Genomic DNA, 144,179 nt, shown 5'->3' with positions numbered 1-144,179 from the left:
TGAGATACATTTCTGGGTTCATTGAGAAGTGATCCAGGCACTTAGCAAACTGTCTTGGGTTGTCAGGATTGATTGTGAATCTCACCATTGAAAGGGCTGCTCACTGGAAAACTTTGAACAGGATTGTCCCCAGCAAGTAGTCCAAGGAAGTGGGTAACAGATTGTACAATATGGTTAAGTTTGATTTCTGATTCATGCAAATAAAGCTAACTCCCCTCCCCCCCTTTTTTTTAAATTTTGGAACTGATACTTCAGTGGGGTCAGTCTGTCACATATATGAAACCAGAGAAGGGACCGTCTAGTGCCCTATGCCCCCCGCAGGGCTCTGCGCTCTGCGAGTGAAAATCTGAGTAGACCTGCTTTGGCTTGCTCTCTAAAAGCTTTGTCTTAAGCAGTGTTACACTCCAGCAAGTCCACTGAATTCAACAGATTTAAAAATTGGTATATCTCTAAGGTGGCACTGTAAATGGTCTAATAATGGACCACATGACAAGGACACAGATACAAATCAACACTATAAGTATCCTATAAGCAATGTTAATTCATTGTGGAATCATTTTGTATTGTTTTAGATGGAGACACATAACACATTTAAGTGGGTAGACAGGTAGTTGTGAGTTCCTGCACTGTGGACTAGATGTCCCTGGAGGTCCCTTCCAACTCTATGATTCTAAGTAGTTTGCAATGAAACTCAAACATACTGAAAAGAAGTCAGTTATAGCTAGTTTTCTATGCTTCCCCTTCTTCTGTTTTATTTGATATAAGTATGTACACTGTTATTTATGTATATTGTTATTCCCTAAGCATTCAAATAGCTGGCATTTATCTATGAAGAAATTATAAAGATATCTAACCCCATAGGACTGGCCTTTGTTGACAAATATATCTGAGGATGTGACTTTTTCCAAAGTAAAAAGTAGCAATAATTGAAGTATCAGATCACTGCAAGGCATATGACCTATATTCCTTACTGCAGATTCCAGAAAGCTAGTTGTACCACATGACCTTTTGCATATGTGATACTGGCTACCCCAGAGACATCTTTAAGCCTTCTCGGAAACAAACTAAATCTTAAGAATATCATAGAAATTTAATAAAAGGCATAAAGGATTTAGGAATGAAATGCTTTCAACTCACCTAAGACACTTGTTTTCTCTAGACAAAATATCATATAAGACTACACTGAGTAAACTAGGGAAAAATAAATGTTCTGTATTATAATATTATTTATTTACAGAAAAAAAATAATGCCCTGTGGTCAGAGAGATCCAAATGATAAATGGCAAATGCTTTTAAATATGGTCAGATCTAGTGTATCTCAGCTCAACTTTGTGTCCCTAATATGAGCCTCTGGGGAAGAGTGGTATATAAATGTAAAAATAAATAAATAAGCTATGCAAACTATGAGCAGACATCCACACTGAGTTTCCAGGGTGAAAAATAAATCCCACAATAAATAATAAGCCCTATAGAGTAAGCCCTACTGATCTCAGTTTGACCCATTATGCACGGGGGGAATAACGCACATTCGGGGTGGAATGGCGGCGACTAAAATCACCGATAACGCACAATGCCGGCTGCAACTGGCCACAGCTTCGGTGCATGCCGCCGAAAAAGCCGTGTTAGCGAAACGCGGAAGAAAGCGCAGCTTCCGGGTGACCGGGGCGCAACCAGAAGCGGCGCCGGGATCGCCGCATGCATAATTGGTTACTCTGGGTTTTCCTGCCATCGCGCCCCGTCCCGTGCATAACCGGTGTGCTTCGTGTCTTCCCCCTCCGCGTTTTTCATGTGACCCGAAATCGCCGTTTCGGCGGCCGTGCATAATGGGCCTTTGACACTCCCCTGAGTAAACATTGAAAACAACACAGTCTGTTAGTCTTAGCTCACTATGCTTCCATGGCTTTCAGGGAGCATTAGTCATGACTACAGCTAGTTGCAGCAGCAACTGAACTGGTTCAGCCAAGATTTGCAACAGCCTGGATGCTGGTCCAGGCAAAACCTCCAGCAATGGCAGCAGCGCGGGCATAACACCCTTGCAGACAGAGTGGTATGCAGACTGAAGGGATTCAGCTTGAAGGGGAATTAATATAAATCATCCCCTTCACAAACAGAGCCCTAGTTCATACAAGTGTAGGGAGATACTTCTTAATTTAACTGCTTGCTGCCACACATTACATCTTATTCCGATCCTGGGAATCTTCTCATCATCAGAAACAACTTTTATAGTAGCATCAGGGAATAAGGGGTGATATCAATTCCAATTGTGTTTTGTTAAATTCAACTTTGTCTTATAAACATTGCTAAATACATTATATGGGAGCAAATGCCACTGGTTTAAATAAAGAGTAGTTCCAGTAAAATCTTGAACTTGCAGTCTTAATCAGCTGAAGCACTATGGCTAACTGCTTTATGGCTTCTGTGGCTTGCCATTGATTCCTGTTGGGCTTGTCACATTGGCCCTGAGTTCTGTTTGGATTCTATGGTTTGATGTTGAGTTTGTTGTTTCTGTGTTTGCATTTGAGGCTTTTGGACAGTGGTTACTCTTGGGTTTGGCTTGTTGGCTTTTTTGACTTAGAGAGAGCATGGCATTTTTTGTTTCTAGGAAATAATGGAGACAAGTGGGACGGTCCCCTTCTTCAGGGGGTGAAGAATTGGATCCCTTGAGCCAATTTGGTCAAAACATGGGCTGTCTTTTGTGGACAGTACTAGGTTGTCTGTCTGTCTGTCTAATTAGATTTTTATACCACCCTAGCATGTGGCTCAGCATGGTTTACATATAACATCGCGGGGGGATACATGTAACGATCTAACATATAACATAGTCAAAAATAACATCAACAATAAACCAACAGTGTTTCAGTGTATTTCTAGACTGCCACTCAGCTAGGCCAGCTCGTGGCAGTTTATAATAATAAAAATATATTTAAAAAATTTAAAACCCCAATACAAGTGGGGGCAATACAATTGGCACATTCAACACAGTAAATGTCGGCAATAAAACAATACCCTGTTCTTCCCCATAGAGCCTCCACTCTTCTGCTTCCAGTCTGTCCTCAATAGATGACCCCAGCCGTTGTTAGCCTAAGGGGTGCTGATCGCGAAAAGGAAAGGAGGGACCCAATCTGACTGCCTTGGTCTCCACTCCGGCATCAATGAAATGCCTGGTGGAAGAGCTCCGTCTTGCAGGCCCTTCGGAATTTTGATGTGATTTGGTTGAAAACAGCCATTCCAGCCCATCTCCCTGGAAGAATCCTGCTTCAGTGGAAGGGATCTGAGCAGACAATGTTCAAATTTCCTTGCTGTTTTTATAATTCTATTTATAAATGTTTGAAATTTATCACAAGTGAGATGGTTATAGTAATGGTAATTGCCACACTATAAATTTCTTTAGTTAGTTCCTACTGTTTTCAGGTGTAACAGGTAAAAGACACCAACTACCTCTCTTTGTGTACATTTATCTGTAGGAGATTGCAATGTGGTCCCATATGGCTTAGCTTTGAATTATATTTATATTTATATTTATATTTATATTTATATTTATATTTATATTTATATTTATATTTATATTTATATTTATATTTATATTTATATTTATATTTATATTTATATTTATATTTATATTTATATTTATATTTATATTTATATTTATATTTATATTTATATTTATATTTATATTTATATTTATATTTATATTTATATTTATATTTATATTTATTTCCTGCCGCTCCCTAAACGGCTCATGGCAGGTCACAATTTTTTTTAAAAGACCCCATTAAAACACCCATTAAAAGTCTTTAAATGCAAACTTAAATGGACTCCGGGGAATGGTAGAGGACAGGAAGGCCTGGAGGATCATTGTCCATGGGGTCGCGATGGGTCGGACACGACTTCGCACATAACAACAACAACAAAAGTCTTTAAAATACTCCCAACATGGCAGAAAAGCCCAATCGTAACCCCTATTACTAAGGGGGGTGGAGAAGGAGGTCTGGTGATGTTCATTCCGAGCCCAGAGGCCCAGAGGGGCAGTAGATCTAGCCTCAACCATAGACCTGGTGGAAGAGCTCTGTTTTACAGGCCCTGCGGAACGCTGAAAGCGTAATATATTGGTTTCTTATGCCAGGATTGCTACAGTTGCATTTTTGTTAGCCGAAATGAAAAATATGCCTTACAATGCCTTTGCTGGAGAGTTGTAAAGATTACTCTGCTATAATGCTTAACAAAGGGAACTGGAAAAGACTAAAGGTAATCTGAGCTCAGATAATCAATTCTTGCTATATTTACACAAAACATGTAAGTTCATGTACTTAAAACTAAATTTCTTGAAAGTATATCCTCATTACCAAATTTAAAATGCAAATGGAGAAACCTTGGAAACTGATGAAAAACCAAACTAAAATTATTCTTCTCATTATGCCCTATAAAGTGTCCCACTTTTCCTCTCAAGTAACACTCAGGGAGTTCTTAGTTTAACATTTTGACATATAAGCTTCACTTGCATATCTCTTCTTGAAGTTACATGTAGTCATATTCTATCTGCAAATTCCACTGCATTTCTGTGCCTATGGAATCAAAAATGAAAGGTTGCCCATGTGATTTTGTATCAATTCCTGATGAATGACAGTCACCCGTGGAGAAATCAGCACTATTCACTGGAAATTACCAACCATAGTAACCAGTTTTGTTGAAATCAGAACACTGAAAATTGTGTTTATAGATTATGAGATTTCAAGGTTCCATGATCTGAAAAGCAGAATACAATTATTTTCAAGTGAATGGGGGGCGGGGGGAGAGACATCAATACTTATGCCTGTTGTTCAAGGTGTGGAGATTAACTTTTTTCCAACCTGATATTTGCTAGTTGATCGTTCTTTTGTTATATTGTTGATTCCTTATAGTGAATGTTGTCTGCTGGATTATTGCAAATTAGGTGATGTCAGCTCAATGTTACAAACCGTTTGGACATGGTTGGCTTGAAGGAAAGCACTTGGTAGTCAGTTTGAGTTTTCTATCCCCTAAGTATTTATTGTCATAAGAAAACTCGTAACTCTGGGGGTTTTATTCTACATGCTAGAATGTTTTTAGATTCCTCTGATAAGGAAACTTTGGCTTCATTATTTGACAGTCAGGAGAATATATCAATCAAAAAGTAGCTCCTCCCCTTCGCCCCACCTAATGGCCTCTCTTTTCTGGCTTTTTTGCTATGCTGATGTTTACTGCAGGAAGACAACATCAAATGTTGCTGATCACATGTATATATTTGAAAAATCAAAATGCCTAAAGCAAAATTATATTGAGTCCGACTATTCGTCTGTTGAGATCTGAATTGCTTACTCTGAATGGCAGTCACTCTCTGGGGTCATAAAAATCATATCACCTCTTATCGGATCCTTATAATAGATTTTAGCTTGGGGCCTTCTGAATTGCTAAGGCATTGAGCCATGCTCCTCAAATATAGTCCAGTTTTTCTTTGTGAAGACCTTTACAATAAATAGCTATCTATAGTACAGTTCTTGTTCTTTTTAGACAAATCCTTGTAGACTCTGCTAGACACATCCCTATGCAACTACAGGTTCCTTATATGAGGCCTGGTTAAGGTGTGTCTATGTGTGTACATTGTGGGAAACTTATGTGTCAAGCAGTGTTTATGGATGGAATGGGCAGGCTGCAGGGAGCACAGACCTGTGACATTAGCATTTTTGTTTCTCAGAAATATATAAATATAAAGTTGCCATATAATCCTGCACCTTTAGATCATTTTGTAGTTAATAACTACAAAACTATCCAGCAAGAGGTTAATAAGAGGGCATAATTGCAGAGTGTTCTGTTTGTGTTTCCCATGAAATGCGTAGTTTGTCAACGTTCAGATTCAGCTTTCATAAGCTAACACTGTTAATATAGTTTCCTTTGTGTTTTATTCTAAATAGCTTTGGTCCTTTAAATAGCTGTATATTTCAACATGCTGAAAGCACTGCAGTAAATCTGTAAACAGCCCGTGGCGCCACGGGCGCCACGGACTGTATAAAGGAGTAAGGGGTAGTGGGGAGGAGTTAGGGCGGGACCGGTCCGGGATAAAAACTCGGGGGGGGCCAATCAGGAGCCGCGAAGCGGCTCCTGATTGGCCCCTCCGAGTGTCAATCCCGCCCCAAGCAGACAATGGGGAGCCGCGCGAAGCGCGGCTCCCCATTGCCTGCTTCACTCGCTCGGAAAATGGCGGCCCGCCTGGTGAGAGCCTCGGCTGGGGGGTGGGCCGGGAAGCCTTCTCTCGGCCGGCGGAGCGGCCTCGCAGCGTTGTGGACGCTGCGAGCCCGCTCCGCCGGCCGAGAGAAGGCTCCAGAGAGCCTCGGGGGGGGTGGATGGGTGGGGGGGGGAAGGGAAGCCTTCTGCCGCCGGCCGCAGCGGCCTCACAGCGTCTACGACGCTGTGAGCCCGCTGCGGCCGGCGGCAGAAGGCTCCAGAGAGCCTGGGGGGGGGATGGGTGGGGGGGGGAAGGGAAGCCTTCTGCCGCCCCAAGGAAGCCCCCGCCGCAAACACAACACAAGACTCCAGCCGCCGAGCAGCTGCAGAGAAAAAAGAAACACCCCCGGAGGAGCCTTTCGCCGCTAGCGCGACGAGAGGCAGCAGAAAAAAAAACCCCTGTAGGAGCTCCAAGCCGGCGCGCCGACGAGAGGCAGCAGAAAAAAAAACCCTGTAGGAGCCTTTCGCAGATCCAAGCAGCAGGAAAAAAAACCCTGAAGGAGCCTTTCCCAGCTCCAAGCAGCAGAAAAAAAAACCCCTGTAGGAGCTCCAAGCCGGCGCGCCGACGAGAGGCAGCAGAAAAAAATTAACTCTGTAGGAGCCTTTCGCAGATCCAAGCAGCAGAAAAAAAAACCCCTGTAGGAGCTCCAAGCCGGCACGCCCACGAGAGGCAGCAGAAAAAAAAAACCCTGTAGGAGCCTTTCCCAGCTCCACGCAGCAGAAAAGAAAAACCCTGTAGGAGCCTTTCCCAGCTCCACGCAGCAGAAAAGAAAAACCCTGTAGGAGCCTTTCCCAGCTCCACGCAGCAGAAAAGAAAAACCCTGTAGGACCCTTTCCCAGCTCCACGCAGCAGAAAAGAAAAACCCTGTAGGAGCCTTTCCCAGCTCCACGCAGCAGAAAAGAAAAACCCTGTAGGAGCCTTTCCCAGCTCCACGCAGCAGAAAAAAAAAACCCTGTAGGAGCCTTTCCCAGCTCCAAGCAGCAGAAAAAAAAACCCTGTAGGAGCCTTTCCCAGCTCCACGCAGCAGAAAAAAAAAACCCTGTAGGAGCCTTTCCCAGCTCCACGCAGCAGAAAAAAAAACCCTGTAGGAGCCTTTCGCGGATCCAAGCAGCAGAAAAAAAACCCTGCAGGAGCCTTTCCCAGCTCCAAGCAGCAGAAAAAAAAAACCCTGTAGGAGCCTTTCACAGCTCCACGCAGCAGAAAAAAAAAGCACCTCCTGGTGTCCCCTGGGTCCTAGCGCCCATTGCATTCCTGGTTGCAATGGGCTTTCTTGCTAGTTGCATTATAATTCTGAAATGAGCTCCCAGGTTCTATGTGTTGTTGTTTAATTAACTAAAGGGGAGGGGGTGAACAACTGCTAAATAGTAATTTCCTATTCTAATCAAGAGAAGAAAGATTAGCCTGACTTTAATTCTGAATTATACATTTTATATTGGCATTCATTTTTGTGTGTAAAGGAAAGAAGCTGTGTTCTTTTTTAGACTTTTCAAATCTCCTCTACAAGTCATGCGCCTTGGCTGAGCAACAAAAGTGAGTTGTTCAGCAAAAAGGCCAAAGGGTCTGTGGAAACCTTTTTTATAATTCATGTGGGTCAGAGTTGTGATTGATGAGAGAGGAGAACTTTAACTAATGAGTTTATTATTAATGAGATGAGATCTTTCTATGCGTGGATTATAGCCTAGACATCAAAAACTAACCAAGCTCTGGAAACAATAAATGGTTATATTTAATTCACTTTTCCCATTCATTCAGGCTTTTGTGGAGGTGCACACCACAAGGGTGGGTGCAGCGAGAGTGCAGATGTGACATCTAGTGGTGGTAGCAGCCATCTAAACTTCCGAGACAGGTCCCGTCACCCCAGAAAGGTTATGAGAGATCAGAAAGATGAGTGGTCATTGTTCTTATCTAAGGAATCTTATCCTACAGACTGTGGCAAGATATATTACACAGGCCACAATTTCCAATAGCTCATGTGTGCTGCCCTACCCAGGCACACTCAGGGGGAAATCCAATACCCTCGACCAGGAAGCCAAGACCAAACCATGTTCCGAATGCCAAATCCTAGTCCAGCCCATGTCTTAGTACCAACCAAGCAAGTCAGAGTCCAGAGGGTGAGCCAAAAAGATATTCAGAATACAAGCTGAGGCTAGGAACTGAGTAAGCTGAGTCAGGAGCCAAGTCAAATGAGTATCAGAAGCCAGAGAACAGAAGCCAAAACCAAAGGGCAAGCTGGAGACAAGGGCAATGGGTAGGTTTAAAGCTCAGGTTGCACCTATAAACAAGTGCAGTCCCCTCCTTCCTTAAGTGCCACCTCCCTTGACCAGCTGAGTGGCCACAGCTGCTGCCTCAGGTGTTCCTCCGATGGCTCACCCTCACCTGTCCTCCATCTCCTTTGACAGCAGGCTATGAGTCAAGCGCTTTGGTGGTGTTCAGAGAAGTTGACCCGCAGCCATCACCTTCTTCACTCTGACAAGCAGTTCAGGCTTGGAGTATAGATGATGTCGAGGGTCCAGCCAGTGGAAAAGGAAGCATGTCAGTGATCCCTGGCTGTACTGCCTGACTGGGGCTCAGGAATTGTTGATCGCACCCCACCTCATCATTGCCCTGCCCTGCCCTGCTCTCCTCCTCCATCTGCTTGGACAGTGGCGGCAGTGGGGCTGATGGTGCAGCTGCTGAATCTTCCAGCCATGGATCTGAGTTTGAAGTCATTCTTTTCCAGACTTCCTTAATGCTTAGGAGGTTTTTTTTGTTTTTGTTTTATTTTGTATTCTACAGCAGTGAGCTCATTGAAGCTGCTAAATGACCATTCTGGGTGGGCCCTTGCATTCATTCAATCAATCAGTCAATCAATCAATCAATTTATAGTCCGCCTTCATCCAAACTGACGTTCAGAGGAGGTGCCTCCCTTAAACATTTCTCAGACATTTTGTCCAGTTGGGTTTGGGGTTCAGGCCATTTAAGCACTCTGTTTTGCTTCCCCATTTCAAAACACAGGGAAACAAACTGGAAGTTTTAAATGGATGCCAGCCCTTTAAAATTTCACAGCTTAACTGGTCAGCTAGTCAAGCCATTTCAGGGACTGAAGCCAATGAACCAGCCAGAATCTGGCCATTTTGTTTCAGGGCTTCTGGATCATTTTGGTTCAGGCTTCAGGAATACCTGGAACCCTGAAAAGAACCAGAATTGTCCAGTTTGTGTCCATTCCTAGTTGAGGGCCTCTGATTTGGTACAGCTTATGGCTGCTATGCAAAATCATGGGATTCTTTCAAATAATTTTTGGTCACATATGCTTGGTTTGACATACTTTTGATTTGCATTCTGTACTGGACATTTGAAGGTAGCCTAAGGATAAGCTCCTTTAAGTTCAGGCTTATAGGAGTCCCAGATAAAAAACAAAACAAGATGATTTTCATTTTTTAAAAAAATCAGTGATAATTTCCTCACTGAATTGGTTTCTTCCTGTAATGAAAAATGATCTGTACCAACTACTGTTGATTCGTGCCTGAATCTTGACACTTTCAGTGTTCAAACATGAAATGGCAGTTTCAGGAACTCTCTGCGAGTGACTTCTTCCGAACACAAATAAGTTGTCTTTCAAACAGTGATTGGTGAAGCCAATGAAGCAGCTACATTCCCTAGTGGAAGTTCAGCATAGCTAAGTGAATGACATGTCAAATTATCTTTTCTATATAATCTGCAGATACACAGTTTTTGTGCTCACCCCCTTATATTATTTGCTATCTTAAAAAGGCATGCCTCCAAGTAAAAGACATTTACCCATAGCAGCAAAATAAAAAAGTGGAAAATTCATATGTCCTGTTATTTGCTCGAGGGTAAGTGACTCCATGTTTGGAATAAGATACATGGCTAACAGAGAGCAGTGGGGAGTTAGACAAATGAGGAGAGAGGCCAAGGAGGTCAAGTTCTAACCAATGTTCTTCCAGTTTCTTCCAACAGATCTTCAGAAGAAGAAACTCCACACTTCCATTATTTTTCTGTTTCTGAAGTTGTGTCTCATATAACTCCAGGACCACTACAGTCCCAGAACTAAAAGTATTCTTACACAGCAAAGTATCTAAGCAAATTGTAAATTCCAAAATGGTATAATAATTTAGGGAAGATTTATCCTCAAATACACCTGGCCCAGACCACTTTAGGCACCTTGAATCTAATCTGGAACTCTACTGGCAATCAGTGTTGTTGCTGGAGGGCAGGTCAAATGTGGACCCTCCATGAGGTTCTCATAAGGACCTGGGAAGCTGCAATTTGAACCAGTTGCAATTTCTAAAGCAGAGCCAAGGACAGCCTGACATAGAAACAGTTACAGTAATCTAGTCTGAACGTGACCATTACATGGGTCACTGTATCCAGGTCATCCGGAGCCAGGTAGGGCACCAGTAAATTTGTCTGGCATAGATGGTAAAACTAATCTATATAAATTGACTTATCTTTCTTTGCCACTCTTTCAATATTCTTTCTTCTATGTATATAGATAACATTTGGAACAAAAACGTTAAAACACATTAGGGCTGAATCTGCACAGAGCTTTTATTCCAATCCCAGGTCAATTAAATCCCTGCAGTCTACACTGAATGCAATTTCCATTTTGATTTGGAGCTATTTAAATTTTTCATCTGCAACAAGCATAATTGACCCAGAGTGTCCCTACCTTTCCTCCGCAATATCCTGGACTGGATATAACCCTCAATATTTGAAAAATCAGCATGAGTAAAGGTGCAGCTGTCTGATTTCCCAGAAATAACTTGTTTTTGCCTTGTGGCTCCAATGCTATAACAAGGCAGTCTGTCCCTGATTGACTGGGTGCCAGTTCAAAGAATTCCTAGTTCCTGGTTCCAAGTTTTTTTTTTTTAAGGTTTAAGGCGACAGTGTTCCAGAATCCACACTTCTCACAGTAGAGATTTGCCTCATTCTGTTAGAGGCTGCTGCTGTCTCAACTTGCCTCCCCCCCAAACATCCGCCCCCCCACTCGCTCGCCTGCCTGCCCACTAGCAGATTCAGTCCCTGCGAGATCGAGGCTGAGAGATCAGCATGGGAGGCAGTTCTCTTAATTCTGGAGGATGAAATCTGGGGTCCTCATCTCTGCTTGTCTCAGCTCCCCTGCCTGCCCGCTCACCTCATGCAGATGGGTTTCTGTTTCAAGCTGGTGGTGGGAGAAGCACAAAGACTCGGGTTCAAATCGATCTAAATTCAGCAGGATCGGAAGCAGAAACAAAAAAGCTCTGTGCAGATTCAGCCTAGTTGTGCTTGTAGAGATTCTTCCCAGCCATGAGATGTTTACTTTTGAAGAAAGGGGGTAGAGTTTTTAGAAGACAGCTGCTTCAGCTCTCACAGCAGAGAGAGAAAATAACAGACAAAGGAAGATGGAGGGAAGCTGCCTGAGAAGGGGTGGTGTAGGGAAAAGGGGGATAAAAGCGCTGGAGGAATAGATGGCGAAGATTGCCTGACAATGAGTGGGAAAAGGAGGGAGAACATCTGAGAAGGAGGGAGAAAGGAGTGATGAGAGATGTTTGCCAGAAAAGGAGTGGAGGAAGAGAGAAGACTGACATAGAAGGGGTAAGGGTAAAAAGGGGGACTGAGGGAAGATTGATAGATATGGGGTGGGGTAAGAAGAGAGAAGGGGAATACTAATAGAGAAAGGGCAGGGGGAAAGATGCAAAGGTAGGGAAGGTGCCCCTTCGTGCCCCCTCCCTGCAAGTTTCTTTCATGTCCCAGCTTGTTGTTTTCTAAGCCTAACCCTCAGAGTTCTTCTAATATTTCCCACAAATATGCCCTATGTGAAATATTAGTCAGAAACATCCATGCCCTGGACACAATCTTCTTAAACAAGAAGGCATTGTGCTTTCTTTCTTAGTATGCAAAATGCATCCAAGTGATATTAGGGTCTACTTGGGCTATTTTAATTGCCATGACCAGAAGATTTTTTTTTTGGAATAAACCAACTAGGCCGTGTCTCATTGGATTTAGAGACAGCTCAGTCTGAGGAACTGTTAAAAAGACCAATAAAGTTTGCTCATTAGAGAAAAGTTATGTCTGGCTAGTTTTACTGCTGTTATCTTCCTTTCCCCTCTTTTGGTGACAGCTAACTTTATACTACCATGATGACCTGATAACCTAGATTGATTTCTTGTTATGGATCTAGGCTTGAATGATTTTGAGGTCAACCATTTGTTACAATATTTATGCTACTAACCTCCAGCATCTAAAAAAACAGCTAGTTCAGAGTCGATCTGGAAGAAAAATCAGCCTTGCTCGACTACGTGATAGTTAAGACTCAGAGCACAGAATTACATAGGAGGAAAAGAACAATTATAGATAAGTGAAAGAAATCAATAAGGACTTTTTGTGTGGCTTGCTCAAAATGTCAGCCTCCAATCCAGAAAGAGAGACTGGAATGTGCAGTTTCTAGTGAAGCCCACAGATTTCTATCCTATCCGCTACTGCTTCTTTTTCTGAGGTGGAAGAAGGTTATTGCCTGTTTTAAAGATTAAAACTCATTGTAGAAAGTACTTACGCCTTGTCCTACTAGGAGTGTGTTGCAAAAATCTAACTCGGATGAGAAGCTGTGATTGTGTCAAATGCAGCCAACTGTTTTAATGCACTTAACATATGCTAAAGGAGGAAATCTTTAGTTTTTTTTTAATCCTTCCTTCTGTAATAGGATGCAAGAAAGTCACTAATTGGAGTGTCCAAATGAAAATCCAAATTTTGAGCAGAGTTCTCAGCTTCCACCAGGACTGATATGCTGAATGTTCCTTACATGGGGCACTTAGGGTAAAACTAGACATAACCTTGGAACAGAATTCAACAGTGTTCTTAAAAAGGGAAAATAGGCACTGTGCAGGGCACCAATGCAGATCATAGCAGTATTATGGGGAAAGAAATTTGTACTACTCCCTTTTCACAACGTTGTCAATAAAAGCCAACAGCTCATCACACTTTGGCGCTCTTATTAACTTTGGAAATGATTGGCCAGTGTTTTGTCAGCAGTCATAAATGTGGAGAAAAAAACTGCAGTCCACTGCAGATTTTCTATCCTGTAGTTTTTTGTTTTCTGTAAATTATTTCTACTTGAATTTCATACCACAGTTGCTACATTTTCAGAGGCATCTATGATAAGGTAAATTTTGCTTTTGCTATCTGCTATTTCTTTTAGAAACCTTGGAACAGTTATCAAGAATGCAGATTGAAAAGTAGCTTCAAAAATTGAATTAGGGATGTGTATTTGGATATATCCAGTACTGATACATATACAAAAAGTATTTTTGTAATTTCAGTACTTTCTGGATGTATTCAGGTCTCCAGGTGGTATCAAGTATACCAGGAAATAAGTCCTGAAAACTCCAGAATTGAGGGTTAGCTATCAGGAAGCCACTCCCAGAACTGATTTTTTTCTTTTTCTTGTGTGTCTTGGTGTAGTGGTTAGGAGTGCAGACTTCTAATATGGCGAGTTGGGTTCAATTCTGCACTCCACTATATGCAGCCAGCTGGGTGTCCTTGGGCTTGCTACAGCACTGATAACGCTGTTCTGACTGAGCAGTAATATCAGGGCTCTCTCAGAGTCACCGACCTCACAGGGTGCCTGTTGTGGGAAGAGGACAGAGATTGTTAGCTGCTTTGAGACTCCTTCGGGTAGAGAAAAGCGGCATATAAGAACCAACTCTTCTTCTTTGTCTTCCTGGGCTTGATGTCAGCTTTCTGTGTTGGTTTCTCAATGTTTCTGCCCTTTGAAATTGATTTTGTTGGTCTTTCAACATTGTATTCTTTTGCACAAATTGATTTCTGTCAGGTTTGTTGCTTGCAGTAGGTTTTTGGGTATGACATTGCCTTTGATTATCAGGTTGTACATTGGGAGAGCTTCTCTGATTTTTTTATTATTTGTTAAGGTTGCATCAGCATTCCTATGCTGCTTGCCATAAATTATGCTCTGATTTGACATTGACTTGGATTCTCAGATTGTACATTTGTTGTGTTAGGTTTGCCGCATTGTCCCACAGTTCTCCTAATTCTGCATTGGGTCTTTGGGCTTGTTGACTCTGTCTGCTTTGACAGGCTTTTGCCCAGAGATTGCTTTTATTTGCTCTTTTATCTCTGAATATTCTTTGTCCTGGGTGTAAACTGCACGGAGCTTTTATTCCAATCCCAGGTTGATTCAGTCCCTGCCGTCTACACAGAATGCAATTTCTGTTTGGATTTTGGGCGATTTAAATTTTCCTTCTGCAGCAAGAATGATTGATCCGGAGTGACCCTATCTTTATTGTGCGATATGGTAGAGTGCTTTTAACCCTTGATATTTTTTAAATCCGGATTGGGAAAGCAAGCTCCGTGGTAGAGAACCTTTGATAAGCCACACCTGCTCATGTGACAAGCTTGCCTTAAAGGAGAAGCCCCTAATTTCTCTGAACTTCTGTCAGTCCTGGATTTTTTCTCCCTTCTCTGCTTTTTTCGATCCTCCCCCTTCCCCTCCAAGAAAAGAAAGAGGCTCACTGCTGGGCTCCTCCCCCCCCTTCAAAAAAAGAAAGAAAGAGGCTTGGCTCCCCCCCTTCTGAGCCTCCCTAACCACGTGCAGAACACTTTCCTGTTTCAATGGGGAGAGGGGAGGGGAGAGGAAGACCCAAGTTCAAAGCAATCTGGATTCGACAGGATTGACAATGGAATAAACAAAGTAAGTGCAGACTCTGCCCTGGAGAAAATATGGAATCCCTCCACACACATATCCACAGAGCATGCAGTGGATGATGGCTAGGGGCACATTGTACAGGAGGCCACAGAACTGGACCTCTTGCACCAATTCACTTCACACAGGAGGGTTATTTAAAGAACGAGCAGCAGCTCACGGCAATTGTTGTGCTATTTGTTTTTTAACAGCTCCCCCAGCCCGTTGGAAATATTCCCTGTAGAAAATAAGAGCTGAATAAGACCAGAGTCTTGGGGGTGGGGGGAGATATGCAGATATGAAAATTACCAATTTTTAGTTGCATATACCTGTGCTGTACCCCTACCAGCTGAAGGCAACCCTTTTGTCTGATGATCATTGTTTTGTTAGGCAGAGGATTCACGAGTGGCAGATGTTTCACCATTGCTGTATATCAGAAAGTAGATATGAGCTGCAGGCTGTGTTTCACAGTTTGTAAACCTTAGGTTTAAAGGAAAGCACTTTGCAGTTATTTGCTCACTTTCTCCCCCACCCAAAAACAATTTAATAATTCATTATGCAACATATCTGGAGACGTTAAAATAAACTAGAAAAGTACTAAACACTAAAAATGACAAGTGTATAACAGTCATCAATCAATTGTAAAACAAGATTAAAGCAGTCGCACAGATTTCTGTACAAAAGCTGAACAGAGCTTTTGAGAAATGAACTAGTGGAGGAAAGAAGTATGGAGTCCTCAAACACTGAAGAACTAAAAACTGACAGAATGATGCATCCTTACATGTAGCCTAATCAAAGTTTCCTGCTCCCTCAATTACCTTTTGGAAGAAACAAGCCAAACAATTGCCTCTCCCACCTGTATTTGCACTCCCTATAGTGGAGAAGAGGATGTATCTCTTTCTCCTAGACTACTGTATCTGCATTCAAAATGTATAAGCAAAATGTTCCCGACTAGCACGCTGGCAGGCAAAGTACTATAAAAGAACTGACTATGGAATAATAAGCAAACAGGACACACTTCTGCATATATTATAGAATCAAGAAAGCTCTTAGTGCTGGAGTTAGCAGGAAGTGGAACTGCTGTGCACAGAAATTCGTATAAGGATGATCTTTTGATTTATGATGGGAGCTTTCTACATCAACTCCTCCCTTTTCCCCTTACATTGAAATTTACACTTGATAGCAATTTACACTTGATAGAATTTATACCAAGTCTTGACTCCTCCTCCACTCTGATCTTCCTATAACACGTCCCAGTATCATTTTCCCTTCTCATATTTGTGAAAACTCATATAAAAATAAATCTTGTTAGTCATCAAGGTGCCGTTTGACATTTGCTTTATTTGGCTATCACTAAATAACACTGCTACCCCTTTGCTGCCTTGTCCAGTAAAATGATCTTCTAATTTCTCTGGTTAAAAGATACCCCAGTTGATTAGTTTATCTGCTCAGTTGCTGTCTCCCTTGGACGTTTTTCCCACTACTCTCTCCTAACACAACTGAAAAACAGACAGGTCATTTTCCCACACATTTCCAGATATTGTTGATGATATTAAAGAATGGAGGATGAAGAAGAAGAGGAGTTGGTTTTTATACTGCACTTTTCTCTACCACAGCCTTTCTCAACTTCTCTACCATTGAGAAACCCCAGAAACATTCCTCAGGCTTCAAGAAACCCCAGATGTGGTGCAATTGTGCAGAATATGGCTGGAAAACATTAACTGTGTACATGCACACCTGGGGCCCCTCCTCTTCCCACCCCCTCCAGGCCCATCATTGGACATTTGGGGGGGGCAGGTCAACATGGCCATATATGGTCATACCACCCAATAAATGTTTAATTAATTTTTAAAATATCTAAGCATTAATTCCTGTCCACTCAGGAAACCCTTCCAGGCCCCTCAAGAAACCCCAGGGTATCATGAAATCCTGATAGAGAAAGCCTCATCTACCAGAAGGAATCTCCAAGTGGCTTACAATTGCCTTCCCTTCCTCTCCCCACAACTGCTACACTGTGAGGTAGGTAGGACTGAAACAGCCCCAATATTAGTGTTCTGCGAGAACAGCACTATCAGGGCTGTGACAAGCCCAAGATCACACAGCAGACTGCATGTGGAGGAGTGGGGAGTATTTTTAAGGGTGGGGAATCAACCCTGCCTCGCCAGATAAGAAGCCGCCGCTCTTAACCACTACACCAAGCTGGCCTTGGTATTCAGATTCTCATTAATTTCTGAATGCATATCTTTAATATTCTGTTGGCATACAAGGTGAAAAGATCAGGCTGTTATATTTACATTCTCACGTTGCATTAGCTTCAGTCACAAATGCATACTTAAGTCAGGCATAATTCATTTTGATGGTTTCAAAGAGCATATGAACTTATTTTTCCCTATAAAATTTCTCTGTGAAATGTTGATTAAAAGTTGGATCGGAAGAGGCCCCAACAATCTTAATTGTTGGGTGAGACACTGAGATCACGTGTGGAATAACCATTAAGTTATCAGTAAACAGAAACAAACTGACCTTTGACAGATTGCTTGCCTACATAATGTTTGTGAACTGACTGCAAATGTCAGATCTAATCAGCAGTGAATATGGGCTGGAGAGGGGGGAAAGCCAAATGTATACAGTTAAATTGGGCATCACCCAATCACACACACAGATGCTTTTAAAGTAACTTCACATGACCTGCAGAGGTCCTCTACAGAATTCAGTTGTGAAGGTATGTGAAAAGATTGAAGAAAGTTCAGAAATCCATACTTGGATGGACAGAACCACAAAGAGCCCCAAACTAGGGAATTTTAAGATCATTTGATGTAATTTCTCTTTCATGCCTTATAACAGTAGTCTTCAACCTTTCCAGAATCAAGATTCATCTTTAACCCCAATGGGACTCACTGATCTGCAAACACTTGGCATCATGGTCATGTAAGAGAAAGAGATAGGGTTATGACCTTTCTAGCATTAAAGTTATGAAGCAGACCAAGAGAACCTGCAATGAGAAACACATGCCTAAGCCAGACGACATAGCATAGCAAAGAAAAAGCCAAGGGTCAGTCCTTAATGACTGCTAAGGGCCCTTGTCTCTCCATTTTGCTACTCCGTATGTAAAGAAAGGCAGGAGGTATGGTATGTGCACTAGCAGCAGTTCCTTCCAAACAGTGGCTCTGTGGGAGCTCACAACCCAATAGATAATCATAGAGTTTGAAGGGACCACCAAGGTCATCTAGTCCAACTCCCTGCACAATGCAGGAACCTATAAGTACCTGTCCACTCACAGTCATGTGGCTTTGACTCATCTATGACACACTCCCAACAATGGTTGTACCTTTTCTGGTTTGACCCTAAGAAATTCCTCAATTTTTGAGGAAATGTCATCTGATATTAATTTGTCAGAGCAGTCATTGCTGACTGACATTGACTGACTTAAAAGGATTGGAATTGATCCATCATTTTAGCATGTCAGGTCAAAACCTATATAGTGTTGTTCTAAGAACCATAGCAATATTTCATCCATACAGATTACCTCTGTTTGCAGCAAAGGAATTTGTGCATTTGGCATGCAAATTGCTCATTTTTTGATATGAAAATAATTGCATTCATAATATTAGCAACAATTGGTAACCCACAAGGACTTGCAGGAGGCATCTCTCTTCTCCCTCTCCCAGTATTTCCTCTTATTTTCTGAAAGCCCCCATAGTTTCTCCCCTTTTCCTTCTCTCCTAGTGTTGCCAACCTCTGGCTAGAACCTGGAAATCTGCTGGGATGACAACAGATCTCCCAGTTACAGTTTCCCTTAGGGATGCCAGATCAAAGTTAAGACAACCCTGGATATTTTGGAATGGAGTCTTAGGAGGCTAGGAACCTCAGTGGGGTACAATGCCCTAGAGTCCAGCCTCCAAAGCAACCATTTTCTCCAGGGGAACTGATCTCTGTCATCTAGAACAGGGGTGGTCAACCTGTGGTCCTCCAGATGTTCATGGACTACAATTCCCATGAGCCCCTGCCAGCATTTGCAGGGGCTCATGGGAATTGTAGTCCATGGACATCTGGAGGACCACAGGTTGACTACCCCTGATCTAGAAGATCAAAAGTGGGGTGAAAATAAATTGCAAGAGGGGCAACAATGTATCAATAAGAAACGACAGAAAGAATGTGCCACTAAATAAGAAAGAAGATTATGGCCAGGTGGCTAAAAGCAGAAATGTTTGTCAAGTCACGAATGAAGACCAAGCAGAGCTAAAGGAGTGGGGGGCCAGAATGAGAAGGTGACCCAAGTTAAGCTGGTTGAATCCAGTTAGAGAGTTCTCCAAGGCAGATCAAGACCTATAAAACATCTGTAAGACTCATGGAATATGAAGCAAACTGGTTTACCTAATACAGTTGGTGCCCCAATGTCCCTTGCTCCAGTTGGATGCCCATTGTTGGATTTTTTTTTCTCTTCTCACTAAGTGGAAGGGATTTTCTTCACATTGACTGTCTTTTGATTATAAGGATTTCCTCAGTTAGCCACTTGAACAGCCCAACTTAGTCTGAGCTCCCCAAAGCTTGGAAGTTATGCAGGATCAGACATAGTTAGTACTCAAGTGGAAGACCAACAAAGACTGGGATTGACAAACCACCTCTGCTTGTCTCTTGTTTAGAACACCCTGTGGACAGGGTAGCCATGAGTCACTTTCTATTCAATGGCACGTTCTTCTTCTCTGCTTTATATGGAAAAAATCTTGTACAGCACAAGATTTTCCTTCAAATTGACTTGCTTCAAATGACAAGACTTTCTGCAGACCACCTGTCTTTAGAGCCAACAAGGTAACAGACTAATGCTGTCCAGGAACTCCAGGTACCAACCTCACCATCACTCGGTGAGCATGATTGATTGTGTTTGGCTGTGCATCCTTCTGTTCTTTTTAGATGTCATTTATTATTTTATAATGAACATTAGATGCACAGTGAAATAAGCTAAAAATAATGTGATCCTCTCACTCGTTTCTTATCTAAAAGATCCCTCAATTTAGGACATCATTTATTTCCTAGCATTTGGGCGATTTTTCTAGCATAAGTAATCCAAAATAGCCAGTCAATTATAAGAATGAATAAACAGTTTTGACCCAGCAAATGCTGCCACTGCATAGACACACAAATATTTGAAATGTTGAACTGAAAGCAAATTATAAATACAATAATATCAGGTCCTCAAATTAACGGAAAAGAGGTGATGTGAACAGGGTGAGTTGAATGTTTGAATACCTGCTTTACAAACATGGAAACATCTCTATCTGGAAAAAAACCATTCAATTGAGAACCATATGTCCATACAATTTGGCCCACAAGTTTTGAATCTGCAGCCAGATGCATTTTAGATACTTAATTATAGCCACTACTTGTGTGCCAGTTTTTAAAAATATGCTTTTCTCTGTGCTGAAGAAAAATGCAAGAGGTGTCCAACCAGTATATTGCAGTTCTAAACAGAATTACACTCCTCTAAGCTCATTGACTTGAATGGACTTAGATTGCTTAGGATGGCACTGCCAGTTTATTAATCATCCCTGAAGTCTTGCCAAAATAAAAATGTACATCAGGATGTACATCTGTAAATGGGTCAAGGAAGGTCGATCGTAATTAGCTAATGAGATATGAAGAAGGCTTCACCATCTGGAAGAAAGCAGGAATGAAAAACCTTCACACACGCCCCTGTAAATTAGTATGTGCTAATCGTGCTCTGATTTGACAGCTGGGAGGGACAATACCAGATAAACAGGTTTAACAGCTTTCTGCTTAAATTTTAAGTGTCAATGTGATTGCTACAGATCTGGTGAAGTATAATGGTTAGAGGATATAAGCAAATCTTGATGGCCACTGAAACCGCACTTTTAAGGCATAGAGCCTAGAGCTGCTTCCTCCCCACCAGCCTCAGCCTAGCTGCCTCAGAGAACAATGTCATTGTATAAAATATTTCATTCTCCCAGTACTACTGATCAGGTCATTAATCAAAAATAGTAATCGGATCATTATTCAAAAAATGGAAAGGCTGGACATTACCGGAGATAAAAAGACCAAAATATTTTGAAAACGAGCCAGGATGAAAGGTAAATTAATAATAATAAAGTTCCGGTTTATTAATCGCTGAATGCTAATTTTAATGGATGAGCTATGAGTTATTAATGTAGTTGCTTATTTTTAGGCTAATTGGCATCTTATGTGCTAGTATAGTAGATAATTAAAAATAAAATACCAAGATAGTATCTCCTAATGAGTGGTAGCTTTAGCTTTCGTTTATTGAATTGAAAAAGGAGGTGTGTATGTATGTATATGTATATATGTGTGTATATATACATATATGTATATATATGTATGTATATGTGTATGTGTGTGTGTATATATATATATATATAAACAGAGAGAGAGAGAGAGAGAGAGAGAGAGAGAGAGAGAGATGGTCAACATCTACATTTCAATGATGGAATCAATTAATTACTTCAGGATGTTGAAAGTGTAAGATTATTAGCTAGCTGTTCTGAAATAAGATGACAGCCCAGCCTCCCAGTATAATTGTTCTCAGGTGATCATTTTTCAGCAGTCAGTAAATATCTTGGTTACATGATGCATTAGCAGCCTTTTCTAAATATTAAAGCGGTTTGATCATTTGTACTTGACTTGACATGCAGCATCATTATTGCAGTCTGGGAGAACTCAGCACTAAATAATGCACTTGCAATCCACCATCAATACACTTTAGCAAGTTCCCACAGGTGTTTTCCAGACTGCAGATGCCTTTTGGGTTTTTGTTGGTGTTGTAGTGGTTCCAGTAAACATGCTATTGGTATGATCAGTTCATACTTACATTCCCCCCCACCTTTGCTTCCAAACGGCATCCGGTATGAGAGCCAGAGTGGTCTAGCAGTTAGAAGTTCAGAGTAGGGGCTGCGAGGTCCACGTTCAGATCCCCATCTTGCTGTGGAAACTGACTGGATGGTTTTGGACTAGTCACATATTTCCAGCCTAATTTGCCTGACAGGGTTGTTGTGTGGATAAAAAAGGAGGGAAAGAGAATAACAGACACTAATTTCATCCCTACCGTGGGGTATAAATGAAGTAGATAAAGAATAAATATAGCTGAAGATGGGAGGCAGATAAAAGGTAGGTTGGTGAATGGTTGAGAAGGAGAGAATAAGGCAGAGAGAGGATATGGGGATTGCTAGGTGGAAGAAAAAAGGTTAGGAAATTCCTGGGAATGTGGGAGAGGCTGGAGGGGGGGGTCTAGGAGGGAAAGCTCCTTAGGGGGGTATAATGCCAAGACTCCACCCTCCATCTATTTCCTAAAGGGAAACTAGGGTTGCCAACCTCCAGATGGGGGCTGAAGATAACCCAGAAGTACAATTTTAGTTCATTTATTATTGTTGTTGTTAGGTGCGAAGTCGTGTCCGACCCATCGTTACCCCATGGACAATGATCCTCCAGGCCTTCATGTCCTCTACCATTCCCCAGGGTCCCTTTAAGTTCACACCCACTGCTTCAGTGACTCCATCCAGCCAACTCATTCTCTGTCGTCCCCTTCTTCTTTTGCCCTTCTTCTTGATTCCAATTTTTGAGTCATCTAAACCCGCCTTTCTCATGATGTGCTCCGCATACAAGTTAAATAGGCAAGGCGACAGTATACAGCCTTGCCGAACTCCTTTCTCAATTTTGAACCAATCAGTGATTACATGCCCGGTTCTCACTGTTGCTTCTTGACCTGCATATAGATTTCTCAAGAGACAAATAAGATGCTCTGGTATTCCCATCTCTTTAAAAACTTGCCACAATTTGTTGTGCTCCACACAATCAAAGGCTTTAGCATAGTCAATGAAGCAGAAGTAGACGTTCTTTTGGAAATCCATAGCTTTCTCCATGATCCAGCGTATGTTGGCAATTTGATCTCTAGTTCCTCTGCCTCTTCGAAAAACTGCCTGCACTTCTGGAAGTTCTCGGTCCACATATTTATTTATTCATTTACTATTACACCATTTGTAATCTTCAAGGAATGTCATCCTTTTGATCCTTTCTCACTTTCATACTTCACACATATTTCCTTCTGTTACAGCATCCCCCATGGACAGCCCCTTCAATGGGAAAGCAACCCACAGCAAGAGAGAACTCGGATTCTGAGTCAGTCCTTCTACCCACCAGTAGCATTCCCATTTTGTTGGGATTAAGCTTCAATTGTTTAGGAATAAATCCCAAAACTGACTCTAGGCACTGGTTCATAGTTCCTACAGCTTTTCTGGGATCAGCTAGAAGCATGGGATTGACCTGAGTATCATCCATATATTGGCAACCACCCAGCCAAAGTATCTGGATGTCCTCACCCAATGACATAGGGTAAAAGCTGAAACCCTAGGAGACTCCATAGGCCAAGGAGTTGAGCTGCATTCATTCACCATGACTTTCTTAAACATATCCCTAGTTTTGGATCTCAGTTTGCAAAACCAGTACTGTACTTCTTCCCATACCAGAGTCCATTTATCTCAAATCCAAGACAAATAGAGCATACTCTTCTTTCCCACTGCAGTGTACAGATGAATACAAATGACTTCCTACGGAATGTTATATATGCTAAATCTAAACTAATGCTGGTGCTTAAGCTCTGTAACATGTCTGTATTCACTGATTCACAGGCATACCTTATATGCCTATAAAGATGTGACACGATTTAATTCTATTCTCCCCTGGAAGTATAAAAAGAGGACTATCACGGAAAATATCTTTTACAGATTTGAGAAATCTGTCCAGCTGCAAGGAATTAGAGGTTTGGCTCAAAGAAATTAGGAAAGAAAACAGGCTATTGAAGTACTTTTCAAACTGTACAAAATGGCAAATCCATTGCCCATACACCTTCAAAATGAGGACACCATACACAAGAGTAACTGGAGTTTATTAGTTAATAACTGATATTAAACTCAGTGCATCAAACTCAGTGCATCAGCTATCTACTACGCTACGACCCATTATGCATGGGCCGAAATGCCCAGGCTGGCAGCGGCAGGGCATCAGGGAAAATCCCCGATTATGTACACCGCTGACTCCAGTGCTGGCATGACCCAGCCCAGGGCCACGGAAGGCCTCCGTTAAGGGAACGCTGGAACTTCCACGGTACCCGGGATACTGCGGGCGGTGGCATCTGGGGCAGGTCGGCGCCATGCATAATTGACAGGAAGTCCAGTATCCCAGTATGTATATCCCCAAACATTCAGCATCTCCCTATTGTGGAAGAGGAGGACAGGTAAAGGCAGGTCCCAAACCAATGACCATGAGAACAGGATATTTCAGGATTGCGTTATAAAAGGTGAATTCATCAAACTGGGATTAGGTCTTGGCTTCATTTTACATTCATTGTGTCAAAAGCAGCCTGTAAGCCAGCCATCTATTATGGATCTCCACATCTCTAAAATCTAATTCAAACAGGAGGTTGAAATGAGGACAAATGGGGTCAATTAGCCATTAAAGGAGAGTTAAGATAAGCAGAGACGAAGAAAGACTGGATGGATAAAGGTAGCACAGAAATCCCTCTTCAGATTGATTTGATGCCAGAAGTGCCTTTTAGCAATTGAACCTAGTTCCAACCCAACTCATTATTCAGAGCCAACTGATCTGGCCTCACTGATACATGGTACTGTAACCACAAAGTTGGATTAATGTAACACACTTTACATAGGGTTGTCGTTAAAGACAGAAACTTCAGATGATTCCCTGATACCTGGGCACATTACTCTAAAACCCTGTAATCCAGAGTCTATAGAAGATGTTGGTAAAGCAGAATAGGATTTATAACCACACAATAGGACTTATAATCAGGTTAAGGACATTATCAAAAACATATTGGCATCTATTATCTAACATCCCTAGGTGTAAATCCGCTCCCTGCTTTGAATACAAGTGTTCTAAAATCTTCAAGGACCTGCTAGTTAGCAGGAGGTTTAAAGAACCATCTAGAGACAATACTACTATAAATGGCAGGGGTGCGCCCCATGGAAATTTCTCCTGGTACACGTTGTGTGGCACGCTGTCATTCAGTCAAGAGACAAACATTTCAAAATTCATTGAAAGAGAAGAGTTTTTATATGAATGAATTTATTAACTGCAACTCTGAGGGTGTTGTTTATGTAACAGAGTGTGCCTGTAAACTTCAGTATATGGGATTATCAACCCAACCTGTCAAAATACATATATTAGAACATCTTTGCTGTATTAGAAATAAAAAAGCTGACTGGTCGTTCAGTATTTTTTGGCCTTGAAGCATACGGATAGAAACCTGTGTTTCTGTTGGGTTGAAAAAATGCGCACTCCAGCTGAACAAATTCTTCTACTGCTGAGAAGAGAGGTCTTCTGGATTTTCACACTAGACTGGACTTTTTGGACCAGGGTTTCCCAAATCTAATCGGGTGTTATGACCATACATGGTCTTATCGACCCACCCACCACCAAGATGGCCAATGATCATCCTGGAGCAGGTAGGAAAGGGAGGGGCCCTTGATAGGTATGTCCACAGCTGTGCTTCCCAACCGTATTCTGCACGATTGAACCACTTCTGGGGTTTTTTGAAGCCTGAGGAATGTTTCAGAAGTTTCTCAGTAGTAAAAAAGTTGAGAAAAGCTGCACTAGACACTCTCACATCTGGAAGCTTAAAGGCAGAAATTCACTGGATTCGTTCATAAGGAATATCTTTGTAGCTTTTTCCCGTATATATTGGTACCCATCCGGTTGTAAAACAGCAGGTTCAACTTCACCAGGTTTTTCCTCTTCTCTCCCCCCCCCTTTCACCTTTTCTCTTCCTCCTCCTCTCCCCCCCCCATATTCAAAACTTAATTCAAATATAATTTCTGGGGGGAAATGATATTTAGCTATGTGATTTATTAGGTTTACAGAATGGTGTACTTTTGAAAAATCAACCTGGTAAATGTGAATTCTGCCATCACAATATAGACCCATTTTATTTATAGGCACCTCTGTGTAGTACAGAAATTATTATTGTTATGATTATTTTCATTATTAATAACAATATTTGGAATCTATATGTTCTATAAAAACTACTTTGGGTAATATCTCATTATTTCTGTTGTTTATAGAAATTTTATTCAACCTTCCTAGTTGTGAAACATTGTTTTTTTTGGGGGGGGGGTGGAGGTTTGTGGATATTTATATATATATGTGAATCTATAATTTGAACCCTGAAAGAAGATCAATTTGGATTGAAACTCAACAGGTCATTTTGTTATAGGTCACTTTGTTATCTGAGCATATTTTGTGCTACTCATAGCATTCTTGTATATTTTACTGAGATTTTAATGCATTGCTTTTAATTGACATTTAGCACCGTGCAATAGAAACGTATTTAATATATTTAATGTATAATAACCTATCCTATGTCCTTTCTGAGATAGTGATAAGAATTGTACACATTATTTCAAATGAAGCCACACCATAGATCTATACCAGGGGTTGTCAAACTGCGGCCCTCCAGATGTCCATGGACTACAATTCCCAGGAGCCCTTGCCAGCGAATGCTGGCAGGGGCTCCTGGGAATTGTAGTCCATGGACATCTGAAGGGCCGCAGTTTGACTACCCCTGATCTATACAGTACAATAATTTTCAGTTCCATTCCTTATTATCCCCAGCATGCAGTTTGCTTTTTTCACTGCGGCCATATGCTGGGTTGACATTTTCATCAAACTTTCCTCTACAGGCTCCAGATCTTTTTCAATCTCTGTCTCAGATATTCAGACCCCATCCCCATATATTTAAAGTTAGATTTTTTTTTGTTGTTCTGAAAACCTTACATAACATTTTGCTTCATTTGCCATGTTGTTGCCCAATTTCCTACCTGGAATCCTGTAGCTCCAGTCCACCTTGATTTTCCCATCCTGAATAATTTGATATCATCTGCAAACTTGGTGCTATGCTGTTCACCCTGATTTTCAAATCATTTTATGAACAAATTAAATAGCACTGGCCCCATGACTAATCCTTGTGGGTCCCTGTGGCTTGCTTCCATCCATTGCAAGAACTGCCCCTTTTATTCCTACTCTCTGCTTTAAATAATTTTAATACACAAGAACCTGTCCTGGTGGCATGCCCCCATCGCCAGAGGCTGCATCTGCACCTATGCCAGAAGCTTTGCTATCAGACCTATCTGAGCATGAAGAAGAGGAGCTGGGGCAAAGCAGCAAATGCTGCAGGATGATAAAAGCCCTGATAGGGACACACAGCCAGGTCCCAGCCAGGTAGACACCATGCCCTCTGTGCCAGCATCACCTCGGCCAGAAGCAAATACCCCTTTTCGGCTCAGAGTCATCACCAGGGCACAGGAGAGCATGCAGAAGGGGCAAGTTAACAACACGCCATCGGAGTGCCAGCCTCAGAGCACGTTATAAAGCCAGATGGGGCACAGCTGGGGCTGACTTAACAGGCAGCGACTGAGCTCCCAGGTGCAGCCACTTAACTCCTTAGCTCAGGCTGCATTTAAGCAAGGCAGAGGCAGCTCTCAGTGTGTACAAGTCCACCTGTTGCCTTGATCCTGGCCTCCCTGTGCTTCAGTGAAGCTCTGGCCAACTGCTTCCTGGCTTTATGACCTTGGATACGGATTCTTGGACTAAGATTAGGTGTTGTGGATTTGATTTGCCTCTAACTCTGCTCCTCTGGTTGTGACCTTGGCTTGTTTACTGACTTCCCCTTCAGCTGTCTGTTGGAATTTGTCTGCCACAGCTCTTGATAAGACCCAGACTGGACTCTTGACTCTGTTTCTGGTATGCAATCTGAACTTAGTTTACCAGCCAAGAGTGTGTTCATCTGGACTGTCCCTGCATGTGTCTGGCTAGGGCAACACACCTTCTACCCCATAACTGCTAATGTTAGTCAGGAGTAACATTAATAATGTACCTTGTTAAAGACCTTTTGTAATATGTGCTGTCTACCAAATCCCCTTCCCCAAAACAGCAGCTTCAATATGCATTCTGAATTTTTCACAGTGAAAACTGATATGCAGGGTTTGTTCAGTTTCTCTGCCACCTCCCTGTGTTCCTTAAACAATCCTTTTGTTCTTTTATCATCAAAAGTCTTAACTGGCTCCCTAGCTGCTTTCCTGTTCCTAACATATTTAAAGAAAATGTTTTTGTTTAGTTCAAAGTTTTTAGCAGTTTGCTCCTCCGATTTGTGTTTGGTTTGCCAAAAAGGCACAGGATTTTCCAGACTCACTTTATCATAAGAGCTAGAGACAATGTGGACCCCCAAAAAAGATCTTGAAAGAATGTTGTAAAGAACATAAATACAACATATGTGAACTGATTCTTGCATATCCCATCAGGGAAGGATCTAGATTTGCCACAAACTTATTCACAGAATAACATTCCCATAGCTTTAACCTGCTCAGGACTCTGAAATGCAAAATGGATGTGAGCCAGCATGGTGTAGTAGATAAGAGTGGCAGTCTCTAATCTGGAGAACCAGGTTTGATTCTTGACTCCTCTTGGCTAGCTGGATGACCTTGACCAGTCACAGTTTTCCCTGAGCTCTCTCAGCCTCAACTACTTCACAGGGTATCTGTTCTGAAGAGAGGAAGGGTAGGTGATTGTACCCTTTGAGACTCCTTTGGGTAGTAAAGAGTGGGATACAAAAAACAGCTTTGCTTCTCTTTAAGTGCTATTATTACAATTTTTGCTATTATATTGGAAGTGCAAGTCTTGCTAAAGGTAACATTACAACTTCTTGGAGCTTGATCAAACAGATTATATATTGTCCAAGCAGTATTATCTATTTTTTCTGGGCACTACAAAGCTGTTTTTGAGTATCTGTAATACAGATAAGTTCAACACACACTTTCATAGATATTTAGAGTAATATTTGTCATCTGTGTCAAGATTAGGGGTACTTGAACACCTGCTGGCCTGTTTACCAGCTGCAAAAGGAGCCAGTTTTTCAAACAGTTCAACTGCTCATCAATCATTCACAATGGTCTGGCAGGTGACATCCCTGTTCTCCTTCCAAATTACTCTGTACAGTGGAATAGGCTTTTTGAGCATTCTCAGACAGTCCTGTTCATGTTCCTAATGCAACAGTTTACAGGCTAGGATAGAAATTAATTGAGTGCTTTGCATCCATTCAAAAAAGCTGGAGCTCATTTAACTTTAATTCTAAATGTTTTCAATGCAACTTTCAAAAAAGTTATGTTTTAAATCACTTAAGCCATTCATCTACCTGCCTTTATCTATGCTAGAAAGTGCATTAAATTTTTACTTGAAACTTTTTGGTGGCGCACCTAACGTGCATGTAAAAGGCCACAGTTAAAGGTATATTTGACAATTGCCATTCAGACTGTTTAACAAGTAGCACAGGAGACAGCATATTACCCACTGAAAGGCAGAGATATTGAAGGCCACATTAGCAGAACTATTTCTGTCATTGCATCATATGGTACCTTCTCTACTTCAGCAAACATTGGTGAGTAAACAGTAGTGTAAAAATTAATTCTTTGGATAGTTCTTTGACTGAATGTCCACTTGGACTGTTCACTACGACCAGTGTGGTCCACTCACTAGAACAGGGGTGGTCAAACTGTGGCCCTCCAGATGTCCACGGCCTACAATTAACATGAGCCCCTGCCAGCAAATGGGAATTGTAGTCCATGGACATCTGGAGGGCCGCAGTTTGACCACCCCTGCACTAGAATATCAGGATCTGGGAGAACAAGATTCAAATCATCACACTGTCCAGAAACTCGCCATGCTCTCTTACTGTTCAATCCTAAGAACAGTTACACCACAAATAAATACAACATAGTTAACCAGAAAATGGGTAAGATCCAGTCAGCTATTTGCTGAGTCTTGGCCAATTCCCTTTGGCTACTATGGTCCCCATTTCATTTGCTTTTTGTCCTTGCAATTTCAGTGATGATAAACATATCCATTTTGAAAATCAAGAGTCTTTCCTCCCTTTTTCACCAATGAGAAAGCATTTTAATGAATGCAGACCTACTAGAATGAAAATTAAGGGTTGTAACAAGACCAGAAGAGAGAAATTCTTGAGTTGTTTCTTCAAGGCACTCGGAATATGATTGTTTTTGCCGATGTATTGTACGTTGCTAGAAAAAGAATAAATAGATGGAACAATACTCATTGATATTTAGATATAGTTAAGGTTACACAGATTATCATATCAGCAGTCTCCTTTCAACCAATTTATACAGAATTCCTCTTGTGGGCCAACCTAAGTCTAATGGTTGTCAGGAGCAACCATTGAATTAATGTTAAAGGGATAAAGCCTCAAGAGGACTGAGAATAGCAGTGGGGTGATCCCAACAAAAAAGTGGAAAGGAAGGTATATAGTGAGTGGAAGTTAATATTATTCCAGTTCTACTTGTTATCAGAAAACAAGGTAAGCACCCTCCCTTTTGTTTAAAGCTCAAGATCTCTTAATAAGCTTTCATAGATAACTGAGAAAATAAGATACATAAGGTCATGAATGGTATGGCATAGGAGGGGGGGAATCCACTCTTGGCTAAGTTGTGAAGTGATAAATACATTTCCTAGTCATTGTGAACAGGTCCTGGACTTTTCAATAGATGTATAAATTATTCTTCTTCAAAAAGTATAATGTGATGGCCAGAGTTCACAGGAAGATAATGTAATCTTAGGAATGTCATGGCGTGAGCCAGAACATTTTATAGATGTGCAATCATTTCTATTCGGCATCAAGAAAATACTTCCTTGGCTAAGTTAGTATCCGTTCTACAATATCAAAGAGGAAGATTATGGGAGCACAATGCTGACATTTTTGAATGTGGGAACCAAGTTCTACTTCTTGTTACATGAGCATATGAAATCAAGATCTCATGAGGAATAATAAAGAGTATTCATTAAAGGCAAACCTGTTGTCATAGTAGAATCCCTGGGTTGGAAGCATCTAGCTTTTTCACTCAGTATTACTTAATTCTGTTTCCTGCTATAACCTGGATGCAGTTTTCTTTTTTAACTGGTGGTATCCAGTAGGCAGAAAGCCAGCATACAAATATTGTAAAGAAAAATAAAATACAGCTCCATTTCCAAATCATTTTTTCCCCATGCAGGTCCTGTGATCCCTGACCTAGCCTTTATGATTCTACAGGGAGCCACCTCTTCCTTTTTTTAAACAGTGGATAAAGAAGAGGGGGAGGAAATGTGCTTTTTTACCACAAAGTGGCTTACAAACAAAGTGGCTTACTTTGTATGGATGCTTACTTTGTAAGCCACAAAGTGGCTTTCCCTTTCTCTCACCACAACAGACATCCTGAAAGGTTGATGAGACTATGACTAGCCTAAAGTCACCCGGCTGGAAGTATGGGGATTCAAACTCAGTTCTCCAGATTAGAATCCACCACCCTTAACCACTATACAACCTTCCTCCAGGGCAGTCTTAAGCATGGGCCCAAAGGGCACTTGCCTGGTTGCCTCACAAGCATAGGGGCCCTGTGCCATCGAATCTGTTTGCCTTACTATTATTGTGTTTTTCAAGCCTTGTGTATTGTTCTAATGTTTGTCATGTTGATTAGTTGCTGCTGTACAGCATGTTTTCAATGATTTAACCCCAGTTTTGTTGAAGTGCCAGTAAAATAAATATATGTTTAATATTGTCAACCATTTACTTTTTATTCCTGTGAGTGGTTGTCATAGGGGCCCCAGCACACTGGTTTCTCGGGGCCCATAATGCTGTTGAGACAGCCCTGCCTGCCTCCATATTTCCCACAGACAGGTAGGAAAGCCTTCTAAAATGCCTGCAGAATAAAAAAACAAAACAAAACAAAACGTATGAGGATAACCATTGCTTGCTGAGCAGTACTTTTCATTCCCAACACATATTTATATTGCAGGAGAAAAATAATGCTGAGAAACACTCCCTCTCCAGAAACAAGTGTTGCAATTTTCATTTCTGACAGGAAGCAGTATTTTCTCATTTCATCTCATCATATCCTTGAACTGGAGATGACATAATGATAATGAATCACACTGTCTTGCACAGTGACAGAGTTTGCCTAAGAAAGAGAAGACAATGGTTCTGTTGAAGAACACTAAAAGCAGTACATCTGCAGGACTGTCCAAGAAAAGGGGGGGGGGGGAGCAATTTGTCACGGTCTGACAGCTGAACATTTGATAACAGGCTAGAGAGGTGTGGTGAGAAAAGCTGAACATTACTTAGGAAAGGACATTGTCCAAGTCGATTGCAGAGCACTTTCTTTGGCAGGTCTTAAACATCTTATAAAATAAATATAAGGGGAAATGAAAAGATTAAAAAGTGAAATGTGGCTTAAGGTGTCTGACCCCCCCACACACACACACTGCCCCTCACAGCCATTTAAAGTACGACACATGAAACATTTGACCAGGGCCTCAAGCTCAAAAGGTTTAGATAGTTGATAATTTTTGGTGTTTGTTGCATTTTACAACCTCACTCTTTTAAACAACTTGTTTTGTTTCAATGCTTCATCATTTAAAAATGTTTATTATGACTAGAGACCTCAAAAGCTGCATGTAGCCCCGGCCTCTCTGGACCTCTGTGGCTGGCTGTTTGTGGAAGATCACGGCAATGGGGACCTACCTTTTTGGTCTCATGCCAGTCCCCAGTGGTGTACCAAGGGCATAGTTGGGGTAGTTCTTCCTGACCATAGCTTAAGGAAGGCTTGTGACGGGAGTCTTTGGAGACCCTACTGTCCTGCTGGCTCCAACCAAATGTTTTCCCTTTTCCCTATTTTAAATAATGTCGTTCTGGCTACAGCCAGTAGGATTCAGAGAAGTCTGAACATAGCAAAAAAAAAAAAAAAAAAAAAAAACCTCTAGGATCAGCTAAGCATCCCTTTTCTCCAAGACACAAGCAAACTTCCTTAACAAATGGAGCTGATAAATGCTACAGTTATTATCAGCCTGCATGTCATTTTCTCCAATAGCCTAGTCTTTCTGTCTCCCTTTCCTTGCACCCGGCTTTACCAGATCTTGCCATGCAGTAGTTAGAGAGCTTCAGCAAGATAAAACAACCGTTCCTTCTCTTAATTTCTCTCAATTTTTCCTAAATGTTTTTCATTTCACTTTTTTAAAAAAAATGTATTTGTTTTTCATAGATTACCAAATATAGAGAGAAATAGGAAGTTAACTATTATAGACATTTCAGAAATACATCCCAGTGTCTTTGGAATTCTTCAACCAGTCTTTGATTTACAAGCAAATTTACATTTCAACATGGTTTGCAATTTGGCATGCACTTTTATCCAAAAATTTTTTAACCACTTTACAATTCCACCACACATAGAAGAAAGACCTCATTGTTTCATAACATTTCCAATATTTGCCATCAGTTTGGTTAGACATTTTACAAATTACTTTAGGGGTCAAATGCCACCTAAAAAACTTTTTATTGCAGAGGAACTTCAAGAACAGACTAGAAAGGGAGATTACCGAAATGCAATTTATTACAACACTCAATACAATGGCATACCCTGGACTCAACAAGGACATAGGTTTTTTTTTTTTAATTTCACTATGCATGCTAACCTCATTCAACTCTCATATCCACATTCCTTACAATCCCCTCTTCTTTTTAATTTATTTTATTTGAGACAATGTGATGTATAATGTGATGTTAGTAATATGTAATGTAATTCTGGTCTCAGGACAAGATAGCTGCCAGCATAGCTTGTCTCTATGCTTCCACACTTGTGTGGAGATGGATGGGGCCAGCAACTAGTCTCCTTTAATTATTCCTTTTTAGAACTGGGAATGTGTCTGCCATTAATTGTTAACATGGACAGTTTTATTTCTCCAATGTTTTTGTGAACTACAACGAAAAGAGGACTGATTAGCTGTTTTAGCAAAGAATTATCACATGGCATCACGTGGCTTAATTTGGATATTCTGACACAGTTTACTAATTTGCCACAATTTGCTTTTATGTCTCAACAGTTATGATGGTTGTTCATTTCATCTGAGGAAGAATGCATGCCTTGAATAAATATCTGTTGGTCTTAAAGGTACCATTGGACTCTATTTTTGTTAAACATCCACTAGATTCAAAGACAGCCTACTTTATCATATTGATTAATTGACAATCAGAGGGTGGTTTCTTTTGAATTCATTTTATTAAGAAGAAACAAAGGTGATAATCAATTTAACCTAGATCTTTGTCTTTCACGTTTTTAGCTGTTCTTAAAATCAGTCAGTTAATTAGTCTGCTTAACAAAATAATACTTATCTGTTGTTATTGCCTGATCCCACAGTTAATATATATAACTTATATTTCTTAGATTTTATTATTTCTGCTATAGAATATAATCTTAAATACTGATACCAAATTGTATATACTCAGAGAGTGTAGAAGTCTTTAACTGTCACTTTTCACTTCCCTAGTCCCTTTATAAACGTCCTGGGCCATTTGTTGCTGATCTCTTCCCTCAGTTTCTATCCTGCCATTTGATGTTGTGAAACGGACCACACTCGACTTCAGAGGTTGCACAAAGCAATCCTAATACTCTGCCATCTTACCCCACCTCCTCCTCATTTCACTTCTTGATCACAAGACCTCCTGATCCCTATCCTGTTTGGTGACAGAATATATTTGTGGTGTAGTAGCAAATCTTTTAAAATATTATGCTTAGTACTCTGGGGTATAAAAATGCTACCCATTCAGATACTATTGCAGACATGCTCTGATTTGATGTTAATCCTTTGGAAAAAATGGAAGATGAGGGCATCTTCCTCTGGGGGGTAGTGTGTTCCTTAACTTGCGGTCACTATTTTTCTGATGCTTTGACTAGTGTTAGTACAAACGCAGACTCCTAGATTACAAAAATGCCTTTATTGAATAGTGGGTTCAATAAAGCACTGAGTCACTCATGTGCCAAAAGATCAGCTCTTTAATGATCACAAACTGAACTAACAGACAGCCCATCAGCCATAATTATATGCATCCTAGGGGTCCCCACCAAACCCTGTGATTGATCCTAAGTGGAGCCCCCTGATTGGAAACTTATAACAACCAATAGCAGGCTGGATCCTGTGTGCTAGCTGATTAGCACTAGGACCCCTGATCCAAGTCTCTGCTAACCCAAATACACAATAGCCTTTTAGATGTTTGGGCTGGTCATTTCTTGGACTTCAAAATGTAGAACAGAAGCCCTCCCAGGTATCTGCTCAGAACACAAATTGTGTGATAAGAGTTTCTCTCCCCCATGAAGCCACAGCTGATTTATGGTTATCCTGTAGGGTTTTCAAGGCAAGACAAATTCAGAGATGGTTTCCATTGCCTGCCTCCAAGTCAGCCCTGCATAGCTTCTGGGGTCTGATGAGGTCAGACTATTCTGGGGTTATCCAGGTCAGGGTGAGGCTGAGAATAATGCATCTGGCCCAAGGTCACCCAGTAGGTTTCCACGAGTGGGGATTCTAACCTGGATTTCCCAGATCTTAGTCCAACACTTTAAGCACTGGCTCTTGGGATGGAATGGTGTGTTGGAATTTGATTCTCCCCCCCGCCCCCTTACAGGCATGCTTATATATGTTAAGTTAAATATAAGACATGTTTCACTCTCTGCGTTTCTTGAATACAAAGTTTGGGTGCAGTGGCACCTTTAAGACAAGATTTGTTCTGCTTCAGACCAACACATCTGAACCTATTTTCTGGCCATTATTATTATTATTTATTTTATTTCATAATTATCAATGAAAACAATTTAATTGTACAGAAGAGGTAATCTTTTTAAATCTGAAGTTGCTATTATAATTATATTTTATACCACCCCTCCCTGCAAGTGGGCTCAATTCAGTTTTAATTCTCCCTCGTGCAGACGGAACGCAATTCTCTGTTTGCTTACACTGAAATTTTCCAGTAAAATACAGTGTTTTTAATATTATTTTTGCAGCCTTGTGAAATATATACAAATTACATTTATTCTATGTATAACTACTAAATACATTATGAGTAAAAAACATACACCATACATATATAATACTATTGAATCTGGATGACCAACAGAAGAAAAACTAGAGAATTGAAACTATTGACATAAGAATAAGCAAATGAATAGATCTTGGTCTCTTGCTCCAGAAGACTACATGAACAGTGACATCATAAGGTAAATCCTTATCCATTGTTTCTCTTAATATTTGTGAAACAGCCCTGGGGGTGGAGAGTGTCCTGGCTGTCTGAGTCGGAATAGGGCCAATCAGGGTGCTGCCAGCAAAACTTTCTTGCTAGTAGTGTTATAAGTGTGCAGAGCAATATGTGATTCCTTAATTGGCTGAGATCATTCCGTTAGGAAGGAAGAAGTTGTACCAAATGTCGCTGAAGAAGCAGTTGACCCAAGCAGCAAAAACTGTCAACCAAAAACAATGAACAGAAAGAAAACTGCAAGCAGCCATTAGGGGACTGGGCTTCCTGCATCCCAATTTGAACTTCACAAATGCTTATAAATGTTTATAACTGTGGTATTGGTGGCATTCCACAGAGATCTTAGAAAAACATACAAATGTCTGTGATCACATTGGTTTGTTTTTTTAAATGTTTCGCAGAAATAAAAGGCTCCAGGCTCCACTCCTCCTAGTTCTGAATATAGTGGACACATTTTACATTAACAAAAAAACAAAGCTGCCAGTTTCTTTAATCTGTGTTCAGTAGGATCTTCTGCTCTGTTATGCAAGCTTACATCTGCTTATGCTATCTCCTGGGTGATGTGATGAAAACAGACTTGACCGCAACACCAGCTGACAGATGAATCATACTTTTTTTTGCTTTTTATGGAAAAAGATTAGAAGAGACCCAAGGGGAAATTTAAAAGTGAAAAGCAAAAAGATCTATCCTAGATCTTAAGAACGACATACTGGTCAATGTTTGTATTTGGAGTGACAATTAAGTACAAAGCAGGCTTAATCACCCAAGTTGCTGTGCTGTTCCTTTGGCCAGTATTAAAGCACACCTTGACAACTGGTATTCTGCTGCACCTCAAGCTGTCAGCCCTACCCCCCCCCCCCCCCATGGTAAGGCTTTCTAGATAGTAAATTGACCAAGAATCTTGTAGAAACTTTCATTGCTCTGTGTGATTTTACAACACAGGCCTGCTTTTTGAGAACATTGTCACAACATTCAAAAATGTGATTCTCATATGGATTGATTTTAGAAACTTCATACTTACTAAAACATAGAAGTTACCATACATAGAACGCATTTTAATTTTCATCTGTTCTGTTAAAACAATAAACTGTATAAACAATAAACTGAGGTTCATTATATTGATGGATAAATTCTGTTGGGCGGCGGGCATATTTTAGCCCACCTACGAAGATTTATAGATCTGACCAGATTCCTGAATGTTCTGCAGCAGGGGTAGTCAACCTGTGGTCCTCCAGATGTTCATGGACTACAATTCCCATGAGCCCCGGCCAGCCAACGTTGACAGGGGCTCATGGGAATTGTAGTCCATGGACATCTGGAGTACCACAGGTTGACCACCCCTGCTCTGCAAGACCTGATGCCCCCCATGACTCACTAGCTGCACTGGTGGAGGACTGTCAGTCCCACCTGGTGGCTGCTATTGACAAGATTGCTCCTAGATGGCTTTTTCACCCTCACCTCAGACTAGCTCCATGGTATACAGAGGCGCTGTGGGAGAGGAAGAGAGAAGTGAGACGGCTAGAGCTAGCATGGAGGAAGACTTGTGATGAGGCGGCAGGAACATCTTATCAAACGGAATATCATGTCCACGGAATACCATCAAGTGATGGTACTGCTTATGAAAGAGAATGAGATGGCAGCAAAGGCAGCTGTGAGTTTTATGCCACCTCTGTTGTGTCCATGACTCCTTGCCTGGCACAGATATTTAGGATAGTTTGGTCTCTTACCGCCCTTGAGAAAGGGCCCCAGAATTCTAGTCAATTGGAATTAGGCTGTGAGGCATGAGTGAGCTTTTTCATGGGTGAAGTCTTGTCACTCTGCCACAACCTCCCTCCCATGCTTGAGACAGAATAGGAACCAGAGGCCCCTTCACCAACTCAGGGGAATATGGCTTCAGACAGCTCTCGGAAACCAAGGTGGACGAGTTTCTGGGGTCAGTGAGGGTGACCATGTGCCCACTTGATCCCCTAAATCCTGGCTGCTCAAGATGAGTGATCGGTGGAAAGGAGGCCCTCTGGGTGATATTGTCAATCTCTCCCTGTCTACTGGGAAGTTCCCAGAGTCACTGAAGGGGTGGTGGTGATTTGCTCTTGCTGAAGAAACCATCATTGTGCTTCTGCCCTAGTTGCCTTGACAGATGATCTCTGGAGCCAGCTGGATTCAGTGATTCAGCTATCCTCTGTCAGCTGCATTTGACATGGTCAACTATTAAACTTATGAAATCTGAAGAGTATACTAAAGCTTTACTCTGCTCTGGTTCGGCATTACTTGGTGTACAGTTTTCAGTTTTGGGCACCAAATATAGGATGGGGAGACTTGTCTTGGCAGTAGTATGCGTGAAAAGGATATAGGAATCTTAACATGACTCAGCAGTGTGACTCAGTGGCTTAAAAGTCAAATGGGATTTTGGGCTGTATTAAACGGAATATTATATCCAGATCAGGGGATATGATGGTACCGCTTTACTCTGCTCTGGTATGGCCTTACTTGGAGTATTGTGCTCAGTTTTGGGCACCACAGTGGAAGAGGGATGTAGACAAGTTGGAGCATGTCCAGAGGAGGGCGACAAGATGGTGAGGGTTTTGGAGACTAAGATGTATGAGGAAAGGTTGGAGGAGCTTGGTCTGTTTAGCCTGGAGAGGAGGCGACTGAGAGGGGATCTGATAACCAGTCTGTTGAGCTGAGGGAGGAAGTTCTGTCACTGCAAAGGATGGGTTTTAATTAGAACCATAAGATGTTCTATACATGGGGGTACACTCACTCAATTTTTATATAGGGAGTAATTTATTTGAAAGTATTCTCTGAATGATAATCCTGCTGCATATCAAAACTGAATGTGTCAGGAGGGGAAAGGCTGAAAATGTTTTTCTTTCTGAGGCAGTAGGTTGGTGTGGGAAACAATTTTGAGACTAGATCATTTTCAAATAATTCCCCACTTAAGAACTCAGGTAGAACTATCCTATAAAAGAGCTATATGATTAAAGATAATAAGTATTTTGTGATGTTCATTATTAGTAGCAGGGAAACATAACAATAGTTATACTTTTCTTGAAGACAGAGGCAACCTTTCTCCCCAAAGGAATTGACATTGATCTCCTTTCCACCATTTTATCCTCACTGAGATCGATTATGCACAGCAGCAGCCATGCTGGGCCACCACCAATTCCTAGCAGCAGGGCACCATGCCCTACCGCGTCCCATGTATGCACAGGGAAAGAAATCCCCTGGCGCACACAGTCCACCCCGGAGTTTTTGCGTACACACACACAACTCCGGGGCAGGAAAGGTCCACAGTGCCTCATGGTGGCAGCAGTGCGGGGAGGCTGAAGGAGCATTGAGATCCCATTGCAGGATGGTGGGATAGCAGCATGCCACTATCACACCATCCTGGGGGTGTAGAAATGCTCCGTTTGGCTCCACAGCATTGTTTAGAAGAAGAAGAAGAAGAAGAGTTGGTTCTTATATGCTGCTTTTCCCTACCTGAAGCAGGCTTAAAGCGGCTTACAGTCGCCTTCCCATTCCTCTCCCCACGACAGACACCTTGTGAGGTGGGTGAGGCTGAGATAGCCCTGATATCACTGCCCGGTCAGAACAATTTTATCAGTGCCAGATTAGAAGTCCACACTCCTAACCACTACACCAAACTGGCTCTCTTTAGCTGAACAGGGCATTTTGTGTCCCTCCCGGTACACCGTAGGTGTGGGAGAGGAGCCAGGCTGACTGAGGCCCTGATTTAGACCAGGACCAGGAGGGGGCCAGGATGGTGATGGCATCATGCGTTTATGGGTATTAGCCCCCCTGCCCCATGCATAATTGGTCTGAGTGAGTGACTGGCCTAGGGTTACCTCACAAGCACTTGAGGCAGGGCTGGAATCAAAGATGTCTTGCCCAGATCCTTATGTGCTGCTCTTACAACTATACCACATTTGTTCTTACTAAAACAGTTTATATAGCATATAATATTCAGGAGGAACGGAAGACTTATGTTATCGCTTTCATATAAATCACATAATGGATATTGATATTTAAAGTCTTTAAAATTAGCTCACATATGATCTTGAATAATTGCCCCACCCCATGCTATGGCCAATCACTGTATCTGTTCAAAACTGAAAACAGAATTTGAGTTTCAAGTGTACGGGAGGTAATTTGAATATTTCTTTTGAACTATGTTTTGCCACAGTGAATGACTCAACATAATTATCCACACAGATAAATGAAATGATTGAGCTATGGCACTAAGAGGAGTCAGAGGGGTCATTGTTACCTCGAACGGTACACAGGCAACACATTGCTGAAAGGAACACTCTATCACCGGGTTCAATTAAATCATTTCAGAATAACGATTTAATAGTTTTAGAGTTGTAGGGTATGTAAAATATAACATCACTTTTTGAATAGCACAGTTCCTACAACATTCAGAGATGAACTCATTTATTGCCCTTGTATGCCGTTGACATTCGCATGAATGAAAGCTGGACATCGCTTTGCAGAACTGGAGTCTATTCATTAAAACTGATTACCATTAGATTACCATTTGCCCTATATTCAACTATTTCAGCTCAATTTCCAGCGAATCATTTAAACTCTTTTACAGACTCTCATTAGGCTGTGCAGAGATAATGGGAATTCCCAAAATGCTGGAGGTATTTAAAGATTAAAACTAAAAGCTCATTTTGGAAAGGCGTTCCTTGACAATGTTTTTAACAGTTTGGACTAATGGCTGATATACTAAATGAATTGCAGATGTTTCCAACATATTCCTTACAAGACTTTGTTTTATATCTGTGCCTCAATTCTCCCATGTCTAAAAGAATAAGATTATTATTTATAAAATGTCCAGAAGATGAAACTGTTATGTATTCAAAGATACCTGCTAAATCCATCTGCTAAACAATCCTTTCAGGTCTTCTGATTTCACCATCCAATTTTGCTAATTATCAATCCTGGAAAGGTCACACTTTAAATTTCTAACTATATTGTTGATACATCTAGAATCCTGAGGGATGGTGATTCATTTATTAGTTAAAAATTACAAAAGTAATATAACTTTATGTAGTCTCAGTCTATGAGAACAGTGAATCATGAACAGAGTTGCACCTTCTATCACCACCGAATTCAAAGGACTTTGAAGGGCTTAGGAGGGTGTAAGGATTGAGTAGGATGGCACTGATGTATTCCTTCCATGCCACATAGCAAAACAATTCGAACAGTCCTTTTAAAGTAGCTTGTCATGTGGCTTATTGCAACAGTTGATCAAGAAAAAAAACTTGTCCAAACCCCAACTGGCCAAAACTTTTAGGTGCCCCTAAGATAGAAGCTACATTTTACCATTTTCATTTTGGTCCCTCGCTCAATCTGGTACATTTTTTCAACAAATGCTTTATAACTTTTAATGCTGGTAATGCTTCTCTGAATCACCTTAGATCTCCATCATTCCAGGCACACGACATTTAAAAGGAGTGCTAGGAAGAGGGGCAGTCAGTTCATGAGTGGCACCAGGCAGTAAGTGCACCAGTAGTGCACCAGGCAGTAAGCTGTCCCTATGCTAAGGTACCTGTGGTAACCATGGTAACCAGATAGGTCAAGGAATTTGGGAGCCCTGGCCCTGATGTGGACAATTTCAACAAAGGCCAGTTGGTGGCAATGGTTGAAGAGAGTGAGAAAAAAGCTGCTCCAGGTGTTTGGAAAACCAGGTAAATGGCAGATCCCTTGGAAAGCATGGTGAAATAAAGCCTGCAGATCATAGCAGGACTCTTCCACCACAATGAATAAGACAGAATGTCAGACCACACTATTCTTGAATGGGGAAATCCAGCAGTAACCATGAGCAACTGTGACATTGGCACTGAAAAATGCAGGCTATAAGTACAGGACATTTCACACACACACACAATGGGACACAGTCTGTGGCTTTCTCTTTAGTGTTCATGGCTGAAGCAGGCTCATTAAAGTTTTAGGAACAAAATTGTTCTTAAATATATGTTCAACTCACAAATGAACTTTGATGAAACTTAGACATTGATATTGGCTTTTTTATTCAGGATTTGGGGCTTAAGCAGCTGTTCTTCTCCAACATGTACATCTGTTGACTACTCACTGGTCACTGTGTAATATATACTGTCTTTCTCCCTAAGGGGACCAATACCATTTTAAAACAACAAGCTGGGTTGCCAGTTCTGAGTTGAGAAATACCTGGAGATTTTGCTGGTGGAGGCTTGAGAGGGTAGGGCTTGGGAGGGGCCTCAGTAGGGTACAGTGGCCACAGAGTCTACCATCCCAAGCAGCCATTAGCTCCAAGGGAACTGATGTCTGCAGTCTGGAGAGCACCTGTAAAAGCAGAAAATCTCCAAGCCCCACCTGGAGGGTGGCAACCTTAACAATAATTAATACATTATAGATAAACCAAAAAAGAATGAACAAAGGATTTTATTATATAATTACAACCTCCAGGCAGAAAAGAAATTGAAAATATAGCAACAAATGTGAAGATAAGCACTTCACAGCATATGGATTCAAAGCTATGGGAAAGTTTGGTTAAAAGAAGAGTATTTTGCAGTCTGTTCCAGGTTTTCCTGGGTGTATTCTCCCTCTGTCCTACTTTGGAACCTTCTTCCAACTGAAGTGAGTAGTCTGTGACTAGTCACTTCAGTGGGAGGAAGCCTTCTTAGGCTGGAGGAGGTCTCCTTGGAGGGTGGTTAGATTTACCTCTCTATCCCATGTGTCTCCCATTAACTCCCATGAACTCTAGTGACACAGACTAAACATATTCTAATCAATTGGAAAAATGCTAAAGAATGAACACAATGATCTTTAAAAGGTATACAACAGATATTGATGATGAATTTTAATGGGCAAACAGCTGAACTCTTATTTGTAAAGAACTTAGGCAGTGTGAATGTGGACTTCTTGAACGCTAAAATAATAAAAGTGTACATGATCATATATCAGATAGATAGACGGATAGAAAGAAGAAGAGTTGGTTCTTATATGCCGCTTTTCTCTACCTGAAGGAGTCTCAAAGCGGCTTACAGTCGCCTTCCCTTTCCTCTCCCCACAACAGACACGCTGTGAGGTGGGTGAGGCTAAGAGAGCCCTGATATTCCTGCTTGGTCAGAACAGCTTTATCAGTGCTGTGGGGAGCCCAAGGTCACCCAGCTGGCTGCATGTGGGGGAGTGCAGAATCAAACCTGGCTCGCCAGATTAGAAGTCCACACTCCTAACCTCTACACTAAACTGGCTCTCCAGATGGATGGATGGATTTATTTATTATTTATTAATTATATTTATATACCGCCCTCCCCGGGGGCTCAGGATGGATGGATCGATAGATGCATCGATAGATGCATCAATCGACAGACAGACAGATAATTTTCCATTATCCCTATATATCACCCATTTACTATGGTTGGCCACTTGCTACTTTCTCTGAAGTATTTTATGTATTAGTTTTTGTTGTACCAGATATTGTAATTATGTGACAGCGTTAGCTGTAAAAATGAGTAAGCTGCTATCATTTGCCTAAATTTATTTGGTCCAGGTTTAATACTAGCATGGATACTAGTGCCCATCTTTCAGCTATAGTAATCCATGCAACAGTCACCTCCAGAATTGATTTCTTTAACTTGCTCTATACGGGCCTGCCCTTAACCCTGACCCGGAAATTACAGTTGGTACAGAATGTGGCTGCTAGGGTCCTCACAGGAACATCTTGAAGGGCCCATATCCAGCCTGTGCTGAGGCAGCTGCATTGGTTGCCGGTTGTGGCCTGGATTCAGTTCAAGGTCTTTAAGGCCCTTCACAGTCTGGGACCCACATATCTGAGGAATCGTCTCTTGCCTTATGTCCCTTGCAGGGCTTTGCATTCTGCAGGTACCAACCTGTTGGTTGTTCCTGGCCCCAGGGATGCTCGCCTGGCCTTGACCAGAGCCAGGGCTTTTTCGGTCCTGGTCCCTACCTGGTGGAATGAGCTCCCAGAGGAACTGCGGGCCCTTGGTGAGCTTTCTGCCTTCCGTAGGGCCTGCAAAATGGAGTTCTTCCACCAGGTCTATAGTAGGGGCCAGTGCTAGAGCAGATGGTATGGGTCTCTCTTAGTATTGGCACCTGAACATCTTAGCAGTTTTGGTTCCCCCATGGTACCATCGTAAGGGCCTTCCTGTTTTAAGGAGGGCTATTGTTTTTCTGGCCATCTACTGGGATTTTTGTCATATTGTAGTAATTGGGGTTTTAATGGGTTTTATTGGGTTTTATTTTCTGGATTGTTTTGTGTGACCTGCTGCAAGCCAGTCTCAGAGAGTGGCAGGCTACAAATAAATGAATAAATAAATAAATCATAGGTTCTTCTGTGGATGGCTATCAATTTGTAAAAAGAGAAATAACAATTTGGTACCAGAAGCCCATTTTTAAAGAAAGAGAAAAACTTGCAAAAAGTAAAGGGATGGGGGGGGGGGCGTGCTGGAGAAGTTCAAGGTGACGAGTAAATAATTGTTACTGTGAAGTTGTACAACATAATGATTAAAAACTGATGTGGTCTCTTAGCAAAAGAATACATTATGCAGTTATATCTACAGCAGTAAAAGTGATATTCATGGGGTTTTCAAAATGGGATTTAGTAGCAATATACAAAGTGCATATACTTTGTCATGCTGTGCTTTTTCAAATAAATACATTAACTCTCAGTTTCATAATTAACAGAGATTTAATTTACCCAGAAGCAACCTTTTGGGCAACTCTATCAATATTTTAGTTTCCTATTAGTGGTTGCCAAAGAAATGTGAACAAATGAAAATATAAAACATTTACTTTATATGATATCTTTCACATGAAACAGAGCTTTTATTAGGCTAATTCCAATTGCAAACCAATGGCATACATCAATCACTCTGGAGAATTTGTCATCCAGTGAACTAGTGCTTACAAGACCACGAGGCCAGCCAGAAGATGGGATTGAGTTCAGTCTCTAAAATGCATAGGAACGTGCCCAGAAATTGTATTACTGTGGTTTAGGTTTGGTTCATTTATGTTCTTTAATTTGTTTCTTTGTACTTTGCTGTCATTAGTCTTCAGAGCTGTTATTATTTTCAGATTATATTTATATTAGTTTCAAAGGAAAATACAGTTCTAGTGGCAGCCATCTTCCATTCAATAAGAAGTTGAAATTGTCAGAAAGTATTCTTCTCACCCAAGGGATCCTCCATTGCAAATGTAAGCAGATAGGAGAAAGATTCCATGAGGCCGTAAAAGGCAAAACACATTTCCATGTCATAACTTTCCCACTGAACTTCATTCAACTGAAGGAGATATCAGAAGGATCTCGAAAAAAGCTTCTGCCCAGGAACACAGCTTATTATCCTGTATATTTAATTGTACATATTCATAAAAATTGTGGGCCCATATTAGTCTTCTAAAAGCCCATTGTAGAAAAAATACAACGGGTGCTACCTCCCCCCCCCCCCCGGGCAGCTCTGGCGAGGCCTAGCGAGTCAGTGGCAGGGCTACTCAGGGTGGGGGCGAGCACTGGTGGGGGCTCCCTCCCCCCTGACCCAGGCCTGCAGTCCCAGCCCTTCAAGCTCCCGCTTGCTTGCTGGATTACATTTTGCAATCAGTCCAGTAGAGTGGGGTGGTACTTGTTATATGTGGAAGAAGTTGAAGGGGGATGTGGCCAGAGGTGGGACAGCTGATTGGCTGTTCATTGGATGGATGGCCAATCAGGTAGGCAATAAGTCCCAACTCCTCCCACCACCCTAATCAAGCTTTATTTATGTTACATATATCCTTTCATCTGGGTTTGCATATTCCAGATAATTGGTTTTAGCATGATTCTTTGAGGCCTAATTTAATTTGCTTCCTAGAATCTATTGAAGAGTGGGTGGCTTGCTTGGAGACCTTTAAATGCTTCAAATATCAAAGTGATATGAAATTAACTGGAAAATGAGCTTTACCTTGTTTCACCTCCATGCTCTGTTTTTGTGTTCATGTATACTCCAGGGTTTCTTTAAGAGAATGAAACAGTCCTTTGATAGCTCCTCTCATTGGTTTGGCTTGCTCTTCCAGTGTGGTTGCCTTTTTTCTTTTACTTTTGTGAGGGTAGAAGCACTATCCTCTTTTCTGTAAATTAGTGTGTTGCTTGTGAAAAGGTGATGAAAGACTGGAAGATCAGCCTTCAGTGCTTTCACAGTCTACCTGCCACAACCACCAGAAGTAGGCAGGCATCCATTATGCATACAAATGACTTGGAGCACCAAAGAGCCAGACTTGGGAATACAGGATATTGAGAAAGTTTGTAGAAACCTATTCCTTCCCACTCTACTAGCTTTTCTAAGCTTAGTGCCCCTACTGAAATTACAGATAGAAATTACAGATAGAAACTTGATTCCGATCATTGATTGCAACCACAGAAAACAGGAACATGTGCTATGCTCCGTTTTCCCTAACGGTGCATTTGCCATGTTGTAGGGAAAAGAGCAACGCATGTGTTTTCCAGGCATGCATTTATTTCTTATTGGCTTACTTTATATCCTACCTTGTTCCCAAGTGGGGATCCAAAGCAGCGCACACATCTTTCTTGTCTCCTTCATTTCATCCTCACAGCAAAACCATGTAGTTGCTTAGGCTGATATTTATTTATTTATTATAAATAAATAATATTTATTTATTTATTTATTTATTTATTTATTTATTACATGTATTTACCGCCCTCCCCAGAGGTTCAGGGCGGTTCACATGAAACATAGGATCATGGACAATACAGTGAAATTGATAACCATAAGTAACAGTAGAACAATAATAAAAAGTGAGAACAGTAAATTCATAACTGTAACATACAATGCACCTGTTTTGGTTGGTTCAAGACATTGAACCTCATGGACATTAAAGTTTATGGGAGAGAGGCTCGAGGGCCCGTTGGAAGCTGTTGGATCTGGTCTACCTCAACTGAATGCCTGGTGGAAAAGCTCTAGAATGTTGGATCTTCATGTTGTTGCTGTGAGGATGCTGGCCACAGCATTCTGGACTAGGGTTTTTATGTGTCCGAATCAGCTGTTCCAGGCCGGCGCCAAGTTTCTAAAGACTGACTTCCAAATTGGTTTCAGAAATTCACTGTGGGTGAAAATGGAGATGATGAAACCTCCCTCAGAAGATTCGTGTTCCTCCTGTTCCGCATGGCACCACTGTTGTGCATGTACCTGACCTGTTGAGGTTCTTTCATTGTTGTTAGTGGGCTAAGGGGTAGATTGGCCATGGAAATCCTTACACAATGCAAGTGAGTACAAGCTGGGGGAAACCACAGTGATCCCATTCCTTCTGCCCTCTTCCTTATTCTCTACATCTCCATTAGTAGAACATCATGGGTACATTTCCACCATGGGTTTTGCCTCCCAGCCTGCTCCCAGAGCACATAATAAAGTTAGCATTGGGAAGGGTTTTGCTGGAGATCTTCCAGCTTCTATATTACAGATGTATTACACATGAAACTGAAATCTTTAATGAACGGAGTCATAAGGGAGCAGCAGAGGCATACAGGATGCTTCTCAGAACTATAGTCTTGTTCTGTTTAATGGTTAGCAGCTAATCAATCAGCAAACGTACATCTGCATATTGCTGAATAGCAATCCCTGTGCTCTCCTCACCATGTTATGTTGGGTCCTCTTATTCTCCTTATGGTTGTCAGCTCTGGAAGCTGGTAACAGTCTAGTGAGTTTTCACATGAGGTACAGCAGTCCAGTCACAGTTTGTTCTGCAGGATGTCAATTCAGTGGAAATGAGAGACATCCATTGACTGAATGTTTTGAACACACTGAGAAATCTATTGGTTTTAAATTGTTGGGCCTGCTTTCCTAGATGCTTGTTTTGAGATTGTCTCACTTTAGCTAATGTTTTTGATTTGTTGTAAGCTGCCCTGAATAATCGCTGTCATCATCATCAAAATCATCATTATTTTTAAGTGAAGACTATCAAGGGACAATTCTGAAAATGCCAGAAATTCTAAAACTCAGTAAATTCAAACTGCTTAAATTCTACAAGACTTATGCTTGCCAAACTTCCACTGGATAACATTTTACTTTCTTTTTTTAAAGTAAATTATGAGGGCTTTTTTGTCCCCTGTAGGATTCTGAGTGCGCTGTGACTGATTTTATTTGATATGTATATATGCTTTTGTACAGAAGGAAATGCCATCTTTTTCTCTGCTCTATAAATAAGCCCATATTTATTCATGATATTCTTCCACAATTGGAATGTAAATAGTTGATATCTATTATAAATATCATAGTCTTTCATCTGGTATAAAATCAACCATAATAAAGAAAAGTAAACCCTGCTATATGTAGCTATAGAAAATGTCATGGTGCCCTGGGCTTGGATGGATTCATTTGTCATCATAGCAAGCTGATCATCCTTACATGGATGATGTATTCTGTAAAGCAAGGGTAGTCCTTATCAATAAATGCAAAGAATTCACTTTTCCAGATATAAGAAAGAAAAATAAAAGCATTTGCAAAATCCAGTGCTGCTATCTTAGTCATTGTTATCAGAATCCCATCTGAATTCAGTGGGACTTGCATCCAGCTTAACACATTTTCAACCTTTATGTCATTATCTTTTAAAGAATAATTTTAAAAGTCTTTGAAATAATAATAATTTCTTTATATCATTAAAATGAATTTCTCTTAAATGGTGACTTGAAGGGAACACTTTTTAAAGGCTTCAGACTCACTTCACTGTTGGACATAACACATCAGGGAAGGGGAGTATTTATTAATCTATCTTTACCTCTCCCCAATGGGGGAAACCCAACTTACAGGTGAAACTGCAGGGGGGAGGGGTTATCTATCTAGCTCTGCCAAGTTCTGATTCCAGCAAGACTAGCACAGATAAGGATGCTTCTGCTTCAAATTCGACCTCTTCAGCTTCTGGGGGTTGTTTTTTTTTCTGTATCAATCTATTAAAAATGTGTTTACGCTCTTCTTTTAAATTTTATCAGACTACAATTTACGTTTTACCATGAGCACAGGTGATAAGCAGATTGCCAGCAATGCCTGATTGCAGTGGTAAGAGGCGACATCTTGCCAATTTATGGAGTTTAGACATAATGACAGGAAAAGGGTGAACTAATTTCTCTATTTATGACTTTTAAGTTATAATATGTGAACTGTGTAAAGACTTTGCAGATCAAGTATATCAACCCTTTCCCACTTTCTTTCCTAGATGAACTTTATCATGGTGGATTGTCTTATTTGTGGACTAATCAAATCAGCTATTTCTCTTTTCTCATATTTTCCCTTCCCCCCCTTGATGAAAAAAGGTTCAGTGTCTCAACTATGACATCACAAAGTAATAAGCAATACATAAACTGACTGATTTGCCAAAGGATTGCTCAATGGAAAAACAATATTTTTTCTCCTCCTGAATAATTGTTTACCTAAGCACATTCTTTTGATACGTCCCAGAACAAAAAAAACAAGAAGATTCTGTACTAATTTTACAATATTTTTTGTCTTTCTTTTTCTGAAAACCTCAGGCAGATGAGCACACTGGGAAACAAAAGCAAAGTCAGCTTGGGGGTTAGCTCAGATTAACCAAATGTACATCCCTACCAATCACCCCAAAGGGTGGAGATTTTACATTATTTTCAGATAGATACCAAACACATTCAAGAATGGATATGTGTTGGATATCAAAAGGCTTAACAATAAATCTAGACAAAGCAGAGATTCAACCAAAAATATTTGCAGATCATAATCCCACAGAAGTAGTTTGATAATGGAACAGAAGATTACATGATGCTCCTCTTCTACAAGAAGAGGTAGTAAGCAAGTGGGGGGAAAGCTACAAAATTCAAACAAGCCACAAGGATCAAAGAAATAAAAGGGGTGACATAGAAAAACTATGCAGTCTTGAATCCCCAAAACTTGTTACAGTATATAATGGAACATTGAATAATTTATATCCTTCTCAAAATACAAAATACAGAAGCAATAATAATAATACGACAAAAAATAATAATGAAATTTAAGAACAGCAACAAAAAGACAGTATTATAAAGTATACAGAGTATACAGTAGACACTGATCCCATTAAATAGCTGGGAATAAATGTGACTGGGTAAAAGTGTACTCTTAAAAAAAATTATCAGAAAACATGAAAATTGATACAATTTGTCCAGATTGGGGGGGGGGAATTAAAATCTCATGGCTGGGAATAATTTCTGCCATTGAAATTTTTAAAAAACCTCTTTTAAAAGAATTTTAAATGCTACCTGTACATATGGAAGAAATAATATTGATAAAGTAGCAAATGACTGATAAACAAATGTATTTTAAATGACAAGAATAAGCTTTAAAATATTACAAGGTGAGAAAAAGAGTGGCACGCTAGCAGTTCCAAGTATAAAATTATATTACTCTGACTACCCACCTTCCCTGGTCCCAGGGTAGAGTAAGGCCAAAGAGACCAAACAGTGACAGAGCTTCATTTTTGAGAGAACATTTACCTCAGTGTGGGGAGTATGTAGGAGTATCCGTCATGCTTGTTGTCCACGACATTATGACATCACTTCTGGTGTGCACGGGAAATGATACCGGAACATTGCTGGTGATGTGGTGACACTCTGGTAAAAATACTACAGAACACTACAGTAGAAGCAATTTTTACCATAGTTTTTGCTCAAATGTCAGAGCACCCCCACATCTCCAGCAACATGACAACGCTTCCATAGCTCACCGGAAGTGACATTGCTGCATTGCCTGCAATACTGGCCTAGGTCTTGTTTTCCTATCAGTAAGTCCATCCCCACCCCCACCCCAGGCCAGCTGGCCTAAGGTCACCTAGTAAGCTTATAGTGTAGCAGGGATTTCGATCAAAGTTTCCTCATTCCTGGCCCCAAACACTACCACACCAGCTCTATGGATAGTGATTGAATATAAAAAGCTGATACTAATTCATCGTTATTTGCAACATTATTCCCAAGAAGTCTATAAATAATGACCATACTTACATGGCTCAAACCAATGATTTTTATGACTTGCTGACTACAAGTATATATTGGTTGAAGGAGTATGGTCTTTAGAACTAATGAAATGAAAGGAGTTTGCATTATCAAAATGCAAGGCTTACGACTGCTTTTCAGCTGAAGGCAAATGACAAATTTTATGCTAAGGGGAAAACATTTGAACATAAATGTTCGCAGAAGAGTGGGTGAGTTCTATATATATACAGCTGCTTTTATTAAGTTTAATTCTCAGTGGGGTAGTCTGCACAATAAAAATGAAATAAGTAGACATCTAATCAAAGCAATGCCCCCTTTCTCATGGCTATAGAGCATAAGTATAATTCAGTTCTCTTCTTAATTGAACATATAGCTAAACAGCACCATTTTACATTAAGGTCATATCCTTTAATTGAAGCCTATAGCTCCAATCCCAGCTCTATTAAAAATGATGGCAGTTTTGACATTGGCTTCAATGGGTGCTAGATTGCGACCTTATTGGGGTCACTTTAGAAGTCTGTCTTTGGAGGAGCATATTTCACATAAATATGAATTTATACAGTGGAAACTGAACTGATGATGGTGAAGAATTTTGGAAATTAAAAGGAAAAGTGAAGCAAATGGTTCTAGTTCAGTAACCACCAAGGCACTGAGAGCTAAACCAGATACTTATGCCTATTTCTTCTCAGATTATAAAGGATTGATCGACCAGACCTTGTGTCAGCCATTTCACCTTGTTCCTCTTTTGTACGTGTACAAAACTGCAGTAGTGGGAGCTAAAGAAACATCACCAAGGGAACTAGCAAAAGCTGAGAATACTGCTTTTGGTCCTATGGTTGCTAGGGCTGAAGAGTAGACTTCAGAGCATACTCAGAGCATCCATGGCCAACAGAAATGTGAGAAACTGTAATGTGCTTTTGCTTTAACAAAATGTTCCCAGTTTAGAAGCTAGATAAGGATGTCTGGCAGGGGTGAGGGAGTAGTTGTACAGCTATTTTTCCAGCCGTTGGGGAATTCTCGAGCAAAGTAAAAGTTTCCCTCCCTTCAATGAATGTAGGATGTAACCATGTTTTAAGACTATGTGGTAAGCAGCCTACTTTTTGCTAAAGTGGCCACTAAAAACTTCATAAATCTGTATTTAAGCACCTGTGTTTAAAGATATTTGGTACAGTAGATAAAAAATGTATAACATTAAATATGATAACAAATATTAAAATGTACAATGAGCTTGTTAAGTATCTGGTACGGCTGCCAGGATCTTATATGCAAATATAGACAAAAGGGACGGTTTGTATTGTATACAACCAAAAAGAAGGGAAACCTATCTTTTAATTACTATCTGTAGATTGACTTGTAATACAAAACATGCTGCAAAATAGCAATAGAGTCTACTTGTGGAGGGGATGATAGAAAGCATATTGTAATTTTTAATGCAATGTAATTAAAGGAGTTTAACTGTTCACTGTAGAGATATTACTGTGCCACACTCCAAATGCCAGCCCCGCCTCAAGCAGCATTTTTTAAATAGAAGAATCTCCATTGAAAGTCTAATTCTACTTTTATGTTCAAGCTAATCAATATTACTTTTATATCACATCATATAGTTTCTTCCCTGAGGCTAGAGAAATAATCTGGGTAAGGACTCCAGGTAATTAGAATGGCCAAAGCAATGATGTAGCCTTTTATTGCTTTGGTAATAAAAAGGAGAGCATTGTTGGCATAAATTTTCCTTACAGTAGAAAGAGTGCAATGTGTTCTGTATACTACCTATCTCTCTGGAGATAAATTTATAGATAGTTCAGAAATTTTAACAGTCAAATTGCTTTGCCTGATTTTCTAAGAGCTGGCAAATTAGTTGTTCTGTATCTAAACTTTTGTGTTAAAAATCCGTTTCAATGAATGAGAAGGCACCTTAGAGGCTTTCATTTTAAACACCTCCTCCAACTCCGTAATTGTTTTCACTCTGCTCTGCCGGCGCTATTGAAGCATCAGGAAGTGTTCTCTGCCTTTGATGTGACTCCATTATTTCCCTGTTAGATAAACTGTCCCTTATAGATGCTAATCGAAATTCTGAAAAGGTTTCAGAAATGTTTTCACCTACGCTGCTAGATGCCATCAGGGAAAAAAGGATGTTAACCAACAATATTTTCCTGAGTTATCTTCTTTTTGAGCTAAACCGTATCCAATAAACAGAGAGGGCCCATAGTTACTTTCCAACCCCAGATGCACTTACTGCATCTCTTGGACTTGTTTTCACTCATTGTTCCATCCTCTGCCTTTTGATATCCACACTTTCCCTTTGCACACTTATGCCTCATATATAGCTCATGCCTCATATAAAGCTCATTGGACTCAAACTTTCTTCTTCTAGGGATGATGTATGTGATGCTAATGTATTCCAAGGCAAAATCAAAAATGTATATGGTGCTCTGGGGAAATGTCTTGTTGCTCAAAGATTCTTCAGAAGGGGGGAAGTAGCTCATCTTCATTTGGATGACCAGACTCAGACAATGAATGGGCAGGCACTTTCCTCTTCCTACTGGCAGGTATCATCAACTTGGATAGTCTGAAATAGTCTGAAATACTAGAGAAGGTTCCTGTGGGTCCTTGTGAAGTATTCCCTTGGCACTATTTCACCTAGTCAGAGTGAATGGGGACACCAAGGTTATAAAATCTCCTTGCAACAGGAAGGGGCCTTCTTTTGCATGGAGTAAAGTAGAGCCGTAGGACCCCATACCTGAGCTCAGGAGCAGGTATCCATCTTGGGCCATGCAGCTGCCTGGAGAGCTGAATACTGAGTTGGTAGAAAGACCATAGAACTTTGAAACTTTAAGATACATGGGCTTGCTTTACATTTAACATGTAGTAAGGTATGTTTAAGGGAGGGAGAGAAGATTTGCGTTTTTTTTCTCAATTTCTTTTGGATTCTCTTGCTTAATTTCTGCAGTCAGTAGAATGGAAGTGTTTGCAGAGCTGAAGCAGGGCCAGAGCTGAAGCAGAGCCAGCTTGGTGTAGTGGTTAGGAGTGCAGACTTCTAATGTGGTGAACCTAGTTTCATTTTGTGCTTCCCCAAATGCAGCCAGTTGGGTGACCTTGGGCTCACCATAGCCCTGATAAAGCTGTTTTGACCAAGCACTAATATCAGGGCTCTCTCAGTCTCACCCAACTCACAGGGTGTCTATTGAGGGGAGAGGAAAGGGAAGGCAGTTGTAAGCCGCTTTGAGACTCCTTCTGGTAGAGAAAAGTGGCATATAAGAACCAACTCTTCTTCTGCTGCTGCTAAAGATGCTAATGCAGTCCAAGGCAAAATCAAAAAGGGTCTGGTACCGGTACTGGGAATAAAAACAAATGGACAAATGAGTACAAGGATGCAACGGAATGGCTAGAAATCTAGGACAGCTCTTTAGTCACACGCAGGGATCAGCACTGCATACGCACACTGTGGTTTCTTCTTTTTCTTCCATCTCTCACAGTAGCGTTTCATGTGATATTGGAAACCCTCTTGGGTTTAACAAATGGCCTTTCACACAGTGTACTCGGCTGCTCTGTGGAGAAGAAATAATCATTTATATTTATTTGATACTCAATGTACAGGTCAGTGAGTCCTAGTGATGGTAATGCAGTCCAAAAGGGCTATTTTATACACGCAAATACTGAACAGTCCGACCAAGTAATTCTCTGTGTGTATAATTAAAGAAATAAACATTTCTTGACCTTTCTTATTAAAAGCAACGTTTTCAGGGCAAAATCAAAAAGAGTATATCTTTTAATTCTTTGTGATAGCATATAATGAAGTAATTAATCTCAGTTTGAGTTTATATGGATGTTTGGTGGTGGTAGATTTTTTTTTTTGCCTATTCTGCACATTTAAACTCAACACGTATTCTGTCATATTTTGTTCAGCTAGAATGCTAGCCCTTGGGTAAAATAAAGAAAGTAATTACTTTTTGTCAAAATGGTGCAAGACCATAGCTTTGGGGTTATAAAACAGACTTCATTAGTGCTGTATGTCTTCAATTTCTGCCATTATTTTAGTTGCTCCAAGAGACCTTGAAAGATGAAACTTTGTACTAATGGACTCCGTATAATGATTCTAATTTTAGCATAATCTTGGCCATATTATATCACAAAAAATGATGCTCCTGCTTAAACAAGATGCAGCAGTTAGACATTTGTAAATGAAATCCTACTGATTTCTTAGTATTAACTCTACATTCTCATTAGACCTTTTCTATGACTAAAAGGCACCATCTACAATTGCAACCATTACGAGACGCAGTGATTCACCCCCTGCAATATCTTTAATTTTCCATAAGAAAACTTCATCAAGCTTCCCAGAGGAGAATAATAAGTATCAGATTAGTATAACAACCTGGAATATATGAGCAAGAGGAAGGTATATTTTATTTCTCACATGTAGCATAATTACAGGAAGTTTATAATACCTCCTAGCAGATCTAGGGACTATTAGGGAGAAAGCATGCAGAAGCAAAAACACAATTAGAGGTTTTTGGCATAAATGCTGCGCTGGCTCCTATTGGATACTGAATAAGGTTCAGTGTCCTGATTCTTATTTTCAGAGCCCTAAACCAGTGGTTCTCAACCTTCCTAATGCTGCAACCCTTTATTAAGATGAAACTTTGTACTAATGGACTCCGTATAATGATTCTAGTTCCTCATGTTGTGGTGACCCCCAACCATAAAATTATGCAAGTGTTCTTTCACAGGAATTAAACCGAAACTGACCAATGGCATGAAGATCCATTGTTCATGATTGTATTTTTTTCCCCCGGGGGTGCTGCTGGAGCAGCTGGTGGCCGATCAGAAGCACCTGCAGGAGGAGAGGCATCAGTGGTGGTACACCCCCTGTCAAGCCGCTTGTCCTGTCGCAACCCTGTGAAAGGGGAAACTTGTGAACTTCCAGAAAGGGAAAGACCTGAATTCTAGATCAAATCAATTCTGAATTCTGGAGGGTATTATTTCATGGGGTCACCTTAAGGGGCGGGCAGTTGACGCAGCAGGGGGTGAGCCAAGGAAAGACATGGCTGCATCCGGCCCAGCAGCTTGTCCGTGCCCAGACAAGCACACAGCAGTGGAGTGAGGGGCAGGCTCACGGTTGTGATATCCATATGGAAAGGAAAGTCTGTATCTTACCAGTTCCATCCACAACAGCATTATTTTCCCTGCTGCATTTTTTGTGATGGCTACCCCCAAAGCATTCCTCCCTTCTCAGATTGCTAATTGCAAACCTCACATGACTTACTCATGAGTAAAAATTCCCAGGACAGCGGCTTTTCCTAGCTGTCCTGTGTCCCAGTGGGCCAGCAGGGGGCTGTTTCTGGGCCTTCCACATACCCCCTCCCTCCAGAAGGCATGCAGAGGCTTCGCCAGGAGGTGGCTTACTGCCCCCCCATGTCCTCCAAATTGAAAGAGGCCAGGAGGCCAGAGTAAATTACTGGTAGCAGGTCATGCTCTAAGTCCAGGTCCTCTTCCCCCAAGCAAATTTCATAAACTGGCAGTAAGTTAGATTCAGAGAGCTGATTCCTTATTAGCCTTTCCTTGCGGAGAGCTCCCTCCTGATTAGGGCTAAACCTCCAGGGCTGATGGCACTCCTGATTGAGGCTAAACTATCCTGGTTGAGAGCCATGACTTACTCATGAGTAAACATTACCAGTGTATAGGCTTTTCCTGGCTGTCTGCGTGCAATTTGACGTGATTGGCCATCATTGGGAATGCAATTTTAACTGATTGTCCCTCATTGGCAAAGTGCTGTCTCCCTCTTCGCAGCATACTCCAAGGCCAATCAGACAGTGTGTTGGCTGTACGCAAGTTCAACTTTATGTTTAGTGATGGTGGTCCCTTGCATTTCATTATGAAGTGTCTTGATTGCTAGGGATGAAACAGAGGGGATGGTCTGTTAATATTAACAACACATTGATAGCACCAACAGTGATGGTGTCATAAACAGCAGCAACAATCAGCTAGAGATATATGTCTAACTCTTTTCATTTTTCCTTTGCTCTCAATCTCCTTGGTCAATCATCTCCAAAAGAAAATCTGGACTGATAGATAATCACACTTAAATGTGGGACTCTATAGAATTCTTAACAAGATGCTCAATCCCTGGGGATACTTCCCTGTTTGCCACCAGCCCCTTCAGGCCTTGGGAAGTGCATTCATCGGTCCCTCAAGGGCTAGGGCAGTGGTTGGCCACTGCCCCTCCACAACTAAAATTTTGATTGAGGACCCAGCACTCACTGGCATGCAGCCTAGACTGGTTGGGCCACCAGTTACACCGCAAAACCACTGGTGGCACTGAAGTCACTGGTTGTAATAAGAAAGCATTCTATTGGAAGAAAGCAGAGATTTCCAGGGCATGACCAGCCTGAGGATTTTGACCACTGGATCCAATCATTGTGTCCTCGGTCCCAATGAAGTCAGTACACCTCTTGTTTCTGGAAGCCTATCATGATGTGCCTGTAGCCCTAGAAGCAGGAGAGTCAGCAAAACACAGCATTTGGGAAGGAGCGGGGGAGTCCGGATCCTGCCATGGCCATATACAGGCTGGCTTGCCCAGGGGATGTGGAAAGTGATGGCATGGCTTCTTATAGCAGTGACAGGAATGAGCGCACAAAGGGATGTTGGTGGATGGCGGGAAGGGTAAAGGATGAGCCTGGGGTGCCTCAGCAGAGGGAAGGTTGCTGTGGGACTGTCAATGATCCTGGATCCCTATCTGGACATCAGACTAGGGCCCAAGAATCACAAGTTGTCCTTCAGCATTGCACTCCTGTCAGTGGGTATCATACCGGGATGTCCATTCCACTGCATGGAAGTATTGGCCTTGTTGTTTCAGCTATAAATACAAATCCACCCTCCCCACCACCACCACCACCACCTTCAGTAAGTAGCAGTGTTTTCTTACAGGCAGCCCTGGGTCAACCATTAAGCAAAATATAAATCTGTTTAGTGAAGGGGGGCACCACAGAGATTCCCCACCCAGCTATCATGCCCTTAACTCTTTCATTGTCCATATCTGCCATGTTTGACTTTAAACTGCATTGTTGTTGTTGTTTTAAATTGTTTTGGCATGGTGAGTGCTTTAAGCTTAAAAGTTTGTTTTGGTGATGTCATCAGGTATCCCATTTGGTTCTGTTCTAGGGCATGAGAATTTCACCTCTGTTGAACGTAAACACAGCTGGCTGTTTTTTTCAGTGAGCCTTAATTCAGCCCTGCTTACTGGCATAAGAGATCTGAAATGCACACAACACGTTCTTTAATCACAAATCTGCTCTGCTGCATCATACGTGGAGCCTTTGTGTGTATTCATTTGCATTGTGTGCATTCTTCCCCAATGAAATCAGTGAGGCAGTCTTCAAATTTGCAAGTTGTCTGGGTACGCTGCAGCATCAGTCAGCCTCGCTTAATAGGATATTTATTGTGTATACAGCATGATTAACAATTAAAATGACGGGACATTAAAGTCCATATGTATTTTAAGTAAATTTAGAATTCAGGTGGGGAACATTTGAGAGCTTTGCTTTCATCTTTGCTGCTGGAGTTCAACACTGATAAAAAGTGAAGCTGAACGGCCATCTTTTGCATATTTTTCAAAACAAAACACTAAACAGACGTGAAAGAAAATACGGAAACTTAAATTGCATGTGATTATTTTATCTACTGATTTTTTCAATCATACACTAAGCTTTTCAGCAGTGAAATATACCATGAAATGTGCCACTGATGTCCCCCCTGCCTTCTAGTTTGCTTTAGAAAGATGATCATATTCTAGCTCTCTGTTTTCTCTCCTGTCTATCACAAACACAAAGAGTGGAACTTCGGGGGGAGGGGGGGATAATCTGGCACTTTTATTTCTTTTCACTTTATCTATTCCCAGGGCTAACATCCATGGCTAGCATGGCTGAGCATGTACTGAGGCCCATGAAACAGAAGAAAGGCCACTGCCAGCCTGAAATGCTTTGCCCATCAACTCTGTTCAGGCATGGGGAGATTGCCTCTGAGGCGGTTCAGTGTTGCAGGAACTGGAAAAAAACTATCCACTTATTGAATTCTCACATACTGAAGAACAAATGGATGTGTAGATTGAGGCAACAACAGACTGCGATACATGATGTCACTTTTGTGTGCGTGAGGACGCATGATAGCACTTGGAACTTACACAACACAAATCATTTCCGTTGCTCTCTAGCAGAGGTTTATCACTTCTAAAAGATTTCGTATCATAGTTTTGATCTGTAAAAGGCAAGTTGCAGCAATTCTAAACAATACTTACATATAAGCGACCTCATTCTGTTCTCAGATAGACAAAGAATGGAAAGCAAATATCAAGTACCATTTGTATTTCACTTCTATTTTCAAGGCGAATCCCGGGTGAGTGTACATCGGGAGGGGGGGCAGCATATTTTTGAAGCTGGTAAATTCACAATTACCAACAAGTGGCAATTCATTTCAGATCTGCATAGATTATCTGTGCTTTTGGATGTTGATTCCCAAAGGCAGCTTGTCAAAGAGTCCCTGGCTGAACCCCATGGGTTCTCAGGGTGTGTGCGCAAATAACCAGATGTTTGCTTATCCCATACACATACACAACACAATACTCTTAAGACAAACAACAAAATAATGAAGGTAGCTTACTACCTGATGCTTGAAAATCTGTATCTGCAAGCACATGCTTGATTATTTGCATATGGAGGTCTTGATTCAAAATCTTTTCTACTATGCTGCAGCAACATCATCTTTCAATTACAAATGTAAGTTTTGCCATGCCAGAGTCAGACAACCAATCTGGTCAATCAGGAACCATCTTTGCTAGAAACATCTAGAAGGCAACTCATTCATTCCCCTCACAAGACACCAGGGCAGAGTCTGCACTTACTTTCTTTATTCCATTGTCAATCCTGTTGAATTCAGATCGCTTTGAACTCGATTCTTCCTTCCCCCCCCCCACTGAAACAGGAAAGTCTTCTGCACGTGGTTAGGGTAGTTCAGAAGGGGGGGGGGGAGCCAAGCCTCTTTCTTTCTTTTATTGAAGAGAGGGGGGGGGGGAGAGGAGCCAGGCAGGGAGCCTCTTTCTTTTCTTGGAGGGGAGGGGGAGAGGATCAAAAAAGGCAGAGGAGGAAAAATCCAGGACCGACAGAAGTTGAGAGAAATTAGGGGCTTCTCCTTTAAGGCAAGCGTGTCACGTGACCAGGTGTAGCCTATCAGAGGTTCTCTACCACAGAGCTTTTTTTCCAAATGGATATTGAGGATTTTCAGCACTCTGAGATATGGCACAATAAAGGTAGAGTCACTCCAAATCAATCCTTCTTGCTGCAGAAGGAAAATTAAAATTGCCCAAAATCCAAACGGAAATCACATTCTGTGTAGAGGGCAGGGACTGAATCGATCTGGGGCTGGAATAAAAGCTCCGTGCAGTTTACACCCAGGTTTACTATCCAGGCATAGTAATGTGCTTGAGCCAGCCTGAGTCAGTCTCTCATTGCAAACATGTGCAAAATGAAACATGCCACACGTTAACCTTGGGAAGGAGGAACTGGGTTTGCTTTGCTTGACCTGCTGTAGAAGCAGTTGTGACAGGCTGTTTCTATTAACTGAGGGGGATCCATACAGCCTTCTATGATTTGGGGGGAACTAGGTCTGTTTTAAGAGCCTCTTGTGGCGCAGAGTGGTAAGCGGCAGAAGTGCTGTCTGAAGCTGTCTGTCCATGAGGTTGGGAGTTCGATCCCAGCAGCCGGCTCAAGGTTGACGCAGCCTTCCATCCTTCCGAGGTCGGTAAAATGATTACCCAGCTTGCTGCTGCGGGGGTAAAATGGTAATGACTGGGGAAGGCACAGGCAAGGCCACACGTATTGGGTCTGCCGTGAAAACGCTGGAGGGTGTCAGCCCAAGGGTCAGACATGACCCAGTGCTTGCACAGGGGATACTTTTACCTTTATGTCTGTTTTAAACCATAAACCTTCCCCTCAGTTACCAGGTGTTCTAAAGGTAGCAAATGTATAGGCTTAAGTCTGCTGCTGTGAGGTAAGTTTTGTGATTCACAAGTAGGATATAGAGATTACTGAAGTAGGAATTATATATTAAAAACACAGAAGATTTATTTATTTAAAAGTTGGTTTCAAAGACCACCTAAGCAGCATAGGTCTCCAGATGGACCAAGGAGAAACCTGGCTGAGCATATTAATTTAAACTAGTTATGCCTTCAAAGATTAAATGGAATTCTCTTAAATATTTTCAAATATTTGGTATTGTTACCTAAATTGTGTAAACCACCCTGAGACAGTATGACCGTTTATGCACTGGGAACTTCACTGCCCCACCCCCCTGTCAGGAGCACAGATCGGGGGCGGATGAGGTACACCAGGCCAAATGCTCCCCCATGTGGGTGCAGGAAGAGGTGGGCCCACCTGCCATGACTAAAACTCCAGCCTGCAGCCTGGCATGAAACCTCCAGTGCATAAACGGTCTATGTCTGAGAGCAGTGGTATATAAATTGCTAATAGCCACCAGAGTGAAACCTAACATACATGAAATATGGGATTTTACCTACACCAGCCTGCCCTTCCCCAAGACTCAGATAAAATGGCACAAGGTCTGCTTATTAACAGAGACAGGCCTAAGAAATGGGTATGTTGTTCTGTCTCAGAAGTGGGACTAAACCATGCTTCAAAGCAGAGCTACTCTTCCCTCTATCTTAAGGTGACCAGATTTTAACATTGGTAAAGCAGGACACCATTGGTAAAGCAGGTTCTTGATTAAAAATTTGGTCTACAAATTGGAGCAACAAAAATGTTCACAGAATGCTTAGAATACAAAAATAGTATCGTAATATATATTTTTAAATTTCCACGTAAGTACAATTTGCCAGGTGCCCCCAGATGTCCCTCCAAAAGTGGGACAATCTGGTCACCTTACTCTATCTGCTCTTTTTCTGAGACAAGCCTGAGCTCCCACTCCTTCATCTGAGATCTGATCTCCAGCTGTGTTTCCTTCCAGCAATCTGTCACACTTCTCAAAGGTGATTGGTTGCTAGAGCACCATAGGCTCAGTTGAGCTTTTTCCTCTTCAGGGGTGGGTCCATCTCCTATTCATCACAGCAGTAACATGGGGAATGTGGAATAACATGTAAATCAAAACAAATACTAGATAGTCAAAAACATTACTTCTGAAAATAGTAGTGTTTGCATTTTTTGGTTATTGTGATATGGTCTCTGGTGGACACTACTCATTGCTTGAAGTCAAGAAATGGCTAAAATATGAGCAAATTGTAAACAATGTTCTACTTCAATGCACAGTCCTGTGTTACACTATACCTACACTATAATCCATGCTGCTGCTACTTTAAAGGAAACAGAAGTGGGACTAACTACATTAGCAACCACTGCTAAGTTAGCCAGTGTTTTCTTGCTAAGATCATAATTTCCTAGCCCTGAAGATTGTTTAGTCAATTAGGCCACACCAAGAGGTCTTATGAGGCCACTGGGCCTTAGCCTTGGGCTTAACTGCACTGGGCTTTTAAAGCTCGTTTGGCTTGTTCTAAAATACCCATCTGCACCCTGGGGTTTACTGATGGTCCTAGAAGGGTTTCCTGAATGGGTGGGAATTAATTAGAGGGCCAAAGTACATGAGAGAGGTAGTTTGGTGTAGTGGTTAAGAGCGCTGACTTCTAATCTGGCAATCTAATCAGGGCTCTCTCAGCCTCACCTGCCTCACAGGGTGTCTGTTGTGGGGAGAGGAAAGGGAAGGCAATTGTAAGCTGCTTTGAGACTCTTTTCTGGTAGGGAAAAGCAACATATAAGAACCAATTCTTCTTCTTAAAGTGTTGGGTCTCAGTTCCCCAGACCCAACTTGGGTTCCCTGCAGCCAGACAACTCCTAGAGGGAATGGCTTTTTAAAATTAAAGGTGACCACAATTGGGCTCAGAAAACCATCGCAAGGGAAGGTCTCCTTCTTCAGACCCTAAGGCAGACTTTCTCAGTTTTTTTCATTGAAAAACCCTGCAACATTCTTCAAGCTCTGAGAACCCCAAGAAGTGGTGTGATCATGCAGAATACGATTGGGAAGCATAGCTGTGTACATGTCCACCCAGGGCCCCTCCACTTCCCACTCCATCCAGGCCCATCATTAGCCACTTTGGGAGGGGGAGCAGGCCAATATGACCATATATGCTCATCTCACCAGAGAAATCTTTAACAATTTTAAAATATATATTAAAAAATTAATGAACTCCCACATGTTCAGGAAGCCCCTTCTAGGGCTGTCAAGAAACCCCATGGTTGGTTTCATGAAACCCTCATTGAGAAAGCCTGCCCTAAGCCTTCCACCCATGTGCAAATAGTACTGGAGGGAGTTATTTCCCCTTTCTTGCTGTTCTGCAATTTCAATGAATTTTGTTGGCAAGATTTTTTTTTTTAACTATGCTGTTAAAAGTATATGGAAGTTTATTTAGCTTGATAAGTAATTTAGGAATGTACTGTAGTTGGTCTCCTTTCCAACATTGGACTAATGTATTCATTAGGTAGAAAGTATAGTGATTTAAATGCACCCTTATACAAATACAGTTATTGCTGAAACTCGCAATTTGCTGCCTTCCAGAAATTTTGCCTCCAATATATGCATTATTTATATAGGTGTTAATTATGTTTTATTGTTTAAAACCTTTAAAAATGCATGATATTGGCTTGACGAAATGGGGAACTGAAGGATGCATTTTAATGAAATAACTTCATTTTCAGGTGGTTGGGACTGGCTTTTAGAAGACAGTTGCTATAAAACTTCCTAGCAGCATAGGGAATCTTAGGGCTTTTCTGCACGCCATAAATTTAGCGTCATACTTACCATCTGAAGACGCTATATTCCGGCCACTCCGCATGATTTCGCTAAGCTCTTTCGTCCAGCTGGCAAACTGCTCAGTATATCCACCATTTTAAAGCACAAGTTGGTGAATCCCAAAGAGTGGTTTCACCAACCTAAAAAGCGCTATCCCCCAGCAGACAACCAGCAGGCCAGCAACAAAAGAAATGTATGGAGGCAAAGAAGCCCTACCTCTGCTTCCAATGTCCCACCCTCACACCTGCCTCCCTTTCCCTTCTTATGGGGAACAGGAAGTCCATTTTAAAAATGGAGAACAGCCTGGAGCAACAAATAGGCAGACAACCGTGCAGGCGATGCCAGAAATAAAAGTATTTTTTCCAAAGTTGTGACACAAAGCACGCCTCTAAATTTTCCCACCCCCCCCCCCAAAATCAGGAATGAGATTAATGTTTAAAAGTATCTTAAAGACTTGTGATTCCATAAGGGGTGACATTCAAAAAGCACTATGCATCTGTGCATAGACGTTTAAATAGAGAAGTATGGATTTTTTAAAGTAACAAATTATAATTAGTAATTGAGCTAAAATTTTAAATTAACTTTTCCACTCTCTCCGGACTAGGTTAAAACTTCTTGTTGTAATGTGGTGCCCTACCTTCTATTATGAAGACTTCCCAAGACTGCAACTAAAGTAGCTATCAAATATGAGGATAAAGACATTTTAAAAATCCTGTTGTACAAGAAATCCTGAAAGTAAAAAGGGGTCTTCCTGGATAATATAGTGGCTTGAGTTATTTATCATTTGATGAAACTTAACAGCTGCTTTGCAGAAACAATTCTTCCTTCCCAGTGGTAAAGAAACAACTACAGGAAGATGTTCAGTCAGAAAAGGTCATTTTTGCCTCCCAGGAAAATGTTTACTAAATTGATAGTAGCTCAGGATGCTACTAAATGAAAACTTTTCATCAGCCTTAAGACATTTTGCAATTTGTTAAATGTAATATATTTCAAAGGGATGAACTTTAATTTTAATAAAGTTCAAAATACTGCCTGTGATCATTCCTATGCCCACAGTGGAGCTCTTTTAAAGGGGGGGGGGAGAGGAGACACATTTTATTAGCTCACTGTACATAGGAAAGTGACCATTAATTTTAAATGATAATAATCGCTCCCCATTACAAGTCTAATAATTAAGGATACCAATAAAGTGTAAATTTTCACTTCATTCATTCATTCATTCATTCATTCATTCATTCATTCATTCATTCATTGGATTTATATACCGCCATTCGCCAAAGGTCTCACAGCGGTTCACAATAGAATGATACAATCACAATAAAAACCCCATAAATACCCACTATTACAATAAGAAAGATGACATTCTGTCCCATAGCTTCCCCCGCTTGTTCTGTATTGTTTATTCTCTGTGGAATCCTGTATCATCCCTTTTTTCCCAAAAGTTCTAAATTTATTCTCACATGATGTTTATTTTCCAGTCCAAATCCTGTCCAATGTTTTAGAACAAACTGACCCACCTCCTCATAACTAATATACCCACCACCACCCTCATAACAGCCTTGTATTTCCCATGCACTCTCTCTGGCTGCACCTAAATGACAACTGCCATGTAGACAATACATTCAGACAGTGAGTTGTACCAAATGAGGTCGGTGGTTGTCTTCCTAATCTTCTCCCTTTCCAATTTTTCTTCTTGCCTTCCTCATTGACTCCTGGCTCCCTAAATAATAATGAGAAGACATCCACATGTACCCACGTACTCCCTCTGGGTAGTGCTTCAACAGGACTGGTACAGGTACCCTTTGTTTGCCATTAGGATTGTTAATAGGCCAAGTATCCCTTATTGGTGGATTGTTTAGGCCCAGATAATGGTGTGTCCTGCTCCAAGGAGGGTCGAGGCCAACCAATCCCTGGCATTAATATAATGAATTGTACTTTCTGTTGTACTTTTACTTTGGCTTTTGATATGATTGTATCCTTCATTGGCCTCTGACACTGAATTTTCATTGGATTGCGTTTTATGATTTTCTCCTTACATTTTCTAATTTTTATTTCATGACACTGGTCAATAACATTCTCTTTCTTTCCCATCCTCAGTTTCCTGTTCACTTGCTCTGCTATCTTTTGCTCATTTTCTATCGTTATTCCCATCATTTTGGAGGAAATTGATTTGTGTTTGCACTGATGACCATTCACTACTTTTGTATTACTTCAGTGTTCTGTTTTTACTTTATAATCTTTCTTTTTGTACGCAATCCATTTCTCATCAGTGAACACCTATTCTTTGAAGTTTCATTTAACAGCGATGCAATTTTGAATTGTCTCCTTTCTGATTCACCAGATCTGCTTTTCTTTGCTTCTCTTTCTTTGCTGGGGTCTCTATTCTTTCTCTTCCTTTTTTGGAGGTTTTCTGAATTCTTCTTTCTTTACCTACTTATGTTCATTTAATTACTAGTCTGTATTATCTATATAAGCCTTTTGAGGCTTTCTCAAACCCATGGGGTATTTTTATGGATGAAAGTGATTGCTGATTCCTACCACCCCCCATTGCAGATGTCTGACTGTTGTTTAGCTGCTGCCCTAGGATCAGAATTTCAGGGGTATTTTGGACTGCAAAGGTAGCGGGAGGAAGGTTATTTTGACTCAATGGATTGAAATTCCATCCATCCATAGAAATGGTCTGTGGGATCAAGGTCATTATTTCTATTGATACTTTCATTCATTATTGTATTCTATGATATTACCCCATGTTGACTACCATAATTACTTGCTTATTGCATTCACAAATCTTAATTCCATTCTTCTTTCAAAAGCCTGTATGTGTTTTTCTGCATGAAAATTTGGTCATATAATTCCCTTGATTATTTTCTTATCAGTTCTTCTTCAGTCTTTAAAATATGGATTTTATGTTCCTCATCCTCATGTATATTTTGTCATATTAGAATTAGATTTCCCTCACCCATTGGATATCTTCAGTTACTTTAAAAAGATACTTCAAAAGTGATTAATTCTAAGATCAATGTTTATTTATGTCTTCTCTTACCTCTCCTGTCTTTTAATTTGATTCTTTTAAACGTTTGCTTCATATAAATGTAAGCATTTAGAGAGGACTAAGTTTTTAACGTCTGTTATATGAATCCTAATTTTATTTGGCATCTCAAAAAATTATGTCAGTATTATAATGAATTTTCTCATTTTTACTTTTGTTTTGTGAGAATTAGCAAAAGTTTTAGAACTGATTCTACCAAGAGAAGGATAGAATCCCCTGCGTACTACCTATAACCTTGAAATTTTATGTGTTTCACAACACCTGCTTCAATGAACAGCAGCTGGCTAATAACTTACCAAAATATCAGCAGAACAAGAGAGATGTGAATCATTGAACTCTACCAATTACATGCTCAAAAGACTTGATGAAAATCAAAGCTCTCTGTATGTGAGCGCAATGTAACAAGTGCATTCAGAACATCAATGCTCTTCTGAAAAAATAAAATGGTGCCAGTAAAATCTTTAAAAGGTGCCCATACGTTCCTTGGTATTTATAATTATGACTCATGTTCTTGTTAATGGGATTTTGGAAACTATGACAGAATCCAGAGTACTGACTAGTATGCTAACCTAGGATTTGGACTTTTGTTTCTGAAACTGCATACCACAATGATCTTTTAAATAGGTGGTAAGAAAAGGGATGCTGTTCCAATGACAAATGTTCAAATCTCTGGATTGTGGTCATTATTTGGGTAATCATGGAAAAGCTCTGTTCAGTATCAGTCCAAGCATATGAACTCTATTATCTTATTTTCTTTTTTTGCTTGTCTGTTGTCATTCTAAATAGTGTTGTTTCCCCCCCCCATTTATACTTGTGGTCCTGATGATTCATGCATTTCTTTTATATGTTAAGTGCAATTTATATACACTTTAATTAACATGGATCACTATATAATGTATGTCATTTATAAATATCATACAGATTTTTGACACACAAATAATATTGAAATATACATGCATTTTACATAAGGCATGAAATTGCTCACAAACTAAAGTTCGTAATGAATTTTGGCCAGTTCCTGGTATATGAAGTCAAATTCATAGGACAATTGGCATGAACTTTCCATGAAATTTCAAGCGGTTCATGGAGGTCTGCCCCAGTTTATGAGCAGATACATTTCCAGACAGATTGTCTTTACTGAATCAAAACATTTACAAAAAAATTTAAACAGCAACTTGGAGGGCACATGGAGGAGCATGTGCGGGAGCTCCCCTGAGTCTCTGATGTCCCTAGCTTGCACAGGATCCATTTTGTATACTCTTGAATCTTCTGAACTGGATCCTGTGCGAGCTAGACTACAAAATTGCAGAGGGTCTCTAGCAGATTCTCTTGTACCTGTCCTCGAAGCTTGCTAAGGACAGGAATTATGGAGTCTGAGTTATAGCCCTTTAAATAAAGCACTATCCTCAGGACATCTTATTTGGGGGAACATAACTCAGACCCCATAACTGCAGTCCTCTAAAAACTTGGAGGACAGGTAGAGGAGAGTCAGACAGAGATCTCTTGCTAGTTTGGCATTTCTAGCATGGGGGAGGGTCTATTCTACTGTCTCATAAACCTCATAAACTGAACCAGTTTATGTCTTCTCTGAACCAGTTTGTGAGGTAGGTAAGGTTTGTGATGGTCCATGGTTGATGAATGGGCCGTGTTATGAACCATGAACCAAACTGAATCACATTTTCCTGGTTTGTGCCCATCTTTAATAAGGAGATAAAAATAGATTAAAATTAAAACACACGGGCTCAATTGGCAGAAGGGAAAAGCAAAAAAATGAAAGAGTGGTATTTGAAATCAGCCAATAAGTTCGTGAAACTCAGTACTGTTTTCAATTATTTATCCTTATATTCTGTGATAAAGCCCATGCTTGCTATGGATTCCAAAATCATAAATTACTATGATGAGAGTTTCTATATTATGGCATATTTTCAGGCATGAGTTCATATGTTGATTAAAAATTACTCATAACTGTCAGATTATCGCCCCAGCAGCATAACATGTCCTAATTTTCTTCTTTGTAAATGGTTGTATCCTTAATTTCTTTTTATCATGCAATATTACAAAGCTTCTCCATACAATTTTCCCTATACACTGATCAAAATGAACTTCACAGAACATTTATTCTACTTGCCAGATGGCCAGTTTCATCCATCTATGAAAGTCATGGACTCGGTTATCTTGAAAAGTTTTGCTGAACAGCTTTAAATCTATAGAGTTCCATCTGTGCTGTTATTGCTGTTTTATATCTTACCAGACAATGGATGAAAAATGAAGGTATGAACAAAAGTGTGAACAAGTTGTAACTGTTACAAGAGGAAGTATTTTCAGGTTTATAGTCTTCTCAGGTAAGAGAAGAGAGTAAACCTGGGGTACATAACCTCTTTTGATTTCACAGTATATTATCCAGAAGTGGTTACATGAAGGATTATTGGCATATTGGCCTTAGTACAGGGCTTCCACAAATGCAGTGGGTTCACAGAAATTACCTCTGCAGTACGTATTATTCCGCGCTCACTGCATTGTTTTCTACCTATACTGTACCATTATCTGCATTGTTTCACATATCACCTGTAATACTTTATACTTAGTTTCAGATATTTGAAATTCCAATCCTATTGCATAGCTTATTATATGTCTCATTCGATGGATTAGATTGATTTACACACAGTCTAATCTGTTTTGAATCTCAGCAAGAAAGCTGGGAATAAATTAAGTACATAACAATAAAGCAAGTAAAGTAAAACAAAATCCTCCAAAATGCACTTTTGAAGACCTAGGAATCAACCAACTTATATACCATGCGGTGGAAGAGGCTGCACTAGTGTGGGAAAACTGACCAGAATCTCTCATGCATGTTTTCCTTCCATTAACTGAACCACCAGAGCAAGAGTGAGAGGCCTAAGAGTGTGTAGCTGGTTATATCCAAGCCAAAACTTTTATATCCAAGCTAAAAGATATCCCAAATTAGTTATTTTGTTATATCTGAACCAAAAGATTATCTCTTGAAATTTCAGAAGTGTTTCAGTTTTGGGGGGACAGGGAGGAAGAGCAAGTTAGCACCTGCAAACATTAATTTTTAAAAGAAAGAAGGTCTGAGCCTTCAGAGATGCCCGTGATGCCCATGGCACCAGCCCAAGTCTCACAGGAACACAAACAGGCCTGGCACCCATTTTCTGTCAGCTGTCAGGGCCTAGGTGGTCTTTCCCACAAAAAGAGGCCAGTATCTGCAACACGAACCCATCCGGCATCCTTCATTAACTTTTTAAAAAGAGTCTGTTTTAATATGAGGCAAGCAGGTTTTTTAAGGGCACATTTTTAAGCTGGCAAAATTCTAGAACCTGAAAACTGCACCAAAAAAACAATACTTAAAATGAAAAGAAACTCCTGAAATTATGGCAAAATGAAAAGCATGTCCTGAAGATAAACCTGAACACTAATTAAAGCAGTAATTTTTAACTGAACACTCATATGAGAGACAAGTTCAAATGAGCCACCATTCTCACTACAGCTTCCTTGGTTAGTGGTGCATTGTTATTGTGGACCCCCCCCCTCAACTCTCCACAACAGCTTAGATGGGACACAGAAGACTAATGTGCAAAGGCAGCAGTGCTAAAATGTACTCTTGTGAGCTTCATCCATTGTAGCAGCTATGGATTCAACCCATTGCCTGGGACTTAACAGAACATGTATATGAGGCCATATGCAGATCCAGTTATTCCCTGTTCTTCCATTTTGCCTACCTTCTGGAGCTAGACGTTGTAGGACTCATATCTACAAAAAGTGAAGAGGAGGGCCAAGCTGGCATGGCTTTCCAACCAATGGATATATCTTTTTCACTGATGAAAGCACCATTGGTGAAAGATGAAGGGGAGAACAATTTTGTCTAGTTTTTGCCTTCAACCTGCTGGGCTTCTCATAGTGTCCAGCGTCAGCATTACTGTAGTCTTGGTGGACCACAGCAGGAAAAGGACAAGTAGGAAAAAAAAAAACAATGTGAGAGTGTAGTTATATGTGTGCTCCTGAGCAGCAAAGCCATTAAATCACAGCAAGAATGATCATTGGAGGCTGTCTCTTTCTGCTTTAAACCCTAAAGTATAGCTTGTTTTTAAGGATAATAGATAATGCCCACATAATTGAAAGAGATAATATCTTGTAAAGTTGCCAGAAAAAGTATACGGGTCTATGCAACTCCACTGCTAATAATAATTGTGAATATTTCAGAGTGATTAATAAAATATGGGTAAGGAACTCTATTCCCATTTTAATGATGAAATAATATGGCCTTAGGGAGAATGATCTGCACACAAAGAAGGAATATGTAAATATGGAAAATGAATTAATGGTGCTTAGAGAGTACCATAATTGGCAAATATATATATGGTCATTGTAAGGTCTTGGAAACTGCAGTGTGATTATGAAAACTAAAGTCCATATTTTGAAGTTCCAGTTAAGAATCCAAAGGAAAGGGAGTTCACTCAGGGAGTTCTTAAAACAAATGGACTACAGATGGGTTTCATATTTTAAAGCAATATTATTGACAATGTTTAGACTAAATGTAACATCATAGAATCATAGAACCATAGAGTTGGAAGGAGCCAAACCGGCCATCTAGTCCAACCCCCTGCTCTACGCAGGATCAGCATAACACATCCAGGATAAGTTTCTGCCTAGCTGCTGCTTAAAGATTGCCAGTGAAAGGGAGTTCACTACTTCCATATCATATTACATGTCTTAACTAACAACTCTGCGGTGGGATGTCCATGCAGCTAATTTTCTGCATTAGCCTATATTCTAATACATCACATTACTTACACACTTTTTATTTTGTATTCCATTTAAAATTTTCTGCCATATTGTTTTCAAAGTGGCTCTCAATATAACTTAAACTAAAAAAAAAAAAAGATTTCCCTGAAACACACAAATAATGATCTAAACCAATAACAACTCAATTTACATTCAGGTTCAGTTTACGGAGGAAACAGCTTGTGTTTTGGAAAATGCATTTCAGCTAATCAGAAATAGTGATGGGTATAAACTGGAAAAATACAATTTGGTTTGTAAATGTGGTATGACCATTTCACTAACCACAAACTGTCATAACTTTTAGCTGATTTGGTTCATGACCAGGTAGAATGTCATGCTAGAGATACCAAACTCATAGAAGATCTCTGTCTCTACCTGTCCTCTAAGTTTGGTGAGGATTAGACTTAAGCGGTCCAAGTTATGGCTCCCCAAAGGAAGTGCCCCCAGGAAATTGCTTTCTGGGGAAATTATTTATTTATTTATTTATTTATTTATTTGATTTGTATGACCGCCGCTCTCGGAAACCGGCTCGCGGCGGTTCACAATATTTTAATACAAATACAATATATTAATTACAGGTTCAGAAGTGTGTAGAATAGATCCTGTGCAAGCTTGAGGCATCTCAGAACCTTCCCCGGATGCTCCTCTACATGCCTATTAAGTTCCACACTCCTCCTCCAGGTTGCTTCGAAGTTTGGCAAACATTGAGCAAAGTTTGGAAATATATCCATTCATGAATGCACGAATCTCCACAAACTGAAAGTTTCTGGTAAGTTCATATCAGTTGACCTGCCACATACTTTATGAACCGTGAACCAGCCAAAATTGATCAGTTTGTGCCCATCCCTAATCAGAAACTTCAGTAAATATGCAGTATCTCCCTAATATCAGTGGGACGCAAGGGTACCTAACTTTGGCCTGGATCATGCCCAACCTCTCTTGTATCAGAGAAGGCATTCTAGTAAACCAAGCTGTTCTTGCCAATGTCTTCATTACCCAGCATCATTTTATGGTACACTGAATGTCGCTATCCTAGATTCCAGATCAATAGAATGTGAAGTTAAACAGTTACCTGGGAACTCAAAGCTACAGACCTGCCATTAGCGCTACAGCAAAACACATTAGCATATTGCACTGGGAAATCACTGCTTCTACTGACAAAGATTTGATTGTAGCCACTTTAAATAAGAGCACCCTTCTGAATCCCAAGAAACAATGTATGCCAGTATTAATGACTTACACAGGACATTTTATACCTTCAACTATTTTCAGTGTGCTACTTGCACTTGAAGTGTAAACCACAAAATATTTTGTATTGTTACATCAGATTAAAGCATTGCTGTGCCATATTCTGTACTGTACCAACTCACAATGTCATTTTCAAAAATTCATTAGGCTCCCCCCCAATAATTGTACCATATTATACTTTAATTTTTGTACTAACAATGTCATTTTCAAAAATTCACTAGCCCCCCCAATAATTGTACCATAATATAATTTAAATTTTTCACATGTTCTCAGGAGTTCAGTCTTGTCACAAAACAGAAGCAACATGAGCTAACAAACCATACCACATTTACCTCCTTTCCAGAAATCATTTTATATTGTTGTTGTTAGTTGTGAAGTTGTGTCCGACCCATCGCAACCCCATGAGCAATGATCTTCCAGCCTTCCTGTCCTCTACCATTCCCCGGAGTCCATTTTTATATTTGTAAGTAAATGTTGTTCGTACATAAATTCCTTTCTTGAAATTTGTTTCATGTGTCTTTCTTAAGAGACTGGAGATAATGTTTTGAACTGATAACAGGTAAATCCCATATGTATTCAAGGCCATTTCTATTTGTGACTAGAATAGCATTTATTTAACCCTAACACACATGAAACATACCAGTCCACTCCATAGATAAAGGGACTTTTGAGAATTAACTGCATAGATGTGATCCACAGTTATATTTCACTAAGCTAACGAACATGCCTCAGTGCATTATGGGCAGTAATGCCAAGCCAGGGATGTTAAAGCTGAGTTGGAGATTTGGGGGTTATTCCACCCTGGGAAGGGTGGAATTTGGGGAATTGAGGGAGCTTAGTAGGGATGTGATGGCATAAAATCTGTCCACCAAATCTGCCATTTCCTCTGAGGAAACTAGTCGCTATAATCTCAAATTCAGTTGTAACTCTGGGAGAACACCAGGCTCCACCAGGAGGCTGGAAACCCTACTAGCTAGCATCAACAAAACCTAGGAGTTGAAACCCATCCATAGCAGAGACTATGTGTATCTATCTACTCTGACAGCATCTTATCTTATATTCTAACTAACAGTCAGGCCTGTTGCATCCAGGAATGCAACGGGCGCTAGATGTGAGTTTGGATTATATGTTATGTCATGTTGTAATGTAATTGTTATGTGTATGGTTTGCGGAAGCATTAGCAGGATGGTAATCTTCCCAGGGCAAGAGACGTGGACTCCCCTCCACATGTTGCCCCATGGATTTGTGGTTGTCTGTGGTGTTTTGATACTGTGATTTTTGGCCTCTGTGCTGGTCTGCTGTCATGGGATTGGTTGGTGTGTTGCTTTCACTCCTTGTTAGCATTGATCGGATAGACATCATGTGACTTGGATTGGCTTTTTGATGGTCTGGTATTGTGATTAGATGAGGATTTCTTTGTAGACCATATTATATTTATTTATTTATTTATTTATTTATTTATTTATTTATTTATTTATTTATTTATTTATTTATTATATTTATATACCGCCCTCCCCGGGGGCTCAGGCATAGAGGCCGAGGAGCTGGTGAGCACCTATCCTAATGGGGAGAGGTGGTCAGAATTGCTTTAACTGCACAAAATACCCCCCCCACACACACACCCTGAGGCTCTCGGCACCCTGAAAGGGCAATGGGGGTGGGGGAGAAAGGAGCCAGGGTGCACCTCTCATGATGGGGAGAAGGTGTTACGTCTGTGGGCATTTGGCCACTGATGCAAATGAGAGCTTCTGCCAGCCAAGGAACTAACCAATCAAAGGAATCTGATCGCTCTGCTTAGAGCCAATCAGATTGCTCTGCTTAGGGCCAATCTGATCGCTCTGTTTAGGGTCAATCGGATTGCTCTGCTTAGAGCCAGTCAGAAGCAGCAGCTGTCTGCCTGAAAGGTATAAAAGTGCATGAGTTTGCCTGTTTTTCTCTGTTCAGTAGTTGTAGTCTGTTGTTGGAGTTGCTAAATAAAAAGAGCAGTTCTGAAGACTTGGAGACTGTGATCACTGAACCCGCAGACGTAATAGAAATGCTTGCTGGCTCATAACACTCCACACATCCCCCTGGGCAGGGTGGAAGAAATCATATAATCAGAGTTGGAAGATAGCTCCAGAGTAATCTAGTCCAACCCCCAGCAGAATGCAGGAAATTAACAACAACCTGCCCAACCATAGTGACCCCAATTCCATGTCCAGATGATGCCACCGGCAAATCAGAATCTCTGCCTAGTCTGAGTGGGAAGAAAATCTCCTTCTGAAGTGCTGAGTGGCATTTCCCTAAGCATGCAAGAAAGGGCCAAAAGAGCCAAGCATCGACACCTACTGCCCACCTACTTTCAATCCTCCTAAAGTCACAGAATCTGATGAGGCAATGCAGAGGAAGATGCTTGCTATGTCTTGAGCTCAACCCCCACCCATTGGACAGAGGGGCAGTGCAGGGGCAAAGGTGCCAGAGAGCACAGTTCTGAATGCAGGGAGATATTTGCCAACTGCTTAATTCCCGCACATGGCAGGGTGCAAAGAGGAGGTTCTCTGCACTCTGGAGGGGCAGCGTGGGGGCAGACACTGAAGAGCACCTCTCCTAATGGGGGAGATGCTTGCCAACTCCTTAAGTCTACACATATACCCTGCTTAGGCAGGGCACAGGAAAGCTGTCTGCACTCTGGAGGGGCAGCGTGGGGGGAAAGGCATTGCTGAGTACCTTTCCCAATGTGGAGAGCAACTTCCTGGATCTTTAACTCCACAGCCATCCTGCACCCTGGAGGGGTGAAGGGGGTGTAATGAGCCAGTGAGCACCTCTCCCAATGGGAAGAGACATTTGCTGGGTCTTTACACTCTCCTGGACAAGGGTGCAGGGAGAGGGCTCCCTGAAACCTCGAAGGGCGGGGGGGGGGGAGGATTGTTAGGTCTCTCCCTGGCAGGGTGTAGAGAGAGAGGCCTATCTGCACCCTGGGGAGACAGTAGGCGAGCCGAGGAATCTCTCTGCTGCCTGGAGGGGTGGTGTGGGTGTCAAGGAGCTGCAAGTACATTTCCCAATGGGGAGAGATGCTTTCCAGCTCTGTAACTCTCCCCCCCCCCTGAGAACTCTCTGATCCGGTGCAGAGAGAAGCCTCTTTGCCTCCTAGCTCTGACTTCATCATACTTGTCAGAGCTCTTCATCCCCCTTCAGTTGGTTCCATGTGGAAGAATGGGAAAGCAGATAAATCAAGAAATAAAATAAATTTTTAAAAACTCAGAAAGTTACCTTGGGATGCTTGGCTGCTGATATTACTGAAGGTAATGTGTGTTGAGTTGGCAAGTCTCAGTGTCTGTAGAAGAGCTGGTTTTTCAGCCCGTTTTTCAGTACTTGAAGTTCTCGAGCTGCTGTTGGCAGCTGGGGGAGGGGTGCTTGGTGAGAGTAATTGCGCAGTGGGGAGAGGCTGTTTTGGTGGAGGGATCCCCCCCCCCCCAATTGGTGCAGGAGGACGCCAAGGGAGCAGAAGCCAGACCCTGCTCCTCGGGCTGGGCGGACCGATGGGGAGGTTTCTGCGCCTCACTACAGCTTGCCCAGGGCTGGTATTGCCAGATGAGCACAGAGGCCACGAATGTGCCCTTGGAGCTGTCATCTTCTGGGGAAAGCAGTCCGCTCTCCACCGCAGCCCCAGGGAATCTTGATTGGGGGACATAAGAACGATGGAGGGAGAAAAAGAGGCGAGAGGGGCGGGGGAGGAGAAGCAGGAGGGACAGGAGCGTCCTGAAAGGCGTCTTCACCTGAGCAGTCAACACTCAGGAGGCAGAAGACGACAGAAGGGAAATCGCGCAGGCGCCTAAAGCAGCTCCTGAGCGGGAAACCGTGGCTGGCTGGGCGGGAGCATGGCTGGGGAAGTTGGCGGAGGGGCGGGGAGAGTGAGTCTTCAGCGGTGGGAAGGGGACGTCTGCCTCCTCGATCTGGCTGTGTCGGATGGGTCGGAATTATTGGGGCTTCTCTCCCCCTCCTCACAACTTAGTTGGTTTCACCCCTGACAGCATTGTTGAGGGCGAAAAGGCAGAGAGGAGAGCAATGGAAGCAGGTTCAGATCCCCATGCGGGAGAAAGGCAAAGCGTCTTCCAAAGAAATAAAATGAACCATTTAGAACAGGGGTTAGTCGAACTGCAGCCCTCCAGATGTCCATGGACCACATTTCCCAGAAGCCCCTGCCAGCGAATGCTGGCAGGGGCTTCTGGCAATTGTGGTCCATGGACATCTGGAGGGCCGCAGTTTGACTACCCCTGATTTAGAAGGTTACTGCATGAGGCGTCTCTGCCTATGTAACTAAAAATAATTGTTTTTGATGGAGGCAATTCTCGGTTTCTTGAGAAGGAGAAGAGCCATTTTTACACCCTGCCTTTCAGTACCTGAAGCTCTGACACTACCAGCTAGGCAAGAGTGATGCCACAGTGGGGAGAGGCTGTTTTTCTGGGGTGGAAATCCCCCCCCAGACTGGGGGAGGAGGCCAAGGGTCTGATAGGGAGTGTTGGAAGCCTCTTGCCACCTCAATATAGCCTCGTCAAGGTTGGCATAGGTTGACGGGGAGGGGGGGTGAACCTAAACAGGCTGTAGACACACCACAGAAGCAGGGTGGGGAGGGAAAGTGCAAACATGCTACTCGATCCCCGGGGTGCAGAGGCAGCAGCACAGTAACCCAGATGAGAGAAGATCTAGCAGTCCAAGGGAGGACGGATTACATTTCAGGGCGTCCCAGTTATGGATCCCAAAAAAGGTCTTCCCAGCAAGATATTTAGATTCATAGAATAATGGAAAGGATCTCCTGGGTTATCTAGTCCAACCCCCTGCATTATGCAGGACATTCACAACTCCATCGCTTATAAGATACACCCTTGTCTCACTCCTTGGCTGACTTTGAACCAATCAGTGTCTCCATATATTGTTCATAGTATGGCCTTTTCATTGGTGTACAATGAACTAATGAGGTGGATAAAGTGGGACAGCGCTCCCAATTCATGTAAGGCATCCCATAGCTTCTTGTGATCAACACAGCCAAACACTTTAGAATATTCAATAAAGCATAGATAGATGGCCTTTTAATATTCATGTGTTTTTTCAAGAATCGAGTGCAAATTTTCAATGTGGTCTTGGGTGCCGCGACCATGTCGAAAACCAGCCTGGAGATCCAGTTGCTGAGCATCAGTGTTTGATTTGAGACAGTTCTGGGTGATCTTCAATAAGTTTTTACTCATATGGGAGATCAGGGCTATAGTTCGAAAAATACTTTGTAGTATCAGTTCTTGCCAAACTTGTGTTAATAAAAAAGAAGACTCGACCCATTACGCACTCACCTAGTTGTCAGAGTTTTAATTACTATATTGTTCAAAATAGCAACCATTTTCTTGGTAATGAGGTCTAAAAGCTAATCTTGGAATTAACGTCTCCACTTTGAATGAACCAAAAAGTTTGTAAAGAAATATGAAAATATTTGTCTTTTAAATATAAACTTCAACATCCAAACAAAGCAATTCCTAACATTATGCCAGAACCAACAAAATACGTAATTTAGTGGCACAAACCTTTTAGCAACATCTCTATGTGGAACATGCATCATGTGCATGATGTTTCAACACATGGGTCTACAACAGCGGTCCCCAACCGTCTAGTAGTTGGGGACCGCCTCCGAAGGTTGGAGAGAGCCGGCGGCCCGGCCACCGCTGCTCGCAAACGCACACGCACAGTTGTCGCACATGCTAGTTTCCACCACTAGGTGGCGCTAACGCACATGCACAGAGCTGCCGCGCGTGCTTTTGCGTCGCTGGCGTGCCGGTGGCCGTGCCTGCTTCTTCCCCCCTTCTCGCTGCGGGGGGGAGGAAGGTGTGGCCGCTGGCGGCCCGGTAGCGGGCCGCGGACCGGGAGTTGAGGACCCCTGGTCTACAACACTGCTTCTAAAATTCTTGCAAATTTCTACTTAAGCATACAATGTTTGTATTTTAACATTTCAGAAATATTTAGCATTTAACTGTGTCATAAATTGCCACAGTAACTTATCATCTGGTGATATGGTATAGAATTTCAGTGCTGGCACAGAATTCTAGCACTTCACAGTAATTATGCACAGCTCTTTCAGATATGACTGGGCAACATTATCCTCTAAGTGATGAAGACGTTTTATGACAATCAGTCACTGCAAGACTGACATTTTATTAACTGGCCCTAGCAATTATCCTTCATAAATAATGAAGTTCACACATACTCTAATGTAAATACCCAGAGTATTGTTTTCTTTGAATTTATTGTTTGCTGAGGGTTTCACACCTGTTAACAAAGTTTTGCTTTTATTGTGTGCCCCAAAGCTCCATAATTTAATTTGATGCAATCTAGGAAGGAAGGTTTTACTATCTAAAAGAATGATTTTACAGTTAGAGGTGATCTTTTTCATGCTTCTCTATGCTTCATTTGGATGTTTAAAAATAATGCAAATACCTCATAGTTGAAAACAAAACACTAATGTGGGAAAACATAATTAACTGCATGCCAAGGAAATTACGTAACTGTGATCATTAAAAGATCACTGTGTTTTATGATACAGCTCCTGTTTTTCAAAGTTTCACTCTAGCTTTGATGTGAACTGATCACTAGCAATAGACAGCAAATCACCAGATTCTGTCCGACATATCCCCTTGCTCCTGTGATTACTCCGTTTGTAATTACCTACTTAATGGTTCCAGAGTATCGAGACAAGGGAAGCTGATGTATGTAAAGCTGATTTCAGGTTGGGATTATTGTGTGTCTGTTTCTACACCTCTCGGGCTGGTTCATGGCCATCTAATGTGATCCATGGATGAATGGGTATATAAACCCACGACTCTGGTCCAAATTCAATAGTCTGTCTGATGTACCACGCTGTTTGTTAGGGAGTTAATCCAGTGGTGTATCTTCAAATGCCAGTGATATCCAGATGGCTGTTATATTAATTTGCTCTTACAAACATCATCAAATGTAACAATCACACAACTAATATTTACCACATACATCTGTGACTATTGGTGGAGAGAAAGGGATGAATGGATGGATAGATTTACACTCCTGTAATCTTGATAATAGAAAAGATTTATCTGCTCTGATTCAAGCTATCACATTCACTACAGGTGAAATATTCAACATCTGGACAAATACAAATGAGGTGGTCCATGAAACTAAGAACCATATTTCTTTACATTCATGACATGTTGCCTATGAACTATCGTCATTTATAATACGGAAGTATAACATAAACCATGTTTTGTATTACAAATGTGAGTACATTATAGTGCATAAAGTCTAACATGAAAAATATGAAAAATAAAAGAGATTCCTATCATCACAACATGGTGTTCTTTACAGTCCTTGTGTCACATTTATTATAAAGGTTTATCATTTTAATATCTAACAGAAAAGGAAAAACACTAATAAATAATGCCCTCTCTCCTCTTCAAGCTATACAAAACCTCTAGTAAGAAAGATCAAAGAATATTTTCAAGGATATGTAGGGAGAGGGAGGGGAAAACCTACTTGAGAAAACCATTTCTTCATATTCTTGACATGATTCACATCTCACATATGACATATTATCACTTTTAATATCACAAGAAAGCAAAAACAATATAAATCCCTAGCTTGCAACCTGAATGAAAAGCATAACAAGGTTTTATGAACTTGCTACTGTTTTTCATTGTTATTTCCAGTGAAGGCCATTATAATGTTCCTTCTACATTGCTTTACTATATTTTGTCAGCAATTCACCTTTTATCAGGCTAGCTTAGTAATGCCTGAGTTTACAGTAGCCCATCCCATTTATCCTAATTATGGATTGAGCCTATGGTAACCCAAATGCATTTCCATTCTAAAAAGACTCTTTTTTGCTTGAAGAAATTCTAGAGATACAATTTGCTGTTACATAAACTTTAGCCCTAAATTCATATCACCAAAAATATGGCCTGATCTACATACACATTATGTATGAACATTATGTGGCAATGGCCTTAAATTGCCTCTCTATATTGCGTTAATCCTCGCTGTAATATCTGACAATGTGTAATCCTCATATGTATTTCAATTGAGCATCATTTTCTCGAAATCTTCTCTGGGTCGGAATGCAAAATGCGCTTTTAGCTGGCCAGGCCACTTTTTAGGTGTATGTATATAAATTCCATTGTCATATATCCTAAGAGTGCTATTGTAGAAAATTGTACAATAGCACATCAAGTTTCTTCCAAGGAAAGGGAGCATGATTTTTGTAGATGTGAGATTTAATTTTTTTGTAATTATTTTAGTGGAGTGGAAAAGTAAGAAAGAAAATAACACAATTCACAACTTGTGTGTGTATGTGTGTCTGATCATAACAACTTGGAAGAGATTATTCATGCAAAAACTGAACTCCCAGTAAGCTCATTGACATTGAATGTATTCTGAACTTACCAGGAAAAGTATTACTGCCCCAAACTACAGCTTGTAATGATAATGGTAGTCTCAAATCCAAGGCAGATATTTTGTCCAAAGAAATTGTCTTTTCCAGAGAGTGTAATACAAACCAAGCAAGAACTCATTCCTCTATCTGTCCCTCCAGTAACCCCACACATGTGAAGACAGGAGGTGAAAGAAGGCAGAAGGACGGAAGTCAGAAAATAGCAGGTGCAAAGATTTCTACCAATCCTGCATTGAAATAACAGCAGGAGGGAGAAAAGTAAAACAGAGAGAAAAGTGGGGTTCTTGCATGCTATCTCCCTATCTAGGTAAGTGGCCTTAAGTGAACATGAGTCAACAGTGTGACTTGGTGGTTGAATATGAGTCAACAGTGTGACTTGGTGGCTAAAAAGGCAAATGGGATTTTGGGCTGTATCAAACGGAGTATCGTGTCTAGATCATGGGAGGTGATGGTACCACTTTACTCTGCTCTGGTTTGGCTTCACTTGAAGTACTGTGTTCAGTTCTGGGCACCCCAGTTGAAGAGGGATGTAGACAAACTGGAGTGTGTCCAGAGGAGGGCAACAAAGATGGTAAGGGGTTTGGTGACTACGACGTATGAGGAAAGGTTTGGGGAACTTGGTCTGTTTAGCCTGGAGAGGAGACGACTGAGAAGGGATTTGATAGCCAAATATTTTAAAGGCTGCCATATAGAGGATGGAGCAGAGTTGTTTTCTCTTGCCCTGGAAGGACGGACCAGAACCAATGGGATGAAATTAATTCAAAATAAATTCCGTCTAAACGTCAGGAAGAAGTTTCTGACAGCGGTTTCTCAATGGAATAGGCTTCCTCGGAAGGTGGTGGGTTCTCCATCTTTGGAAATTTTTAAACAGAGGCTGGATAGCCATCTGACAGAGAGGCTGATTCTGTGAAGGCAAAGGGGTGGCAGGTTACAGTGGATGAGTGATAGGGTTGTGAGTGTCCTGCATAGTGCAGGGGGTTGGACTAGATGACCCATGAGATCCCTTCCAACTCTATTATTCTATGACTAGTTTCAAAGCCCATTTCTGAAAATGGGCCTTGAAAGGCGATAAGGGGGAAGGGGAAAGGAGAGAGGAGGGCCGCAGCAGCTTACCTGTTCGTCCGGCGGGCCGTTGGCCAGGCCCGCAGGCCGCTCTGTCGGGCAAGCTTGTAGCGGGGAGGCCCCAGCAGCCGCGCTCCGCGCGACTGCCGGGGGCTCGTTGGGGCAGCGGCCTGTCGCGACTGCCGGGGGCTGTGCGCGACTGCCGGGGGCTCCCTTGAGGGCAGCCTGATGCGTCGGAGGCGCAAAGCGCCTCCAACACGCCAGGCCACGCCAGCAGCTAAGGGAGCAACTGCGAGCCGCGCTGTGCGCGGCTCGCAGTTGCTGGGGCTGGGAATCGGAGGGACCAATCGGCAGGCGCATAGCCCGCCGATTGGTCCCTCCGATTGTCTGTTTGGAGGAAGGGTCCAATCCGGACCCTTCCTCATCACGGACACATCCCGCCCTAGAACCCCTTAGCCTTTTATTTAGTCCGTGGCGCCCGCAGCGCCACGGGCGGTTTAAAGATTCTGTGAAGGGAGGAGAGTTCTGGTCTCTCAATGGTGTCATAAGGAATGCTAAGGCTGGGCATTAAAAGGGAATTTTCTAAGTTTTTTAAAGTTTTATTTAGCAAACTCAATCCTGAACTTAATATTGATTAAGTTAATTATTATCATTTTAGAGTTGCTGAAATCAATAAGTTTCCTTTCTGCAATGACTTTTTGCAGTATTCACAGTGTGGGTCATCATTCCTATCATTCCTGGGAAACAAACCCAAACATGATAAAAGAAGTAACTGTAGATTTAAGCAACAGATTCCCTCAGTGGTTGTTGCTAGACAACTGCAGTATTCCAGGTGTCATATTCCCTGAATAGAAGGACCCATTTTGACCTTTGCAGGAGAATTCATTGGTGTCTGGGCCAGGTTGTAAAGTTCCTGAAGATTTGGGGGTATAGCCTGAGGAGGGCAGGGCTTGGTGTGGAGAGGCCTCAAACAAAATGGTCAAAATATATTCAGAACATTAAAATGCTGTTAGGAAGGAAGGGTCATTAAGGAAACGTCAAATGAAAGAAAGAAGTCTTCACCCACTGACAGAAGGTGCCAACAGATGGAGATAGAGGTATCTCCCTGGGGGGGAAGTTCCAAAGCTTTGAGGCCATGACTAAGAAAGCCCTGCCTTGGGTTGCCACTCACCTAATCTCAGAAGGTGGGGGCACTTGAAGAGTAGCCTCTGAAGTTGAAATTAGTGGTCAGGGGGGTTCATAAAGGATTCGTTAATTATGTATGCTGCTCCCAAATCTTATAGGGATCTGAATGTCAATCGTGCTCAGAAACAAATTGGGAGCCAGTGCAGATGGGCCAGGACTGGAGTGATAGGGTCCCTATGATCCATTCCAGTCAACATCCAAGCTGCAGAAGTCCATACCAACTGAAGTTTCTGGATAATTCTCAAGATAATCCAGATAATTCTGAATAAAAGCCATGTATAGAGCACATTGCAGTAATCTAATCCAGATATAGTCAGAGTATGCACTACAGCTATGAGATTTTTTCTGCCCAGAAAGTCCACAGGTGACTAACCAGTCGAAGCTGGTAAAAAGCACCCCGGACTGTTTCCACCTGTTTATCCAGCAGTAGGCCTGGGGTCTGAGAGCATCCCCCCCATGGACTATGGACCTGTTCTTTCGAGGGGACTACAATTCTATCCAGACCCTCTAAATCCTAAATCATACCTTCCCCCACCAATGACACTGCCATCTTTTGGGATTAAGTTCCAGTTTATTAGTTTGCAGGCACTCCAAAACTGCCTCCATGAACTAGTTCATGTTTTCTACATCCTCTCTGGGATCAGCTGGTAGCATGAGATAGAGCTGAGCATCATCCACATATTGGTGACAGCCTATCTAAGATCTGTGGATGACCCCACCCAGCAATTTCATGTAGAAGTTAGAGCATATGGAAAAAGGCAGAGCCACATGGGATCCCATAAACCAAAGGTCAAGGGGCTGAACAGAATTTTCTCAGCACCACCTTCTGAAGCCTACCTTTTAGGTAGGATTGAAATCACCACATAATGGTGCCTCTCAATCCCAGTCAAGATCAAGAAGGATACTACTATAGTACTAAAATCCATTGAAACGTCCAGAAGAATCAACATAGTCAAACTCCTTCTGTCTGTCTCCTGGCACAAGTCATCCACCAGAGTGTCCAAGGCAAGTTCAGTTCCCTAACCAGGCATAAATCCATGTTGGAAGTGTCTCATCCAGGAAAGTTTGGAATTATCCAGACACCTGGCTCAGGAATAAAACATTTGAGACTAGTTTATTATTGAAAGCTTCGGGTAGAAGGTAACAGAAAAACCTATCCCTGCAGAATATTGCCATACTTGTAAGTCTGAACATAAGCAGGACATGATCTGTCTGTGACAAAGGAACCATTGTAAATTCTTCCATCATCCGATCACATTTCACTTGGCCAGAATAAAATACCAGATCAAGAGTGTGACTAGCATATTGTGTAGGACCATTTATCACCTAGTTGCAGTGGAGGCCATGAAATCCTGAAATGCTCTTGACTGGAACAGTCTGAGCATGAATGTCAAGACAATGAGCCGAGGAGTCCTCAACACCACCCCAAAAGCCAGCCCTGTCAGTCCAGGTAACGAAATTGTTAGGCAGCCCTGGGCACAGTACATTAACAGAATTCCAGTCCTGTTTCCCAATCCCAACATTATGTACACAGCCTCAAAGCTAGCATTATTTTGTTTGTTTGTTTGTTTGTTTGTTTAGATTTCTATATCACCCATTTCTTTGCAGCTCTGGGCAGTTTACATTGAACATTATATAACTTACATGGAACGGTATATAGACTGTAACATCAACAACTTTCAATAAAGCATCAAAAGATTACAAAACCACATTTATAATATAAATAACAATTAACGGTAACATTGGGAGAGTCTTGGGGGGGCGTCTGGGGGGACCAGCAGGTGTTCTGAGTCGGTCGGCCTCAAGTGAATGCCTGGTGGAAGAGCTCCTCTTACAGGCCCTGCAGAACTGCGGAAGTTCAGGCAGGGCTCTGATCTCCTCAGGGAGCTCGTTCCAACAGGTGGGGGCCAGGACCAAGAAGGCTCTGGCCCTTGTTGAGGTCCGACATGCTTCTCTGGATGAGGAATTGTTCTTGATAGCGAGAATCCTTATAGACTTTTGCACCTATACAGCAGGGAAATCGATGTCTCTCCAGGTCATGCCATAAGAGTGCACAGAAGAACTCCCTTTGATCTTGGGGAGAATTCATATTTGATCAGGGCAGTTACGTGCATTTCCTTTAGATGTCAAAGAACAAGGCAGCCCTGTATTGCTTTTGTGGTTTATAAATTATTTGAAAACTATTTTTACTGGCATGGAAGAGGAGAATAAACAATAACTCCTAGAAAACACACACACAAATTCTTCTAGATCTGGCCAGTTCAGCAGCAATTAACATAAGTTGTAGGCAGAGAGGATTTGTGTACCTTGAAAGTTACAAAGATGTATTTTTGTTTTCCTTCATAACTAGCCATTGTAGTTACGAATAGTGGTTAGGGTAGTCAATATTCAACAGGATTCCTGGCGGATTTTGAAGACCTATCTAACAGGGGGGAAACAGTGATGATATTTGCTCTACTGCTGTTACTAATGTATTTGATATTGAGCAGAAACAAAGAAGCTCAGTCTCCACTGCTGTCAGTCTTTTCCATTCTTAATAGATTATGTTTCATAGGAATTGGTCTGGGATCACCTCAAAACCCCAAGCAGCATTACACCAAATTGAATGTTCTGCCTTGCTAGCGAAGGCCCCACAAGGCATTGTCTCAAATTGTAAATTTAGCATGGTGTTGATAGTATGTAAGAGTCCCCGTACTTTCTAATAATACTTTCTATTTTCCAGTTTGATCACCCCTTTCAAGACAGCACGTTCAGACAGAAATGTTTTATTAAAACTTTGAGAAAACTGGAAACCATTCACAGTGGTCAGCATTATCCGTTAGTAATGCATCATTATTGCACTATTTCTTGATACAACCATATATCACCAAAGTGCTCTGGCTCTAGTGATGAATTAATGTAATACATCATCAAAATGCCATTAGACTGATGATCTATTTTTCTCTAATACGGCATCAGCTGGCAAAAAAGAAACAGGTCCTGAAGATTCAGCTGAAAATGTAGAAATGACCCAAACAAGTGGAATTACACTGGGTTTTTTTGTAAATATATTTTTGTAAAATTGATTAAAACAACTATAAAAATAGGCAAAGCATTTGAAAATGCAATACAACTTTTTATCACAGAATATATCAATTGGAGGTCATAATCCAAAGAAACACTCAGCTACCTGCACACCCAGGGAAAGCAGCTGGTTTCCATGTAATGGAAGTGACTTTCAAAAGCAACTGGGTCAAACACCAGGATGTTGTATGTTCAGCAGTTAATAATTTTTAAAAAATGAATAAATACCCCCTAGATATGCTTAAATCTTCAGGGCCATTCCGCACCAGGATCTATGTTGCAAATTGGTTGCGGAATGGAAAAACGCCATTTTAAATAGTGGAATTCGTCGTTATGCATACCTGGCTTTGTAGTGTGTTTCTTTCGTTTCCCACAGGTTTCCGGTCTTGGCAAAAATCGCTAGCCAGGAAGTGATATTGCCGACCTTTGTCCTGCCCCTGGCCGTCAATCAAACAAGCAGCCAATGGGCAGCCGTTATCATGCTCCCGAAAGCCCCTTTCCCTTTAAGGCAGGTTTAAAAAAAAAACATGTTGCAATCAATCTGCGTTGATTCGTTGCAACGGAGAGACCAATCTAGCTAGCAGGTGGTGTTTGAGCTGCCGTTTCATCGTTGCCACGCTCCCCCTGAGTGAAAAAAAAAATACCCCCCCACACACGGGCGCGATTTTCGGACGAAAATAAAGGGAAAATAAACCAGCAAACAGGGCTGTGTTGTGCTTGGTGATTGGTGACTTAAAACAGCTCTTGGGAGGGACTGCAGCCGGGGAAGCCTCGCTGGGTAAACGAAGGCTCGCCGGTGCGTTGATCTCCACTCGCTCCGAGAAAAAAAAAATGGCGATCGCTTCGCCAGATGATCAGAGGAGAGAGCCAGGGGGAGGGACTTTGCAGAAACCGCAACAATGATAACGCACAGAACTTTCCCGCTAGTGTTGCAGATTGGTTGCAAGAGTGTACCGTTTTCCGGAGGGTGAATCCACTTTTGGGGATTTCCCTGAAAGCGCTACAACGAAGCGCTTTTTGCGGATCTGTTTCAGGAGTGTGGCAGATTGTCAATGACGTTGTGCATAACTGCAAATTAGTAGCGATTTCAATTTGCAACCATTGTGCAATTTTGAACTAGTGTGGAATGGCCCTCAGTATGCCAGATGTAGCTCTTTCAGGTCTGGTCCATAAATAAATATGTTACATCAAACAGGATTCCTGTCCAGGATACAAAGAACCACACAACTAGCTCAATGTCTTCATGGAAACTTTGCTCCATGGCCTTAACAGAGATACATCTTTCAAAACCCATTGACCTTGTAGGGTTATTGTGAGGATACAATGAAGGAGAGAATAAAGGCAGAAAATAAATGAAGTACACATTAATTTATAAGCTGACTTTATCTGCAAAGTAGCTAACATTGTTCTCCTTTTCTCTATTTTAGCCAGTAACCCTGAAAGGTAGATTAGCCTGAGAATATATAACTGACCCAAGTGATAGGGGAAAAAGTGGCTTGTTGAAATGGCTTCCAGCTTTTCTAGGCTTACCGCAGCATGTATGTGCCTCTCCACTGTAGGTACAAGCCAATTCAGCATGCCATTTCACTTCACCCCAATGACAGCTGCCTCTACACACTTCTCCATTGTGAGGTAAATTTTCCCTCCAAAAAGAGCTGTTGTTTCCTCAGAGACTGAGCTATAAAGCTGACACTATTACATCGTTTTGCTTCACTCAGCCCTGGAACCTATAGGGAAGATGTAGAACCATCCTTTCTTTAAAAGATGTGCCAGAATAGCACTGAGAAGTTTTTTCCCCAACCAATGAAATTTACAAAGAGGGGGAAGGGTAGTTGAAATGAGGAATCAATTTACTTTCAACAAATCAGTTATTTCACAGCTTCTAGTTCCAAATTACAGACTTTTACAGAAGTTCACAGGTTTTGCTTTCAGTTGTTAAAAGTTCTTTTTAAATCAAAAGGTTTCCTTATTGTGTTTGTTCCAAAACACTTTCTTTTTTAACTTGGATCTTTGCCTCTGTAGAATTTCTCTGAACTGTCCCTGGTTCTTTGAAAGTGGGCACACTTTCAGCTTTTGCCACAACTTTCTACCTTCCTGAAAGAACAAGCCTTCCACAGCCTTGTAGAGAGTCCCCCCAGAGGGGTGTATCAGCTAAAGATATGAACCAAATTTCGGTCTGACCAGACTCAGACTGAACTAAATCCCCTCCAGCCCACACAGCCAGTATAAAAACTCCCACTCAGCTGTGGCCAGGTAATCACAGGACTCAGAGTCTGTTGTGCTGACTGACATTGCCTTATTTTTAACCTCTCAGTCATGGCTGTTGTTGTTTCAGCACTTAAAATGCTATCCATCATACCCTCGCTTCTAATTTTTGGGAGGGTTCAGGGCATTCATTTTGGGAACACCATGAACCAAAACTTTCCCGTCTATCCATGCCTTGTAAGGACTTTGTATCAGATGCCTCCCAGTCACACAAAGGCCTAATTCTGATTCTAACCATGGTATATGGGTAGAAGTGGATTCATTTCACCCTTCCCCCCCCAAAAAAAATCCCCACTTGAAAGAGCTCCAGTGATGCACTATTGGTTCCAGTGAGGAAATTTAAATGTAACCATGTTTACGTCAACACTGTGTCATATGAATGAGCGGTAACCTGAGATTTCTCGATATTAAAGTATTAAACAGTTTTCCCTTTCCCCAGTACAAATTCTCTTGCAACCTCTATTAGTTGCATCAGAGGAAGAGAGGAAATATATCTCCTCTCCCTTCTGCCTTCTCATTGGATGGCTGCCTGCTTTCAACCAATGCAGCCTTGCATCTTTATTTGAAAACTGGGACTGGGGCAAATGTATGCCTGGCTTACTGGCTGGAAATGCTTCTTGCCCTCATACCAAGTTAAGGCATCAAATCACAGTATGGGTTTATTAACAGTAGCCAATCTACATCATCAAATAATTGTGCTAATATTTAATTGAGGGCAGTCTGCACTAGGCAGCCTGTGCCCAGCTGTGGTTTCCTGGCTCCAAACTCATTGTCACTGCCTGAAGATAGGTGTCCAGCCCCCTACCCTGATGTCCCACAAAGTTCTGTATTTGGATGGGAGACCATCAAAGAATGCCGTTGTGCTACACACAGGCAGGTAATGGCAAAACAACGCTGAACATCTTTTACCTGGAAAACCCTGCTGGGTCACCATCAGTTGGCTGTGACTAAAAGCACGCTAATGTCATTTATTTGAATTTACAGATGGTTCTTTTGCCACAGCAAGCCATCCATAAATTCAAATAAATAAATTGTATTGACTGATAAAATATTTAACAAAATGTTAGCGGTATATTCTTATAGTATGTTTTTATCATTAGCATGCTGTGCTATATTTTCAATTAAATGTAGCCATGACAAATGGACACTCAGCACAGTAAAGCAAATCACATAGATCATAACAAACTCAATACATAAATATTAAGAAATGGCAAGAGAACTTCTACAAACATCATGAAAATATTCACACGCTTGGGAAATGACTATTTGTGCCGTCCTAAGTAGAGCCACCCCCTTCCAAGGCTGTCAAAGTCAGTGGGCTTAGAAGGGTATAGCTCTGTTTAGGGCTACATTTTATGACTCCCCACTGAGTTTCTTTTGTTTTTATTTCAGTGACAAGAGTGATCTGATTAAAGAACTAAAAAAAGAAAAGAAAGTGTTTTATAGGAATAGGCTAGAAAAGAAGAATAAAGAACTAAAGCTACGGTTCATAACCTGCTGTAGGAGAAGACAAGATCCCCACACAGTGTAATAAAACATATTGGCTCTTCTTACTTCCATCATTACAGGAACACAAAAACAGGGCTGTGAAGAATTTCTCACGTTTGCTGGTTTAGCATGAACAGAAATTGGTTCTTTTAAGCTGAGGTATGAAACTGTGGCTACCAAACACGTTCAGTTTACAGACTCTTGCTTTCTGCATTTTCCTGGCTCTAAGTAGTACACTATGACAACTGGTGTTTTTTTTTTAAACTGTGACTTGCTTGCTACTTCATTTCTTTTTATTCTTAGTTATATTAAAACTGACTCACCAAAAAGCTTAATATATAAGCAAAATCTTTACAACTGAAAATGTCTGTATGTTACTTTTATGGAATAGTTCATGTAGGACTATATCCCAATCAATGCCTTGTCATAATAGTTTTGAAAAACATAAAGGCCAAAGAACCAACTATTAGTAAAGAACCTTTAACTATTTTAACGAACCCAAAGAAATGTTGGGTTTCTGTTTCCTGAATAGTAGTAGGACTATCTGAAGATGCTTTTAGCATTTCTTCTTCTTCACATGTTATCACTGTGAGCCTTTCACAGTCATTGCTGGTCACCCCAACTGGTTTGTTTCTTTTACAACTTTTATACTATCTATTTCACTTACATTCAGCGTATGAGAGAAGGTGAAATTTAGTGTGGAAAAACAAAAAAAAAATGGTGTGAAAATAGACTCACAGATTTGATTCACATAAATAAGAAGCAATGTTGAAATGCATCAGAGATGGAGAACATGATAGCTGGCTCAAGAGTGGCAGGCTCATGCCACTGGGACCTAGTATGTGAATGAGATAAATAGTTCAAAAGAAAAGGGTTAAATCTTACTTGGCCAAGGAAAAAGCACTCTTAGTTTATGACCCACAGATCCCACCTTTTTGCAGCCAAGTAACTTAATAGTTTTCTTATTGTTTTGCTTTTTAATTCCATGCCTAAAGAATTTGTCCAAAAATCTCAGAGCCCATTCCCACATGTTTTTTTTTTAATAGAGTTTTATTTTTCCATTAAAGATGGAAATAGAATAGGTATACAAAATATATGTGATAGAGATTATATAAATTATACTTTGAAACTATTTTAGTAGAAATCCCCCTCTAGTTCAGTATAATTTATCTTCTTAGATCATTCAAATAAGGACCCCATTGTTCTTGGAAAACTTCTTCCGTTTTCCCGTTAATCCCATTCCCACATGGTGAGGATGATCCCGTTTGCTTTCATCGCCCCAGCAAATGAAGCAGTATGAAGAAGAGTAAAACAGCTTCCACATGAAGGGATTTTTTCCTTGCTTTCCTTGATCTTTTCCCTCTTGCTTTCCCCTTACAAACATGCTTTTTTCCCTTTCCACATTAACTTTATCTCAGCAGTACAGTTATCACAGTTGCCATGACAACTTGCCACCCCCTTTTTGCTCCTTTATTCACACATACACTATAGAACCAAAAAGGTTCTACTAAAATATGAAATAGGTAAGTGGCAATACATAACCAACTATCACTAATAATCTATTTCCAATTTTAATAGAATTGTTTTTTGCATTGCTGCAATAGAGAATTAAAAGTGGAGACCCATGAGAAAGTCTTGGGGCAATTCCATAACTGGCCCCTGCTGTCTTCTTCAGCTCCTGACATCTGCTTCCCAAAGCTACCGTTCTCAATTCCTTCTCTTATGTCTTTTCTTCTGCACGCTTCTCAACATCTACTTTCAACCTTGATCCTCAAAGTCATTTGATTTGAGAACCCACCTCCTTCTTTTCCTCGTAGTAGCCCTTCCTCTCTTTTAATTCATCTAGGGCAGGCTTTCTCAACTAGGATTACATGTAACCCTCGGGTTTCTTGATCGCCCTGGAAGGGTTTACTGAATGGCTGGGAGTTATCCTTATCCATTGTTGTTCCTCTATATATTTCTGAAACAGCCTAGGGGGTGGGATGTGTCCGACTGTCCAAGTTGGAATAGGGCCAGTCAGGGTGTCCTGATTGGCCCTGCCAGCTTTGTCCTGATTGGCCCTGCCCCTGCAGCTCCTGCCCTCCGTCCCTGGACTCTAGCCTCTTTGCTCTCAGACACCTCAGTGCCTGGAGCCAGCAGCAGGTGAGGGGAGAGGGCCCAAGGGCAAAGGGTCGTGGTGGAGGGCCTCCTAACAAGAGCCTCTTGACCTGTTAGGCTGGGCCTGCTCACAAGGGCCTCCCGGCCTGCTGACTGCCTGCTAAGGAGGTCTGTACCGGCCCTGCTAATGAGCTGCCCAGCCCCCACCCATCCCACTTGATCTGGCTGCGAGCTGCGGCCCAAAGCCATCTTAAGCTGCCTGGCCAGGGGCCAGGGGCCTGTTCTTAGGAATGGGCTTTGAAGCTAGTATTTCATGCCTTCTGGAAAGTGTGCTCATGTGCCTGAATTGCATAATTTGCAAAAATATCATAGCAAAACAGGTTATGGGAGGGAGAACATACTGACAATAGTGGAAACTTGAGGACAGCATAATTACAGAAGACCTTCATTTGGATATTCCAAACAAGAATTCTAGTTTGGAAGCCAAAGAAAAAAAATAAGAATATCAAGATAAGGCATATGTAGGTCATACAGCTTCAGCTGTTGAGATCTATTTAACTCAGATTATTGCTGCAAAGGTGTTTAGTTTCCATTAATGAGCACCCAAAAATCATAGATGCCACCACTGCCTGGCAAAAGTAATTATTTTAGCCCATTAAATCTGTCTTTAAGTACAAATAATGAATATAACATAGAGTAGAACTTTTAAAAGAAATTAGAGTGTAGAGTGGGCTTTTAAATATGACTCTTAGGTACCCAAAAGATCTTCAGAAAAGATTCATAGCTGTACTAAATCCCATAAGACCTTTATATAAATACATGGTACAAGTAGAAACCTGCAAGGACTTGTGAGAAGCATATCACCTCTACACACATACACACACAATTTCCTCTACCCCTTCCCTGATAGTCTCCTTAGCCAATCCCCTTTTCCTGCTTCCTTCTACCCTTCCTAACCAACTTGAAACCTATATTTGTTTGCATCTTTGTCTTAAGCTTTAACACTCCCATTGGAGCAGCCTTTACCTAGAAAAACTATGTCCCATTTGTGTGGTAGTGGCCATAAGGCTCAACCCACTTGCACAGTAGGAAAATATCAAATCTGGATGATATCCATTGTGTGAAAACAGTCTGTGCTTGTGCAGAGAATGACTTTTTAGTGGGGGAGAGGTTGTCAAGTATTTCTCAAGACAACATATTTTCCTACATACCAGAGGGGTTCCACAAATTTGCAGGAAACTTTAGTGTTGATGAGGTCCCATCTATCGATTTAGATATTTGTGGCTGAGAGGTACCACATTATGATAACACTTGTCTCCTGAAATAAAGTTAGAGGGATCACTAGGGGGCTTTCCGCACCGGGATCCTTGTAGCAAATTGTTTGCTGAACGAAAAATCGCCATTTAAAATAGTGCAATTCGTCATTATGCATACCTGACTTTGTAGTGGAATCCAGTTGCGTTTCTATCGTTTCCCACAAGCTTCCGGACTCAGCAAAAATTGCTAGACAGGAAGCGATATTGCCAAGCTCGTCCCGCCCCTGGCCGTCAAGCAGCCAATGGGCAGCCGTTAGCATGCTCCCAAACAGTCCCTTTCCCTTTAAGAAAGGTTTTTGTTTTTTTAAAAAAACACACCCATTGCAACGAATATGTGTTGATTCGTTGCAACGGAGAGACCCATCAGCTGGCAGGTGTGTTTGAGCTGTCGTTTCATCGTTGCCACGCTCCCCCCAAGTGAAAAAAAAATCCCCCCCCTCACGGCCCGATTTTCGGCCGAAAACAGTGTAAAAAATAAAGGGAAAATACATCAGCAAACGGGCTTGTCTGTTGTTTGTGCTTAGTGAATAAACAGCTCTGGGGAGGGACTGAAGTCGGGGAAGCCTCTAAACAGGCTTGCTGGTGGGTTGAACTTCGCTCGCTCGGAGAAAAAAAAATGGCGATCGCTTCGCCGGAAGATCAGAGGAGAGAGCCAGGGGGAGGGACTTTGTACAAACCACAACAATGGTAACGCACAGAACTTTCCCGCTAGTGTTGCAGATTGGTTGCAGGAGTGTAGCGCTTTCCAGAGGGTGAATCCACTTTTGGGGATTTCCCTGAAAGCGCTACAAGGAAGCGCTTTTTGCGGATCGGTTTCAGGTGTGTGGCAGATTGTCAACGACGTTGTGCATAATGGCAAATCAGTAGCGTTTTCAATTGGCAACCATTGTGCGATTTTGAAGGTGTGCGAAAAGCCCCTAGTTATAGTTGTTGGCTACAGTTGCTGATGTTATGTCATTCTGTAGTGCCACTCAATCACTGTTTTATCTTTTTCTTCCATTTTCCTTAGGTGATCCACTTGGCATTCATTAGAACCTGTGCTTTGTCTATTGACCTGAGCCTTCGGGGAGGGCGGTATATAAATCTAAATAAATAAATAAATAAATAGTAGAATGGACTCACTGGTGCAGTATAGTGGGGCACAATCTTTAAATATTTTTATGGAGGCCCAGTGAGACTATTTTATTTGCATGACCTTTTAAACTGCAGGCTGTTCCATTGGGTTCAGGGTATTATATGCCATCTTGGGATCCACAGAAAAGTATATAAGATTTTACTTAATAATTTGCCGGTGGGGTATTTGGAAGAACAATGATTTATTTGTTTGTTTATTGAATTTGTATACCGCCGATCCCAATTGGGCTCATGGCGGTTCACATAATAAAAAGATAAAAACATAGTAAAACCCCATAACCAACCCTGGTCATATTATTAACAGCAAAACAAGAGGCGAAAAACCACTAACAACTACCACCTCAGCCAGCATCAGGCCAAATCCTTGCTGTCTTACTGATGAGAGTGGGAAATAAATCAATGGAAGAGCACGATGGATATAGGGGGATCCCAGATTGAATATGGGGCATGCCCTGGCCTCAACCGTATGCCCGGCGGAAGAGGCCCTGTGGAAAGTTGATAACTTACAGGCCCTGCGGAAAGTTGATAACTCTGGCAGGGCCCTTAGCTCTTTTGGGAGCTCATTCCACCAGGTTGGGGCCAGGACTGAAAAGGCCCTGGCCCAGGTTGAGGCCAGGCAAGCGTCCTGTGGGCCCGGGACCACCAGTAAATTCATACCTGCATAGCGAAGAGCCCTGCGGGGGGCATAAGCAACCAACCAGTCCCACAGGTAAACAGGACCCAGATCACGTACAGCCTTAAATGTTAATGTCATTAAACCTCACAAAGAACATGTAGTTTTAGCATTTTTTAATTCTATAATAAACTTCCTTACCATCTAGAGGGCATCCTTATAACTGGGCAAATGTGTTCAAGCAGTTCATTTGCATTAGGGAAACAGATCTCAACTTTTGTGGTCTGCTCTGAAATGTCAATCCAAAGTGTCTGCATAGATAAAACCCAGCAGGTGAACAACATCTCGGCAGAACAAACTTCAACCCTGACTGATGACTTAATAAAATTCTTCTGCATGTCCAAGACTGAAATATGTGTTAGTGCCTTTCCACCTGCAGAAAACCTAATGACTGAAAGCAGAAAAGTAAAGTAAATTCCAATGAGAATTCTAGCTGAGTTTACATTACATTGCATTTACATTACAAAAGTAAATTTAATTCACTCCTCAACTGTTCAGTTGTATCGAATCAAAGAAACAATTAAGGAAGCTAATCCTGAGGATTTCCTCCTAATAGGAATGTCATTTCTGGCTTATTCAGATGCTAATAAAGGAATTGTTAGCAAACCCCCAAAGTTTCCCTTTGTGTTTGCTCCATGGGCCCTCCAGTTTGAATATGTTAAATGTTCTGTTCATGCCAGAGATGATCCAAAGAGTATTGAATACAGATTTGATGATGGAAGACATAAGATTAAGTGCTATTAAAAATGAATATGAAATGCTATTTTCATTTGTGTTGTGTTGCTTTGAGTTATATTAATTTAAATTAGTTTAAATCCTAAAAAGCAGAGACATCACCCTGCCAACAAAAGTGTGTCTAGTCAAGGCTATGGTATTCCCAGTTGCAATGTATGGCTGTGAAAGTTGGACCATAAGGAAGGTCGAGCGTCAAAGAATTGAGGCTTTTGAACTCTGGGGCTGGAGAAGACTCTTGCGAGTCCCTTGGACTGCAAGGCAAACAAACTGGTCAGTCCTAGAGGAGATCAGCCCTGACTGCTCCTTAGAAGGCCAGATCCTGAAGATGAAACTCAAATACTTTGGCCACCTCATGAGAAGGAAGGACTCCCTGGAGAAGAGCCTAATGCTGGGAGCGATCGAGGGCAAAAGAAGGGGACAACAGAGAATGAGGCGGCTGGATGGAGTCACTGAAGCAGTCGGTGCAAACTTAAATGGACTCTGGGGAATGGTAGAGGACAGGAAGGCCTGGAGGATCATTGTCCATGGGGTCGTGATGGGTTGGACACGACTTCGCACCTAACAACAACAACAACAACTTTAAATTGCTGTGATGGAGAAACCTGTATTAATTATCTATCTTGCAATGGTTTGAATCCAACCAGAATTTCTGCTTGTGAAAAAGGGAAGAAGGTGTCCCCTTTGACCATCAAAACATGAGACCCGCAATGAAAAGAAATGTTACTCCACTTCTCACTATCAGAAGAAGTCTTACAATCACCTTCCCTTCCTCTCCCCATCACAGACACCCTGTGAGGTAAGTGAGGCTGAGAGAGCCTTGATATTACTGCTCGGTCAGAACAGCACTATCAGTGCCCAAGGTCATGCAGTTGACTGCATGTGGAGGAGTGGGGAATCAAACCTGACTCACCAGATTAGAAGCCCCTGATCTTAACCACTATACCAAGCAAGGATAAAAGTAATGTGGAATATAAACTGTAAGAAGGAAAAGAAGTGGGCAAGACTGAACTATCTAGATGCAATCTAACATTGCTACATTCTCTTGCAGAGAGCTTGCACAGAGGGGCAACTCAGAATAGTAAATCATAGAACTTGAAGGGGCCATACAGGCCATCTAGTCTAACTCCATGCTCAGTGCAGGATCAGCCCAAAAACATCCATGATAAGTATCTGTCCAGATACTTCTTGAAGACCACCAGTGCCAGGGAGCCCATCTCCTTGGGCAGCCTATTCCACTGCTGAACTACTCTCACTGTAAACACTTTTTCCTGATATCTTTTAAGCTCTTTTCTGAGCGTACTATCCTCTGCTGCCAACAGGAACCTTTCCCCACCCTCCTCCAAGAGACAGCCTTTCAAATACTTAAAGAGAGCAATCGTGCACCCTCTCAACCTCCTCTTCTCCAAGCTGAACATTCCCAAGTCCCTTCGCTTTTTCTCATAGGGTTTGGTCCCCAGGCCCCACAGTAATGGATTTAAACTACGCGTAGAATGATATCAGCTAGGATATCAGCTAGGGGGATTCACAGTCAAAATAGTCCAGCAGTGGAATTGACTGCCTAAGGATGTGGTAAGCGCCCCCCACATTGGCAGTTTTCAAGCAGCAGCCGGACAGATATTTATCATGGATGCCTTAGGCTGATCCTACATTGAGCAGGGGGTTGGTCTAGATGGCCTGTATGGCCCCTTCCAACTCTATGATTCTATCATACTCATCACTTTCCTCTGCACCCTCTCAATTTTCTCCGCATCCTTTTTGAAGTGAAGCCTCCAGAACTGCACACAATAATCCAAGTGTGGTCTGACCAATGCAGTATACAGTGAGATTATTACATTTTGCGATTTTTATGTGATCCCTTTGTCGATATGCAATAGCTGTTATACATAACCATCTATCCACCATTGGGTTCTAGAGGAATGACAGTAGTTCTACCTATTACAAATTTAATCAACAAACTCCTTCAAATTTCAAGAGTTTCTGGTTCTTATAATCTTCAGTGAAAAAACCAAGGATTGTCCTGCCTGCCTCAAAACTTACGCATTAGAGGTAGCTCTCCAAAGTGGAAACATGGGCCCAAAATTACAATAAAAGTAGTAGGATATGGTTAATTGTACATCTGGCACATATGGTTTTCCTATGGTGTATCCTAAACACAACATCTGGATAAGAGAATTGTTCAATGCAGATTAGATAACACAGAGAAGGTCCGATTTTGGAGACTCCACCATTCCTCTTTCAGTGATGTTTAAAACCAATTCTCTGCTTTCAACTGCAAGGCAAAGAGAAGAATCCTAATGGCAGTCCACAAGTAACTTAGATACACAAAGAATTCTTGAAAAACATATGAGGTATGGTGGCTTCGCTTTATCACTTTTCAAAAATTGTAATTTTTAAATTTGTATAACTTTAAGTGAAAAGTTGTAATACACTATAATTATGATTTTCATTTAATGATCAGGACTTGCTACTGAGGAATGATTATCTACTGAAGACGGGTATTACCTCGAAGCCATTTTGGCAGAAGTCCTGCTGAATAAAACCAACACAAAGAAAGGACATTATTTTTGTGAAATATTCTTCATTGTGGATTGTGGATTGCGGATGTGGATTGCCATTGGGATAGGTCTTTTTCTAGTCTCGTTACTAATATAGACCATCCTACTTTGTTCTTGTAGTATTCAACTGCAAGTCAGCAGGAGCAGCAGGAACTGTCAACCGCCTAAAACCTCCCAAGGTTTTGCATAGAAAGGCAAATCACAAAAATGATACTACGGTTTTATCCTGGGGACATCTGTAGCTTGTAGCATGACAAGTGAAAGAAGCTATTTGAAGCCCACAAATCTTTTGAGTTTTATCTTCTATAAAGCTTAGCGGTCTATAGTAAACAGGGCATAATGCATGGATCTGCAGTTCCCAGGGGGGCATTTAGGGCGGCCAGCTCTGGTTCGGGTAACTTTCGGTATTGGGGCCAGTGCCTGTGAAGGGCAGAGTTTGAGAAGTTGAGGGAGCTCAGCAGGGATATAATACTATACAACCTTCCCTCCAATGATGCTATTGCCTCCTGGAAAACTGATCTCTGTGTTTTGGTGCTCAGTTGTATTTCTGGGAGAACTCCAGACCCTACCATGAAATTGATAACTCTCTCCATTACAGAATGACTGCAAACATAAACGAGTTGAGATTTGTATTGTGGTTTGTACACTGGAAGGCACTCTATAAATTGTTTATGGCAAAAGGTGATGTCTGAGTGGCCATGCTGAAAAGTGGTATATAGGGCAGTTACCTTCCTTCCCTCAACCCCCCCCCCCCAAAAAAAAGCAGCTTCTCTGCATTGCAGCACTATTTAAATTCCAAGGGGGCTTCAAAAACAGTTTGTAATTCAGCAGGAAGGGACTGCTGCTATATAAAAAAAGAAAAAGGGAAGCCCTGCTGGGTACGCACGAGGGCTTCCATGTTTTTAAATACGGTTGCTAAGATCACAGATCGTACATTTCGTATGTGAGCATCTCTTGTTTTCTTTCAAATTGTCTTATGGCGTCATCAATTTTTAATGGAGTGCCTTTATACAAACATTCTTTCTCCAAAGATATTTCAAATATGGACTCACTCAAGGGTTTTTGCCAGAACCCGCCAATATATGAAGCCATGCATATATGAAGCCTATTATGTTATACCGTAGTCCAGAACGATTGTTTCTTTTTATCTTAATTATATTTAGAAACATTTTTTTTTTGCTTCAGCTACTTTCCTTCTGTACTGCTAACTCCTCGTAAGATGATGGCTGGATCACATAGACAAACACATATTAAAAGGGGGAAATGAAAGGTGAGTTTGGCTTGGAGGCAAAATAATAATAAAAAAAGAGCTTGCTGTAGCACCAAAGCATTAGAAATGCTGTTTGTTACTCACAAAATTAAAGGCTGGCTGAAGAGTGGGAGCTGGAAAAGCAGGAATGCTAAACCAAAGGAAAGCTAAAGACCCAGCCAGCTTTTTCAGCCTTTTCCAATGTTCCTTACCACTGCTCCTAAAGAACATAGATTCAGGTGGGTAGCCCTACCCAACATAGTTCCAAGATTCCCAGCATAGCCTGTTTGGGTTGGGCTTGTTTATTTGTTTATTTATTATTACATTTATAGGCTGCCACTCTCGGGCCATCCGCCTCAAATTAGAATAAAATCTACATTAAAACCCCAGTACAATATACAATACAATTTCCAATGTTGTTGTTGTTGTTGTTGTTGTTGTTATTGCAGCAACAATTAATAACTAGTCTGCCTTGCAGACCCTCAACTTTACTACTCACAGTCATTGTGGCACTAGCTGACTCCAGGCAATGTTAGCCTAAGGGGGGACACAGATCATAAAGACCGTTTATGCACTGGGAACTTCACTGCCACAGCTCCCGTGCAGGAGCACAAATTGGGGGCAGATGAGGTGTACCAGGCCAAATGCTCCCCCATGTGGGTGCAGGAAGAGGTGGGGCAATCTGCCATGACTAAAACTCCAGCCTGAAACCTCCAGGGCGTAAACGGTCAAAGAGAGGGAGGGACCCAATCGTACTACTCCAGTCTACATCCTGGTCTCAACCGAATGCCTAGTGGAAGAGCGCCATCTTCCAGGCCCTGCAGAACCCAGAGAGCTCCACCAGGGCCCTTAGCATGACCTTGCTCCATTTCTCACCAACAGAGGACCTGGTGGGATCCAGCCATGGGATAGCCTGTAGGTGAGATACCTAAGGCAGAAAAGTGAGATTCCCTTCCTATGCCATAGATCTTCTCCAAAATGTAACTTCTCACTTCAGCAAGCAACACTGTACTTCTGCAAATAAGGTTCTGCAATGTTACGTTTCTCACATGCATAGGCCATTCAAGTGGACAATTCTCTATGCATGGCCTATTATGCACAGCTGCCGAAACGGCGATTTCGGGTCACATGGAAAACGCGAAGGGGGAAGACGTGAAGCAAACTGCTTACGCACGGGACGGGACGCAACAGCGGCAAAGCCCAGAGTAACCGATTATGCACGCGGCGACCCCCGGCGCTGCTTCTGGTTGCACCCTGGTCCCGGGAAGCTTCACTTTCTTCCGCATTTCGCTAACGTGGCTTTTTCGGCGGCATGCACCGAATCTGCGGCCGGTTGCAGCCGGCGCCGTGCGTTATCGGTGATTTTAGGCGATGCCATTCCACCCCGAATGCGGACCTTCCCCTCCGTGTATAATGGGCCCATATCAGAGCAGAACCATTACATAAACACCATCTTTGAAAGACAAGAAGATGGAATGAGGGTGGGTAACAAGACAACCAGAGCACATGAAGCAGGGAGGAATAAGAGGAATAAGGAAAAGCGATGGCTGAAGATTTCACACAGGACTTTCTCAGAGCTGTGCTTTCTAGCAAGGTAGAAGTGAATCGACCAAGGTACTTTTCAGGCTTGAAAGTTAAATCTCACATTTTGGGTTTTACCATCTACATGTTATTCTCAGGGTTGTTGCTTAGAGGAGGGGCCCAAGATCTTCCCTTTTGTAAACTAGAACTGCTTTGTCAGACATGTGAAGTTATCTGCACTAGAAAGACAAATATTCACAAAGACAAAGTTATTGAAAAAAGTTGTAAGGGTAAAAACTGGGTCAAGGGACCCTGAAAGGCAGGAAGTACAGGATGAGATGTAATGATGTCAAATTTAAATATAATCAGGATAAGTACAGCAGCCATTCACAATACTGGCCATTAATGATAACATTAATCTCCCCAGTTTTGTTAATCTGGATCACACCAGCCATAGCTAAGAAATCCAGGCCCTCGTTAAATATTGGGGAGACAGTATTGAACTCGGAGTGAATTGTAATTCAACCGTTTCATGTTACAGAATGTTGACGTTCTTTTCCTGTTGACTTTTCAGTCAGCAACAGCATGCCCTGGGAGCTGGAAATGGTCTCCCTTTGTTTTCTGGATATTGCCAATCTATCATCAGGTCTCTGCCCATGCGCTTTGTTGCATATGGAGTGACCAGTTTGTCTTATTGGGATGGGATATATCATTTTTCAGATTGGGGTCTCTGACTTCTGAGGGTTTTATGAGGGTAGTCTAGGATAGTGGTCCCCGACCACCGTGAAGGCCCTGGCACCGGGCCGCAGCTCCCTCTCCCCGCCGCCCCCCCCCCGCAGTAAAAAACTTCCCAGGCCACAAGCTTGCGGCCCAGGAAGCTTCTTACTGTGTGAGGGGGGGAGAGGGAAGCAGGCCCGTGCATGTGCGCATGCGCCATGCGTGTGCGCGGCCACGCAATCGCCCTTCCTGCTGCCGCCGGTCCCCAGCCTCAAAAAGGTTGGGCACCACTGGTCTAGGACAGGGGTAGTCAACCTGTGATCCTCCAGATGTCCATGGACTACAATTCCCACGAGCCCCTGCCAGCAAATGCTGGCAGGGGCTCGTGGGAATTGTAGTCCATGGACATCTGGGGGACCACAGGTTGATTACACCTGGTCTAGGAGTCCTCTTTAGGGATAGAAGGTGAGTCTCTTTCATACTCAACCAGCTAATATAAAACAGAGGGCTACCTTTTCTAGGACTGAGGCCAGGACTCCATCTGAGGAGAAGAGGAATATCATTGGACTCCTTTGTAAAGACAGGAGCTCACAGAAGTCATTGCTTGCCCAGATCAGTGCTCCACACTATCCAGATAATGTGCTGGTTGCTGGGAACCCAACTTTAGAGATGCACTAAGGAGGCGTAGTCCTAATGTATACAATTCTTTGTGCCATAAAATAAAACACACTTTCACTCTGTTTTAGGGGGCAAAAGAATCCACCATGGACAATAATAGCCAATAAAGGTCTCCCATTGGTTCTATTTCTCAATGAGATTCACCCCGAGGCTAGAAACAAAGCTATATATTTGTTTTCCATTTTAATATGCATAGGATGCACAATCTGGTGAGGCAGACTTCCTTGCAAAACAGCACCCCTCCCCCGCTAAGCCTATTCAAGCAATATATGGCAAGTCTGTCTTCCATTATTCTTCCCACACATGAATCTTGTTTTACTACTTCTTTACTTCACAGCCTCAACTGTGTTATCTCAGTAGCCATCTGGCTTTCAGACATCCAAGGCGTGTGCAAGAAAAAAAAAATGTTTTCTTTTTCAGATTCAGGTATATTGGATCCAAAAAAATATAAGTATTTCCCAGTATTCCTGAATCTCAGTACTGGTATGGTATTTGGAGTCACTAAATATTCAGGAGTCCTGGAATTGTGGAAGTACATTATTAACCTATGGGCAGGGCCATGTAGCACATGTAACATGTGCTATAGGACCCACACCTCCAGGGGCCCCATGAGGTGCCTTCTCCCCACGGATCAAAGCCATAGGCCCTCTCCTTCCCCCATTTCCCTCTTTAAAGACACTCAGAGTCACACACCCTTTCCACTGTGGAGGGCCTTTCTGCCCCCGTTTTGGCTGCTCCTGCCACAATTGTACTCTGGTAGGGCCCTGCAAATCCTTAAACAGGCCCTGGTGCTATGGGCCCCACAAATCCTTAAACCATTCCTGGCTATGGAGACCATTAAGGTCAAAGGCAAATCTATTATGGGGTATTATGGGGGGGGGGGCTGTGAAGTAAAGTATTTGAGTAGAGGCACCAAATTTGCAACATAGCTGATGAAGCCTCTTTTCAAAAGAACTCTGAAGTAGAAAATGGGGGAGGGGGCACAATTCTGCAAGGACAGCAGAACCCAGTGAAATTTGCTAGTGCCCAGCAGTAGAACCCAGTTCTGTTGTGGCAAATACCATCTCAACAGTACTGATGTCAAGCACAAAATCACAAGCCAAGTGAGGGGGAGGAAAGTAGCAACAGTGCAATAGTGCCCAACAGCACAGAACAGAGACAATGTGGTAGCAGTGCAAACTCAACAGAACTAAGCCATGCCAGAGAATCCCAGCAGGGTTGTGTGTGTGTGTGTGTGTGTTTAATGCCATATGCATAGTTGTTGTTGTTGTTAGGTGCAATGTTGTGTCCGACCCATCGCAACCCCGTGGACAATGATCCTCCAGGCCTTCCTGTCCTCTACCATTCCTTGAAGTCCATTTAAATTTGCACCTACTGCTTCAGTGACTCCATCCAGCCACCTCATTTTCTGTCGTCCCCTTCTTCTTTTGCCTGCAATCGCTCCAAGCATTAGGCTCTTCTCCAGGGAGTCCTTCTTTCTCATGAGGTGGCCAAAGTAGTTGAGTTTCATCTTCAGGATCTGGCCTTCTAAGGAGCTGTCTGGGCTGATCTCCTCTAGGACTGACCGGTTTGTTCGCCTTGCAGCCCAAGGGATTCGCAAGAGTCTTCTCCAGCACCAGAGTTCAAAAGCCTCAATTCTTTGACACCCAGCCTTCCTTATGGTCCAGCTTTCACAGCCATACATTGCAACTGGGAAGACGATAGCCTTGACAAGATGCACTTTTGTTGGCAGGGTGATGTCTCTGCTTTTTAGGATTTAGATTTAGGATTTAGATTTGCCATAGCTTTCCTCCCCAGGAACAAGTGTCTTTAATTTCTTTGTCCCCATCTGCAGTGATCTTGGAGCCCAGGAAAATAAAATATGTAACTACCTCCATTTCTTCTCCAACTATTTGCCAGGATGCCATGATCTTTGTTTTCTTGATGTTGAGTTTCAAGCCAACTTTTGCACTCTCCTCCTTGACCCACATCAAAAGGTTCTTTAGTTCTTCTTTGCTCTCTGTCATTAGAGTGATATCATCTGCATATCTGAGGTTGTTGATATTTCTCCCTGCAATCTTGATCCCAATTTGTGACTCATCTAACCCCGCCTTTCTCATTATGTGCTCCACATACAAGTTAAATAGGCAATGCGACAGTATACCGCCTTGCCGAACTCCTTTCTCAGTTTTGAACCAATCAGTGATTCCATGCCTGGTTCTCACTGTTGCTTCTTGACGTGCATATAGGTTTCTCAAGAGACAGATAAGATGCTCTGGTATTCCCATCTCTTTAAGAACTTGCCACAATTTGTTGTGCTCCACACAATCAAAGGCTTTAGCATAGTCAATGAAGCAGAAGTAAATGTTCTTCTGGAACTCCCTAGCTTTCTCCATGATCCAGCATATATTGGCAATTAGATCTCTAGTTCTTCTGCCTTTTCAAAATCCTGCCTGTTCTTCTGGAAGTTCTCAGTCCACATATTGCTGGAGCCTAGCTTGTAGGATTTTGAGCATAACATTGCTAGCATGAGAAATGAGTACATGGTGCGGTAGTTTGAACATTCTTTGGCGCTGCTCTTCTTTGGGATTGGAATATAAAGTGACCTTTTCCAATCTTGTGGCCACTGTTGAGTTTGCCAAATTTGCTGGTACATTGAGTGTAGCACTTTTACTGCATCATCTTTTAAGATTTTGAATAGTTTAACTGTCACATCCACTAGCTTCATTGTTGCTCAGACTTCCTAAGGCCCATTTGACTTCCCAATCCAGGATGTCTGGCTCCAAGTCAGTGACTACCCCCTCGTGGTTATCCGAGGGTTAAGCTTGCTCTTGCATTTATTTATTTGTTTATTTGTTTATTTGTTTATTTGTTTATTTGTTTATTTGTTTATTTGTTTATTTGTTTATTTGTTTATTTGTTTATTTGTTTATTTGTTTATTTGTTTATTTATTTATTTATTTATTTATTTGTTTGTTTGTTTGTTTGTTTGTTTATACTGCCCTCCCCGGGGGCTCAGGGTGGTTTACAGAAAACAGGAAGTCATACAGATAACATATGGTAACAGGTGATAACAGTAATAACATTATACAATAATAACTTAACAAGATCATAACAATAACATTATAAAATAGAAATTGCAAGAGCCTCAGCTATAGTTCTTCTGTATAATTTTGCCACCTCAGTTTAATCTCTTTAATGCATAGTTAGGCTGTGCAGTAGAAGTAGTTAGTTTTCCAATCTTGGAAAACTAGAAGGGAGTGTGAGAGTGAGTAGCCCTGCTTAGGAGTGGACTGCTAGGACATGTAGAATTGTCCCCAAAACACATACAAATACCTATAATGTAGAAGTGTAGGTGATTGTATAAAGTTTTCTAGAAGCAAAGGAAGACTTAAAAGAGTCACAACCACCTCAGTAGTCTACAAACTTTAATAAACCTATGTCCTGTTCTACAATTAATTATAATCTCTGAATCATTCATGATTTAATTTCTTATCCTGCATGATCACTGTAACACTTTCCTTGGTCATAAGTTTCCTGACTCATCGGGCTTTCTCTTCTTGAGTTCCCTACACTACAAGCCCTCTCCTTATTCGTACTACAGTTGCTCCAATACAGACTTAATGTTTATGAGGCAAAGGGCAAAAGGGGAGCTCCCAAACCATTATTCCTAAGTCATTATTGACTCTGCAAATGAGAACTGGTGCAGTCTGAGCAGCTTTACCAATCCTTAAATATTCACTTCCTTTGGAAACCTAGTAAAAACAAATGACAAACTGACAAACTTGTGAACATGCAATAAGGCCCTGGAATTTGGAAACCTCTGTACATTAACTACATCAGTGCAGGCAAACCATAACTTTGATTTGTCTTACATTGGTTTGATCATTACTGTTTCTTGGGAATGAACTAATTTGGAGCAGAGGAAATCAATTTTGCAGCATAGTTGATTTTGTTTATTCAATACACTGATGTCTGCCAAGGTAGTTCCTTGATCAGTAATCATCTAAACAGTGTTATATATGTGGCATTGAGGTTTTTGCTTCTGAATAACAACCTAGAGGTGAAGAAACTGAATTTGTATCAGGAATATTCTATAGGGATTACTCTACTGTTATTAATTTAAGTAGACACTGGATGTCAGTGTTGCTGTTTGTTAAAAGGAGAGGAAAAAAGTTTTAAAGTCAGTGTTTATTGGGAGAGATCAGGTACTAATGAGATCATTTTGGTTTTTTTTATACTAGATCCAACTAACCTTAAGAATGGTTAATATATAAATACTAGGGGCCAAGCATTCAGGAATACAATGGGTGCTAGATTGGGGCTGGGGGTGGAAGAACTCTGTAGATGGCCTCTCCCTCCCCCCAGGAAAGGCTGCAAACTGGAGGCCCCCGGGAAGGGAACTCACCAGCAGGGGCAGTGGAAATGGAAGGTGGAGGGGGGTGGTCAGGGGTGGGGAAAGAAGGCGATTGGCTGGCCGCTAGACAGACAGGCAAGCCAGTTAGAGGAGGAGGCACCCAGGGGCGGGACAGCTGCCTTAAGTGGGTATTAAGCGCCAAGTGGCACTTAAGCCATGAGACACACTCCTCCTCATAGGCCTTACCAGAAATATATTATGTGGAACAGATTAAATATCCCATTAATTTGCACTCTGTACAGTTCTAGGATTCTCATTGCTGAGATCACTTCCGTACCCAAACCTTATTCTTCTAAGTCTCCACCCCCAAATCTCCAGGAATATGCCAGTCTGGAGCTTGCAACCATAAGGGGAACTGACCTCTGTAGTTGGGACATCCATTGGGATTCCAGGAAATCTTCAGGCCTCACCTGGAGGTTGGCAACCCTAGAAGAAGAATAGGAAGCAGGAAAAGGAACGGATATGGGGGCTTTCAGGAAAGAACATGTGATTGTGTAACAACACAACCACACATTCTTCAAAATCAAAAGAAATGTCCAAGAGAGTTCCACCATGCAGTGTAGTGTGGCAGAGCCACTGGGGACATTTATATTTCTTTGTCAGCGGGCAGGAGTGGGGAGAAGCAGGACTAGGACGGCCCAGTTTCTCCCCTTCTAGATGGCCCAGGCCTGACGTACACCCTGATGATGGCTACAGCAAAAAAGAAAATGGAGTTTCTTTGTTGCAGGCCAACTGATTGCCTAAGTCAGCCCAGGCCTGGGACTGCCCCGGACAGGCACCAACAGCATGAGGGAGCAGAAATTTGGCATGATCCTGGATGAGTGGTGAGTTCGGCCAAATTCCTGGTGCAGAAATGTTCTCTGTGAGTTAGGTGAGGCTGAGAGAGCCCTGAGACAAACTGCTCTGTGAAAACAGCTCTAACAGGACTGTGACTGGCCCAAGGTCACCCAGCTGGCTGCATATGGAGGAGTGGGGAATCAAACCCAGCTCACCAGATTAAAGGCCACCTCCCTTAACGATTTCACCAAACTTAAATCCAGCAACTGGAGCTGTGAGTGGGCAAGGCATACCTTTCTTCAAACTTGTAAAGTAGCCCAGGTTTGCAGAAAAACATAACATTTTTATGGGGGGGGGGTTAAACACCCAAATGATAAAAAAGAACCTGTAGCTTTAAAAAACAGAAGCCCTCAGTGCCTGTTGATAAGCAACCACAGCTTTCTATGATGGCTTTTGGTAAGTAAAAAGGTTGGGGGAGAGGGTATGATCCATTGCAGGGCTATGGTGTCCTCTGAGGGAGGATGCATTGGAGCCAGACTTGACAAGGACTGTCAGCTCCAGGTTGGGAAATCCCTGGAGATTTTGGGTTAGTGTGGGGAGATGAGGATTTGCGAAGGGGAAGGAGCTAAGCAAAGTATAATGATATGTCCACCGTCCAACACAGTCATTTTCTCCAATGGTCCAGATCTCTTATCTGGAGATCAGTTTTAATTTCAGGAGATCTCCACATTCTACCTGGAGTCTGGCAACATAGACCTGGCACTGGGTGACTTGATACCATCTGATCCATATGACTCAATTGTACCTGGTTGATAGCAGCTTTTCAACAGCAGCCACCCTATGAAAGTCAGTGTAGAACAACTTCAAGAACTTTAGAGTAGGGTCTGGGAGACCCAATTTCAAATTCCCATCTTGCTCTGAAATCTCACTGGGGTAGCTCACTTACCTCTCAGGGTCATTGTAAGGATTCAGTGTGATTTCAATAGATCTCTCCGGGTTGGTAACCCTAGAAGAAGAGAATTAAATAGGTAAAAGGGAAAGGATATAGGGGCTTTTGGGAAAGGGAGAGAGGAAATAGTGGGGGAGGGGAAATGAAATGAAATGCTTCTTGCAAGTCCTTGCAGGTTCCCATTTAGACAAGTGGACCAAAACTATGGATACTTAAATCTAGTGACTGGAGCCGTGAGTTAACAAGACAGATCTTTCTATGAACCTAAAAAATGCCTCATGTTTGCAGAAGAAAATGGTTGCAAGTATGCCTGTACCTTTAAAAATGGAAACCCTCAGCGGCAGCTGCTAGATAACCACAGCATTTTAGGCTTGGTTTCCCCCAGTAAATATCAAGGGCTAGTGCAGGCTATTTTGACCACTGAGGAAGGACTCATCAAAACTAGGCCTTGCAGCAACCACTTGGGAGTCTTGATACCACCCAATTTGCTTGACTCAGCTAGACCTGGCTGCTTGCTACTGTTCAACAGCAGCTATTCTATGAAAACCATCTGGTGTAGCAGTTAAGGACTCATAGGTAGAGCCCGGAAGGCCTAGGGTTATATCACCAGTCCAGCAACACCAGTAGGTGATCTTGTGCCAGTCTGATACTTTCAGCCTAACCTACAAGTTGATGTGATGATTAAAAGGAGAAGAGGAGAATGATATTAGCTGTTTTCTTCTCACTGTGGAGAAAGGCAGAATATAAATGAAATAATAAACAGTGAATATAGCTGAATATGGGTGGCAGGTAAAACATAGCCTACAGAGAGAATGGGGCTAGTACCCTCTAAAAAAAGAACCTCCAATTATGTAGTTACTGTCAGCTGAGAAAGTTTTACCATCACATGACTTGAAACTGGACATTTGGGAACTAGTTCTGGAGCTTCCAATTCTAATGAGGTAATTAAGTCTACCTCTAACATATTTGTCCCCCTGCTTCAAGATTTGTCTTCATTTTCCTATTTGGAAAAGTACATTCCAAAATGCAGGAAATCCTTCTCCCACACCTTCCCATCAGAGACCCTTTTCTGTGTCTTTGTGGTCTCTGTTCCCCTTGGATTATCATACTGGATTATTGTTTGTGTTTCTGCCTCTGCCCTCAGAAAATACCACTCTGGTTGCGACCAATCTCTGCCAATTTGGGTAGTCCTGAGTTAAAGGAATCTAATAAAAGGAGATACAAAAGGTCCCCACCCAACACCCTGGAGAGCTACTGTCAGTCACAGTAGAGAGTCCTAACCTTAAAAGACTAGTAGTCTAAGACAGTGTAAAGCAGCTTCGTCATGTATCTAGAACAGAATAGCTTCTCAAGACAGTATAACCAATGGAAGGGCCTAAATGTATTTATAGCATCCCTCCTGTATGTTAAAGAGGCTTCGCAAGAAGAAAACCCAGATAATCTGAAGTACTCGAATTTAAACCCATCTTAAAGAAAGAAATCAATTTAAACCAAATACTTTGATGTAACAGGATTAGGCTGATAGAATATATTCATTTTCCTTACACAAAGTCAATCCAGAAGTGGACCAAATAAAGGTTGATTTTGAAGCTGTGGAAGCAAATAAACAAAGGGCAACTATGTCAACATTCAGTGAGGAAAGAACTGGGCTGACCTGAAAATGCCAAAGAAAATGTTTACCATATCACATCACGAAGGTGGCCTTTGCATTTTTATGTGATTCTGGTTTATTTTTGTGATTCTTAAAATTAACTTGAAGGAAAATGGCCCTACCAGCCATGAGCTCTACTTTAATATACATGAAATAAACAATGAGTAACCTTGCCTTGAGACTTTTTAAAGTTATAATTATTGAAAACATATCCAGGATGAATTGCACAGTACTTAATGGAGAATGTTCTCTTTTCTTTTAATTGTGCAACGGAGTCTGTATAATCAATGAAGGGTTTTTAGAAGGAGAGAGAATGTGGCAAATAACTAATCTTTGTAAACTGGAAAGAGTCATTTGCAGTTCTGTCACATATAACTAACAGTGTATCAAAGCAGAGTCACCTCTTGCATGTATCAGATTTCCCTCCACACCATTCTACATGGAACTCTCCTACAGAATACAATAGAGTCTCAAAGTCAGAGGGCGACCATTGGAAGAGAAAGGATGCAATCACTTGGGGGGGGGGGAGAGAGATGAAGGAGAAGAGTTGGTTCTTATATGCTGCTTTTCTCTACCAAAGGGAGTCTTAAAGTGGCTTACAGTCGCCTTCCCTTTCCTCTCCCCACAACAGACACCCTGTGAGGTAGGGGAGGCTGAGAGAGCTCTGATACTACCACTTGGTCAGAACAGCTTTATCAGTGCTGTGGTGAACCCAAGGTCACCCAGCTGGCTGCATATGAGGAAGCGGGGAATCAAACCATGCTTGCCAGATTAGAAGTCAGTTCTCCTAACCACTACAGCAAGAGAGAGAGAGAGAGAGGGGCTTCTCCAAGTGTTAGGAACCAGAGCACAGGACCTACTTTGCATGGAAAAAGGCTTAATCTTTGCCCAGGTATTCAGAAATATGTTTTCCTGCCCAAAGAAGTGCTCAGGGTCAATAATGATCAGTTTGATGGACTTGTGTTCTGAGTGGAAATAAGGCAAACTCATATTGGGGGTCTTGAAACATGAAAATGAGCTAATTTAATTCGAGCCATTTTGAGGGAACATAAGAACTCTACAGAGTTGCTAATTCCCTCCCACATTTCCATGCAGTGCTGGAAGTACACTAAGGCAGGGGTAATCAACCTGTGGTCCTCCAGATGTCCATGGACTACAATTCCCATGAGCCCCTGTCAACGTTTACCCCTGCACTAAGGTATTCCCTATATTAACACATGGATGTTTAGCAGGCATTTAGTTTAGGCATTCTCAGAGTAAAATGGGGAACACTCAATTTCCCGTTCAGTGATTACCAATATAGTGCCCATCAGTACTTCCTGTTTCTCATTTGCTCTTTGGGCTTTGGAGAAAATGAAGTCTTGAGTGGAACTAGGTTTACCAGCTCTGAGTTGAAAAATACTTGGAGATTTTAGGGGTGGAGCCTGAGGGGAGTAGGATTTGGGGCATAACACCATCGAGTCCAAATTCCAAACTGGTCATTTTCTCCAGGTGAACTGATTTCTGTAGGTCAATTGTAATAGTCTAACTAGCTAATTTAGTAGCAAACTAAGCTCATCCTGGGCTTATCAACACAGTCTCTTACATATCAGAGTTTGACAGTGTCTCTCAATGGTTATATAGGGAGCAAATCTTCTCCTGCTTTGGAAACTGAAGTTAAACCCAAAAGAAATTAATGATCATGCACCCTAAAGCAGCCATTTTGTGGCAGTCTGTCCTCCCCAAAAAAACACATTATGCACGGCAGCATCCTGCCCCATTGCTTCCCATGTACTCACGGGGGACGAATCCCCCAGAGTATGCGGGCTGCCCCGGCATAGCATGGGTGCGCGCACGTGCACACAATGCTAGGGCTGGCAACAGTGAAAAGGACAGTGGGGGGAGTGCAATGCTGCTATCCCACCAAGGTGGGGGTGTGGGGACTCCCCGGTCGGCTCAGTGGAGCCGACAGGGGCATGCAATTTTCCTCCAGGAACACTGTAGATTGAGGGAAGAGCCGGGCCAAAAGGGCTCTTCTGCTTATGAATGGGGCTACCCCGACCCAGCCCCCACTGACACCTGCAGGGAACATGTAAGATTCCGCATTCCCTTGTTGCAGGTCTTCTGGGGTGCTGCACCGGGCCAGGGCTGAGATGGCAGCAGCAGGGTGCATAATCGGGGCTGCCCTGTGGCCGCCATCCCAGATTATCAGCCCCGTGCATAATTGGTCATTGGGATTTTCCTTCCCTACCTATGGCAGTCATTTTGTGATACATTTTCAAGCCTCTGAAGTGCCCACAAGCTCAACAAATGTGATGGTCCCTGCTCTACATAATCAGAGTCAAACATCTCATTATATTCAGGGTGTTTGATTCTAGGCCCTGTGAAATTAATCAGCATCATTAAGTTTCCCCCCTTGTTTCTAGGTTCCATATAAGTGACAAGACAGCCACCACATTACACTGAGTCTATAGGCTAAAGACTGTGCATGTTTTTCTTTTAGATGTCTATAGGGGGTAACAGAGGTATCACTGCCTTTAGTATGAACAACTCATCCCTTTATTTTCTCAATATTTTGTAGCAGCACTTCAAAGTCCAATGGCCGTATGGACATTTTAAAGTCTCATGAGCATTGTTGTCAGTCTCCAGCCATGGAGAAAAATGCTGTTCAAGCATGAGAAAAAAAAACCCCTAAAACATGACTATGCAATCATACATATGCATACATATAAACTTTACTTCTCTGTGGAATAAACTGCTGTTTTTCAAAAGGAAAACGAGGAGGGATTTATTTTATTTTATTTCCCACTAGGAACCGAGTGTGAGCTGAGCTGCCTATCAAAATGCTGGGGGCAAGGATGTCATATTTTGCTTTACTGCAGACTTTAAACATATGTTCTTTTTTCCATTCGTCTCAGGATTATTTAGGAATCTGTATTTCACTGATAATGATGTTCAACACTACACCTTAAAGCTTTAGATAGGTGTAGTGCTAAGCAATGAAACTGTTCCGATTCCATTGCCTGCTTAGGATGGCACCCAAACCCTTCCTGGAATAACAGCTGCTTCGGGTCGATGCGCATCATGATTATCAAATTGTGGCATTTTTGCTGGCACAGGGCTTTGAGCACCTAAGTGACATCTCAACAGGATTGAGGATGCGGAACATTCCCCAATACATCAGCTGTCAGCACCTTTACAGGGCCGAACATTCAATAACATTTCTCCTTACAGTAATTGCTTGAAATTCATGGCAGCATTTCATCCACCCAGGAAGACACATTTGAATTTAAAAAGAGAAAAAATACTAGATTATTTCTTTCGTGGGTGTTGTTATTGTTGTCACCGTCAACTCAATTAGCGGTTGATTCTGAACATAATCCCACTATTGTATTAGCAACTGCATCCGTGACCAATCTATGTAAAAGGTATTATTATTCCTCACTTCCTGAGAAAAAACTTGTTGCTTAACCTTAATTGATACACCGGCTCTCAGATCATTTTTAAGAATTATTTAGCAGCAGGCAGGTCAACCTGTAAATTCAATGCTAATAAAAAGTGCACTTAACTGAGCTGGCAATGCGTTTGTGCCATGTATTGATGAAGGATGTTTGAATTGGTCAAAAACTTGCTTACAAACTACTGATATCAAGTCAGTTTTAAAGTTGTGTAAGAGCTCTCCACACTTAATGCTAACCTAGTAAGGTTGTCCTCCACCCCAAGAACTCAAAACTGTTAGTGCTTTACTTGTTACAAATTATGCCGACCCAAACAATTGTTGGAAATTATAGCAAACTTCTTTCTATATGACCAAGGTTTCCTCGCTGGCTTCACTAACTGAACTCTGGCAGTGACCATGGTGGATTAGGAAATCTCTGCTCTGAGAGATGGACATCTGTTTGCATCCTGCTCTCCTGCTTCCATACCAGATGATCCTGTTTGAACATTGCACAAAAGGTAAAGAATGTAATATGCATTATTCAAAGATTTTTCTAGACACCACCTCTGCATGGATCTTTAGGGCAATAATACTAGGTAATCAGTTCCTCTCCTCACAATAGACACCCTGTGAGGTAGGTGAGGTCAAGAGAGCTCTGAGAGAAACTGCTTTGTGAGAACAGGGCAGAGTCTGCACTTACTTTGTTTATTCCATTGTCAATCCTGTTGAATTCAGATCGCTTTGAACTCGGGTCTTCCTCTCCCTCCCCCCCCCCATTGAAACAGGAAAGTCTTCTGCACGTGGTTAGGGTAGTTCAGAAGGTGGGGGAAGCCAAGCCTCTTTCTTTCTTTTCTTGAAGGGTGGGGGGAGAGAAGCCAAGCAGGAAGCCTCTTTCTTTTCTAGGGGGGGGGGGGAGATGATCGAAAAAAGCAGAGGAGAAAAAATCCAGGACCGACAGAAGTTGAGAGAAATTAAGGGCTTCTCCTTTAAGGGAAGTTTGCCACATGACCACCTGTGGCCAATCATGGGTCTTCTACCACGGAGGAGAGCCCAGATTCAAAACAGCCTTTTAAGTATTGAGCATTAAAAGCACTCTAAGATATTGCACAATAAAGGTAGGGTCACTCCGGATCAATCCTTCTTGCTGCAGAAGGAAAATTTAAATCGCCCCAAATCCAAACGGAAATCGCATTCTGTGTAGAGGGCAGGGACTGAATCGATCTGGGGTTGGAATAAAAGCTCCGTGCAGTTTACACCCAGCTCTGACAGGACTGGGATTACCCCGAGGTCACCCAGATGTATGTATGTGGGGGAGCAAGGAATCAAACCCAGCTCACCAGATTAGACGCCACCACTCTTAATCATTACAACATTTTTAGGATTTTAGCAGAGGCTGAATCCATACAAAAATTCCCAATTGCCCCATTTCCTACAGCAGTCTGCTTGACTACTTCCCATCAGGATTCCCCCAAAGGGAAAGGCAAAGTGGAATAAAAGAAGTGAGAGGATAACAGGGGATAGTGTGGACATTAGTGAGACAGGAGAGGGAGAAGTAGTAGAAAAAAGATATTTCAAAGCAGATGATAAAGAACCTTTAAAGGGATTCAAATAATAATATTGTCTCCATAATCCTTCCAAGCTCCTCTCACCAAAAAGAGTATAATTACATTTCTGGGTCTTTATATCTTTCTTGGTGTTCCTATTTTACAGAGAGATTAATATATATTCAGCATCTGCATTTTTTGTGCATATATGTATACAGGTCCATCAAGATCAGTATTGTCGACTCAGACTGGCAGCAGATCTTTCACATCCCTGACAATCTGGGCCTTTCAATGGGAGATAGTGCGGTTTGAACCTCAGGCCTTCTGCATGCCAAAAAGGTGCTCTGCCACTGAGCCACAGCCCAGGTTTTCCCTAATTGACTTTATTCTTTTCAAACACTGCATAATTCAGTGGAACTAAATGTCATCATGTGTGATGTGAGGAGCAATACCTAGTACAATGTTGCTTTGATGTAATTGCCTTTACTTTTATCAGTAGGGATATGGAATGATATAGATTTTGGAAGTTAAGCAGGATCTACACCAAAGAAGACTTTGCAGAAATTCAATGGCTGAATCTCTGCTAAATCCCTTGTCTTGAAAACTATCATAAACCAGGTGTGACTTGATATCACTTTAATCAGGGTTTCTTGGTGGCCCTGGAAGGGTTTGCAGAGTAGGTGGAAGTTAATCTTTAATCTATTTTTAAATTTTGTTAAACATTTATCGTGAAATATAACTGTATATGGCCATGTCAACCTGCTGCCTCTCCCAAAATGACCAATAATGGGCTTCAAGGGGACAGGAAGGGCTGAGGCCCTGTTTGGAGCCCTGTATTTAGCTGTGCTTTCCACCGTTATTCTGCATGATTGTGCCACTTTTGAGATTTCTTGAAGCCTGAAGAATGTTTCAGGGGCTTCTCAATAGTAAAAATGTTGAGAAAGGCTAGTTTAGCTAATCAAAGTTTATGCTTCTGCACCAGCAGATCTGTGTTTCCATATTTTAAACATAAACAGTTCCCTTCCTAGCTGGCCTCCTGTTAATCTGGATAAAATTGAAAACCTTATCCAAGAACTAAAATTAGGCAAATCCCCAGGCCCCGACGGATTACCAGCTGTACTATTCAAACTAAACTGTAACTGGTGGAAACGACTCCTTGTTGTCCTTTTCACAGCTGTTGACCAATCAGGAATATTCCCTGAATCTTGGCTTAATTCAGCCATTATGCTTATTCATTAAAAAGGTGGTTTCAGTTCTCCAGGATATTACTGTCCTATTAGCCTTTTATCTATTGCCAGCAAAATTTATGCCAAAGATCTAGAACTCAAACTGTTAGATTTGGTGTCTTCAAACAACCTAATAGGCCCCAAACAAATTGGCTTTCCTAAAAATTGCTCTACTCTCTACTCTCTTGCAGACAAATATCTTTTTAGAGGGAGAAGGAAAATTTATGTAGCTTTTATCAATCTCAAGGGCGCATTCGACTCAATCTCCAGGTGGTTCCTATGAAAAAAATTGCAAGACCTGAGTATTGATCAATGCCTACTTTTACTTCTAATGAACCTCCATTCCAACAATACCTGTCAAGTTAAATTCACTGCAAATGGTCACTTAACTAATCAGATTCTCATTCTTATAAGAGTTAAACAAGACTGTGGCCTTGCTCCTCATTTATTTTATTTTTTTTACACAATCTTCCATAAACTCTAAGACTTATAAATGGACATCCCTCCAAATTAGATAAACTGTCAATCCCCCTTCTTCTCTTTGCTGATGACATTGTGTTGCTCTCTTATTCCAGAACTGGGCCGAATAGGAAAAAAAAGAAGAGTTGGTTCTTATATGCCACTTTTCTCCACCTGAAGGAGTCTCATAGAGGCTTGCATTCGCCTTCCCTTTCCTCTCCCCACAACAGACACCTCTGAGGTAGGTGAGGCTGAGAGAGCCCTGATATTACTGCTCAGTCAGAACAGCTTAATCAGTGCTGTGGTTAGCCCAAGGTCACCCAGCTGGCTGTATGTGGGGGAGCACAGAATCAAACCCGGCTCACCAAATTAGAAGTCTACATTCCTAACCATTACATCAAGCTGAATACCTGAATGCTACACTGAACCACTACACCAAGCTAGATACTTGAATGCTTTTTATAAATATTGCCATTCAATGACCTATTGATTAATTACCAAAGTGATGGTCTTTGCATAGATGTGGTCCCTATTGGTGGTCTTCAAACTGAGCAGGTTAAATGGTTCAAACAATTAGAAATTACCTTCCAATATAAGAGCTGCCGCTGCCCCTAAGAACCCAGTGGCCATTGCGTGGGCGGGGGGCTCGCAGGACAAAAGAGCCTCCCCATAGCATACATGCAGTGGGGGCCAAAAGACCTGGGCTACATGCACTGTGCACCTGGAGGGGGTGTTGCAGGGCAGCAGGGTTAAAAGGAGCCACGCGAGTCATTGGTCTCCTTCTGCTGCCTTGTCCGGCCAACACAGAAATAGGATTATTTTCCAAGCTAACTGTTCCACTACCCATTTACATTGTTTTTTCTTCCTTAATGACAATCAGTTTGTCCTAACTGCTTGTCATGTTTTTGACTAAAATTATTTACCAGATTTTACATGGTAGCCCTCTGTGGAGCTCAGCTTATAATAAAATCTTGGGAAAGTTACAGTCTGCCTTTTTTCCTCAGATTCTGGGAACTCTAAACTGTGTTTCTTATTCCTCTCTAAGTATGAAAATCGGTCATAATCTTCTAAAAACTAAGGCTTGTCTTTTCACCTTCAAATATTGGCTAAAATTATATTTTAGGGTACTGTCTTTTGGCCTGTTTATTGAGGGACTCTTTTAAATTTTAATGGTTCTTTACCATCCTGACTACACTCAAATTGGCATTGACTATGATTACATCCTATCTTCTATAATACATTTGATTAAACAAAGGTTTCTTGATCAAGTATTTCAAAAAATCCATCCAACTGCTCTGTCAATTTGCTCTCCCCATGCTCTTGGTCTCCAAGTGCAGCATGGGGTGATGCCAGCTTATTTCTATAACTTGGCAAACCCCTGTATTGTAAGCATTCATGATTGCTCGACTTAATGCTTTTCCATCAAATGTATTATAAGAGAGATTTGCTAAGATTCCTTTCAAAAATAGACTATGTCCTTGTGAATTAGATGTTCCTTACACTATCCAACATATCTGACTTGATTGCCCTTTGTTCATTGTCCAGCGAAGGTATGTTATATTCTTTATATCTAAATGGAGAACTCATCAAAAATACCTGATCTGCCAATTTTTATTGAGTGACAAGGAAGCTGATATTACTTTCATCATGGCTTTTTTTTTTTGTCTTCAGTTTTTAAACCTAAATTGACTGGTGTATCATGACTATTTCTGTTTTCCTTGCTCCCAGCTTCCTTTAAGGGTATTGTGACATAAACAGTTGAATAAATAAAGACCATTTTAAAGAAAGAAATCTATTATATGAATTTGTCCTAAAGTTAATCTTGAATTTTCTTTCCCTGTATGCCATCAGACCTTTTACACGCATTTGCTTGAATTCCTAGATCTACTTTTGAATTTGAACGTCCCACTGTTGTTTACTACCCTTCAAGGAAGGTGACTGAACACAAAACTACAGAACTGTCAAAAATTAACCCAGAATGGGAATCAAAGCAAGGTAAGACATCCACCATCGTTTCATGAAAGACAAAAATGAGGGAAATTTAATCTACTTGCTGTAGGACACTATGGGACTATTATTTACTTTCCCAAGGTGTTGCCCATGGGCACTGTGTTGCATGCTAATACCTTCTCTAGTGTCCACCAAGTGTTTTTAGGAAGTGGTTGGAGCCTGGTAGGGCTTTTGCACAGCAAGGTGTTTGACTTTTGGAGTTCTGATTGGCTGTGTAGATTTTTTAAAGATTGCATCGGCAGCCGCTGCCACCACAACACAAGGATCTGCACTATGTTATGAAGTTAAGTGGTAGCAGTCATGTCGTGGCTGGCTCTGCCTCCTGCAGCAGGCCATTTTGTTGCTGTACCAAAAGAAATGCCTGTGCAAGTAATGGCTTAAAGTATAGTAAACAATTTGTGCAAGAGCTGTTGTCCAAAGACTTTTCCTTTAGTTTATCACTTGAAGTGTCCACAACAAATCATCAAAACCAGGCTTTTCCAACTAGGGTTTCTTGATGGCCCTGGAAGGTTTTTCTAAATGGATGGAAGTTAATTAATTTTAAATATATTTTTGTTAAACATTTATTGGGTGATATGACCATATACAGTCATGCTGACCCACCTCCCCTCCCAAAATGGCCAGTGATTAGCCTGGAGAGAGTATGAAGGGGAGGGCCTCAGGTGGGCATGTAAACAGCTATGCTTCCTAACCATATTCTGCATGATCGCCCCACTTCTGGGGTTTCTTGAAGCCTGAAAAATGTTCCAGGGATTTCTCAATGTAAAAAAGGTTGAGAAAGGCTGCTTTAAACAGACAATTTCTTCCGTGGTCTTTTTATTAGTAAAACTGTATGGTTATTTCCTTGGCAGTAAGCCCCATTTAATAGTTCTGAGTAAATATATCTAGGAAAGAACATATTTGTAACTGAGAGCTCACCAGTTCAATACTAGGTGCATTAGCATCAAGGTTCTGTATTGCATCTCATAAAAATACCATGTGCTCCAGTTCAATTAATGATTCATAAGAAATTTTCTTCTTGTCCAACTGCCACACGTACATACTTCCTCCTTCCATCACTACCATTCAGAATATAAATCAAAATCAGATGAGGGCAAAGCTCTCACCAAAAAAGTGAAGAATTCCATGTGCATGCATTGATCTCCAAGACAGCACACACATTCTGTGTGATTGACACAGGTTTCCAAGCATTTCTGCTTCAGTGAAGTGGCTGCTCAATGCATTTAAACAACTTCCATTGATCAGTATTTCTTTCCATACCTTGAAGGACTACACCTTTAAGGAGATGGTTTCATTACAGAGTTCATTGGGTCTTTATTGCTTTTAACTATGTTGTTTTTAAAAACTGTACTATTCTTCCCTCCCCTTTCTTTCACTCTATTTAAATTTCTTTGTGCAATTTAACGTATTTTATTATTTGTCCCACAAGGGGGGGGGGTCCCACAAGGACTTGAAGAGGGGATATCATTTCCCCCTCCCTCACTATAACATTCACCCTCCTCCAGTTTTATGGCACATCTCCTGTCCTCCAAGATGTCTTGAAGATGATGGACAAAAGGTTCTGCAAGCTCTCTAGAACTTTCTTTGAGCACTGTTGGGTGCACACTATCTGGCTGGGGGGAGTTGTACTCATCCGAAGCCAGGTGCCTCTTAACAATCCCTCTTTTCTTGTCAATTAGCCTACTACCATCTCTAAATAAGCCTGTTCTCTTTAAAGGGGAAAAAATGGGAGCAAAATAGGAATTGAGCCTTCCTGCATTCTCCCTTTCTTTGTCAGAGTTCCTTCATTTCCCCCCAACAGTATGCCCATTGTATCTCATGTTTCTTCCTCACATATCTGAATAAGCTTTTCGACTTGTGGTTGAGCATACTTGGCAAACATCAGTTCACTCTGAGCTTTGGTCTCTCTATTGGCTGACCTACAGTGCCGATACTTTTCTTTAGAGGGTAAGTCTTTCATTTCTTAAACGTTTCCCTTTTCATCCTTAGCTCATTATGTAGTTCTGTTCATTGGGCATTGGCTTCTTGGACCCTCTACCATGTTCCTGTCTTGTTGATATGGCTTGGGCTTGCAAAAGCTGTTGTTTTAGGAGAAGCCAGCCTTCACTTGCTCCTTTCCCTTCCAGCATTGTTGGCCATGAGAATGGCTCTCATCTTGCCTCTGAGTTCATTGTTTTCCCTACTAAAATCTCACATACAAGTCTTCCTTGGCCCCTCATAGCAAAAAGAGTTATATGAGGACGTGGTCAATTTTCCCAAAGTTGACATCACAGTCAAGTGATTTACTAACTCTTGCCTGTTGGTTAATATTAAGGCCCATTCCGCACAAGGATCAATGTGGCAGATTGCTTACAGAAAGAAATAATGGAATTTACAATACTGGAATTCGGCGTAACGCATACCTGTCTTTGTAGTGGAATCCAGTTGCATTTCAATCGTTTCCCACAGGTTTCCAGTCTCGCCAAAAATCGCTAGATAGGAAGCGATTTTTTTCATGCTTTGTCCCGCCCCTGGCTGTCAATCAAACGAGCAGCCAATGGGCGGTTGTTGCTCCGGGAAAGCCACTTCCCCTTTAAGAACAGGTTAAAAAAAAAAAGAAAAACACACGTTGCAACAAATATGCCTTGATTCCTTGATTCCTCCTAACGTAGAGACCCATCTAGCTGGCAGCTGGCGTGTGAGCTGCCGATTCATCATTGCCACACTCCCCCGAGTGAACCCCCCCCCCGTTATTGGGCGCGATTTTCAGCCGAAAATAAAGGGAACTTGCAAACGGGGCTGTGTTGTGCTTGGTGACTTGAGGGGAGCTTTAAAGCAGCTCTGTGGAGGGACTACAGCCAGAGAAACCTCACTGGGTGAATGAAGGCTCGCCAGCTCGTTGCTCTCCGCTCGCTCCGAGAAAAAAAAATGACGATCGCTTCGCCAGAAGTTCAGAGGAGAGAGCCAGGGGGAGGGACTGTTCTGAAACCGCAAGAATGGTAACGCACAGAACTTTTTCAAAACTGTTGCAGATTGTTTGCAAGAGTGTAGCGCTTTCCAGAGGGTTAATCCACTTTTGGGGATTTCCCTGGAAGCACTACAACGAAGTGCTTTTCGTGGGTCTCAGGAGTGTGGCAGATTGTGTGCGACATCGTGCATAACTGCAAATTAGTAGCGTTTACAATTTGCCACACTCCTGCTACATTAAACTTGTGCAGAATGGCCCTAAGTCAAGCATGGCCAAGTGCCTCATAGATTCCTCCATCATTTGAAAGAAGCTACCAGCAAAAGAGGTCAGTAAGCTGTGTGACACTTGGCAAAGTTTGTTTGCCAGGGAAATTGAAGTCACCCCTAACTACAAGGTCATGTTGCTTAGACACACCAAGCTGCTGAAGGAGGGCAGAATCCACCTCCAATTCTGCTTAGCTGGTCTGTAGCAGACTTCAACCACAATACTGCTTGTCTTTCCTTCCCTTATCCTCACCCACATCCTTTTTTATTGGCTGTTACTAGAGTTGGATGCTCCAACCCAAAAGCAGCTGCCTCGGTGCCAGATCAGGCCCGCTCCAGTGACAGATCAGTTTGGGCTGGTCCAAGCTGTCTCCCCTGCCGGAAAACCCAGAACGGTGCACCACCTGTCACTTTTGGTACCTCAGCCCAAGCGCCTCAGCCGCATTGGCAGAGGCAAAGCGGTCTGAGGCGGTTTTGGCCGAGGGCAATGCAGTCCGAGGTGGCCTCGGTCGAAGTCTGAGTGTCCCGGATTGGGACCGCTCTGCACAACCCTAGCTGTCACCTGTCTCCTCCAGTATTTCCTGGCAAGCATACCCTCTCCTCACATACACACTTTTTTGCCTTCTTTTCAACACTGTTGGTTTTTCTTGAAGAAGCAGAAGAAAAGTTGGGTTTTATGCCCCACTTTTTAACCTTAACAAGCCTTAAAGCAACTTACAATCATATTCACTTCCTTTTCCAACACGTAGTAAGGTAGGTGGAGCTAAGAGTGTTCTGAGAGAATTGTGACTTGCCTAAAGTCACCAAGCAAGCTTCATGTGGGGAATCAAACCCTGTTTTATAGGTTAGCATCCACCACTCTTAACCACTAAACCATGCTTACTCTCTTGAACAACTCATGTCTATCCACTACTCCAATTCAGCCAAGAAAATCATCCTGCCTAGTCTCTGTAATGCCTACTAAAACATATTTTTCCATCTCAAGCTCTTCCTTTTTATTGTCCTCTTTGCACTTTCGCTTTTCCTGATAACCCCCATATTCTCATCTTTCCCTGATTTCTTCTGTCCTACCTACCAGTACAGCTGGATGTAGTGGTTATGAGTGGTGACGTCTAACCTTGCGAGCCAGGTTTGCTTCCCTGCTCCCACATACAGCCAGTCGGGTAACCCTGGGCTCTCACAGCTCTGATAATGCTGTTCTGACTGAGCAAGTCCTGTCACAAGCTGTTTCAGCCCCATCTACCTCATAAGGTGCCTGTTGTGGGGAGAAGAAGGGAAGGCGATAGTAAGCCATTTTGAGATGTCTTCTGGTATAGAAAAGTTGGGGATAAAAACCAACTCTTCGTATTTTATCTGCTGACTGTCCAGCTATACTTATAATTTATTTCATTTATATTCTGCATTCTGCACAATGGGGACCCAAAACAATGCACATAATTCTCCTATTCTTTATTTTATCCTTACAACAACAGAGAGGAAATTTGATGCTGGATCTCCCAAATCATAGTCTGAAACTATAACTACTACAACACATTGGCTTACAGGGGAAGAGGGTTGCTGGCTGGTAAGTAGCCAGTCCTCAGTGATTCATGCAAACCATATGATAGCAAATCACCCAGTGGTTAGTTATTGCTAGGCATGGCCCTGTTGAATCTCTCCTCAAAGACCAGAATACCACCAGAAAGGGACTTTCTCTGTTTCCCTGCCTTTTCCTGACAGAAACCAAGGCTTGAAGGCTGTCTGTAATGTTGAGGTTTCCTAGCAATGACACCTGAGGGCATCTGGATCTTAAAACTACAGGTTCTCCGTTGACTCTTGTTTCTGGCTCAACAACAGCCTCTGTTTCTTCCATTACACTTGAGAAAGGAATTGCCTAGAGTTCAGGTGTGTCTTGCTTCATAGTTCAGCTCTTGTGGGAGGGGGTAAATAGTTTGTAAAAAATTGAAACCGGGTGGTCCAATGCCATTGCAATGCAAAGAAGTACAAGAAGTGAAAGTAATCATTTTCTTCTGTAACAAATAGCATGGTAATGAATACATATAATATAATGCTATTTTTTTTAGGAGGAGTCTTTTTTAATTCAAGGTCATCTATTCTATGAGGGGTTGTCTTATATTCAGGGTCAGGGTTATCTTTCTTCCCACCCAGCAGAACTGTGTGTTCCATTCCCTTACTTCCTTAAAACACTCAAATGCTCCTTCCTAACTAAAGTCCTTGGGAGGGATAGTGGTATGGTACAGCCCAGTCTCTTCAGATCTTGGAAGCTAAATATGGTTGATACAGGAATGGTAGACCACCAAGGAAAGCTCTGCAGAAAAAGGCAATAGCAAATCACTTTGCCTTCTTTAAAGCCCCTTGCTAGAGTCACCATAAATCAGTTGCTACCTAACAGCATACATGTACATAATCAGAGTTCTCAGTGTAGATCATATACATGTTCTACACATTCTTTGATTCCAACATGAGGTTTACCCTGACTCACACTTCCTTCTCTGTTCCAATACCACATTACAAATTGCTGCTTTTAAAACTCAGGAAAGTAACAATTTCTCTTCATTGCATGATATAGAGCTCAACAGCCAGAAAAAAAATTATCCCTTCAGTTCAGCACTGAGGAAGGTGTAAGTTAGTAGATGCAAGTTAAAAGATGCAAGTTAATGCAGGGCATTAATGAGAACTGGCATCAATATAGGAACTATACTGAGCCTCTTGTGGCGCAGAGTGGTAAGCAGCAGCAATGCTGTCTGAAGCGATGTCCATGAGGTTGGGAGTTCGATCCCAGCAGCCAGCTCAAGGTTGACTCAGCCTTCCATCCTTCCGAGGTCGGTAAAATGAGTACCCAGCTTGCTGGGGGGTAAAATGGTAATGACTGGGGAAGGCACTGGCAAGGCCACCCTGTATTGAGTCTGCCATGAAAAAGCTAGAGGGCGTCACTCAGTGCTTGCACAGGGGATACCTTTACCTTCACCTTTACCTTTATAGGAACTAAGGCAAATGGTTAAAGCAAAATGCTTGTGGTTACCAGTCATCTTTTTACTTAACGAACTATTCAATGACATGGAAAATTATTACAAAAGTCCTCTAGAACTACTCCAGGGTATTTATTTGTGTTGCTTTCTTTCAGCAGATTAATTCTTCAAAGAAGGGATACATTGACCGTTTATGCACTGAAGATTTCATGCCGGGCTGCAGGCTGGAGATTTAGTCATGGCAGGTTGCCCCACGTCTTCCTGAACCCACACATGGGAGCATTTGGCCCGATGCACCTCATCCACCCCCGATTTGTGCTCCTGCACAGGAGCTGGGGCAGTGAAGTTCCCAGTGCATAAACGGTCATTGTAACACTGTCTGTTATTTCCATTTCCATAAGGAAATATTGTTTTTGAAGGACAAAAGCTCCACTGCATCTTTTCACTATTTATTACTCTGTGAATATTTAGCGGTAATAGGTTCCTGAAGACGGGATTGAAATCATTAATTTTAACAATTATAAAATGATTAGATTAGATTTTTATAACCACTGACTTTGCCACCAACGTATTACTAGTACGCCCTTATCTAACTCCTTACTATCTTGCTCCCCCCGAAGGTCAAAGATTACATTTAATTTAATATTGTTTTAATTATAGCTAACTACTTCATTCCCAATTAAGTAAATTGCTACATGGAATTCTTCTCATCATTCTGGTTATAGGAGACCTTTTACCCCCACAGAATCAGTTCTTATTATATGAAAACAATCAAACAGCCCAAACATGTTGCTTAATTACTGCCAACTGCACAATAAGGGGTGAACTCTACAGTAGGAAAAAGGGAGGAAGCAGGATAAGCTAAACAGATGTCAAACAGAAGTCAAAAATGGAGGAAAATACTTTTTTAAAAATGCACATTTCATAAAAGTGATGTCTGTACAATGAGAACAGGTTAAAAGAGAGGGAGAGAAGAGGGAAACAGAAACAGAATGAGGAAACGGAAAATGAGATGGAGAAAGGGGTGCAATTTAACTATCTTTTGCATAAAGAGGCTCTGAAGCACTTTGCATCTCAGCTGCTGCACTGTGAAGAGGCTGGAGATCATAGTGACAGCGGTGGTATGCAAAACAATCCCATCAGACAATCAAACATTAGCATTTACATGAATCTTAGCACAGGATCTCGCCTTCTCTTAGAATTCTAACGGAGGGAAGGAAGTTTCAAAAAGAAAACAATTAAGTAGTTACAAAAGGAATAAGATTAAAGATGAATTTTGCATATCCTTTTTGAGGAAAGAGAGAAAAATTATCCATGATCAGAAAACAGAAGCAACCCATAGAAATACCCTCCTTAGTAATTTCATATATTGCTTGGTCTGTTACCCAATTCATTTAGATACAACCTTGCCCTTAATATTTTCTTCTATGTTTCTGAGTTTCTTCAGCACAGTTATTTTATACTGGTAAATGTTATGCAGCCGGAATAACCATGAAGCATAAGCAGCAAATTCTGCAATCTGCATTCTGAATATATATTCATTGAAAGGAATTCTTCATTTCCTTTCTTTCTCTTCCATTCTTCTCTGAATATAATAATCTTTCTTATCAGTTGCTCATTTAATTGTTTTTTTAAGTCAGAAAAATATAAAAAATGTACACCACTGGAAAAATCCTGAACTAGTCATCCTGGAAGTCTAATTTTATTCAAGGGAGGGGAACTTCTCCTAGAATCTCTGTGGTAGTTATATGTCAGGTAATTTCAGCTTTTTAGTACTACATGCCATCTTTTTTTGTCACAACTGTATCCCACCCTTCTTCCAAGGACCTGGGGTACTATACAGGAGATAATCTTATTCTGTATGCACACTATTCCTGTAAGTTAGGCTCTATTGAGGGACAGCAACTGGGCCAGAGGACCTTCCAGAGTATTTCATAAACTTTAAGCTCAGATATTCTTGATCCAAACCCAGGAGACTACTTCTAGAACCAGATTAGTGATAACCCAAGTAACTGTGTTCCACATATTGAAATACCAGAGATATTGGATGACATCAGGGTATGGAAAATACAAGTTTTTCATGTTTACTATTATGAATGTCATAACTTTTTTTTCTTTTTCTCCTGCCATGTCACATCTGATGTATGAAAATCCCACAAGGCAAGAGATGTTCAGAGGTGGTTGGCCATTGGCTGCCTCTGCCCAGCTACCCTAGTATTCCTTGGTAGTCTCCCATTCACATACTAATTAGGGCTGACCCTGCTTAACCTCGAAGATATGATGACATAAAACTAGCCTAGGCTATGCAGGACAGGTCTAAAACTATTTTATCACATGCTTCTTGGATTTGGGGCACAACTAGCTAAGAGAGAAAAAGAAATATTTATTAAACCAACACCTTTGAACCATAATCCAGTATAAATTGGAACAGTGTCTTCTTAGCATCTGCTACCCGGGTCTCAGTCACCCATTATTCCCACAGTTTGCAATACTGTTGTTTTTATAGCATCAAGTGATTCCTCTCTCCAACCTATTATGTGATTCCTCTCTCTAACCTAGGTGCTTTCGCTTGCTTTCACCATGTATAACCATCAGAGAGTGAGTTGGCTACACACAAGTTCAACTGCATTTCCCTTCACTTTGACCATGCACATCCATTGCGTTTTCTTTTTCATACTGCATTAATTTACCTCTCTTCAGCACTCAGTTTACTTTCCAGTCAATGTTTCCCCTGTGTGTGGTTTTGCAGTAGTTTTCCCCCTTGCTTCACTCCCAAACTGAAGGTAATTCAAAAGCATGCAGATTCCCTCCTTTTCCTCATCCCTCAGAGGACACTCCAACACCACTCACATTGAGGTCATAACCTGACCTCCATAGCTGGATGCTTCAGCTCCAGCATCTCCTTTGGGGGCTCTCTAGTGAAAGAAAGAAGTTGCCAATACCTAGTGTCTACCCCTGCTGGTACTAGTGGAGAGGCAGAGTCGGTCTCCTTCTGCCCACCAAGGAGAGACTCTGCCATTTACTCCCCCACCACCCTTTTAGAGCTCCAAAGAGGTACCTTGGAAAGCTGAAGCACAGGCCAAAACTAACTTTTAAAGCTTACCCTATCAATATTTTTCACCAGTGCTCAAAGTTTAATGATAAACATTTCTATAGACTCACCAGATTTGTAAAAAAAAAAAAAAACCAAAATCATGATGGGAAAAGTTAACAATAGTGGAGATTGAACATAGTGGGTGGGTTTTTAGTTTATTTTTTTGCCACGGTATATTTCTGGATTTGGATTGTGATGCATTTTAGAGTTTTAGGGGGTAATTTTATTGGGGATTTTATGCATATTGTAATCCGCCACGAGCCTTTTCGGGAGTGGCGGGCTAGAAATTTAATGAATAAATGAAGGGGAAAGGACCACTAATGTTCTGCTAAGATGGCTACTCCAGAATAAATACAGCTTGAAGAATTTATTCTATCATTTAAACACGCCCAGTGTGAAACAGGCCAATAAGGAGAGACCAACCATACCACACCCCCCCAAAAAAGGAAGGAGATTTCAGCACCATGACATAATGTCTGGTTTTCCTTATTGATATTGAGACTATATACTCTGTGGTTCCTAAAAGAAAAATTGGAGGGGGGGAAAGGTACAGAGTACACTTACAGCATTTGAAGTAAAGCCCCTACCAAGTCAACTTCAGCAAAACTCAGAAGTGAGTTATGCATGCATAATAGGTCTCTCTCTCTCTCTCTCTCTCTCTCTCTCTTTGATTATATGCAACTCACAGGTTTCAGAACAGTAACAGCGTTTGTGCTGTGAAACAGCTTTCCTAGCCTTGATGCGCCACCTGTACCTTTCCATTTCAGCTGGTTAGGAAATCTATTTGCATATGCTTAGCCAAAGTCTACATTGCTGTTTCCCTCCCACCAGGCAGTCTGGGCTTCCCTCAGAGTGAACCACTCTTTATACTTTGCTTTTGTCTTTTCAATTCATTTTCAATAAAATATTTTAAATTTTTATGAGATTTTTCTTTGCTCATTAACATAACAAGAAAAATGCATAATACAGTACAACTTTGACAGGCGCATTTTATCCTAACAGCCAGGCTAGAGGATATGTGAATGAATGCATTGCGGTTGTTGAATGGCCAAAACGATGCTGTTAAAATTCTGCAAGGCCTTGCAGAAAAATAATAGCATTAGCGTGACTCACAAACCTCCCAGTCTTCTGCAGAAGCCATTATAGAATGCAAACAGTTATGAATCTTACACATCCTGAAATCTTTAACCATCCATCTGCCAAAGATCTTTAACTTGCTAAGGCATTCTATAAATTGCCTTTGAAAAGTGATAAAGCTGCTGAGGCCTTGGGGTTACTATCATTTTTAAAGCAAATATTGTGATTTAAAATTTTAACATATTGAATAATTTACCATCCTTTTTTTAGCTCCATGATGCTTGCATCTGAGCTCAGATCGGTTGCTGAAGAAGCGTCAAGTAATAGAACAAAACACCACGAGTTTTTTTCAGAGGATCTCACGCCCCGGCTGCTGTACTTAAATTTCTATCTAATCCACTATTACATTCCAGTCATGAGAATCATTCCACCAAGTTTCTGTGATGCCTACTAGATCATACCTTTCCATCAGCATGAGAAGTTCCAGCTCTTCCTTCTTATTGCTCATGCTTTGGGCATTAGTATAAAGGCATCTGAATCCTTTTACTTTTGGTTCCCTATGAGCTGGCCTTGCCGGTTGGGCTGCCCCCGATCGGTCTCTTTCCTGACACTCCCTATGTTGATTGTTTCCTTCCCCTTGTGGCTTCAGTTTAAAGCTCTCCTGCTGAATCTCCCCAGGTTCCTGCCAAACACATTCTTCCCCAGCTTCGATAAGTGCAGTCCATCAGGTGCTAGTAGGCCTTCCTCAAGAAAGCCTATCCCATGGTCCCAGAAACCAAATCTCTCCTGCCGGCACCAACTACGCAGCCACTCCATTATCTTCCTCCATTATCTATCATCTCCACATTGGAAGTGTGGCATGGTTTCAATAAGTAGAGGGTCAGAATACAGTGAATGTTTAAAATGTATGTCTGTTTTTATCCTATTAAAAATGGAGGAGAGCAATAGCCATCTAATTGTTCTGATGCTTGGTGAGGTGGACTTATAACTTGCGATGTGTAACATTTTCCCAGGATTTAATTACAGAGTGGAGGAAAATCAATCAACCTACCAAATCAAGCAGATCACATATGGAATTCACTCCTGTGTGATTCGGTTTTATGGCTACATTGAAGCATAATTTCAAATATTTATGCTAATTTGAGATTTGGTTATGAAGGTTATCAAGTTGCGACTTTCGTCTAAAAATCTGTCCCTAAATGAAGAAACTAATTCTTCTCCTCAATGAACCATGAGCCTAAATATTTTTACGGGAATGCCTGATTAAAGTGGTAGTTCATAAAAAGGGCAATGACCAGTTCAAGGACATTTGTCTGCTCACAGCCTTATGGGGAATAATTTTAATGCTAAAAGCCAAAATAGAAGCTGCACAGACTATGCTACTACTACTTATGCACAAACTGAAGAGGATGATCATATCCATAGAAGTAATTGGAACATCAAAGCTGGACAACTATGCCAAGTATCTCACAAAGACTGATGTGATAACTATTGCAGATCAAGCCTCTAAAGCAGTGGTCCCCAACCTGTTTATCACCGGGGACCACTCAACGCCTTTTACTGAGGCCCGGTGGGGGGGAGGGGTAGTTTACTCCTCTACTCTCAACCACTGCCCTAGCGCTCTCTGGTCACTATAGTAATGTTTAAACATCCCTTCAAAATAAGATACAGACATGCCACAACAATGAAGTGTGTTGTAAAGGGCTGGAGGGGATGAAGTAAAAGGCCGGGGGGGGGGGGGAGAAGGCGTCCTTTGGGGCCCACCTCCAATTAGTCGAAGGACCACATGTGGTCCGCAGCCCACAGGTTGGGGATCGCTACTCTAAAGCATCATAACATCTTTTCTTGAGTAAATAGGTTCATTATCAGGTTGATGGTGGGGTGAAAGTCATCTTCCTGGTGGAAAGTTTTCAGGGTTTCTTCACCGTGTGTCCACACGATAAAGATGTGATCAATGAATCGCAAATATAAGAGAGGTCTGAGTGGGTGAGCTGTACCATTTACCTGAAGGAACAAGTTGTCACCAGATCTGAAGGGGTTATAGGTGAGAACAAAATGGCACAGTTTGGTGGCCATCAGCTGTGGTGTTGTTAAAAACTGCATTCCTAATGGCTTGTGATTCATCTTTGAGTGGGTTGTTGGTATACAGGGATTCCACATCCATGGTGGCTAAAATAGTATTCTCAGGAAGGTTGTTCAAAGATTGTATTTTCCTCAGAAAGTCTGTGGTGTCACAAACATAACTAGGAGTATTGATGGCATAAGGTCTTAGAACAGAATCCATATAGCCAGAAACTCCCGTTGTGATAGTGTTTATGTCCGAGACAGTGCTATTGGACTTAACTTTTGCTGAGACTGCAGTGATACACCAAGTGGTCGTTGTGCATTTCCATTAGGAACATCTGACTGAAAGCAGCTGTAAACACCAATAAAGGACCTCTTACTATTGAGCAAAACATTTCATTTGGAGTGAACAATTTGTCTAAGGCTTTTCCAAATGGATTTTTACAACAGACAACCACTCCCACCAGACTACCCCAATGATGTTTGGCCCTAACTGATACGATGTGGTGATGAGAAGCATGGATTGCTGGATTATTTTTAGTCTTACTGTCAAATGAGTTAAGACAGGCCGCTCTTAAAATGCCATGAGAATCAGATTGTACAAGATTGGGTTACACCCATAAGGGGGAATGGATACCCATGGCTGTTTGCATGCATAATCAAGCTATTCAGGAGTATTTTTTCCTTGACCTCCAGGTTCATCATTGGAGGCTAAAGCTCATCATTGGAAGCCCCCAGAATGCACTGCTGATTACTGGGAAAACAAAAAGGCCCCAGAACACAGATGCACACCTTCAACACTGATGAACATGAAGACTAGTCTCATGATTGATGATCAGCATGTTGTTTTGTGTTATTGGGAAGACATTGTAGAAAAGGGGTTCTATTGTCCTTGGGTTGCCAGGTTCCTTGGACCTGTTGTTGGGAGATGAGGTAAACTTACTGAAAGTGGGGAAGAATGCTGAAAATAAATGTAACATGTCTATCATAGCTTTTTGACCAAATACCAAAGCATTGTACTCCTCATCCCCAGTGTGCCTATTTCACTTTCGGGTCATGTAGGCACATTGTGTTTAATTTCAATGTTCTTTCCTGTTTGGGGATAACTCCCTTGCTGAGCAGCTGGGCAGTGATGGAGAGGTGGGGACTAAAAGAAGGGGATCCTCTGCTGCAGGTGCCTGGCATCCCTACTCTTCAAACTTCCTGGATCCTAGCCATGAAACTACTTCAGTTTCCTTTCTAAGTAACTGAGCCATAACTAGACTTATTAAGTTGGAAGGGGCTATACAGACCATCTAGTCCAACCCCCTGCTCAGTGGTGGGGGTGGCAGATAATGGTTTAACATTTAGATTTAGACTGGGTAACATGAATTAAGCATGCTATCATGTGTGTAACCTTTGTTTCATGTGTATTTAAAAGACTTGGCTGTTTATGGTTCATCTCTCTACCAGCTAGTGTGTACTGGGGACTGGTTTAGAACTGTGCTGCAGATTCTTGTCTTATCTGTTCATTTTTGTTTGCTTTAGCTACTTAAATCTTCTCTAAGCATTTCTGTATCATGCATAGTTTTGCCAATTCCAAGATGGAAATTCTTAGAGATTGTCGGGTTGGAACCTGTGGATGGTGGGGTTTGGGGAGAGACCTCAGTGGGGTATGATGTCATGGAGTCCACCCTCTAAAGCAGCTATTTTATCCACAGGAACTCGTCTCCATAGTATGGAGATCACTTGTCATTCCAGGAGACCTCCAGGACCAACTTGGGGGCTACCTGTTTGGAGTAGTGGTTAGGAGTGCGGACTTCTAATCTGGGAAGCCAGGTTTGATTCCCCCACAAGCTGGATGGCCTTGGGCTCTGAGCAGTAATATCAGGGCTCTCTCAGCCTCACCCACCTCACAGGGTGTCTGTTGTGGGGAGAGGAAAGGGAAAGCAAATTGTAAGCCACTTTGAGCCTCCTTAGGGTAGAGAAAAGCAGCATATAAGAACCAACTCTTCTTCTTCTTCTTCTTCTTCTTCTTCTTCTTCTTCCAACCTAGTTCATACACATCATAATGGGCAGTTTGCTTCTGTAGTGTATCATGCAGCAGTGCTTTTCAGGAGGCTTGTTTGATATCAGTAACTCTTAGAGTCTGCAGCTCCCTATTGACAATTGTGTACTACTGGGGTGATAAGAAACCATAGGAATCGAGGCCTCCTGCTTAGGGGAGCCAAATTGACAGACGGCAGGAGCCCTTTCCTCCCCTAATGCCACTTTCCTGTGGTCAACTACCTTTAGAACAGATATTCCCCGCAGCAGCTGTGTGACAGGTCAAACTGAGTCACATCCAGCCAACTCAGATGTTTCTGATGTTGTCCTTGATGTTTATACTCCTTTTATGATATTTTCATTCCTCCCCCCCCATGAATGGAACCTGAGAATTTAAGTCCAAGTAGTTAACTGCTCGAACAGTGCATCGATCAGGAAGAGACGGAACAATGTTGATGAAAGCATTTCAAAATGTGTTTGCTGTCCCATTTGTTCCAAAGACTTCGGTGTTCTTCTGCCAGCGCACATTCACTCCTCTATGTCTGAGTAAGCAAAACACTGCACCAAATTACTTGTCTCTGTGGTGATGGCACTGTTAGCATTCTCCCTGCGCACTCGGTGGACAGAACATATTCATTTAAAACACAACGTACAAACTTACATAGTCAGTAGGTTCCGCACAGTTAATGAGAGAAGACAGCTTTTGAGAATTGCTTTCTAGTGTTCTGCATCTGCAAGATGTAATGATACTGGGCAGTTGGGTATCGTTTGTCACTTAGACCATTCCCATTATTGTGCAACAACAGCAAATGTATATATCCTAAAGCCCATTTACATCATCCGACTGAAATAATACTTCATTTGCAGGCAGAGGAAATGCTACTCAAACAAATCCGTTGGAAGTTGTATAATACTATCCCCAGCGTCTACGAAGGAATAAGAAATGGCACAAGGACTTGTGTCCAACCTCCTTCCTCTTGAACTAGTTCAGATGCATAAGCAAAATGCAAAATTTTATGAAAGGGAGTGTCAGAAAGTTGGAAGAGAAGAGAATGAGGGAAGGTCAAGTGGGATACAGCACCATCACCCCAACTGGGGACCTCTCTCCGGGATGAATAAGGTCATTGTGACATCCACATGGAGCAGAACAATCAACTCCCTCTGCCTTCTTCCCTCCATTTTTGAATACATTTCCCCCAAATTAGAATGTTCACTACAGAAATTGGAGATGTTTCTACAAAAATCACAAAAGTTAAAAAAGGAGGTTAACCACCCACCCCACACACACAAAAAGGAGAAATAATGTTTTAACTTGTTTACACATCATTACTTCAAAAAAGAAAAAAATGTTAAAACAGATGCTGTGAAATTAGTTAAACGATTTTACTCAAATGTCTTTAGTTTCACTTATTGTACAATTACAAAATAATGATCAAATGATCATAATCACTTGTTTGATGGTATGATAACTCAACAATTTTCTAATGAAAAATACAAAAACCCTTGTTTTTTATATTGGTATTTTGCCAAAACTGGTTCCAGATATTGCTTAGCCCATTTTCAAAAATGTACTTTCCTCAGTGGTAATATGCCTTCATTCAATGCTGAACAACTTCAATCAATTTTTTTCAGTTGTCTTATATTATGTTAGGCACAAGGCTCAACTTTTACATTATGTTAGGCACAAGGCTCATAGGCATAAAAGAAGTAAGGAGCAATTGAAGGGGGGGGGAGAAAACAGCAACACCAAGAGGGTTGGGGAGAAAGGAGGAAGCGGCAGCAGGGCAAAGGGTAAAACAAATGACAAAGCAGCCACATAAAGAACCAAATCTGGGAACTTTGTACAAACAAATTCAGCAGGAAGAAAATTCATTCTTGATCCTGAAAATAACAAACCAAGAACCTGAACCTTAATTTATTTATACACCTCTGATAAGAATTATAATAGAGAGATATAAAGTTTATTTTCACTTGTTTCCAATATGATCAAAAATATATTAGAACAGGGGTACTCGTGAAGAGTCACAAGAGATGTCATCCTCCCCCACAAGCTTCTGCTTCCTCTCCTGTCACTCACCCCTTCCGGTTCCTACTTTCCTACTCACCCTCCATCAGTCACAGCGGCTTTTCTCTTCCCCCTCCCTTTGCTGCTTTATGGCTGGTTAAAATCTCTTTCTACATCTGCTTCGTGACATACATATGCGAAGAGAAGTCACCTGCTTTTCTTGTAAAACATAAGAGTAATTTTTTTCATTTCCTTGTTCTTGAGAAATGATTCTTTCCTTTGTATCCTATATGCTTACCCAATCACTCTTTCTGTTTACATTTCTGAGGGAGCATGGCTAAGAAGATATACTCAAAAGAAAGCTCTTCAGGAAAGTGCTTTAGGATTGCCACTTATTATTATTATTTATTATCTATTTGATTTCTGTACCACCCTTCCATATGGCTCAGGGCAATTTCCATGCAACATCACAGGGGGATACATGGAACGAATCAACATACAACATAATCAAATACAACAACAACAATCCAACAGTGGTTCTAAACAACACAACTTCAGTGATCCCAAAAACAATATAACAAGAACAGAAACTTAGCTAAAACCCCTAGAGAGGTCAGACTGGTTCAGGCCATGGAGGGGATGTCTGAAGGGAACCTGTGGTCGGTCTCAGGCAAATGCCTGGTGGAGGAGCTCCCTTTTGCAGGCTCAGCGGTACTGTGGGAGTTTGGGCAGGGCCCTGATCTCTTCAGGGATCTCATTCCATGAGGTGGGGGCCAGGACGGAAAAAGCTCTGGCCCTCATTGAAGACCGATGTGCTTGTTTGGAGCCAGGGATCACCCGCCAGTTGGCGGTAGTGGAGCATAATGCTCTTTTGGGGGTATAGGTGGTGAGACAGTCTCTCAGGTACACTGGGCCCAGATCCCATATGGCCTTTAAGGTAAGAAGCAAAACTTTAAGCCTGATCTGGAATTCAGTTGGGAGCCAGTTGAGTTGTTGAAGTATAGGCCGGATATGAGATGTCCACAACGTATTAGTGAGAATCCTGGCTGCTGCGTTCTGCACCAATTGCAGTTTCTGGGTTAAGGATAAGAGTAGGCCTGCATACAATGAGTTGCAGAAGTCCAGTCTAGAGGTAACAGTCACATGGATCACTGTGGCTAAGTTCAAATGGGTAGCCATGTTGGTCTGAAGTAGCACAATAAAATCAGAGTCCAGTAGCACCTTTAAGACCAACAAAGATTTATTCAGGGCGTGAGCTTTCGAGTGCAAGCACTCTTCCTCAGACTATGAACTCCTTACATGAGAGGGAATATATAGCAAAAATTAATTCTGTTACATTAGTAGACTGGGTCACACAACCAAATACAGCCAACAATAATTCTTTGTCAAAACAGCCAGACACCCTGGAATTCAGTTGTAGTTTACAAAAACATAAGGAGAAACAAAACTGTCTGTGTCTGTGATCAAAGGCTCTCACCTCACCATATGCTGCTTGCCCCATCGGTCTCCATACAATTGTGAACCATTCCTTGCCAATTGCTGGTAACTATCTTATCCCATGGCCAGGGAGTAAAACTCAAAATTCCATTACATTGCCATTACCTTACAGTCACACTATCACAAATAAAATAAATTGTGAGGAATATGGATACAAGGCTGAACAAGGTTAGCATGAATAGTGAATGAATGAACGTACCCAGGACTCAACAAGGACATAGGTTCTTTTATCGTACTATTGTTGTATTTGAGTTTTTGTTGTATTTGAGTTTTTTGCTACATGCCACTGTACCTACCAGCCACATATGTGGCATTATCATAAGAGTGCCCTTGGCATTTTCTAAAGTTTTTTTCAAGCTCAGTAATGAAACGGTTAAATCCTAAATCAGCCATGCTTTCTCTTGAGTGGTCTTTTAGCTCAAGGAGAGTTAAAAATCTCTCACTTGATAAACTGTATTCAGAGGGGCTCTCGCAGCTAGCAATATATGTGAGCAACTTTTACCAATGGACCATGTGGCCTTTTGCTTCCTAAGGCTTAATCCTAAACTGTTTAATAAAATAGAGTATGACAATGAAAATCACATGGGTTACACTAGTGTTGAGTTGTCGGCTTAAGACGGTATTTTTCTGAAATGGAGTGCAAGGAAAATTGCTGAAGGGTTGTTTACAGCAGTGCATTACGACGACATGTGTAAGAAAGGCCTATGACAGTGTCAAAAATATTATACACCTTGGCTGGAGGCTTCCTAGTTTTTGAGGCCCTCGGCTTAAGCCTATTCAGCCTATTGGGAAACAAGGCCCTGTGACTAGCCCAAAGTCACTCAACTGGCTGCATGTGAAGGAGTGGTGCATCAAACTTGGCTTGCCATCTTAGAAACTGCCGCTCTTAACCACTACACCAAGCCGGCTCTCCCCAAGGAACCTCTCATACTTGGGAAGTTCTAATCTGTTTTAAAATCTGATGCAATGGGTTTGGTGCTTCTGTGTATTCCCCAAGTGCTGAAGTTCAGCATGCTATTGCATGAGCAGTAACCCCCAGTCTTCTTGGAAACGGATGCCACAAGGAACAAGCGTCCTCCCTGGAATGCTATTTCCAAGTAGTTCGGATGATAATGAAGTCCCTAGCTGCCTTTTGAACACTGGTTGACAGGAGAGGGGAAACGATATGTCTTCTTTCAAAGCACAGTATGGAAATGATCTATCTCTGCCAAGCAATCGTTATGGAACCCTAAACCAGCAGAGGGAGAAACATTTCCTTTCCCAAAAGCATCGGGAATGTGAGGACCTGCTGGCTCACAATTGCTTTTAAATATGGCTCAATAATAGTGAATATGTCCCTATCTAATACAGAGCCCCAGTTACTGCACTTGAGAGAATATGAGCTCGGCATGCCCTGGAGCAACAAGAAAGAACCGGTGGCTCCATTCCAGAACTGGGCGACCAATCATGCAGCCTAGTCATTTTTCTATTAACCTTGCTGCAGTATCTTGAAGTTGCTCACTTGGGTCCTACTGAAATAAAAGGGCATGCCTGTCAGTAAACCATGCTTGATGTCACATTGCACACAATTTTACTGGTTGGGAAAATAAACCAATTCTTCTCCATTCACAGTGTTAGAAACATTTGCAAATCCAAACAGGGATACAGCATAGGAACACCTGGGAGAATGATCTGCAAAATCCCAGGGTGCTCTCAGCCTCACCTCCCTCACAGGGTATCGGTTGTGGGGAAGGAATGTGTTGTTATGTTTACTAAATATGATGCTCTAGAGTGTGCTTTTTTAATTGTTTTATACCATGGGGCTGATTGTGATAGCAGAACTGAAGGGTGATCAATCAATGAATCAGCTTTGAGCACCCAATCACGTACATCAGAGATATTGGCTGATGTATGCAGTAAGTCTTCTGGTATGGTATTGTGTGAAAGAATGGAGCTAAAAAAAATCAGACCGAGTCCTGTCTTTGCTCAATAAGAGCGTAAAACTTTGATGGCTTAAAGAATCTGATTTGGTTGTTATGTCTTTCTTCCAAGATTTCGGAATAGCTAAGTGGGCACGGGCTTTGAGTGAGGAGAAACCAAGCTCTGCCCTCATCAGAGCTGCACGAGACCCTTTTGGAAGAGCCAGGATTCGTCTGAAGAAAAAGTTCTGAATGAGCTCCAAGCTGTTGGTTATTTGTTCTTTCCAGCCCCAGATGTGATACCATATAGTAGGTGAGGAATGACCTTGGCTGCAAAGAGCTTTAGAGCTGGGCCAACTAGAAACCCTCCCCTGGTGTAGTAAAATCTCAGAAATCTCAGGCTCCAATGATTTTTTAAACCAGGGGCCTTTATAATTGCAAGGTGGGCATTCCAGTTTAGAGTCTCACTGTAAGTAATTCCAAGATATTTAAATGTACTGCACTGTTCTATAGGAATATTGTGTATATTCCAAAGAAATTTTTTAGATCTTTTCCTAAAAACCATAACTTTTGTTTTTGCATAGTTGATGGAGAGGGACTCTTCCTTACAATAAGTACACAAGTTGTTAAGTAGCTTTTTCAGACCAACTCTTGTAAGGGAAACCAGGGCCGTGTCATCTGCATAAAGCAGAATAGAAACCTTTTGCTGACCAACAGAAGGGGGTACAAATTCTGGGCCCGATAGTCTTTGCACTATATCATTGATGTAAATATTGAAAAGCAGAGGGGCTAATACACACCCCTGCTTTACCCCTTTCCTTACTGCAATTTCTTTAGTTAGAGAGCCTGAAGCACCTACCCTAATTTTTGTGCAGGAGAAAGGGAAGGTGATTGTAAGCCACTTTGAGACTCTTTTGGGTAGAGAAAAAGCGGCATATAAGAACCAACTCTTCCTTTTTCTTCTTCTTCTGTGTCAATTCTGTTTTTAACTGGAAGCGACATCAGTGTACTGGCACAATGTCAGCGTGCATCTCTTTTCCCCTTGTTTCCTCTTATGGGTTGCTGACAGGCCAGTAGGTTGTGAATGGGATTCCCAGAAGCCCCTCCACCCACACACACTATGGGAGATCTTACATCCCTACCCACCAACCATTCCTGTTTTGGGAATTTGCATTCAGCAAAAAAAAAAAAAAATCTTGATATGACTTTGGACTGCTCCAATCCCCACTAAGATGCATGGTTGCCAAAATGCTACCAACACACATTAATATTAATACCAGTAGTGGAATATCGATGTTATTACATTTTCTGTAAGTTTGTGCGGATGCAGATTTTAGCATCCGTAAATAAGACGGCAGCTGACATCCCGTGCCTTGCCAACAGTAGTTCTGCACATTTATGAAGTCTTCATTTCAACCCAGCATAATAAGCCTCCTGAATACATCTCCATGATAGAGATACCTTAACAAGCTTGTCATTTCCATTTTTCACACGTTTGCTTTGTGTGTGTCCTCTATCTGAGTGAAGATTCAACTCATTAGGCAACTGCCATAAGCTATTAGTCTGTAACATCATTCAGCTTTTTTAATATTAAAAAAACCCCGTAAAATATAGCTTAAAGAGAGGAACGGTACAAAAAAAGAGAAAGAGCTTTCACTCACTGTCTGTTTCTCTGGCATTGCAGGATCATTAACAAAAATTGGAGTGGAAGTGCAACCATTGTCCTTCACAGAGAGCCTTCAAAAGATGAACCAAACTCAGATTATCAGTCACCACAAAGGACACAATGCCCATTTCCTTCCCCGCCTTCCAAACAGATTAGTAAGTAAGTGAAAGGGGCAACTTGACATTAAAAAGTAAGATTTTATACAATCCCCAGAATATCTTCACTAAGAATTTGTGCACCAAATCATTATATTTGTAATTCAAACTAAAGAGATGAAAATGGCATACTTTGTCCTATAGACTGGCTTCAATGGCAAAGAGACAGTGAACAATTATAAATGCACCTATTTCTACAGATTTTCAGAGCAGTTAGCCTTTATTTTTGACTTCACATTTTGTGCCCACCTTAAGCACCAATGTTTTACCTCTGGCGTATTTGATCTAAAGCTATAATTTAAAAATCTAAAGTGGTATGGAGTGTTACTTTGATATGTGGAAGGGGGGTGTCCAAACTTTTTTTTTTTAATTGCATATTGTCGCAGCTGCACAGTAGCATTTAGTTTGTGCATGACAGTGTCCCATTGTGGGTGTGGGTATTTGACTGTCACGGTCAGAAACCAGTTGCAAGGAATCAGAACAAGTTCATATACATGCAAGCAAAAATAGTGCATGTACAGAAGCAAAAGCATTTAGTTATTAGAACTTATCTCAACACACTTATTCAATAGAATATTCCTCAATATCACATGTAGTGAAATGGGGTCCAAGTAAATGTGGCCACAGCTTACTATTCTCATACATCTACCAAATTTAGAACAGTGAAGCATAGCGTAAATACAGAAATTCCTGGGGGCTTTCCGCACTCCTTCAAAATTGCACAATAGTTACTAATTGAAAACGCTACAGTTTTGCCGTTATGCACAACGTCGTTGACAATCTGCAACACTCCTGAAACCGATCTGCAAAAAGCGCTTCGTTGTAGCGCTTTTAGGGAAATCCCAAAAAGTGGATTCACCCTCCGGAAAGTGCTACACTCCTGCAACCAATCTGCAACACTAGCGGGAAAGTTCTGTGCATTACCATTGTTGCGGTTTCTGCAAAGTCCCTCCCCCTGGCTCTCTCCTCTGATCTTCCGGCGAAGCGATCGCCATTTTTTTTTCTCCGAGCGAGCAGAGATCAATGCACCAGCGAGCCTTCGTTTACCCAGGGAGGCTTCCCCGGCTGCAGTCCCTCTGTTTAAAGTCACTAAGCACAAACAATACAGAAGCAAGTTTGCTGGTTTATTTTCACTTTATTTTTCACACTGTTTTCGGCCGAAAATCGCGCCCATGGGGGGGGGGGTTCACTCAGAGGGAGCATGGCAACGATGAAACGGCAGCTCAAACACCACCTGCCAGCTGGATGGGTCTCTTTGTTGCAACGAATCAACGCAGATTCATTGCAACAGGTGTTGTTTTTTTTTTAAAACCTTTCTTAAAGGGAAAGGGGCTGTTTGGGAGCATGCTAACGGCCACCCATTGGCTGCTTGGTGGCCAGGGGCGGGAAGAGCTCGGCAATAGTGCTTCCTTTCTAGCGATTTTTGCCGAGACCAGAAGCCTGTGGGAAACGATAGAAACGCAACTGGATTCCACTACAAAGGCAGGTATGCATAACGACGAATTCCACTATTTAAAATGGCGATTTTTCATTCAGCAAACAATTTGCTACATGGATCCTGGTGCGGAATGGCCCCTGAAGTTGCTGAATCATTCTTAAAGGAACATTTACAAAAAAGCAAATCAGATCCATAGTGGAGTTCCAATCCCCATAATTCATATCTTAAGTGGTCTGGTGGAAATAACCTACATAGACAAGCCATCATTTACAAAGAATTGTGTAAATGACATTCCAAGCGTTACAATTGCTAAAGTCAGTAATTTGTACCATGAAGTTAACATTTTTAAAGTGATAGGCAGCAGCTCCCATTACCAGTTGACAGACCTGGAGCAAGGAAGTTGGCAACTTTCTTTGGGGCTTGGCAGTGCCTGCAATGGGCACAGTGGAGTGTGACAGTTGTGCAAGAAGTCCCTCCCTGCTGAGATGGGCTCTTTCAGGCTGATTGATGACACCTGTAAAGCAAACCTGCTGACAGTGAAGGAGAGGAAGAGCAGCACCTACACCTGATGCCTATTAGGAGAATGTTAGAAAAGGAAACCCGTTCCATAGTCTTTCCTAACAGTGTCAGTGGTCTCCACACCAAGCAGAAAATCAGCTTGCTAGTGTCTCTGCTTCCTGTTGGAATTAGTAAGTTTTCTCTTTTGTGCAACAGAGAAGTGGCCTCCTTCTTATGTATGTCTTTTTTATTTGCCTGACTGAATGCTATGGGTTTTCCTCATATGCACCTGCATTCTCTCTCTCCTTTCCCTTGAAGCTGGTTCTAGCAGCCAGTTCTGCAGGTACGATGAATTTAAATATATCAACAAAGCACCCACTTAATGCTTTGTCACAAAAGCTTAGATGATAGGTGCAGCCCAGGGGGTTTCACTGATATCATCACACTCTGCCATCACATTACTGCTCTCTGGCCTCACCCCTGTATTTCAGCAACCACAATGGCATCTCTGGCACAAGAGTCCCCATATTCCAATAACTCGGGTCCCATGGACCAAGCCCATCCTCCTCATCCAACAACTCCTCACCCAATGAGTCCCCCAAAGAGTGCCACAAGTGGTCTTTCCTGGATCGTTTCTTCACTCAGACCAACATGGCTACTCATTTGAATTTATCATATTCTTGTAATCCTACAACTTTCTCACAAATTTCTCCTTTAGATCCCAACTGCAGGAGCCAGTCAATTTAAAGCAAAACTAACCTATAACATGAACATCCTTTTGTTTGTGTATGTATATAAATTGGGATTTTGTTGAAGTTTCTTCAGTTCAGTTTCGGTTGAGTTCTGGTTCTTGTAAAATTATGCTGTGGTCACAATATAGAGCTGAAATAAATTCCCAGTGTTTTTGACTGATTCTGCACTGGGAACTTCACTGCTCCAGCTCCCATATGGAAGCACAAATATAAATACATCTGTGATGGACAAGGTGA

General features: G+C 41.7%; 2 long non-coding RNA genes across 3 annotated transcripts; one reads left to right on the top strand and one right to left on the bottom strand.

Annotated features, from left to right (window-relative positions):
• Positions 1 to 55,836: 55,836 nt before the first annotated feature.
• Positions 55,837 to 109,344, bottom strand: LOC143844715 (uncharacterized). Of its 2 annotated transcripts, XR_013234114.1 has the most exons (4): positions 109,284 to 109,344; positions 107,921 to 107,986; positions 56,721 to 56,938; positions 55,837 to 55,943 (listed from the first exon to the last, which is right to left on the bottom strand). It is a non-coding gene; the product is annotated as an uncharacterized LOC143844715 (long non-coding RNA). The 2 variants fall into 2 exon arrangements; XR_013234129.1 differs by lacking the exons at positions 107,921 to 107,986; positions 109,284 to 109,344 and adding an exon at positions 76,239 to 76,381.
• Positions 108,263 to 119,580, top strand: LOC143844786 (uncharacterized). The gene is made up of 3 exons (XR_013234140.1): positions 108,263 to 108,384; positions 114,732 to 114,873; positions 119,467 to 119,580. It is a non-coding gene; the product is annotated as an uncharacterized LOC143844786 (long non-coding RNA).
• The last annotated feature ends 24,599 nt before the right edge of the window (positions 119,581 to 144,179 follow it).

The sequence above is a fragment of the Paroedura picta genome, chromosome 1 (genome assembly GCF_049243985.1).
Source record: "Paroedura picta isolate Pp20150507F chromosome 1, Ppicta_v3.0, whole genome shotgun sequence".
Classification (NCBI taxonomy): Eukaryota; Metazoa; Chordata; class Lepidosauria; order Squamata; family Gekkonidae; genus Paroedura; species Paroedura picta.
The sequence above is the reverse complement of the archived record's forward strand: the minus strand, read 5'-3'. Positions and strand labels throughout refer to the sequence as shown.